Genomic DNA, 144,179 nt, shown 5'->3' with positions numbered 1-144,179 from the left:
GTTCAGTAAAATGCTGTTATTGTAGTTTTCAAAGTTTAAGAAAGTGTCGACAAGAGTTTAAGCAGAAGCTGAATTTGAAAATTGTAAAGTCGGATGTGTTGAAACGTGTAATTTATTTGACCCAGGCTTGACAGGCTGAAATGTGCTTTAATTTGTATTATTGTGTGTTGTATCTAAAATATTTCCATGCAAACTGATTGATCTGTGTCTACATTGTCCAAGTAAAATCTATGTTGATGTACCGTGTTACTCAAACATTATTAAACAAGCAAATTGTGATCTGATTAATTGTCATTGAGCGGTTTATTTAAAGGTAATGGGGAGAAATTCAGTTGTTAGCGCCAGCCGCTAGCGCCTTAAGAAAACGATAAGTGGGGTGCGAAGCGGCTAGCACCCGGGCGCGGCAAGACCTGCGCCTCTCGCAAAATTGAGTGGACATTTAGCGCCAGCGCAAAACCGCAACGCCCGCTCAGCTGCGCGCACAGATCCTGACGTCATTTCATGGTGCAACGCCCTTGGTGCGCCCTGAACCGGAACTTCAGTGGCGCCCCCCTTCTTTCCGCCTGGTGCTCCCAGCGACTGGTTGACTGGAACGGTTCCCAGTCGCTGTGGGGCTGGGGGGGTGCTATTTAAAGGGGGCTCTTCCTGGCTTCTTAGTGGTAGCCATTTTTGGACCACTCCTTCTGTGTGACAGAGAGAGAGATTTGCAGAGAGACAAAGGGAGAGAGCTTTCTGCATTGACTCAGCGCTCGCACAGGTACTTCTGGCTTCAGCCCAGAACTTTGCAGTTGGATTGATTTTTCAGTGTCATAGCCTTGAGTGGCCACATATTATGGGGGCTGCAATGGGTGGAAACGTTGGGTTTCTCCATTGCATTGAGAGGGCTCAGAGACGCCGAGAGAGAGTGCCAATCATGGCCAGATGGAGGAGGGCCAACAGGCGTCGGCACAGTAGGCCTTACCCTCCCAGGGTATACCGCCAGCAGTTCTCATACCTCAACATGTCTGAGGAGCAGTGTATTCGGAGGCTTCGATTCAGAAGGGAGGTGGTCACTGAGCTCTGCCACCTGCTTCAGACAGATCTGCAGCCTCAGCTGAGGAGCAGGACATCTCTGTCGATGGCAGTGAAGGTGACAGTGGCTCTCAACTTCTATGCCACCGGCTCCTTCCAATCCGCTACTGGGGACATTGCCAATGTCTCCCAGTTCGCGGTGCATTGCTGCATCCGCCAAGTCACGAATGCCCTCTTCAAAAGAAGACGTCAGTACATTTCCTTCCCCATCACCCTGGACAAGCAGCAAGAGCGCGCAATGGGATTTGCAAGAATAGCGGGCTTCCCCATGGTCCAGGGCACCATTGACTGCACGCATGTGGCTTTGCGGGCGCTTCTAGAGAATGCCGAGGATTACCGCAACCGGCAGGGGTTCCATTCGTTGAACGTGCAGTTGGTGTGTGACCACAGACAGCTGATACTAGCTGTCAATGCCCGCTTACCAGGCAGCAGCCACGACGCCTTCATCCTGCGCCAGACTTCTGTGGCAGACATTTTCGAAGCCCCGGCTCAACCAGGAGGTTGGCTTCTTGGGGACAAGGGCTATCCTTTGTGCACCTGGCTGATGACCCCGCTCCGTGCGCCCAGCACCCCTGCTGAAGAACGATACAATGAGAGCATCAGGCGACCAGGAACATCATTGAGCACACAATCGGTGTGCTAAAGCAATGGTTCGGCTGTCTGGACCATTCTGGGGGAGCCCTTCAGTACTCGCCTGAGCGAGTCTCCCATTTCGTTGCAGTGTGCTGCATGCCGCACAACCTGGCTATCCTCAGGACTCAGCCACTGCCAGCAGACATTGGAGGACCACCAGAGGAGGAGGAGGAGGAGGAGGAGCACCAAGACGGGAGGGAGGCACAAAGTGCAAGGGCCGTCCGTCAGCGGCTTATTGCAAGTCGGTTCTAGGCCCCCTCTGAGGGAATGGCTTGTGCCATTGAAAGAACATGAATGGAACCATTCCGCAAACCCTGAGCCGGTCAAGGCAACAAATTGTTCAAAGAGCAAACATGCACAATCTGAATAAAGACAATTATTTATTTAACAAACTCTGTGCCCTTCCCGCATGACAAACAAATACAGAGAAACCCCCCAAAAAACAATAAGACACATAACTGGCTCTCACAACCTGGAGACAATGAACAAAAGAGCTAACCAAAAATGATCCTCGGCCTTCACTAAAAAAAATCACACCATTTTGCCACACCTCCTACTTTTTGGTCTGCGAGGGTGATCTGCCTCGCTTGCGAGATTGGCCCCTTCCCACCCTGCAGCTCCTCCGCAATGGGACCCCAGTGGCTGCAGCAAGGCTGGGGGAAGGCTGCCGAGTGTCAGATAGTGAGTCGGCAGATGCCCTTGGGGGACGGCCTGGACCAGCTCTGGGCCTGGAGGGCTCGGCTGCTGACTGCTCCAACTCTGCATGGGCGGCAGCAGTCTGTCCTACGGGTGGTGGCAGCTGCAGTGGAGGAGTGACAGTGTTGGCAGCAGGAATGCTGCCATCCTGACAGAGCACAGGCACTCTCTGGTCGGACGACACACTGGCACTCGCATGGGGCAGCGCTGAAGCATGCGCAGCAATCTGCTGAAGCACAGACTGCTGGCCTGCTGCGGCGCGGCGAGGGCCCCGGCGAATCCTGCCCGATCCGGCGAGGGTGGCAGCAGTCAGTGCTCGTGTAGCCCTAATCTGTGTCTGCATCAGACCAGCCAGTGACTGCATGGCACGACTAAGCACTTGTGTGGAAGCCGCCTGTGCTGCACCGAAGTCCTGCAGACTCCTTGCCTGTGCTGACCCGAATTCCTGTACCCTCCTTGCCAGTGACTCTATGGAGTCAGGCATCCTTGCCACTGCAGCCATGAGCTCAGTGTGCCTGTGCTCCGCCTGGGCACCCATTTTAGCGAGGAGCCGCACCTCCTCTGCGCTCACTGTAGCAGGACTGGAGGCCAGACTCTCCCTCCGGGGAGAAGGCCGCCGAGCTTCCCTACCACCCCCCGCATTGCTGCAGCCCGCTGGCCCCGGAGCTTCACCCTCCTCAGACCCTTCCCCCCTGCTCCCCTCTAGGGAAGACGTGTCCCCATTATGGCCATGGGCTGCCTTGGCTGAGGGTGGCACTGATGGTCCGGCTTCCTCTTCCTCCTCCTCGCCTTCTGAATCACTCACAGTGGCACCTTGAGGGCCTGCCTCCTCACCTGGCAAATCAGCATCTGAAAGCATGAAGGTACAAGAGTTGCTTTAGCGTGAGGACAGCGCGGCAGCGAGGGAGGCATGAGTGCTGCAATGCACTGCATTGGTTCGATAGTGGCAAAGGATGCTGGTGTGAGGCACAAGTGGAAGGGGAGAGGTCAAAAAGGTGATGACCTTACCATTGCTGTCCACAACAGGGTCGGCATCTCCAGTGGCGACGGGGCCAATCATCCGGCCTGCCATAATCCGTTCCACTCGCTGCTCCAGATCGCTGAGGTCTTTAATTTCAGGACGGCCTCCCCCGGTCCATTGCTGCTGCCTCCTATTGTGCGCCAGCTTGCCCTGCAAGAGAAAGGACGGGCTCTCAGTACAGTGTGAAGCCCTGATCTTGGCTGCACTGCCTCCCATGGTGGAATAGCCCTGACAGTGCCAAGCCCTGATCTTGCCTGCACTGCCTCCCATGGTGGAATAGCCCTGACAGTGTCAAGCCCTGATCTTGGCTGCACTGCCTCCCATGGTGGAATAGCCCTGACAGTGTCAAGCCCTGATCTTGGCTGCACTGCCTCCCATGGTGGAATAGCCCTTACAGTGTGTAAAGTGGTGAATGTGCATGTGAGTTTCATGAAAGGCCCATAGGTGTTGGATGAGGGCTGTGCATTGGGGCTTTCAGGACCCTTTGGCCATAAAGTGATGTGCACATGCAGGGATGAAGAGGATACTGGAAAGGGTACTCACCCTGACAACCCGAGTGAGGTCGTTGAATTTCTTCCTGCATTGCACAGGGGTCCTAGGTACCATGCTGCTGGAGGTCACTCTGTGTGCCACCTCCCTCCAAGCTTTTCGATATTTGTTGGGCAATGGCCTCCTATCACTGTCCGGAAACAGGATAGATCACCTGCGCTCCACTGCGCCAACCGGAACCTTCAGGGCCCCCTCACTGAACCGCTGCGCTCGCTCCCTGGCCCTCTTGATAGTTGTAGGCGTAACAATGTCGCAGCAGGTCTGTCCAGGCCGAGAATCAGGGCTCCAATGTGCAGGGCGTGGCTGCAAGCCAAATTGACCCTCCCCCTTTAAGAGGTGACCGGCGCCAGCGTGTCTGCCTGCAATCGCTAACTAGCCGCACCTGCGCTGCGCCCGCCCTCGGTGGTAGTGCCTCGCCTCTCCGGCTTAGCACCTTAGGATAGTCGTGCTGCGCCTGCTTTAGCGCACCAAGAACCTCTTGGGACGAAGCAAGTCAATTTCGCTGAAGGTGGCGATAATTTGCGCCGGGCGCTAAATTTATCGCACGCTCGACTATAGCGCCCCAAACGTGGCGATACTGAATTACTATGTTAAAAAATCAAAAGGTTAAATTATGAGACTAGGTTGCATAGACTAGACATATTCCCTTGAGTATAGAAGATTAAAAGGTGATCTAGTTGAGGGGTTTAAGATCATTAAAGGATTTAATAAGGTAGATAGAAATAAACTATTTCCTGTGGTGGGGGGAGTCTAGAAGAGGTGGGCATAACGCTAACATAAGAGTGAGGCTGTTCAGTGGTGCTGTCAGGAAGCATTCCTTCACACAAAGGGTAATGGAATACGGAACTCTCCCCTCCTTCACACAAAGGGTAATGGAATACGGAACTCTCCCCTCCTTCACACAAAGGGTAATGGAATACGGAACTCTCCCCTCCTTCACACAAAGGGTAATGGAATACGGAACTCTCCCCTCCTTCACACAAAGGGTAATGGAATACGGAACTCTCCCCTCCTTCACACAAAGGGTAATGGAATACGGAACTCTCCCCTCCTTCACACAAAGGGTAATGGAATACGGAACTCTCCCCTCAAAAAACTGTTGTGGTCAATTTGAAAAATGCAAAACTGAGATAGACTTTTCTTAAGCAAGCATATTAAGGGATACGGCGCAAAGGTGAGTGCATTTGAGGTACAGACCAGCCATGGTCTAACTGAATGGCATAACGGGCTCATGGGGTTGAATGGCTGCCTCTTGTTGCTATGTTCCTTGTTCCTAAAAGAAAAATACAGCGGCATTTGGACATTATGAATGAATTGTTTATTTTGCTGTAGTGTGTATTCATTTGTTTCAAGTACCGTGTCATGTAAGCAAGAATTGAAATAGTGTTTCATTATCACCAAGTTACTTGTGCAGAGCATTCATAAAGCTGATCATTTTGATGATCTACATAAGTCATGGAGCAAAAGACCCTGTAATGATGTCTTTGAGAGACATTCAGAAAGTATATTAAACCAAGGGACACATTAGATAGTATTTTATGTGGTTTCGCTATTAAGGTGAAAGCGATAAACGTGTATTAAATCTTGAGGATATGCTACTCTATATTAGTTGAATAGTGAGAGGACATTGTTACAATTTCTGAAAATACTCATAACATGTCATGTGAATGACTCCTGATAACCTGCAGAAATACATGTAAATATGCTTGCAGATGGTTTCTTCTTTGTGTTTAACAAATTAACAAAATAAACTAACTAAAATCCAGTACCCCTTTTAATAAAACCTTAACCCCTCAAATTAAAATTTGATTGTTTAAACTAATTGTGCACTCCAGTCCCCGCGGCGCCCACCGGTCACGCAAAAGCTCGAGCGCGCCGGCGGACACCGCGTGCTCCATCTCTAGGGCCACCCGGGTGCGAACATGGCCACGGAAGAGGGGGAGGCAATCCGGTCGGACGACCCCCTCGACCGCCCGCTGCCTGGACCAATTAATGGCTTTCTTGGCCAGGCCCAGGAGCAGGCCCACGAGGAGGTCCTCCAACCTGCCCGCTCCCCTCCGCACGGGGTGACCGTAGATCAGGAGCGTGGGACTGAAGTGCAACCAAAATTTGAGGAGCAGCCCCCTCAAAAAATGGAAGAGGGGCTGCAACCTCTCACACCCCGTGTACACGTGAAAGACGGACTCCTCCAGACCGCAAAACAAACAAGCGGTCTGGGAGTCCGTAAACCTGCTTAAAAATCTATTGCACGGAACTGCTCTGTGCAACACCCTCCAGGCCAAATCCCCGATAGAACAGGGGAGGACTCCCGCATAGAGAGCCCCCCATTGGGGACCTCCGCCTCCGTCCGGAGGTAAAACGGCACGCCACGGCGTGTCCGGACGGCAGGCGAAGATGGCAAAGTGGAAGGTGTGCAAGAGCAGCCCGTACAGGAAACCCCTCCGCGCAGAATGAAAAAGCACGGAGGGTATTTCCTCGAGACGGCTCAAGTTGTGAGGCGCCGATCCCCGAGGGGAGTCTCGGGGCAAGGCGCCGATAAGGAATTCCATCCGAACGGGAGTAAGCTCGGACGGGATCTCCCCACGTGCCCGAGCCGCCTCGACGCACCTCGTGGCGCCGGGGGGCAACATCGCTTTCACCGCCCCGATGGCATTGACCGCGAGCCGGACGTCGTCCCACGACATGCGTCGCGCCAGCTCCTCTGGCGCCATCCAGCCCGCTCCTCCGCCATCGAGTAGGTCCCCGACTCTAGTCACCCTGCCAGGCACAGCCCTGCGCTCCGCCAGCCACCCGAACTCGCGGACGTGGAGGTGCGGATTCCTGAACAGCGGCTCCCGGAGGACAGCCGCCGCTCCTGACGGGGGAGAGCTCCGCCTGGAGGCGACGGAGTTCCAAACCCATAGTAGTTCCTGGTAAAAGACAGGCAGCTCCCGCAGGCTGGCACGCCTGCCGCTCACCTCCAAAAACAGGAGCTGCGTGTCGTAATTGAGGCCGTGCAGCTGGCGGAAAAAATACGTCGCCAGCGCACACCATCTTGGAGGATTCTCGACGTACAGGTATCTCTGCAGCGTCCGAAGACGGAAAGTTGCAGCCTGGGTGCGGAGGCACACCAACGCCTGACCGCCCTCCTTAAGCGGGAGACTCAGAACCGCGGCAGCGACCCAGTGTCTCCTGTTGTTCCAGAAGAAGTCGACGAGCTTCTTCTGTATCTTGGCGACAAACGCAGGGGGGGGGATCAGAGTAACCAACCGGTACCACAACATGGCGGCCACCAGTTGGTTTATGACCAACGCCCGACCCCTGTAGGACAACACTCGGAGCAATCCTGTCCAGCGTCCTAAGCGAGCGGTGACTTTGGCCTCCAGCTCGTGCCAGTTCGCCGGCCAGGCGTCCTCGGCCGGGCTGAGGTAGACTCCCAAGTAGAGGAGGTGCGTGGTACTCCAGGCGAAGGGCCCGAACTCCTCCGGCAGAGAGTCCACCTGCCACTGACCCACCAGGAGTCCAGAACATTTCCCCCAGTTGATCCTGGCGGAGGATGCGTCCGAGTAAATCTGCTGGCATTCCCGCATCCTCCGCAAGTCAACGGGATCCGTGACCACGAGGAGCACGTCATCGGCGTAAGCCGAGAGGACCACCTCCACGCCCGGCCCTTGCAGAGCCAATCCCGCCAACCTCTTCCGCAAGAGGCGCAGGAAAGGCTCCACGCAAATGGCATATAACTGGCCGGACATGGGGCATCCCTGACGCACCCCCCTCCCGAAGCGAAGGGGCGCCGTCAAGGACCCGTTAACTTTAATCAGACACTCTGCGGCAGCGTACAGAAGTCGGATCCGGGCGACGAAATGCCTTGCAGATGGTTTAGTTCATTAACATGAAACAACTATCTGCGAGTCGTATCGGTAAGATGCTGTGCTCAATTGGACATGTGTTACGCTCATGGTATCTTCGCTGATCGTCTTGGTCCTTTTAAGTTTAGGCTAAATATATTTGATATATTATTTTATATATTATAGTTAAAATATCAAAAGATTAAATTATGAGAATAGGTTGCATAGACTAGACTTGTATTCCCTTGAGTATAGAAGATTAAAAGGTGATCTAATTGAGTTGTTTAAGATGATTAAAGGATTTAATAAGGTAGATAGAAATAAACTATTTCCTGTGGTGGGGGGAGTCTAGAAGAGGTGGGCATAACGCTAACATTAGAGTGAGGCTGTTCAGTGGTGCTGTCAGGAAGCATTCCTTCACACACTTCAATTCAATTCAATTCAAATCGCTTTATTGGCATGACAAGTTACATCTTATGTTGCCAAAGCATCGGAAAACATTCATGTTTGTTCACAAAAATACAGATCTATCCATACAGTGTATAAACAGATATATCCCTGAGTGTATAAATATACTTTCATATAATTTATATATACTCTTTTCTTATATTTAGTGGTTGTCCCTCTGTTTATGGCAAGCTGTAACATAGTGTGCCGCTAGTGTTACGCAATTTTTCTCTTCCCCTAGTAGGTATGGGAGTTTTTGGTCGTCATTCAAATTTCTGAATTCCGGGCATATTTTTGTGAATTTTGGGTAGAAATTCTCCCTTATGCCCTGATATTTTCTACAAGCTGTGAGGAAGTGCATCTCTGTCTCCACCACTCCCTGACTGCAGTGAGAGCATATCCTGTCCTCTCTTGGTAGCCGGGTCTGTCTGTGTCTACCTTTTTCGATCGCCAGGTTATGTTCACTAAGTCTGTACATTGTCAAAGTTTTTCTCAGTTTGCTATCCTTTACCATGGTCAGGTAATCAGCCATGTTGTATTGTCTGTTTAGGGCCAAGTAGCAATTGAGTTTGCTTTGGGTTTTTGTTGTTTCTGCCCAATATGACAGATATTTTTCCTTTTGCTTAGCGACGATTGTGTTGGGTCGAATTCTTTGTGTTACGCTGTCACTGTCCTGGGGCTGGTTATTGTTAGTAGTGTTAGTAGTTACTTCACTGAGTCCCAGGACTAGTTGACTGAGGGTATTCTTCTTTATGGTCCTCTCTTGGCATTTCAGGGCTTCGTAATGATAGCATTGGGGGTTGCTCATTTCTAGGTGTTTCCAAAATTTGGTGGCTCTTTTTCGGATAGTGATTATTAATGGATATTGGCCTAGTTCTGCCCTGCATACGGAACTCTCCCCTCCTTCACACAAAGGGTAATGGAATACGGAACTCTCCCCTCCTTCACACAAAGGGTAATGGAATACGGAACTCTCCCCTCCTTCACACAAAGGGTAATGGAATACGGAACTCTCCCCTCCTTCACACAAAGGGTAATGGAATACGGAACTCTCCCCTCCTTCACACAAAGGGTAATGGAATACGGAACTCTCCCCTCCTTCACACAAAGGGTAATGGAATACGGAACTCGCCCTCAAAAAACTGTTGTGGTCAATTTGAAAAATGCAAAACTGAGATAGACTTTTGTTAAGCAAGCATATTAAGGGATACGGCGCAAAGGTGAGTGCAGTTGAGGTACAGACCAGCCATGGTCTAACTGAATGGCATAACGGGCTCATGGGGTTGAATGGCTGCCTCTTGTTGCTATGTTCCTTGTTCCTAAAAGAAAAATACAGCGGCATTTGGACATTATGAATGAATTGTTTATTTTGCTGTAGTGTGTATTCATTTGTTTCAAGTACCGTGTCATGTAAGCAAGAATTGAAATAGTGTTTCATTATCACCAAGGTACTTGTGCAGAGCATTCATAAAGCTGATCATTTTGATGATCTACATAAGTCATGGAGCAAAAGACCCTGTAATGATGTCTTTGAGAGACATTCAGAAAGTATATTAAACCAAGGGACACATTAGATAGTATTTTACGTGGTTTTGCTATTAAGGTGAAAGCGATAAACGTGTATTAAATCTTGAGGCCATGCTACTCTATATTAGTGGAATAGTGAGAGGACATTGTTACAATTTCTGAAAATACTCATAACATGTCATGTGAATGACTCCTGATAACCTGCAGAAATACATGTAAATATGCTTGCAGATGGTTTAGTTCATTAACATGAAACAACTATCTGCGAGTCGTATCGGTAAGATGCTGTGCTCAGTTGGACATGTGTTATGCTCACGGTATCTTCTCTGATCATCCTGTTCCTTTTAAGTTTAGGCTAAATATATTTGAATGTGTTGCTTTACTTTTTGGGTCTTTTGATGGTACCTAGCTCTTTGTGTTAGTATAGCCCATACATCTTTAACTATAGCCTTGCACGCATGCCACAATGGATCAGGTCAAAGCTGTGTAGTCCTGTTACATCCAGTCTTGAATGGTGAAGAACAGTTTAGCAACTAACGGGGGAGGAGTGAACATCCATGCACATTCCTATCCTCAGTGATGGCGAAGCCGAGCATGTGAGTGCAAAAGACAAGGCTGAATTGTTGGCAACCACATTCACCCAGAAGTGCCGAGTGGATGATATTTTTCGCCCTCCTCCTGTGGTCCCCAGCATCACAGATGCCAGTCTCCAGCCAATTCAATTTACTCCACATGATATCAAGAAATGTCTGAGTGCACTGGACACTGCAAAGGTCCCAGCAACATCCCGGCAGTTGGGCGGAAGACCTGTGCTCCAGAACTAGCCACGTCTCTCGCCAAGCTGTTCCAGTACAACCACAACACTGGCATCTACCCGACAGTGTGGAAATTTGCCTGTCAACAAAAAGCAGGACAAATCCCAAACTGGCCAATGACCGTCCTATCAGCCTACTCTCAATCATCAGCAAAGTGATGGAAAGAGTCGTCAACGGTGCTCTTAGGCAGCACTTACTCACCAATAACCTGCTCACCGACGCTCAGTTTGGTTTCTGCCGAAATCACTCAGCTCCAGACCTCATTTTGCCTTTTGTCCAAACGAACTGAATTCCAGAGGTGAGGTGAGAGTGACTGCTCTTGAGATAAAGGCAGCATTTGACTTAGTGTGGCACCAAGGAGCCCTGAAGTCAATTGGGATCAGGGGGAAATCTCGCCAGTGGCTGGAGTCGCAGCTAATACAAAGGAAGATGATTGTGGTTGGTGGAGGCCAATCATCACAGCCCCAGGACATCGCTGCAGTGGTTCCACAGGGCAGCGTCCTAGGCCCAACCATCTTCAGCTGTTTCATCAATGACCTTTCCTCCAAAATAAGGTCAGAAGTGGGGCTGTCCACTGATGATTGCAGAGTGCTAAGTTCCATTCACAATTCCTCAGATAATGAAGCAGTCTGTGCCTGCATGCAGCAAGACCTGGACAATATCCAGGCTTGGGCTAATGAGTTGCAAGTAACATTTGCGTAACATCTCCAGCCAGAGAGCGCCTAAGCTATTCACAATATATATAAATGACCTAGACGAGGGAATTAGATGTAATATCTCCAAGTTTGCAGACGACACAAAGCTGGGTGGGCGTGTGTGCTGTGAGGAGGATGTCGGGGAAACTCCAGTTTGATTTGGACAGGTTGGGTGATTGGGCAGAAGCATGGCAGATGCAGTATAATGTGGATAAATGTGAGGTTATCCACTTCGGTGGCAAAAACAGGAAAGCAGATTATTATCTGAACGGCAATAGATTGGGAGAAGGGGAAGTGCAACGAGACCTGGGTGTCCTTGTGCACCAGTCGTTGAAGGTAAGCATGCAGCAGGAGTTTAGAAGAATGAGAGGGGATCTCATTGAAACTTATAAAATTCTGACAGGACTGGACAGACTAGATGCAGGAAGGATGTTCCCGGTGGTCGGGGAGTCCAGAACCAGGGGTCACAGTCTAAGGATAGTGGGTAAGCCACTTAGGATTGAGATGAGAAGGAATTTCTTCACCCAGAGAGTGGTGAACCTGTGGAATTCTCTACCACAGAAGGCAGTTGAGGCCAATTCATTAAATATATTCAAGAAGGAGTTGGATATATTTCTTAAGGCTAAAGGGATCAAGGGATATGGGGAGAAGGCAGGGACAGGGTACAGAATTTGGATGATCAGCCATGATCTCATTGAATGGCGGAGCAGGCTCGAGGGGCCGAATGGCCTACTCCTGCTCCTATCTTCTATGTTTCTATGTTAACCACTTCCCCATGACATTTAATGGCATCATCATCGCCGAATCCTCCACCATCAACATCCTGGGGGTTGCCATTGACCAGAAACTCAACCGGATAAGTCACATAAATGCCGTAGCTACAAGAGCAGGTCAGAGGTTGTGTATTCTGTTGCACGTGACTCACCTCCTGTCTCACCAAAGCCTCTCCACCACCTACAAGGCATCTCAGGAGTGTGATGGATTACTCTTCTTGCTTCAATTGGTGCAACTGCAACAACACTCAAGAAGCTCAACACCATCCAGGGCAAAGCAGTCCCCTTAATCGGCAGCCCATCCACCACCTCAACCATCCACTCCCTCCACCACTGACGCACCGTGGTTGCAGCGTTTACTACCAATAGGATGCACTGCAGCAGCTTGCCATGGCTTCTTCGACAGCACCTCCCAAACCCGTGACCTTCACCACTTAGAAGGACAAGTGCAGCAGGTGCATGGGAACACAATCACCTCCAGATTCCCCTCCAAGTCACACACCATCCAAACCTGGACATATGTGGCCATTCCTTCATCGTTACTGAGTCAAAATCCTGGATCTCCCTATCTAACAGCATTGTGGAAGTGCCTTCACCACATGGACTGCAGTGGTTCAAGAAGGCTCACCACCACTTTCTTGAGAGCAACTAGGGATGGGCAATAAAAGCTGGCCTTGCCACCGACGCCCATGCCCCAAGAATGAATAAAAGAAAAAAATTAACATCCATGTCTGCAGTGTCTTGACAAATTGAACAATGTTGGATTACTGAAGTACAAGTCCGTCAGTCTTCCAGGCTAGTCTCAATTGGAAAGATTATGCATACAAAGTGTTTCATTCATCATGTTTCAGTGCCATATTTTATGAAACTTCTACAGTTTCTGCACTCCCTTTCCATGTACGTATGTAGTTGAGCCTGGCTGGAACACTGAAACTGGCATTGTCAAATTTTCTTCACTTAGCCCAGTTGCTTGAGGAATTTTAGTGTTTAAAAGGAGTACAGCTTCAATTGTATACAGTCAAGGTAATGTGTGATCATTATTCCAGTAAAACCCTGTTGTATAACTTCCTGAGATCATTTGATCAATTAAACTTGGTTTGAGTTATTATCAGTTGTAATTTGGACATAGTTTTTAGTGAACTATTCAAATTCCAAGTTACATGTTATAGTTACTTTCATGGAGGAATCTTGTATTCCAATAAAAGTTAATTGAAAGGGGTCATGTTTAAAGCAAAAATGGTGTGAATTTGATGTGGAATTATTAATGTTTTTATACTTCCTGTTACAGCATTTTCATAAATCTAATTAAACTTTCTCATGCAGGAAATAGATTGCCTCATTTATTTTGACACTTAATTTGCAATGCATGAAAATGTGTGTACACCTTGGGGTGACTATGATAGAAAATACCAGGAAAAACAAAACAAACTCGAAGGAACTTCAGAAATTGTGCACATTTTGGTTGCCAAAAACCACACTGAATAAATTCCAAAATACACGTTTCCAGCGTGCCATTGATTTTCAATACCCTGTTCAAAACATTTTTTTAAAACAAAAATGTAATTTATTGACTACACATCTAATTTATAATATTACATTTTCTAGATGGCACTCCCTGTGTTTACAGGAAAGTCACATCCAACATTCCCACTCTGTCGGTCCCACGCAGCCCAGGACCGGCTTTTCAAACGTGAAATTTCACGCATGCGCGAACCTTTGAATGGGCCACGCAACCCCTTAAAGGGACCGCGCACCCAAAAAAAATTTGGGGTAACATTGGTCACATCACACTACTTCTGTCATTCTGTCACACCTGGGTGTCATGCTATTTCTCTCATGCTTGGGAGTTAATTTAAAAATGTATGGTATGTATGTTTATCCGTGTATTTGCGTTTGAGTTGTCCAAGTGCTGGGGGTGCTGCTGCTGCTTCTCCCAGCTCTATTCCTCCAGATGGTGCTGCAGCTATGTTGTATTGTATTTTATGTTTATTTTTTCCTTTCCTGCACTGCTTCCTGTAGGTAAATCTTATTTTAAATGTATTTACCTTTTAACTTTTATATTTGCTGTCTTCCTAACTTCTATTACCTGTCTCCCGGTCCTCATTGTCACAGAGCTCCTCCGCCGTCCCCAGTCCTGCTGCCTTCTCTTCCCACTGCCACCGGGCCTGTTAAAGGGGAAGTTGTTGAACAACGCTTCAGTTAAAGTGGAGTGACACAGCTTTTAAGGTATAATGCTGAGCAAGCAGGATAAGTACATGGGAGAACAGCCAGCCTCCCATCTTCTACCCTCCATAAACTTGGGCTCATCCAAAACTCTGCTGCCCGTATGCTCTGGAATTCCCTCCCTAAACCTCTCTGCTTCTCCATCTTTCTCCTCCTTTAAGACCCTCCTGAAAAACCTACCACTTTGACCAAGCTTTTAGTCACTTGTCCTAATATCTCCTCCTTTGACTTCTGTAGATTTTTGTCTGATTATGCTACAAGAAGTGGCGTGGGATTTTTTTTATGTTAAAGGCTCTATATAAATGCAAGTTGTTGTTGAGAGGAGGGAAAAATAGAAAAAATCTTAAGTAATTACTGCAAACCACTGTTGGAGACAGGGTTGGATAATTGAAGAACAAACAGCTATTCGCATTTTAAGGAAGTTCTGTGATGTGTTGGGTAAATATTATAACAAATATGTCTGTGAGCCCTTTATCTTTCAGTATTTTAGGGCATGTAATAATTTGATCTTGTCCTGAGTCAAGTTTCAGTAAATTTGCTGTGTTGCATTTATCTACTGTGTGACTGTAATGCACGACCCAGACAACCTGTGAACAATGCCGAGGGAAACCTTCTAGTTTTTATTTATTTATTTTTAAAGTTTGTATTTTTCCCTTTTATCATAATTTAAAGTGATCTTGTATTGAGAATTGCTGCATTAAAGATGAGCACTAAGGTTTTAAATATACACAATGGCCCAGAAATTCGGGTCTCCACGGGTGAGTACGCACGGGGCACTCACCCGTAGGCCCGATGGAAGTGCCGGTTTCCTGCATGCACTGCGCATGCGCGGGAAACTGGCACTTCCGTTCCTCTGAACGAAGGGGTTCAGAGGTTGAACGCGTGCGCAGGAGGGGCTGCACGTGCGCATCGAACTTCGGTCTTTTTTACAGGTTTTCCCGGGAACGTAAGCCTGCAGAATTTAGAAATGTAAAAAGCAGGCATAAGGCCTGCTTTTTACAAGGTAAGTGCTGAATTAATTAAAATTAAAACATTTTTTCCACAGGTTTATTATTTTTAAATACTTTAAAGCAAGGTAAGTTTATTTTTAGCCCCGTTAGAAAATAAAATTATTTTTTTCAAAATTTAAATTATTGTTTAAAATAGTTATTTCATGTAATTGATAGTTTATTTTAAAAATGTGAATTAAAAAAAAAAATTATTTGAAGATTTAGTGCTATTTTGGGGCCCTAGTATTTATAAGTCTTGGCAGCACTTCCTGTCAGACTTATGAATGGAGCATTCCCTGCTCCGATTGGCTCCCCATGGCCCACGTGATCCCAGGGGACGCATCGAACTAACTGCGCCCCTGGGATACGCAAGCACTGCGCGCCGGCAGCTGGACCAGGCCCTGGATCGGAATTCCACGGGGGCCCACAGCTTAATGGCCGGCGCGCAAGGTAAGTGCAGGTCGGGGGTTGCACCCGCGGGAAGCCCCGACCCGAATTTCTGGGCCAATGTTTTGAATTTTAAACGTTAGCTTTAATTGGGAACTCATCAGTGTCAAAATTATTAAAGTACAATATCAGCTTGGGGATAGAATTCATAATCCAAAATTAATTCTCCTAAAAGCATTGAAGTTCCTGGAAATGTAGTTAGGTGCTTATCGAGATTCACCTACATTGTGTTAATTGTCAACAACCCTGTAGGTAATTCATATCGAATTCAGTTTATGTTAACACTGATTGAACTCTTCTGTAGAAATTGTATATTGTCTTAGTGTGCTTATCTGAGCTGGTTATTCCTTTTGCACAGTTATTTTCTGGCCAGCAGCAAATCAGGCATGATCAAATTAAAATGAAGAACAGGGGACTGCATGATGAGTAAGTTATAACACCTCGGTGAATTGGGTTTAAATCTAGCCCAGACAGATGGAACGAAATTCTCCCTTATGTGAGACCTGTTAAGACTCCTAAGCGAAATGAAGCCCGATAGCTTCCAGTTCTATACAGCACAAAACCCAGTGGGTGAGAGTTCTCCACAGAAAAGTGCCTTCAAACTCAGCACAATCAACACCATTTTAACCCAGTGATGATGAAGGAACAGCGATACACTTCTATGCCAGGATGGTGTGTGACTTGGAGGGGAACTTGGAGGTGGTGGTGTTCCCATGCGCCTGACACCCGTGTGCTTCCAGGTGGTAGAGTTTGCGGGTTTGGGAGGTGTTGTCAAAATAGCTTTGGCGAATTGCGGCAGTGAATCTTGTAGATGGTACACATTACAGCCACGTTGTGCCGGTGGTGGAGAGACTGGATGTTTAAGGTGGATGGAGTGCCAATCAAACGGACTGCATTGTCTTGGATGGTGTCGAGCTTCTTGAAAGTTGGAGCTGCACTAATCCAGGTAAGTGGAGAGTATTCCATCACACCCCTGACTTGTGCCTTGTAGGTGATGGAAACGTTTTGGGGAGTCAGGAGGTGAGTCATTCGCTGCAGAATACCCAGCCTCTGTCCTGCTCTTGTAGCCACAGTATTTATGTGGCTGGTCAAGCTAAGTTTCTGATCAATGGAGACCCCCAGGATGTGGATGTTGGTGGAGGATTCGGCGATGATAATCCCGATGAATGTCATGGGGAGGTGGCTAGACTCTCTCTTGATGGAGAGGATTATTGCCTGGCACTTGTGTGGTGCCAATGTTACTTGCCACTTATTAGCCCAAGCCTGGATGTTATCCAGATCTTGCTGCATGTGGGCACGCACTGTTTAATTATTTGAGAAATTGCGAATACAACAAAACACTACAATCATCAGTGGACATCACTACTTCTGACCTTATGATGAAGGGAAGGTTATTGATGAAGTTGATGAAGCAGTTGAAGATGGTTGGGCATAGGGCACTGCCCTGAGGAACTCCTACAGTGATGTCCTGGGGCTGAGATGATTGGCCTCCAAAAATCACAAACATCTTCCTTTGCTATGTATGACTCCAGCCAGTGGAGAGTTTTCCACCCTGATTCCCATTGACTTCAATTTTACTAGGGCTCCTTGATGTCACACTTGGTCAAATGCTGCCTTGATGGCAAGGGTAGTCACTCTCACCTTACCTCTGGAATTCAGCTCTTTTGTCCATGTTTGGACCAAGGCTATAATGAGGCCTGGAAGCCGAGTGGTCCTGGCAGAACCCAGACTGAGCATTGGGGAGCAGGTTATTGGTGTGAGTGCTGCTTAATAGCGCTGTCAATGACATCTTCCATCACTTTGCTCATGATTGAGAGTAGACTGATTGGGTGGCAATTGGCCGGATTGGATTTGTCCTGCTTTTCATGGACAGGGCATACCTGGGCAGGGCAATTTTCCACTTTGTCAAGTAGATGCCAGTGCTGTAGCTGTACTGGATCAGCTTGGCTAGAGGCGCGGCTAGTTCTGGAGCTCAAGTCTTCAGCACTACAGCTGGGATGTTGTCGGGGCCCATAGCCTTCACTATATGCAGCGCGCTTAGCCATTTCTTGATTGGCTGAAGTCTGGCTTCTGTGATGGTGGGGACCTCAGGAGGAGGCCGAGATGAATCATCCACTCGACACTTTTGGCTGAAGATGGTTGCGGACACTTCAGCCTTGTCTTTTGCACTCATATGCTGGGCTCCACCATCGTTGAGGATAGAGATGTTCGTGGAGCCTCCTTCTGCTGTTAGTTGTTTAATTGTCCTCCACCATTCACGACTGGATGTGGCAGGACTGCTGAGCTTTTTTGATCCTTTGGTTGTGGGATCGCTCGGCTCTATCTATAGCATGCTGCTTTCGTTGTTTAGCAGCATGTAGTCCTGTGTTATAGCTTCACCAGGTGAGCACCTCATTTTTAGGTCCACCTGGTGCTGCTCTTGGCATGCCCATTGAAGCAGGGTTGGTCCCCTTGCTTGATGGTAATGGTAGAGTGAGGGCTATGCCAGGCCATGAGCTTACAGATTGTGGTGGAATATCATTCCGCTGATGGCCCACAGTGCCTCATGGTTGCCCAGTTTTGAATGGCTAGATCTGTTCCGAATCTATCCCATTTAGCACAGTGGTAGTGCAAACAATACAATGGAAGGTCTCCCCAGTTTGAAGACGGGACTTAGTTTCCACAAGGACTGTGCAGTGGCCACTCTGACCAATACTATCATGGACAGATGCATCTGCGGCAGGTTAATTGGTGAGGATAAGGTCAAGTAGGTTTTTGCCTTCGTGTTGGTTCTCTCACCACCTGCCACAAGCCCATTCTAGCAGCTGTGTCCTTCAGGACTTGGGCAGCTCGGTCAGTAGTGGTGCTACCGGGTCACTCTTGGTGATGGACATTGAAGTCCCCCACCCAAAGTATATTCTGTGCCCTTGCTACCCTCAGTGCTTTTTCCAAGTGGTGTTCAGCATGGAGGAGTACTGATTCATCAGCTGAGGGAAGGCGGTAGATGGTAATCAGCAGGAGGACTCCCAGGGCCACTCCCTCCACACTGTATACCTCTGTGCCGCCACCTCTGGTTTTGTCTGTCTTGCCAGTGGGACAGGGCACATTCAGAGATGATGATGGAGCAGTCTGGGACGTTAGCTGATAGGTATGATTCTGTGAGTATGACTATGTCAGGGCATTGCTTGTCTAGTCTATGGGACAGCTCTCCTAATTTTGGTATAAATCGTCAGATATTAGTGAGGAGGACCTTGCAGGGTCGACTGTACCATGTCCGAATCCGATGCCGGATTGTCCATCTGGTTTTATTCTTACTGTAACTTTTTGTAGTGGTTTGATACAACTGTGTGGCTTGTTAGGCCATTTCAGAGGGCAATTAAGAGTCAACCACATTGCTGTGGGTCTGAAGTCACATATCGATCGGACCGGGTAAGGATGGCAGGTTCCCTTTAGTGAACCAGTTGGGTTTTTACGACAATCCGATAGCTTCATGGTCACCATTATTTTTAGTCCAAATTTTTCGAATTAGCTGAATTAAAATTCACTGCCATGGTGAGATTTGAACTTGCGTCTCTGGATTATTAGTGCAGGCCTCTGGATTACTCGTCCGGTAACAACTAGTAAGCTGCCATACCTCGTTCCGGGGAAATCGACCCGTTGTGCAAATCAAGCATAATGGAGCTGATTGGTTGATAGAATATATGCTGTGTATGTTATTTACAGAATATGAGATATGTACAAGATATTTATGGAAAGCTTTCCATTGGAGATTAAATCATTGAAAGATTGCTTCACTGTTTGATTAATTGCCTATCAAGGAAACATAGATTCAGGATTATCAGTGGGAAAACGAAGGGAAGTTGGAATGAATTGTTTTTACACTGTGATATTGGAACATGGAATGCTTTAGCACAAGTGACTGTTGAGGCAGAATCGATAACATCATTTAATAAGGAACTGGAGAAGTACTTGAAAGGAATTGTATAAAAGATGTATAAAATAGTATAAAACTTAGCCGTGGCGCAGTTTGTAGCACTCTCGTCTGTAAGTCAGAAGATTGTGGGTTCAAGTCTCACATCAGTGACTTCAGCACAAAATCCAGGCTGGCATTCCAGTGAAGTACTGAGGGAGTGCTGGACTGTCGGAGGTGCTGTCTTTCAGATGAGACTTTAACAGGCTCCCTCCTCAGGTGGATGTAAAAGATCCCATGGCACTATTTTGACTAAGAGCAGTTCTACCCGGTGTACTGGCCAATATTTATCCCTCAACCAACATCACTAAAACAGATTATCTAGTCATCATTAAATTGCTGTTCGTGGGAGTTTGCTGTGTGCAGAATGGCTGCCGCGTTGCCTACATTACAACAGTGACTATACTTCAAAAGTACATCATTGACTGTAAAGCGCTTTGTGATGTCCTGAGGTCATGAAAGGCGCTATATAAATATCTAGCTTATAGGGAGAAAAGGCAGGAAAATGGAATCAGATAGCTGTAGTTACAGAACTAGCTGAGGGACAGGCACAATGGTCCGAATAGCTACCGCCTATCCTGTAATTTCTGAATCTATAAGCAGTACAATAAATGATAAAGCAGATGTTATGTGCTCTTCGGAAGGAATAGGCTTGATGGCCCGAATGGTTTTTCCATGCTTTTTTGTGTTTTGTTTACTGGATGGTTTCCAGGTAAATATGCACATTCAAAATGACTTGCCTATAGTAAGGTAATGGTTCCTCTAGACACGACTATCCCAATGCTATCCTCGCCAGTCTCCCCAAAATGACTTGCCTATAGTAAGGTAATGGTTCCTCTAGACACGACTATCCCAATGCTATCCTCGCCAGGCTCCCCAAAATGACTTGCCTCTAGTAAGGTAATGGTTCCTCTAGACACGACTATCCCAATGCTATCCTCGCCAGTCTCCCCAAAATGACTTGCCTATAGTAAGGTAATGGTTCCTCTAGATACGACTATCCCAATGCTATCCTCGCCAGTCTCCCCAAAATGACTTGCCTACAGTAAGGTAATGGTTCCTCTAGACACGCCTATTCCAATGCTATCCTCGCCAGTCTCCCCAAAATGACTTGCCTATAGTAAGGTAATGGTTCCTCTAGACACGACTATTCCAATGCTATCCTCGCCAGTCTCCCCAAAATGACTTGCCTATAGTAAGGTAATGGTTCCTCTAGACACGACTATCCCAATGCTATCCTCGCCAGTCTCCCCAAAATGACTTGCCTACAGTAAGGTAATGGTTCCTCTAGATATGACTATTCCAATGCTATCCTCGCCAGTCTCCCCAAAACGCTGTTCAGGCTAGTTCATTTGAAAATCTCAAAACTGAGATTGATAGATTTTTGTTAGGCAAGCGTATTAAGGGTTACGGAATCAAGGCGAGTCAATGGAGTTACGATACAGATCAGCCAGGATCTAATTGATTGGCAGAACAGGCTCAAGTGAGTGAATGGCCTTCTCCTGTTCTGGTGTTTCCACCTTGCAGCCTCTGTAAATTTGAGCTCATCCAAGACTCTGCTGCCCAAGTCCTAACTCACACCGAGTCCTGTTCACCCATCACCCCTCTGTTCGCTGACCTACATTGGCTCCCGGTCCGGCAACACCTTGATTTTAAAATTCTCATCCTTGTTTTCAAATCCCTCTATGGCCTCACCCCTCCCTATCTCTGGAATCTCCTCCAGCTGTACAACCCTCAGCTCTCTGTGCTCCTCCAATTGTGGCCCCTTGCGCATCCCTGATTTTCATCACTCCACTATTGTAGGCTGTGCCTTCAGCTGCCTAGGCCGAAAGCTCTTGAATGCCTTCCCTAAACCTCTCCTCCTCTCTACCTCTCCTCCTCCCTACCTCTCTTTCCTCCTTTAAGATGCTCCTTTAAAACCTACATCTTTGACCAAGCTTTTGGTCATCTGTCCTAATATCTTGTTATGTGGCTCGGTGTCAAATTTTGTTTGATAATGCTCCTGTGAAGTGCCTTGGGACATTTTACTATGTTAAAGGCACTATAAAAACACAAGTTCTTTTTGTTATATAACCTCTATTCACTGGAATCCTAATGTACCTCAAATCAAGGGGTTTTGTTCCTAATTGCAAACAACATTGCTTTGTGTGTTTAATGCAACAAGATTTACAAACCTGTTCTTTTCTGTGCAATATCTTTATTAAAACAAGTAATTCAAATGCTTTGAAGCATCCTTTGTGGTAAAAGCCAACTGTATTGGAGCACATTACAGGACTCTTCATGTTACCATTTTCTTTCATTAATGCAGCATCTGTATTTTTTGATTTTTAAGCTTTATTTTCTGTACTGAATTTGGTATGATTTCATGCAGAATTTGCATATTAATCACAAATGATAAATTAATCAACTTGAATACAAACACTAATACGATAGCAAAATACTGTGGACGCTGGAAATCCGAAATAACAACAGAAAATGCTGGAAAGACTCAGCAGGCCAGGCAACATCCGTGGAGAGAGAAACAGAGTTAACGGCCCAGAAATTCGGGTCGGGGGCTTCCCGCTGGTGCAAGCCCCCGACCTGCACTTACCTAGCGCGCCGGTCATTGAGGCCTGGGCCTGCGTGCATTTCCGGTCTGTGGCCCGCTCCAGCTCCCAGCACGCTGTGCTTGCGTGATCCAGCGGCCTGTTTCTGTGCTGCAGACTCCATGTAATTCTATTGTGATAGATCTAACAATGTGTTTGTATTAAAGGTGTTGCTATGGGTACCCGCATGAGTCCCAGCTATGCCTGTCTTTTCGTGGGATAGAACTTCAAGATCTTAAAACAAACAGTGCTAAGTTATATTGCCAGATACAGGTCAAGCCTGAGGCTGTCATGCTGAAACTAGAACGTGCTCTGCTAGGCCACACATTAAAATTCTGCTTTTAGTTCTAGCCACTGAGGCACAAGGGAGCCATCTGAGCTCTGGAATGGGGGCAAAGAATGGCAATAAGGCTGATCCCTAATGTCACAGTGTTAGGAGGAATGGTTAGAAAATGTGGACTCTAGCCTTTAAAGAGGGTGTATGAGAGACAACCGTATAAAGGTATGGAAAGCACTAAGTGGAATTGAAAAGGTTAATATTGAGCACTTTCAAATTATACCACAAATCCACAACATTGGAGCCTAGCTACAAAATGGTAAAAGAGGATTGATACTAGGAAGCAATTCTCCACACGAGCACTGATTAATAAGATGCCAGGTTAGTCTAGTTGGTAGTACTCTTGTCTGAGTCAGAAGGTTCTGTGTTCAAGCCCCACTCCAGACTTGAGCAAATAATAAAGGCTGATACTTAAGGGCCATACTGAGGGAGCGCTGCATTATTGGAGGTGCTGACTTTCAGATGCAACATTAAATTGAGGCCTTGTCTGCCTGCTTGGATGAATTTAAAAAGTGTCTCAGTATGCAGATACACAGATCATTAAAGGTGGCAACACAAGTATACACAGCCGTAAGGATGACAACCTGAATTGTTTGTTTTGTACCTAGAGGCACAGATTACAAAAGCAAGTAAATTATGTTGACTATGTATAAGATTATAATTTAGCTGCAGTTGGAGTATTGTATGCAGTTTTGGGCAATTATAGGGAGGATATAAAACCAATGTAAAAGTTACAGTATAGATTCACTGGAATGTTATTGGGAATGAGCAGATATGGTTACTTGAGAAGTTAAGGCTTTTTTCACCCCACTAAAGCTGAGAAGGTTAAGAAGTGATCTGATAGAGGATTTCCAGATCATGAAGGGCTATGATGCGGTAGATCATAAACGTTGTTTCTACTGGTTAGAGAGTTTAAGATAATCCAACAAAGAATTTGGGTGGGGTGGGGAAGGGGGGAGAATGTTCTTTCCACAGAGGATGCTTAGATTGTGGAATATGGAATGCTCTGTCATAAATCATTGTTGAAGCAGAATCCATAAATTCTTTAAAAAGGGAATTAGATAGTTGCTTGAAAACGAGGAGTATTAAAGGGTACGGGGGGTACGATTAGATTAGGTGGCTCCCCTCTCCTCTACCAAACTCCTGCCCCCTCTGACTCCCTGCCACACCTGCCCCTCATGCAATTTTAATGTTCTTTGATAGATACTGGCAAGGGGACTTGCCATCTCCTCAGCCAATTCCACCAGCATCCTTGGATAGAAATTGTCAGAGTTCTTCATTTAGTTTAAGCATTCTTTAACTTGTTGACTATGCTTTCCATTGTGATGCTAAAGATTTCCAGTTTGTCCTGTCCCATATGCTGTGCCCTCAATTCAGGAATCTCCTCCACCTTTAGTAGTGGTAAAAGTGACCACAAAATAATGATTTAATAATTCTGTCACTTTTCTGTCCTCAGCCACCACTTCTATACTGCCATTGGTAAATGGTTCAACTTCACTATGCACCTTTCTCTTGATGTTGATGTACCTAAAGAATGTTTTGTTGTTGTCCTTTATATGTTCTGATGTATCCTGCCTATGCTTCCTCTTTGTGTCTCCTCTTGGCATTCCTCACATTGATTCTGTAGTCCTCCCTAACCTGTTCCTTCCCTCTACAGTTAGAATATTTTCTTGGAATAAAACAAAGTCCTGAGTAGGCAAAATAAGTATTAATAGTACTTCTCATGCTTCTTGATAACAGCTCCTGTCATATCCCTCATACCTGACATCACCTGTCATATCCTTCAGGTAGGAGCTTTCATATGAAATATGTAAACCATATGCTCCATGCATAGCCATCAGAATTCAAAAAGACCTACAGAATCTGAAGATAGACTTTACTTTTATTCTCTTTGTTGTGGCGAAATAAAATTAATTAAATCCGCACACTAGTCTGTAAACGGTAAAAAAGCCAAGCAGTTTATTTAAAACACAAAACTATTCAACAGTACAATACAAACAGTCCGCAGCGGTATCTAAAGGCTGATCAGGGAGTACAGCTAGAGCTCCTTAGCTCGTTCCTGGCTGTCTCCTCGATTGACTTCAGTTTCTGTTATTTAAGTGTACAAAAGCCGTGGATACCTCATGCACAGCTCATGACATTGTTCTAATTGGCTTAAAGCCCACATGCACAATTTGTTACATTGTTCTAATTGGCTTGAAGCCCGCATGCACAATTGCTGATTGTCACATGATCTTTATGATCTCATCAGTTGTTCCCTACGTGATTTTACTTCCCTAGTTCGCGGCTGGTGCTTCTGTCTCCGCTGTCATCCTGTGTGCAAGCTGCACTGTTAACCCGTTAAGTCCTGAAGGGCACCTATGTTACCCTTCACTAAAATTCCACTTCACTCTTATTTTCTTTGAAGAAGAAAGGCAGCTGCTTTAAAGCTAATACCAAACAAAAATACAAGGGAAATGATGCTTTGTAGCTTTAGGACAGTCCATGCCCACATTCACACATATTAGTTAGCCTTTTAACCACAAAGAATCTGCATTTGAATCCAATATCACAATGCTGAAATTAATATAAACAATTCCTAATTCTGAATTTAATGGCTGGGGCTACTTTACTGTGTCCCATCCTGTTAACAAAGTACTTTGCATTCACACTTACTGCATTAATCCAGTAAATTAAGCAAAGAAAGAACTTGCATTTATGTAATGCCTTATCGTTTCCTCAAGACGTCCCAATGCACTTTACAGCCAATGGATTACTTTTGAATCACGGTTATGTAAACAATCGTGGCAGCCAATTTGCCCACAAGATTCTAAAAACAGCCAATGAATAACCAGAGAATCTATTTTTTGTGGGGTTGGCTGAGGGAGTCTATTGGTGACTACACTGGAAGAATTTGCTGTGTTTCTTGAAATAGTAGCATGTGATGTTTTACTCCCACATGAGCAGGCCTTGATTTTAATTTTAATTTGAAAGCTGTCACCTCTAACAATGCAGCACTCGCGCAGTAAGTACTGCACTGAAATGTCAACCGAGGTTATGTGCACAAAACATAATGGGCTTGAACCCAACATTTTCTGATTCAAAGGGGACAGTACAACTAAATGAGCCAAGCTCAGCTTAACTTTTAGCAGGATTGCCAACACAAAATCTGTTTCTATAGAAACCGATAAAGGCCATAAAGTAGAGAAACATTCTGAGGAATTCTGCATTTTTTTTCTTCTTCATATATACAGTTAGGTCAGTGTTGTCCAATAGAAATCACTGATTACCCACAGGTGTGGCTACGGTGACACCATTTTAGCCACATGCACTAATTTTAAAAGAAAGACTTGCATTTATATAGCGCCTTTCACGACCTCAGGACATCCCAAAGTGCTTTACAGCCAATGAAGTACTTTTTGAAGTGTAGTCACTGTTGTAATGTAGGAAGTGTAGGAAACATTAGTGGAAAACACCTTACACATAATATAAGTAGATGTACTCCCGCATCTTTGCACTCTTTCTCTTTCACCAAAGTTTGGAGTTCTGATATGAATTTACCAGACACAGTACATCTTAGTGCAGCTTCTTGGAGCTGTTCTTCCAATTCATCAAACTGACCATGTTGACAGCTCTCCTCTTTATATAATGTTGCTGGTGTTTCCCGTGTTGCACAACATTTTAGCGGATATCCAGTAAATGGTAACTAAGGAAGTAAAGCACACCCAACAATCAAAAAACACTTGCACACTCTGCTTTTAGTCTTACCAATTTTATCAATACATGTCCAGAAAGGTTAAAGTACAAGTGCATACGTTGTGTGGATATGAGTATTGAGATGCCCAATAAGGGTGTCTATTTATTTTTTATTTACTAATCAAAAATGCAGTTAGCTGGATTCCCAATTAACCACATGTGGCTAGTGGATAACATATTGGACAACACTGAACTAGGAGAACTGTTATTTTCACAACAAAGGTCATCTCCAGATATTGCCCTTAAAATAGAATGTGCTATGTGCCTGATGATCTTTTCCACTTGGCTGCGTATAGGTCCTCAACTGGCTACATCTTTCTTCTGTTGCCAGCAGCTGCTTCAACTGTTGTATCAGAAAGAGTTGTTGTCACTAGGCTTATTTAGCACATGGTTACCAATACAGGGGAAGTGGTACTTAAGGCAATACAGTTTAACATTGTGAGATATGCTCATTGTGCAATGCACTTAATCACCTAAAATGGCTCCTGTTCACTACTACCGCTAGTGACAGACCTATAACCACAGTACTTTATCTTAATGTTGTGCAATTGAAAATATTTTCTCCAGACGCAACCTAAGGGCAATCGAAGGGCAAAATCTTAATTGTACTATTGGCAATAAGAGACCAGAGTACATGCACGTTTCATATACCCCTTAGCAGAGGGGTCAAAACCAGGGGGCACAGATTTAAAGTAATTGGTGGAAGGTTTAGAGGGAATTTGAGGGGAAATTTCTTCACCCAGAGGGTTGTGGGTGTCTGGAACTCACTGCCTGAAAGGGTGGTAGAGGCAGAAACCCTAACCACATTTAAAAGGTACTTGGATGTGCACTTGGGATGCTGTAACCTGCAGGGCTATGGACCAAGAGCTGGGAAGTGGGCTTAGGCTGGATAGCTCTTTGTTGGCCGGCACGGACATGATGGGCCGAAATGGCCTCTTTCCGTGCTGTAACTTTCTATGATTCTATGATACCAACTCTAGTGCTTCACTGAAATCCTACTGATACCAATGGAAAGTTTGATTTCCATCATGTACTAGTCACAGATTTTTCAGGCTTTTTCTTAATTCTGCTGTTTTTGTTTTGCAAGTTTCAATATGTTTAGGACCCCTTTACTGGGAAACTTGAGAAGGAATTTCTGGAGGCAGTGGCTTCAGTTATTATTACTAAGCTCTTCAAGCAAATGGCAGGTTCTGTTGGCAGCTATTGTCTCAACCTCTGCACCATGCATGATACAGACGAGCACTGACATCAGTGTTTAAAGTCATTAGATGGTCACTGAGTCTGATGCTGAAGAACCAAGTCAATTCACCTGGGGTTTAGTGTTTATTATCCTGAGCTACCAGTGCTTATTCTATCTTGAAACATGATGAGGAAGCAGGTGAGGAAGAAGGGGAATGTACCTCTGAGTAGTCAAGGCAGACGCAGGCAACTATTTTGCAGTACATTTATATTCTTGACTCTAGTAACATTTCCTTTAACTCTCTCCCCAGTTGTGGATCCAGATAGTGAGATTTTTTCCTTCTGTCCTCTTCTGAAGCCACTGACTTATGTTGGAGTATAGTTCCATGAACACCAACTGTGCTCTAGTATCTTGTCCAAGTAGCCATTCCTGATGTGACCCTAGATAGTAAATGTCAACAGATTATTCAACTATAGGGACATCATAATGAAGCTTTATCCTGTCTTCACTCCACATTCACAACCATGCACTTTTTAGCAAGAGACTCTGGATAATGACCAGGACTGGGGATCGAGGCTAATATTTTTCACTTCTCCAGCCTAAAGGCACTGAGGCCAATTGTATCGTCCCTTATGATGCCCTGGCTGAAATCCCCTAACTCACCACAAACCAGAAATTGAATCTGGACCTTCCTGTTGGTCTGACTTAGTGACTCAGCATTTTTACCAACTGAGCTAATGAGGAACTTAGTTGACCTATGACCTAATGGAGATTCTGCTGTGTCAAGTCTTTTCAAGCTTTCAACTCCCTCTTCCGATGTGGGCTGTTAAAATTATTATTTCTGCCGAGGCTGCTTCAGCGGCAGCAACTCCTGACAGTTTGTATCGGAATACTATGATATCAGAAGGAGGCCCTATTAATACAACCTATTGCTGAATATCCAGTGGTTTTCCATGTTTTTATATAATGTTAAAAAAATCTGGCATGCAAAATGTCTATGACTTTACCTTCTGAGACTGTGTTGAAATGTTTTGGATTCATGTGGTCGATATATTCAAAGGTGCATACACTTTATTCAAGGACTTCTGGTACAAATTATACATAAGCAGACTGCCTAAGAGGGTAGCTCTAGTTCAAGCTTCTCTGGTTAGTCATAGCCAAATTGGTTAAGCTTAAAACAAAATTATGCCTGGATGTTTTAGACACAGGTACCTGAAGTTAGAACAGCAGCTCATGAGTATTTCAGGTTCTCACTTGAATTATCTACAATGCTGTTAAGCATTTCTACTTACAGGGAAGAAGGTAATCCGCAAACAAGCCCAGTCCAATTTACAGCTCTAAACAACAGCTCTAAACAACATATGCAGAGTGTGAATGCTACTTGTGGCACAGGGCCCAAGTCCAATCCAGATTATTATCTGAACGACAATAGATTGGGAAAAGGGGAAGTGCAATGAGACCTGGGTATCCTTCTGCACCAGTCGCTGAAGGTGACACATGCAGGTGCAGCAGGCGGTTAAGAAGGCAAATGGTATAAGAACATAAGAAATAGGAGCAGGAGTAGGCCAATCGGCCCCTCGAGCCTGCTCCACCATTCAATAAGATCATGGCTGATCTGATCCTAACCTCAAATCTTCTATCACTCTCCATCCACCCGAACCCATGTGATCTCCCGGGAGAGGCGAAAAACCAGGTAAAAGACCCAATGGCCAATTTGGGAGAAAAAAATCTGGGAAATTCCTCTCCGACCCATCTAAGCGATCGAAATTCTTCCAGGAGATCACTCTGTCCCTATATTTTCTACAGTACTTAACTTCTGTAAAGGCGATCTCCACCCCAGGCAGGAACAGGAATAAAACCATCTCCTGAAATCTAACACAGAATTAGAACACAGTAGGAGCAGAACCAGGCTACACGGCCCCTGTGCCCACTCCACTACCCACAGGGCTATGACCATTCCGAACCTAGACTCATGTCCAATTTCCTGCCCGCTCCCCGTAACCCTTAATTCCCTTTACTTCTAGGAAACTATCTATTTCTGTTTTAAATTTATTTAATGATGTAGCTTCCACAGCTTTCTGGGGCAGCAAATTCCACAAACCTACCACCCTCTGAGTGAAGAAGTTTCTCCTCATCTCAGTTTTGAAAGAGCAGCCCTTTATTCTAAGATTATGCCCCCTAGTTCTAGTTTCACCCATCATTGGGAACATCCTCACCGCATCCACCCGATCCGACCCCTTCACAATCTTGTATGTTTCAATAAGATCGCCTCTCATTCTTCTGAACTCCAATGAGTAGAGTCCCAATCTACTCAACCTCTCCTCATATGACCACCCCCTCATCCCCGGGATTAACTGAGTGAACCTTCTTTGTACTGACTCGAGAGCAAGTATGTCTTTTCTTAAGTATGGACACCAAAACTGTATGCAGTATTCCAGGTGCGGTCTCACCAATACCTTGTACAACTGCAGCAATACCTCCCTGTTTTTATATTCCATCCCCCTAGCAATAAAAGCCAACATTCCATTGGCCTTCTTGATCACTTGCTGCACCTGCATACTAACCTTTTGAGTTTCATGCACCAGGACCCCCAGATCCCTTTGTACTACAGTACTTTCCAGTTTCTTGCCATTAAGATAATAACTTGCTCTATGATTTTTCCTGCCAAAGTGCATAACCTCACACTTTCCAGTATTGTATTCCATCTGCCAAATCTCTGCCCACTTATGTTGGCCTTCATAGCGAGAGGATTCGAGTACAGGAGCAAGGATGTCTTGCTGCAGTTGTACAGGGCCTTGGTGAGACCACACCTTGAGTATTGTGTGCAGTTTTGGTTGCCTTATCTGAGGAAGGATGTTCTTGCCATGGAGAGAGTGCAGCGAAGATTCACCAGACTGATACCTGGGATGGCAGGAATGACATATGAGGAGAGATTGGGTCGATTAAGCTTATATTCGCTAGAGTTTAGAAGAATGAGAGGGGATCTCATTGAAACTTATAAAATTCTAACAGAACTAGACAGACTAGATGCAGGAAGGATGTTCCCGATGGTGGGGGAGTCCAGAACCAGGGGTCACAGTCTAAGAGTAAGGGGTAAGCCATTTAGGACTGAGATGAGGAGGAATTTCTTCACCCAGAGAGTGGTGAACCTGTGGAATTCTCTACCACACAAGGCAGTTGAGGCCAATTCATTAAATATATTCAAGAAGGAGTTAGATATATTTCTTAAGGCTAAAGGGATCAAGGGATATGGGGAGAAAGCAGGGACAGGGTACTGAATTTGGATGATCAGCCATGATCTCATTAAATGGTGGAACAGGCTCGAGGGGCCGAATGGCCTACTCCTGCTCCTATCTTCCATGAATCTCAGTGCCCACTCAAGCAGTGCCTGAAAATTTTGGGGGGGTGGGGGCGGTAATTCCTGTGTATCCCTGGAGCCAAGGGGGTCAAACAGAGTGGATAGCAATAAGCCGGGTACAGTGTTTGAAGCATTTTATTTGTCTGTCAGTCAAACTCATCCACAAGTTTCTTCGAAGGGAACAACGTTTTACAATTTTTTCTTGCTCCCACTCCAAATGCTTGTTTTTTTAATCCAGTTATTTGTGTTTCTTAAATCCTGTTCCCCCTCTCACATTTATTTCTTTATTTTTAAACATTAATGTTCCACACTTTAACTATACCATCACAATTAATACATCCTGCATTAAACCATATAATCCTCCTCATCAAACATATCCTCCAACTTCCCATGAGAAATGTTATGACAGATCAACAATAACAACAGCAACTTGAATTTATATAGCACCTTCAAAATAGTAAAATGTCCCAAAACGTCCAAAAATCCACACAATATAAAGAAAACGTATATGTTTACATTTTATCATATTATACTGTCTACTCCACTTAATTCAGATTTGTTTTTTGCTAGTAATTTGAATTAAGCAATGTAAATGAAACTGCACATGACATTTTGTGCTTGAAAAAAATTCTAATAAACAGATAGTTTGAATTAAGTTTGAATTAATGGTAGGTGTATTTAATTTTATGTAATTTCACAGTGATAGGGCCATACCAATTTCTTCATTTTTCTTCAACAGCGATGCCTAGTACTTAAAAAAAAAGATAAATGTTACTATTTTTAAAAAGCAGCAAATGCTTTAACTGTTGGGAGATGTGCCTTGCTGCTCGCCTGGTTCATAACATTGTTGATTCAGAGCTATCCTAGAGGAGCTCTGTTGATTGTAATGAGGTCCACATCTTTGGCCCAACCTGGGAACTGACCCTAAACCATCACATCCAGGAAGAGCATGCTATCAGCTGAGTGTGCAGGCCAGTCTGAAGTTAAGGCACTAGCTGTTTTCAATGGAGCGACTCTAAGCACAAAGAATTGATTCCTGTTACTAACAGTACCAGAGCGGAATATTAGGTGCCTCACCTCTTCTGGTCTTTGTTTGAACCCTCGTTAACTGTACCCTTTCTTAACTTCACCATTTAGGCACCATCTGGTAGAGTGTTTGGCTTGCATACTTCACTCATGTCCTAAGGTAAAATAGCAAAATTACCGCAAGAACATGTCAAACAGTAAGTATGCCTGATCACATGTTTTATGGAGGAGGCCGGTAGTTTTACCCCTTTAACTTAAATAATGAGCTCCAGTAAAATCTCACCTGACATATTTCAGAGAGCTTAGTTATAGCCACCTCCTTCTACAAGCGATGAATTGGCACAAATTTTGGATAATGGGTCTTTTTAATTTATTTCTAATCAGAAACTTTTAAAACTTTGAGTTTTTATGAATTAGGGATTTTGCCTAATGTATGAGGATATCTACATGAAGGGAATAATTATAATGAGAGACTAGTTACATTTGGGTTATATTACCTGGAGGTGAATACAGCTAAAGGTGATTTGATCTCAGTGTTTAAAATAATGAAGAGAATCAATAGGTAGAGAGGAAATGATTGACCTTTAATAGGAGAATCCAGAACAAGGGAAAAGAATCTTAAATTTGAGCAAAGATTATTTAAGTGAACCGAGGCCAAACATCAAACAACGGGTTGTGAGAATGTGGAAAACACTGCCACAGAAGACCATAGATGCAAAATCGAGGTTTTTAAAAGTCGAATAGGTACTTGGGAAGTAATGGAATTAAGGGATATGGAGAAAGGGCAAGGAATTGTATTTAAAACGATATGCTGCCATACCTAACAAAATGATAAAGCAGACTTCTGTTCTTGTGTATCTATCATTGCTAATCATGATCATCTTATGCAATTTTTTTATTTCGAAAGCCACAGAGAGTGAAGCTGGGGACATGGACCTGAGTGGCCTGCCAGTAGACGCTGAAGATGATAACAAGGAGGACATTGGGAAACCATCAGATCCACTGATGAGCATGGACATTGTCAGAGACTGCCTGGCGAAAGATCCTATAGACAGAACAGATGATGACATTGGTGAGTCAGTATGAAATTGGGAATAGGCAACGAGATCTAAATTTGAAAACAAGGATAAATTTGGATGATCAGCCATGATCTCATTAAATGGCGGAGCAGGCTCGAGGGGCCGAATGGCCTACTCCTGCCCCTATCTTCTATGTTTCTACCCTAAAGCCCTCCCCCATTACAGCATCCATTTGGTTATTAAACAGTTCCAGAGTTTTCATCTCCAATACTCTATTTGAAAGATCATTACATGTATTGATCACTCTTGAAGTGAAGAATAACTTCCTGATATCAGACTGAACTGTACTTTTTCTAGTTTGAACCAGTATCCACTTGTCTTACTCACGCAATTTGCTTCAAAGTGGTTTTCTGAAATTAGTTTTTCCATACTGTTAACTATGTTACATCCTTCCATAAGTTCATCTCTTAGATGTTTCATTTCCAGATTGAAAGGCCCACATTGCTCCAATCTTTCCTCGTAGCTCAAGTCTCTGACACCAGGAATCGGCCTTGTGGCTGTTGGCTGCATTGCCTCCAATACTTGAATGTCTCTATGTTTCTTGGCAACCAAAATGGACACACTACTCAAGTTGTGGTCTGACCAGAGCATTGTACAGTTGGATCACATCTTCCTCTGACATATTCTTCTATTTCAGCTATGTAATTCAGCATTCTATTGGCTTTGTTGACTGCTGCTCTGCATTGAGTATTGAGGCTATGAAGGCTCCTAGGCCTCTTTCAACCTCATCCGTAACTATTTCAGTACCATTCAAGGAGTGTATGTGATTTATTCATGTGTGAGCTTTGACGGTGAATGGAAAGTGACTATTTTAACATGGGGATATCACAGCCAAGCCTGATCCTGTTTTCATCTGATGTCCACATGTGTGTACTTCCAATATGCCCTTTATGAAATGTGTATCCTCACACGAGCAAATATACAAAAACCAAATGTAAAATGAATTTCCTTAACACAGTTTGTAGTGCAGGTCTATACCAGAATACACACAATCTGGTTTTAAGTTTGGGTTGGGGGCAAAGTGATTAAACTGTGTGTGGTGTGATGTGATGCAATGTGTATATATCAATTTAATTAGTTTGCTGCCAAGTATTTTTCGAGTATATGTTTATTTTCTCCTGTCTGTGTGGTGCATTAATGTCCAGAAAGAGTTAGGCTGCGATTTTACAAACCTCAGCGAGACCGTGGCGGGTGACATCGGTGGCGGGTCCCGACCCTGCTGCTGGCTCCATCCTGGCCTCTGAAATTAATTTCCCCTGATTGGGCTTGTTAAGCCAGCCCAGCACGTTCCCCGGCCAATTAGAGGAAGCGGGTCTGGTGACTTCATTTGATGACGCGTCATCAGCCGGTTTCCTTAAAGGGACCATGGCCAACTTTATTTTGCCGTTGTGCTGTCAGTGTTCTACAGCATTGAGGTGCTGCAAACACTGACAATCACTGCACAGAGGTGCAGGGCTACACCAAGGCTCTCCCATGACTCCCTCCATATGCTTATGGAGAGAGTCACAGCACGCAGGGAGGTCCTCTTCCCTTCCCATGGGTGGTAGAAACCTCCCCAGGAGATCAACACATTGCAGAGGAGGGCACAAACAGGGACGTGGTCAGGAGGACCTGGGTGCAGTGCCGCTTCAATGATCTTATTAGATCACAAAAAGCCACACTCAACCTTATCCTGCTGTGCCTCCCATCACTCCTTACTCACACCAACTTACCTTGCACCTCCACCCATCCCTCTCTACCTACATTGTCACATCCCCATCTCACTAGCCACCTCTCACACTCACCCTCATCCTAGTGCAATGATACCAACTAACAACACACAAGGGTAGGCACTTGGGTGTTTTATGCAATGTTCATGTAAAGTTTCTGTTAATGTGGTGTCAAACATTGAAACCTTTATTTTCAACACTTTGTGTTCTTAGACAGATTTGTGTGCTCCTTTGGAAGTGGCTTAGTGAGTTGCAGTGAATGGTGAGACATAACGGTACCCCCTGCAATGGTGATGAGTGTAAAAGGAATGGCTTGGGCATTGTAGGGAGGCTTTATGGTGTTGGTGTGGGGTGGTGCCAACCTGGCGCATCATGTGGCAGCCAGGGTGTACAAGTGTCAAGTGAAGTAAATCTGGCCATGGTGAGGCCATCCCTGGCCTGCCGGGCAGCAATGTGGTCGGGTGCTGATGCCCTCTGTCCTGTGCAACATCAGATGATTACGGAGAAGGTTGGTGGTGGTGTTGTTGGTGCTGCTGGTGTGCCTGGTGCTGCTGATGTTGGGGCTGATCGTGGTGGGATTCTGAGGACCAAGGTGAGAGGGTATAAAGGGCAACCATGCTGATGGAATACATGGCAGGTGAAGCAGAGATGACAGAAGTGATCTGTCAATGGTGAGAGAGGTAATGAGGTCAGACTGGATGGAGACTTGTGTAAAAACTTGCAGCATAGTGAATCTGTTGTGGAAATGCAGTGAGGAAGAGTTTGTGGCTGAGGGAAGATATCTGTGTAAGGTGGGAGCTTTTACTATACATTTGAATCTCTCAACTCAACAACTGATTCAATGGCCACTGACCTCCTGCCTCAGCTTGACAGACACGGTCCACGACTCATGGACGAGTTGTCAAATGCAGAAGGTGAGCAGATATTCATTCTTAAGTGGCTCTAAACAAGCCACTAATTACCTGAATTGGGTCCCTGGCTGCGAACCCGCCGCTGCGTGTTGGGTCTGCCCAGCGCTGACAGACCCGACATTGGGGAAAGGCGTGTGGCGGCGGGTTCACAGCGGGGTCCTGACCCATTGGGGAAAAAAACACTTTCCCACCCGAGCCATCACTGATCACGCCCGCTGACCCCCCGCAAAATCCAGCCCTTAGTAATTGGTGAACATAGCCGAAGATGATCTAAGCCTAAATGCTAATTCTATGTCTTGATTTACTGTATGTACTTTTATTTTTCAATTATTTTTTTCATGTCTTTCACAAGTTTAACCAACAGCTAACACCTCTTGCCTTGATAGCTCCACTCTTAGGCCGGAATTTTGCCAGTCCTCAGAGTGCGGGATTGGAGGCGGGACTGCTGTCAACCTGCCTCCAATCAATCTTCCCAAGTGTCAGGTCCCCGATTTGCGCATGGACCCGGCACCTAGTGGCGGGAAGAGGATTATAGCCACTTACCTTCCTGTTAACAGGTACTTGATACTTGTTAACAGGCTCTTTTTCAATTTTGCTGCTTCTGCCTCGGGTTCCCCGATGTCCGGACACCACGCCAGGTAAGTGTGGCATGTTGTGAGTGTGCTGTAATGTTTCTGCATTGATGACAGCTGCAGAAGTGTTGTGAAGGATCCAATGGTGCACTGGTGAGTTTCAGAGGTAAGAAAATGTTGGGAAAATCATTTTTAATGCATTTACACTTTTCTGTAGGTAACAAGTTTTGAATTGGCTGTCTAGTCCCACCTCATTGGGAGAACCTCTCTCACCAGTGACAGATCGCTTCTGTAACCCCACTTGCAGCTGCCATCTGTTCTAGCCTATGGAGGGAGTCATTGGCAAGCCTGGGTGCAAGAGCTCACCTTTGTACAGTGATTGTCAGTGTTTGCAGCAGCTCAATGCTGTCAAACACTGAAAAATGAGCTGTCAAAGAAAAATTGTGCATGGTCCCTTTAAGAAAACTGGCAGATGATGCATCATCAAATGACATCATCTGACTGGCTTCCTCTTAATTGGCTGGCAAGCCCGCAGGGTGGGCTTAACAAGGCCAATCGACGTAAAATCATGTCCGTTAGCCGGATACAGTTGGGGGCGGGACTGGAACCCGGAAACCAGCTGACCCGCTCCCAAGCCACATCCATTTGCAAAATCGTGGCCTTAGTCTTTCTTCATATATTGACATTCCTGGCCTCACTGTCTCCCTGACCTCAAATGGAACTTCCACATCCCTTCCATTTTTAAAGCTGCCTCCGAGTAGAGGCTTTCCTCATTCATGGCTAGCATTGCTTTTCGTCTTGACCTTTCTTCACTTTTTATAAAGCCCATGTCTGTTCAAGACTTGAATACGCTGTATGGAGGCTCCTCTTGTGCCTATCTCGCATTCATTACTAGAACAAAAAAAAAAGCCTGTCCTCTGATGGGCATTCCTTCTCTTACATCTAGCTTCTGAACTCCCTTTCTTCATCAGAGCCTCTTCTGTCTTTATTTGATCAACACTATTATAATTTATGCTCCTTTATCGCTTGTTCCTTTTAAAATGGAAAGATGCTGTCGAACACACTTCTCCTGTGTTTCAATCCAGATTAATCGCACCATCTTCTACTTTAACTCATTATTTTCCTCGGAGTTCAAAACTGTGGAACACCTTTAGTCTTTCACTCCACCTACATTCTGTAGGCTTTTAAAACTCGAGCTTGGCATCACCCAGTTGCTACTTCCTGGTTTACTTCATCTTTTTAATTCTTTTTGGCCTTGGTGACCTGCACTATTGATCTTTACCCTTCACTTTTGTTTCTCAGTTTTGGGGGGGAAAGTCCTAGAAATTGTCAGGTCTTTGTACACTTTTTTAAAATGTTCTATTTTTATGCGTCACAACATCACTGCACAGTGAAGTAAGCGATTACCAATGAGAAGAGAAACACTACCCATGAGAATGGATGAGTTGTGTCGTGGGAAATTCCATAATTAGAGATTAGCAACTGTGACTGGGGTCGCAAATGATATGTGTCCTCCCTGGTGCCAGGGTAAGAGATGTAGTGCAACAGGTGGAAACATTTCTAGAAAGGCAGGGAAACCAACCAGAAATTGCCCATCAAAATGATTTAGGGAAGAGTAGGATGGAGATGTCGGACAGATGTAGGATGGAGTTTGAAGAGTTAGGTTCCAGATTAAAGTGTAAGTCGTTGAGAGTGGTAATCTCACGCTTCTTTGCCATCTCATATGCTGAATGAGTAATGGAGGAGCTATTAGATATTAGAAAGATGGTGTAGAGGGGAGGGTTTTAGATTCCTAGGACATTGAGGCAAGTTTGGGGCAGGAGGAGGCTTTTTGAGATAAGATGAGAGTCACCTAAACTGGATGAGTACCAATATTTTTGCAGAAAGGGTAAATGAAACAGTGGGGGAGGATTTAAACTAGTAAGGCAGGCCTAGGACAAACAAAAAAAAGGAAATTAATAACACTATCAGAAAGGTCAATTAAGAATTTTTTAATATTTATGATGCAAAGAGCATTAAGAATAAAGTAAACAAAAAATAAATGACAGCAGTAGGGTTTAGGGATAGGAGTTAATAAAATTGTGATGATAGAGAAGCCTAAAACAACTCCCATTTATGTAAGTGCCCCCCCTTAATCATCGCGACACGACCAAAATTCAGGCTGGGTCTGGCTCACCTGTAACTTGAAAGGGTTCGATTTCATTAGGCCAATGGAATTGTGGGTTCAGGCAAACCAAAGCCCACAAGTGTCTCCCCTGATAAGGGAACACCACTAAAATTCAAGAAGGGTCTGGTCCCACCAAGCTGATTTGTAAAACAAAAATAACAAATTAAATTCGAACAGTAAGGCAGACAGTTGGCTTTTAAGAGTCACCCGAGCACAAACTATAGCTCAAAAATGCACAGTAAAGAGTTCTTTTTTAAGTAGGTGAGTGAAGTCATAGGGCTAGATTAGCTTTTCCCCTATGGGATCTGTCCAAGTTCCTTCCCTTAAAATGGGCAATACCAAAAAAAATGAAAGAGTCCCCAATGGCAGAGACTAAAAAAAGAAAATGATTGGTGGGTGGTCATATTTATATTGATCATATTTTGAAAGCATCTGGTTAGTGTGAGGCATTTGGCTAATAAAGCTGATCAGATGCTGGGTTACTTCTGAAGTATATTATGATCAATGATGAGGGCAACTCTGGAGTATGATGTGCAGTTTTGAACCACTCTATGTCAAAGAAAGACCTGAAATGCTTTCGAAAGGATTCAGTGAAGAATGGTCAGAAGGATTGCAGGCCTCCAGGGACTAAGTCATAAGTAAAACTCAAGCACTAACTTATTGTCACTAGCAAAAAGACAGGAGGGATATGAAACAGGTATTCAAAATAACAAAAGGCACAGGTGAGGTGGAAGAAAAACTGCTATTTAACTTAGAGTTAGTGTTGGACTGGAGGACACAAGTACAAAATTCACAACCCTAGAAATTAGCAACAACAAAGAAATTCTCAGATTAGATAGCTTATTTCAGTGCAATTTGCAGATTTAAAAAGGAGCTGAATCGATATTTGTGAAGAAGCAGGATTGACAGTTGTAGAGACAATTAACAAAACTGTCAGGAGAAGTCAGGAAAGAAATTTAGTGCTTCCTTAAACTGGGGATCAACAGGTGATGTGGGAGAGAAGTCCATGATGGAATAATTGTAAATGGACTGTAGATGGAGTGGGCTTGATTGGCTGAAAGTCCTTTTCTTGCTCTAGATTTTCTTATTTCTGCTTTGCCACACTGATATTGAGGGCCTACTTATGTTCTTGTGAATTATAAAGTTCATAACATTGGTGATAGTAGGATATTGTAACATCCATCTGTTGTGTTCTTCCCTAGGGCAGGTCTCTTGAGCCACTTACTGGAGAAGAGTAGCTAAGGTGGTTTCTCGTTGTGATCTTCATAGTTTTTATCTTCAGAGTTCTTTCCATGTCAGCCGTGGCTACGTTGATAGCACTTTCACCTTTGAGTCAGAAGGTTGTGGGTTCAAGACCCACCCCAGAGATTTGAGCACCAAAATCTAGGCTGACACTCCAGTACAGTACTGAGGTAGTGCTGCACTGTCAGAGGTTCCATATTTCAGATAAGATGTTAAACTGACCCCTCAGGTGGACGTAAAAGATCCCATGGCACTATTTTGAAGAGGCACTGGGGAATTCTCCCCGGTGTACTGACCAATATTTATCACTCAATCAACATCAATTAGAAAAAGATGATTTGGTCATTATCACGTTGCTGTTTGTGAGTGCTTGCTGTGTGCAAATTGCTGCCGCGTTTCCTACATTACATCAGTGACTATACTTCATTGGCTGTAAAGCGCTTTGTGACTCCTGAGGTCGTGAAAGGCGTTATATGGCCTTAGAGAGAGTGCAGAAAAGATTTACGAGAATGATTCCAGGGATGAGGGACTTCAGTTACGTGGATAGACAAGAGAAGCTGGGGTTGTTCTCCTTAGAGCAGAGAAGGTTGAGAGGAGATTTGATAGAGGTGTTCAAAATCATGAGTGGTCTACACAGTAGATAGAGAGAAACTGTTCCCATTGGCGGAAGGATCAAGAACTAGAAGACACAGATTTAAGGTGATTGGCAAAAGAACCAAAGGCGACATGAGGAAAAACTTTTTTACGCAGCGAGTGGTTAGGATGTGGAATGCACTGCCTGAAAGGGTGGTGGAGGCAGACTCAATTGTGGCTTTCAAAAGGGAATTGGATAAGTACCTGAAGGAAAAAAATGTGCAGGGCTACAGGGAAAGGGCGGGTGAGTGGGACTAGCTGAAGTGCTCTTGCAGAGAGCTGGCACGGGCTGAATGGCCTCCTTCGGTGTTGTACCTATTCTATGATTCTATATAAATGCAAGTTTTTCTTTCTCCTAGGTGGGCTGCAACCAAGGCTAAAGAGCCCCACATACACTTTACAATGTTGGGTGGGGGGGGGTAGTTTGGAGGGCCACATGCACCCATTGGAAGCTGGGTGTCAATTCAGTATTCAGATCAGTGCTCTGGTCTTCGCTCCCCGTGGCTGGCTGGAGTGGGGCATGAATCCTTCACCTTCTGACTCAGAGGCAGGAATGCTACCATTAAGCCAAAGGCTCACTCCTACTCAGACATACATCCATAATTTATTAAAATTCCTGAGTTAATACTGTCACACCCAGAAGTCCATTGAAATCACAGGGCAACCCTGTAATAGTGACGCCTTTTGTTCTTTCTTACTCCACAGGTACTGCTGTACCCCCTCTCGGGATGTTTTTAAAAAAAATGTATTTGTTTATGGGATATGGGCATCACTGGCAAGGCCAGCTTTTATTGCCCATCCATATTTGCCCTTGAGAAGGTGGTGGTGAGCCGCCTTCTTCAACCGCTGCAGTCCGTGTGGTGAACGTTGTGATTGATCTTCAACCACCACAACCATCTTCCTTTGTGCTAGGCATGACTCCAGCCAGTGGACTGTTCCCCCGCCCCCCCCCCCCCCGCCCCCGATTCCCACTGACTTCAGTTTTACTAGGGCTCCTTGATGCCACACTCGGTCAAATGCTGCCCTGATGTCAAGTGCAGTCACTCTCACCTGACCTCTGGAATTCAGCTCCTTTGTCCATGTTTGGATAAAGGCTGTAATGAGGTCGGGAACCGAGTGGTCCTGGCGGAACCCAAACTGGGCGTCAGTGAGCAGGTTATTGGTGAGTAAGTGCCGCTTGATAGCACTGTCGACGACACCTTCCATCAATTTGCTGATGATTGAGAGTAGACTGATGGGGCGGTAATTGGCCGGGTTGGATTTGTCCTGCTTTTTGTGGACATGACATACCTGGGCAGTTTTCCACATTGTCGGATAGATGCCAGTGTTGTAGCTGGAACAGCTTGGCTAGAGGCACGGCTAGTTCTGGAGCATAAGTCTTCAGCACATTAGCCGGAAAGTTGTCGGGGCCCATAGTCTTTGCTGTATCCAGTGCGCTCAGCTGTTTCTTGATAACACGTGGAGTGAATCGAATTGGCTGAAGACTGGCTTCTGTGATGGTGGGGACCTCAGGAGGACGCCGATATGGATCATCCACTCGGCACTTCTGGCTGAAGATGGTTGCAAATGCTTCAGCCATGTCTTTTGCACTCACGTGCTGGGCTCCACCATAATTGAGGATGGGGATATTCATGGAGCCTCCTACTCCCGTTAGTTGTTTAATGGTCCACCATATTCACGACTGGATGTGGCAGGACAGCAGAGCTTTGACCTGATCCGTTGTTTGTGGGATCGCTTAGCCCTGTCTATATCATGCTGCTTCTGATTTTTAGCATGCAGTCCTGTGTTGCAGCTTCCCCAGGTTGGCACCTCATTTTTAGGTATGCCTGGTGCTGCTCCTGGCATGCTCTTCTGCACTCCTCATTGAACCAGGGTTGGTCCCCTGGCTTGATGGTAATGGTAGAGTGAGGGATATGCCGGGCCATGAGGTTACAAATTGTGGTGGAATACAATTCTGCTGCTGCTGATGGCCCACAGCGCCTCATGGATGCCCAGTTTTGAGCTGCTGCTGGATCTGTTCTGAATCTATCCCATTTAGCACGGTGGTAGTGCCACACAACACGATGGAGGGTGCCCTCCGTGTGAAGACGGGACTTCGTCTCCACAATGGCTGTGCGGTGGTCACTGTTAACAATACTGTCATGGACAGATGCATCTGCAACAGGTGAGGACGAGGTCAAGTAGTTTTTTCCCTCATGTTGTTTTTCTCACCACCTGTCGTAGGCCCAGACTGGCAGTTCTATCCTTCAGGACTCGGTCAGTAGTGGTGCTACTGAGCCACTCTTGGTGATTGTCATTGAAGTCCCCCACCCAGAGTACATTCTGTGCCCTTACTACTCTCTGTGCTTCTTCCAAGTGGCGTTCAACATGGAGGAGTACTGATTCATCAGCTGAGGGAGGGCGGTAAGTGGTAATCAGCTGGAGGTTTCCTTGCCCATGCTTGGCCTGAACCCATGAGACTTCATGGGGTCCGGAGTCAATGTTGAGGACTCCCAGGGCCACTCCTTCCCGACTGTATACCACCCCTGGTGGGTCTGTCCTGCCAGTGGGACAGGACATATCCAGGGATGGTGATGGAGGAGTTTGGGACATTGATTCTGTGATTATGACTATGTCAGGCTGTTGCTTGACTAGTCTGTGGGACAGACTCTCCCAATTTTGGCACAGGTCTGTAAGATTTGCAACATTTCTGCATTTCCCCGAAGGCTGTTATTAATAAACGGGACCCTGCGTGGACATTTTAATTCAAAAAGGGTACCCAAGATGGCGTCTGTGCCTTGTGGCAGAAAGCCTGTGAGATTTTAAAATGGACTCTGCAACGCAGACAGCTTGTGGATCGAAACCAAAGCTGCAGGCTTCTGTGAAGAGAGACTTTGTATTTTGGAACCAGACAGGAATCTGAATTATGCATTAGACCGAATTGGAGACAAATCTAAATTCAGTTTAGGCCTATAGTTAAGGCCATCAAGCAGTCTACATATATTATCGGAAACAGATTAACAGAGCCATCGAGGCCGGACAGGCCCTTCAAGGAACTTTCAGGACAATACAAGTCAATTATCGGGCCGGTAGATGCGAATACCGGCCATCTAAAAACAGTTAGTATGGATTGCTACCATTATTTAAAATAGCCTGCCAAGATTAAAACAAAGAACTAACCTGATTTGGCACGCAGATAAGGGTTTTCGATGAAGGTATAATTGAAGGACCCCGGGTAGCAATTGGTGTGGTCGGTGGTGTGTTCTTTGTTGGTTGGTGTGCTGGTGCTGCTGCACTTCGGTCCCTCGCCCTCGTGGCTGCCGCTCTTTCCTCGTCCCGTGCTTACCCCCTGGCCTTTGCCCGTGCCCTTTCCCACTCCATCTGGAACTAGCCCCGGCACCGGGTCGGGCGGACACGGACAATTCAGGCCAGGCGAGGCGGGACGCGACGAGGGGAGGAGGGAAGACCACCGGAGGGAAGGCCACCTGAGGAAGACCGGCTGAAGAAGACCAACTGAGGAGATGAACTGAGGGGAGGCTTCGAATTATCGGGCCTTTAGCCTCAGCCGACCTTCGAATATCTGCACACCAACTCAATCTGGCGGCTGGCGGCGAAGAATCATCCCTGCAAGGTAAAGTACCCAAACAGAGACTTTAACTTTGGGGTACTCGAACCTGGACAACACCCTTGCAGCACCTGGAGGCCACGTGATGACGGCAGGCTCCAGAGAGCACCAAGAGCGAACCCCGAACCCAACCGCTGTTTTGAGTCTAACAACCCTTTTGGTTGGTGAGCATGAGGTTCTGACCCGTCATAGCTTAATCTAGTTAGGTATAGGAGGTGGGATAAGGATAAGGGGATTGTTAAGATAGTTGTTTTCCCTCGATGTGCCGTGTGTTCCCCATTCCCTGTATAATTATAGTTATTCTTCTTCTGTATTTTTGCCTGTAGAAGTGTACACTAGTAATTTTTCCCATAAGATTGTATCAAGTTTTTCCTCTTCAATAAAATCTTGGTTTTTGTTTACATCCAACCACCTGTCTCCTGGAGTCTTCTCTGTACCGCCGCCTTGTACCTAAGTCCGGTGTCTAGAACCCAGGGGCGTGGGAGCGATTCGAACCGCTCACAAAACAGTCAGGGGCATAACTGACTGGGCGCACGTGCCAAACAACACTGCCACACCCTACAGGTCCCCAGATGTTGCTGAGGATTTTGCAGGGTCGATCGGGGTCGGTCGGGGCCGGGTCGCTGGGGCCGGGCCGGTCGGGCCAGGTCAGCCGTTGCCATGTCTGTAATCCGTGCTGGGTGGTCCGTCCAGTTTCAGTTTTATGATTGTGTTTCGGGCAGTTTGTTACAACTGAGTGATTTGCGGCCATTTCAGGGGCAGTTCAGAGTCATCCACATTGTTGTGGGTTTGGAATCACATATAGGCCAGAACAAGTAAGGACGGCAGATTTCCTTCCCTAAAGGACATTAGTGAACCAGATGGGTTTTTACAACAATCCGATTGTTACCATTACTGATACTTGTAATTATTGCAGATTTATTTAATTAACTGAATTTAAATTCCCCAGCTGCCATGGTGGGATTTGAACTCACATCTCTGAATCATTATCTAGAAGTGCTGTGGATTACTAGCCCAGTGACATTACCACTATGCTACCATTCCCTAGATGTTACAGCAAACACAACTGAAAACATACCATTGCCACTATCTAACCATGAGCACTGCCACAGGAGAAATAAAGAAATTTTATGATTTGTTAATATAAACATATAGGCCTAGAAATTCGGTTGGTAGCGCCAGCGATTAGCGCCTAAAGAGCCCGAGAATTGGGGCGTTACCCAATTTTCGGGCGGGCGCAGTGAATATAGCGTATCCTTTTAGCGCCGGCGCTAACTCTTTGCGCGCGCCCGCGGGCGCAGGCAGATCATGACGTCATTTCAGTCTGCAACGCCTTTTTGGCGCCCCGGACCAGATATTCGGTGGCACCCGCAACCTTTCCGCCTGGCGCTATTAGTGACAGTTGGATGGAACGTTCCCAGGCCCTTCTCGGACTCGGGGGGCGCTATTTAAAGGGGACAGCACTAGTATAAATGCTGCAGCCATTTGGGCTGGCCATTCTGATCGTTGCTGGAGAGAGTTGCTGACCTTCTGTTGGACAGTAATTTTCTCATTGAGCCTTCAGAGGCACTGGCACTGGCAGCTTGAGGGCCCGGCTCCCGAGCTGGTGATGCAGCATCTGAAAGCAGGGATGTGGAAGAGTGGCTTTAGCAAAAGGACAGCTTGGCAGCAAGGGATGCCAGATTGCGGCAAGGCTATGACATGGGTCCACAGTGAGAAAGCATGCTGGTGGGGGGAACAAGTGGAAGGAGATAGTTGTAAAAGGTGAGAACCTTACCATCGCTGTCAACAATGGGGTCGGCAGCTGCAGTGGTTACAGGACCACTCAGACGTCCTCCAAGAATCTGGTGGACTCTCTCCTCGAGATCCGTCAGAGTGACCACTTGTGGAGGTCCTCCACCGGTGCCAAGCTGGTCTTTGCCAATCCTCGCCAGCTAGGACTGCAGGAGAAAGGAGGGGAAGTTATGTTACCTGATGCCCTGAATGATCATCTCATGCCCCCCATGGTGGAGGAGCCCTTACATGATGCCCTGAGTGATCATCTCATGCCCCCCATGGTGGAAGAGCCCTTACATGATGCCCTGAGTGATCATCTCATGCCCCACATGGTGCAAGAACCCTTACATGATGCCTTGAGTCAAAAGTGCATGTGTGTGCCCAGAAAGGGCCATGGGTGCTTGCTGGCAGATGGCCAATGGGGCACAGGCCACCCTGTAGTCATAAAGTCAGGTGCAAATGAAGGGATGCAGAAGTTTGCAGAAACAACACCCACCCTCACGACCCGAGTGAGGTCGTTGAATTTCTTTCTGCATTGGACAGGGCTCCTGGTCACCATGCTGCTGGAGTTGACCCTCTGGCATACATCCCTCCAAGCTCGTCGGTAGTCCTTATGATTCGGCCTCCTGCCATTGTCTGGGTAGAGAACATCTCGCCGGCGCTCCACTGCGGCCACCAATTGCTCCAGAGCCTCATTGGTCAAGCGCTCTGCTCTCTGCCTCACCTTCTCCATCTGGTCCAAGATTTTAGCGCCAGAGAAGGGCCTGCGCCGATTCTGAGGCCTGCAAGGCGCAGAGTGTGGATACTGAAGCTGACTGACCCACCCCTTTAAGAGCTGGCCGGCGCCTGGAAGTCTCGTGGTCATCAGTAATTGAGAGCACCTGCGCTGCGCCCGTCCGCTCCGATATTGGGTTGCGCCGGAAGTTTTGCTCCTTAGGAGTCCCGTGTAACGCCTGAATTCGCGCCTCAATCACCTTTAGGGGCGATGCAACCCAATATCGCGCCAGGTGGCGATAAGTTGCGTCTGGCTATAAACTTTGCGCTTTGCCAATTCTAACGCTCCAAGCGGGGCTATACCCAATTTCTAGGCCTGAATCTGTAAATGCATAATATCTTAGCACTCTGCACCAGACATGCCTAATACTGTAACACTTTCTGTGCTCCTTGGCAATTGCTGTGCATAGCCCACCAAGATTATTGTCGAATCCTCAACCAGGTGGAAAAGAATATGCGGAAAGTCGAGAAGGAGGGAGAGATTGTTATACCTGTAGTAAAAGAACACCGAGAGTTGGATCGGACTGGAACCAGGAAAGGCGATAAAGTCATAAAGGTAAGCAGAATGTTTAAATACATCAGAAACTAACACTGGTCTAAAAAAAGTGCTCATGATGCCCATTGTATTTCTCATGTAAAAGTTTATTCTGCAGCTCTAATTAAATGTAGTTTTACTAATGATCTGTTCCATTGAACTATATTAGGGAACACCTGAGCAGTTAACAATGCACCTGCTGGAAGTGCACTCAGTGGTGGATCCCACATATATAGAAGATTTTCTTTTAACCTGCAGAACCTTCTTATCGAACCCAATGGAAGTTGGGAAGAAATTGCTGGAGTGGTTTAATGACCCAAGTCTCAGGGACAAGGTTAGCCAAAACTTTTAAGATTGTAATAATTCAGTACTTAACAAGCAATTTATTTTAACCAGTAAACTTTGTGGTGATCTTTCCCCTCACCAGCTGTTAATATGACAAGAATCCAATATGTACCTCTGAGTAACTAAATATAGATGCACATAAATTGGAAAGAAAAAGGTTCATTTGTAATTGTGTTCATTGATAGTATGTCTTCGGCAGGGAAAAAATCTACACCACTTCTTATTTGACTTGGAATAAATATTCATTTGTCATGACTTTTAGCCTGTATCTATATATATATATATGTGTATATATTTTATATATAGATAGATAGATAGATAGCTTTATCACTCCTGTGCAGTATTCGCATTGATCAGTCACTTGGCAGCCATTTTCAGGAATTATGCAACCCTGTTTTTAAATAATGTGCATGTCTCTTGTCATTACTGTAAAAGTTGTAGAGCTATTATTTACTCTGCATTAAAATTTTAAAAAAATAACAAAATAATTTCATCCGTCTACCTTCTGTCCTAAATTAAACTGCAACTTCCTTCATAAGACCCTAACTTCAAACTAAAGGATTTCACTAAACTTCTAAAGATAAATTAAGAGTAGGAATAAATGCTTCTGTAATTGAGGCAATCAAGCTTCATTTGCAATAAAAACAGAAAATTCCCGAAATACTCAGCCAGTCAGGCAGCATCTGTGGAGAGAGAAACAGAATTAATGTTTTAGGTCGATGACCTTTTGTCAGAACTGAAAAAAGTTTTCGAGATATAACAGGTTTTAAGCAAGTGTAGAGACAGGGAAAGGGGGGAGGGGAGGAAAGAACAAAAGGGAAGGTCTGTGATAGGGTGGAAGGCAGGAGAGATTCAAAGACAAAAGGGATGATGGTGCAAGGCAAAAGGAGATGGTAACGGGACAAGTAAAAGAACAAAAGATGGGTCTAGAAGAAGAGTAAATGGGAATAAGAAAATCATCAACAGCTGTTGTCGGAAAAAATGGGGGCAGAGGTTATGATCTGAAATTGTTGAACTCAATGTTGGCTGTAAAGTGCCTCATCGAAAGACGAGGTGCTCCTCCTTGAGCTTACGTTGAGCTTCATTGGAACAGTGTAGGAGGCCGAGGACAGAGAAGTCAGAGTGGGAATGGAGCGGAGAGTTAAAGTGACAGGCGACCGGAAGCTCGGGGTCACGCTTGCGGACTGAACACAGGTGTTCCACAAAGCGGTCATTCAATCTGCGTTTGGTCTCCCCAATGTAGAGGAGACTGCATCATGAGCAGTGAATACAGTCTACTAAATTGCAAGAAGTACAAGTAAATCACTGTTTCACCTGGAAGGAGTGTTTGGGGCCCTGGACAGTGGGAAGAGAGGAAGTAAAAGGGCAGGTGTAGCATCTCCAGCACTTGCATGGGAAGGTGCCGTGGGAAGAGGAGGGGCTTTTGGGGGTGATAGAGGAGTGGATCAGGGTGTGGCGGAGGGAGTTGTCCCTTTTGGAATGCTGAAAGGGGAGGGGAGGGGAAGATGTGTTTGGTGGTGGGATCACGCTGGAGGTGGCGGAAATGGCGGAGAATGATCCGTTGAATGTGGAGGCTGGTGGGGTGGAAGGTGAGGACAAGGGGAACCCTATCATGGTTCTGGGAGGGAGGGGAAGGGGTGAGGGCAGAAGTGCGGGAAATGGAACAGACACGGTCGAGGGCCATGTCAAGCGCGGTGGAGGGGAATCCTCGGTTGAGGGAAAAGGAAGACATATCGGATGCACTTGTGCGGAAGATGGCATTGTCAGAACAGAGGCAACGGAGATGAAGAAACTGGGAGAATGGAATCGAGTCCTTACAGGAAGCAGGGTGGGAATCAGTGGGCTTAGAGTGAATATTGGTTGATAGCCGATCCCCAGAAATGGAGACAGAGAAGTCGAGGAAGGGAAGGGAAGCTTCATTTGCACATTCTTAATTCTCTACATTGAAGTTAAGTCAGCATATGTTGCATACATCAAGCATACAATGCCTTTAATGGTGCAAAATACATTTCTCTGAATACTTTCCAGGTTACACGGGTAGTATTGCTGTGGGTAAACAGTCACTTCAATGGTTTTGAAGGCAATCCTGCAATGACCGCATTTCTAGAAGAACTTGAAAACAATTTGGAACAAGAGGTTAGTTATCTCATTTAAGGTAGTTAACACCTGATTATTTTTGAAGCCCCCTCTCTTAAGAAACATTAAACAACTATCATCAGAAGTTGAATTTCAGTTTGTAAATGATATTTTTTTATGTTGTGTAGAAAATGGGTCGTCAGCTCAGACTGTTGAAAATCGCTTGTACAGTTAAGGCCAAACAGCGGCTAATAACTCTAATGAAGCCATCACAAGAAGCCCCTTTGCCATTTATCCTGTTGGGAGGCACTGAGAAAGGTTTTGGGATTTTCCTAGACAGCGTAGAGCCTGGTAGCAAAGCTACTGAAGCTGGGCTGAAACGTGGTGATCAGGTTTGTCTTGCTTTTTCTTTAAATAATTTTTATGGAAAAAAATAATTTCTGCCAACAAATGTATTAAATGTCTGCACAGAATGTCAGCGGCAAAACGTCACACCTCATTGCTGTTGACTGTTGAATAGTCTCTCAGACCTTGTTGTCTGGAGCTCTGAGCTTTTCTGATGCAGAATTAAATATTCCATTGATAACCAGAATTACTGGAATATGCATCAGTCTATAAGATAACTGTGACAGCCCATTGATACCCAAGCATAATTTTACCACAAGTTTCTGTGCTCCTGCTAACTGTAAGTATGAGATTTGAAAGACGTCATCCCTTGTTATCATTTTCTCCAGGGATGGTGTGGTGAGCTTGTGAAGGAATAAGCCACAAAACCTATTCAGAAAAATACACCATTCGATGAAAGAATTCTGGCCTTATTAAAACATGACAAACTGGGTTTGGAAATCTAGAAACCTTAACTATGGAAAAGCTGTGATAGCATTCTGGCTATAGAGATAAGACAGTTGTTGACACTGAATCAATAACCTTATTGCAACAGAAGGTTAAAGGGTCCTGACAGTCTGAATCTTTGGAAACAAACAATGGTTCACCCTGTACAAGGTGTTCTAATTTACACTTCGTAAAGAAGCACAAACATCTGCCTTAGTAAAAATGACATCAAATAAAACGCACCTGCTGTTACACCGTTTTTTATGGTAAACTTACAACACCTAGAGAAGAGACATGATTCTGTATTGCTACCAGCTGAGGTGACTAAGAATTGCAGAAGTCAGCAGAAAAATGACTAAAGATAATTAGCTTACATCAGCAGAAAACCTTAAAGGAAATACCACTGGAAAAGGGTATAAATATTGAACTCTCAAATGGGATAGTAGACTCGCTGTAAAGGGGCAAAGTGATTCTCGACTTCAGAGGCAGGCTCTGTAAGTCTACAACTCTTTGTACCTTGGGGATCAAAGGTACTGTATTTGATTTTGGTGGATATCCTGAATAAAACGAAGAACTACAAAGCTGTAGCAAAATTAAGATCTGAGAGTAAGGATCTCTGATAAGATTGTAAAGCTTTCTCTTTTTGGAACTGTTAATGTTGCGATTGATTCACCAACTGTAAATTACATGTCGGTTCTTTAATAAATCTATATATTTTTAGAATTGTCTCATATAATACTTCTGTATCAAACTCGTGAACTCAATCTCTGTACACTCTTTGGTGAGGAGTTACAGAACTCTGGGGGAGTTTTCCGGACCCTCATCATATCTGGAACGTTACAGTCTAGCTAAACTTATTAAAAGTGTCCGGATGGTAACATTTTCAGGTTGTTCCTTTAGGGAGAGATAGTCCGGACCTTTAGACCCAATTAAGCGTCTTTAGGATTTGGCAAGCACAAACTTTAGTTGAAAGTGAATATCCGAGGAATATGCCTGATCCGGGGTATGACTAGTAATTATCCCTTCAAGCTGACCATTCACTTATCAATACAGGAAACTTTTTTTATCCGGCACGGACAGGACCGACGTGGTGCCGGTTCATCAAAAATTCCGGATAACCGAAAGCTATAGTAAAAGATACGGAGCTGAGAGCTCCGTATAAAGCAACAAACCCTGTTGCTTCAACAGGTTCAAAACAATGGCCACAAGTTGCAAGCGTCTCTGTAGCTTAGCAACAGCTGCAGCCACACCTTTGCACAGCAACACATGGAGGAAGGCAAGTAATAAAAGTTACCTGAACCTACTCCTGAATTTTGCCGGTTAACCGACATTTCCGGTTATTTAGGTGCCGGTTAATCGAAAGTTTCCTGTATATGTTTCCCTATCAGAAAGGTGTCAGCATCGACTATAGGCTCCTGCGCGCCATGTCAAGTCTTCATTTACTAAAGGTCATTTACAAAAGAATAAATGCCAGGGCAAATGCCCAGGAGGATACAAATGGTTGAAGGTCTGGCAAATTTTGGGACTTTTTGGTTGCTGGCATTGAGAAAGATTGGGAGACCACTGATTTGAAAAAGAAAATCTTTGTTTTATTTATGAAAAGGCCTACTATCTCTTGAGGGTCGATTTTCATCTCGTCAACTTCCTTTGTGCACCAGTTCACAGTGCTATGGCACAGAAAAAGGCTCCGAGATCTGCAATGCTGGGTCTCTGCCCCTTTTGCATGTGGCGTGCATGGCCAGGCAGTGGGTGGTATAATAATGCCTCCCATGTCTTTTTAAAGCCTTCACACTGGGTGCATGGCACTTCCAAATTTTGCTTATATAAATAGACATCCACAGTTCCTAGGGAACTGAATTGCATAGGAAAATAAGTAGAGCCAGTAAAAGAATTCATTCAGCAGTTTTTAGACCGTTTCTGGCCTGTTTTATTTTCCTTTTTGGCACTTAGCTTGTCATAAGTCTTTGTGCCATTTATTCTATTTTGTTTCCCCCAGTACCATTACTGGTACTAATGGAGGAAAACCACTGAAGTGATGCAAAGAAGGAAAGTCTGCACAAACGATGATCTGTGCTCACCCACCTATGCAGCTACATCCTCCAAGATGCAGCAAAAGATTGGCGCAGCCATTAGTGCCAGTCTGGTGCGACTTCAAACTTACCTCTAACACCTTTCAGGCATGCTGCAATATGAACTTTAAAGGATGCTGCTGTGGAGTGGCACAGTAGGCAATCCTTCCTTCCTACCATCTTATGCAGTGCTATTTCCAATTAGCAGCCATTAAACAGAGAGTTGGGTGTTGGCTGCTCTTTCACTTGCCTGCAGATTCCTGCCTGTGTATGGGGTTTCTTTTCCTTTCAATTTTCCCTGTCATTTCTTAATCTTCTGTTGGTTAAGTCTTGGCAAAAGTCTCTTAATGGGTTGAAATCATTTCAAGATCGGATGGCCTCGATTTTACAATTCTCCTCCTTGTTTCCAAATCCCTCCATGGCCTTGCCACTCCCTATCTCTGTAATCTCTTTCAGCCCCACAACCCTCCGAGAGATCTGTGTTCCTCTAATTCTGGCCTCTTGAGCATCCCCGATTTTAACCACTCAACTATTGGTAGCTGTGCCTTCAGCTGCCTAGGCCCTAAACTCTGGAATTCCCTCCCTAAATCTCTCTGGCTCTCTACCACTCTTTCCTCCTTTAAGATGCTCCTTAAAACCTACTTTTTTGACCAAGCTTTTGGTCATCTGCCCTAATATGCTCTTATATGGCTCGGTGTCCAATTTTGTTTTATAACGCTCCTGTGAAGTGCCTTGGGACGTTTTATTATGTGAAAGGCACTATATAAATACAAGTTGGTATTGAGATATTTTTGAGCCTTTCTAAAGCCTTTCAGAATTTTGTCTCCTTATTGTGACATTTACATAGAAAAAATCTATGCACTTACCTGAGGGCTCCCGAGGTTTGTATAGTTCCGATGCTGGGCCTCTCGAACTCCAAGTGTGTAGGGCCTACGTATCCCAGGGGTGCATGTGGTTCGCAAGTGTCCCTGGGATCACGTGGGCCATGGGGAGACAATCAAAGAAGGGAATCTCCCTTCATACACTTGACAGATAGACCTGTCAAATATATCAATGGAGATCACCCCAAAAACACTTCAAAACATTAAATACATTTTTTTAAAGCACATTTTTAAAATTAATTGAAATTACAATAAATTTAATATTTTAAACAAATAATTAAAGTTTTTTACAGGGCTAAAAATAAATTTCACTTTTTTAAAAGTATTTTTAAATGATAAATCACTGAAATTTAAAAAAAAAAATGTTCATCTCTTATCCTGGTAAAACGAGGCCTTACGCCTGCTTTTACCAGGCGTAAGAATTCTAAAGGTTATCTGCGGGCAGAGGGGCTCCAGAAAACGATTTGCCCGCAGAGGCCCTTCTCCAGGGCAGGCGTCCGATCTGTCGAGAGCAGTCTGCATGCCTGAAACAGGCATTTCCGATGTCCCTACGGGTGGGTATACAGCGTGTACCCACCTGTAGGGATCGGAATGTCTGGGCCAATGTTTTTAGAATTATGCTTTTGGGATTTTCTCACTGACCTATAACAGTTCTGAAGGAGAAAATGGAACGCAGGAATGGCAATGTTAGCTTGTATGACAGTCTTTTGAAATTTAATTACACATTTGACGCCAATCAAGAGTAAAGGCTATCTTGTTTTTCAGATACTGGAAGTCAATGGACAAAACTTTAAGAATATTCAGCTACCTAAAGCCTTGGAAATTCTTAGGAACAACACTCATTTGTCTATCACTGTGAAAACAAACTTGTTTGGTGGGTTTTTATATACAGCTATAATTTCATAGCTGCAATTTACATGAACAGTTTTTTTTAATATACATTATTTTCACAGTAGCTGCATTTCTTAAGACCAGCAAAGATATATGGTTGACTGAAATAATGATGCAGTGGTGTGAAGTGATATTCTGGGTGCTATTGCAGATATTGTAAATTAAAGAAGTATTTATTTCCTGCCTCGTTTCCTGGTCTCTCTGAGGCTCAGTGGATAACCAGTCCCCTTCAGTTGTTGCTCTAGAAGACCCAGTTAAGATTTTTTTGTCCAATCTTCCTTCCCTGTGGTTTAGCCTGTGTTTGGCTGTTGAATCATTTTAATATTTAGCAACTGTTTATAAATCAGTTGTACCCTGATACCAAAGCTTTGTTTAGTAATGATTGTAGTGCATCCAAAAAGCCTCCGCACAGTCGCACTTCGGTTGCTGTGTTTGCAGTGCATTGATAAGGAACGGCCTCAGGGATTGTTCAGCAATGTCTGGACTGGATGCTGCATTAATGTAGCACATAATCATTCCACTTCTAGGACCAGGATTAAAATCCACGCTGGACTGACGGACTGAGTCGTTACTGCTGAATGTAAGGGGCCTACACAAAATGAATTTAGGCCATCTTGATCCAGTTCCAAGAAGTCTATACCACAGAAAAACCCATCACTCACACCCTGTTGGTTCATCTTTTTGTATTCATTCTCAGGATGTGGGCGTCGCTGGAAAGGCCAGCATTTATTGCCCATCGAATTGTCCTTGAGCCACCTTGAACCGCTGCAGTCCATGTGGTGAAGGTGTTCCCACAGGGCTGTTGAGGAGGGAGTTCCAGGATTTTGATCCAGCGACGATGAAGGAACGATGATATATTTCCAAGTCAGGATGTGACTTGGAAGGGGTGGTGTTCCCATGCGTCTGCTGCCCCTGTCCTTCTAGATGCGAGATGGCACGGGTTTGGGAGCTGCTGTCGAAGAAGCCTTGGCGAGTTGCTGCTGTGCATCTTGTAGATGGTCCACACTGTAGCCTGGTAGTGCTGGTGGTGGGGGGAGTGAATGTTTAACGTGGTGGATGGGGTGCCAATCAAGCAGGCTGCTTTGTCCTGGATGGTGTCGAGCTTCTTGAGTGTTGTTGCCGCTGCACTCACCCAGGCAAGTGGAGAGTATTCCATCAGATTCCTGACTTATGCCTTGTAGGTGGTGGAAAGGCTTTGGGTCGTCACGGGGTGAGTCACTTGCCGCAGAATACCCAGCCTCTGACTCTTATGTTCATTAATAAATAGACATTCTTATTATGAACACAGCGAGCTTTTGCTAGACACTTTTATTGAGCCCATGTGGACTAGGTACAGTATCTGTAGAGGCTTCCATCTTGACTGTTGCCTTGTGGGTAGCCTAGTGCCTCATGAGTAATGTAGTCTTAATATATATACAGCTGGGTAGTGTAGTCTTATACATACAGCTATATACAGTTCTACACAGCTCTACGGCTCCACCTAGTGTCCACTATAGAATGACATGTTATTGATCATTACACTGACCTGCTCCTGTAGCCTCAGTATGTGGATGGTCCAGTTAAGTTTCTTTTCAAGGGGGATCCCCAAGTTGTTGATGGTGGGGGTAATGCCATTGAATGTCACAGGGTAGTGGTTAGACCATCTCTTATTGAAGATGGTCATTGCCTGGCACTTGTGTGGCATGAATGTTACTTGCCACTTATCAGCCCAAGCCTGGATATTGTCCAGGTATTGCTGGATGTGGCCACGGATTGCTTCATTATCTGAGGAATTTCACTCATTATAGAAGGATAATGCATAAGAAGTTGTTGAATGCAGTGAGTGAGACCACCTAACTCGTACTCCGTTTTCCATTCAATTATTATATTGTGCTTTGCACCAGAGCACGTGTAATAAATTGAGTTTCAAGTCTTTTCAGCTTCAATGTCAATGATGTGCATTGCACCTGTCAGCTATTGATTGTACTGGCCATATAAATTCTATGGTTCTTGTATGAGTTCCGAATATAGCATTGTACAGATTTTCCCCCCTGAAATCTGTGTTGTAGCAGAAACCTCTTTGGTTATAAAATCAAAAAAATCATCAGTGATCAGAAAACTTCTTTGGTTAATTCAATGTTATGCCTTTTACACAGTATTTAAAGAACTTCTGTCCAGACTTGCAGAAGAGAAGAGAAATGGTTCTCCACACTTCCCTAAAATTGGTGACAAGAAAGGCAGCCATTATTCCATTCCACATCTTGCTGAACAGGTGATTGGGTTTGATAAAACAAATAAGAAGGCAAAGGCAAACACAGTGGCAGGACGGAACAAATTGAAGAAAAAACTGGACAAGACTCAAATCCGCATTCTTCCGCAAAAACCTTACAAGTAAGTGGATGTTTTTTGCTGTGAATTTCAGTGAAAATGACTGATTCATAAATGTTTTCATAAGCACTGTGTAATTTTCAATAAGTTGAGGCTACATAATGGCAACCGTAAAATACTCTGACTGTTCCACAAGTTAGCAAGACCTGATAATTGATAATTCATGAATGACTAAGGTCTTTCTCTGGTGAAATAAATAGGTTATTAGTAAGGTTGAGATGGTCCAGTGGAATTATTTCCAAATATTGATCTTTCAGCAATATATCAAGGAGTTAATAGAATCATGGAATTTGCAGCACAGAAAGTGACAATTAGACCAATCATGCTAGCTTTTCACTGCAGCTGTCTGTCGATTTCACTGCCCTTTCCCCATATTCTTTTATATTTTCAAAACTTATTCAATTTGCTTTTAAATGACCTTATTGACTCTGCCATAATAGTCACTTGGGGTAAATTATTCCACGTTGTAATAACCCGCTATGTGGCAAAAATGTCTTCTAACTTCCTCCTCTATTGAAATAATCCTATCCTTTCCTTGGCTCTAATATACTTCCTGTAGTGGGGTGTCCAAAACTGCACGCAATGTTCCAACTGTGGGCCTAACCAATCTCTTGTACAAATTTTACATTAGATAATCAGCAAATTCTGTATAAAGCTCAATATCCCTTTTGTCTTTTTATCGCCATTTTTCCCCATCGTTGGAGCTCTGTATATCTGCACTCCTCGATCTCTCTGTTCCTTCACTCTGTAAGAGGCTCACTGTTGGGGTATACTTGCTTTCACTTTTATTTCATAGAAATCATAGAAAGTTGCAGCATGGAAGGAGGCCATTTCGGCCCATCGTGTCCGTACTGGCCAACAAAGAGCTATCTAGCCTAACCACACTTCCCAGCTCTTGGTCCATAGCCCTGCAGGTTACAGCATCCCAAGTGCACATCCAAGTATTTTTAAATGTGGTTAGGGTTTCTGCCTCTACCAACCTTTCAGGCAGTGAGTTCCAGACCCCCAAAGCCCTCTGGGTGAAGAAATTTCCCCTTCACCCCCCTCTAAACTTTCCACCAATTACTTTAAATCTGTGCCCCCTGGTTTTTGACCCCTCTGTTAAGGGAAATAGGTCCTTTCTATCCACTTTATCTAGGCCCCTCATAATTTTATACACCTCAATAAGGTCTCCCCTCAGCCTCCTCTGTTCCAAGGGAAACAAACCCAGCCTATCCAGTCTTTCCTCATAGCTAGATTCCCTACTCCCGGCAACATCCTTGTAAATCTCCTTTGTACCTTCTCTAGTGCAATCACATCTTTCCTGAAATGTGGTGACCAGAACTGCACGCCGTACTCTAGCTGAGGCCTAACTAGTGTTTTATACAGTTGAAGCATATCCCCCCTGCTCTTGTATTCTATGTCACAGCTAATAAAGGCAAGCATTCCGTATGCCTTCTTAACCACCTTATCTACCTGGTCTGCTACCTTCAGCGATCTGTGGACATGCACTCCAAGGTCCCTTTGTTCCTCTACACTACTCAGTGTCCTACCATTTAAATGTGTATTCCCTTTCCTTGTTAGCCCTCCCCAAATGCATTACCTCACACTTCTCCGGATTGAATTCCATTTGCCACTGTTCTGCCCACCTGACCAATTTATTGATATCTTCCTGCAGTCTACAGCTTCCTTCTTCAGTATCAACCACACAGCCGATTTTAGTATCATCTGCAAACTTATTAATCATACCCCCTATATTCAAGTCTAGATCATTGACATATACCACAAAAAGCAAGGGATCTAGTACTGAGCCCTGTGGAACCCCACTGGAAACAGCCTTATAGTCACTAAAACACCCATCAGCCATTACCCTCTGCTTCCTGACTCTGAGCCAGTTTTGAATCCAACTTGACACTTTGCCCTGGATCCCATGGGCTTTTAACTTCGTGACCAGTCTGCCATGTGGAACCTTATCAAAAGCCTTGCTAAAGTCCATATACACTACATCAAATGCACTACCCTCATCTACCCTCCTTGTTACCGCCTCAAAAAATTCAATCAAATTTGTCAGACACGACCTTCCCTTAACAAATCCGTGCTGACTATCCTTGATTAATCTGTGTCTTTCTAAATGAAGATTTATCCTTTTAGCAACCTTTTATGTGGCACCTTATCAAGTGCCTTTTGGAAATCCAAATGTACTACAACCACTGGTTCCCCTTTATCTACCTTGTTAGTTACATTCTCAAAAAAATTTGTTAAACACAATTTCCCTTTCATAAATCCGTGTTGACTCTGCCTAATCATATTATGATTTTCTAAATGCCTTGTTACTACTTCCTTAATAATGGATTCCAGCATTTTCCTGATGACTGATGTCAGGCTAACTGGCCTGTAGTTCCCTGTTTTCTCTCTCCCTCCTTTCTTGAATAGCAGGGTTATATTTGCTACCTTCCAATCTGCTGGGACTGTTCTAGAATCAAGGGAATTTTGGAAGATCACAACCAATGCATCCACTATTTCTGCAGCTACCTCTTTAGAACCCTAGGATGTAGGCCATCTGGTCCAGGGGATTTGTCGGCTTTTAGTCCCATTAGTTTCTCAAGTACTTTTCCCCAACAGATATTAGTTTAAGTTCCTCATTCCCATTAGCCCCTTGGTTCCCCACTATTTTTGGTATGCTTTTTGTGTCTTCTACTCTGAAGACAGATACAAAATATTTGTTTAAATTCTCTGCCATTTCTTTATTCTCCATTATAATTTCATCGGTCTCAGTGTCTGAGGGACTAACATTTACTTTTGATACTCTCTTCCTTTTTACATACTTGTAGAAGCTGTTACAATCTGCTTTTATATTTCTTGCTAGTTTACTCTCATAATCTATTTTCTCCCTTTTTATCAATTTTTTGGTCATCCTTTGTTGGTTTCTAAAGCTCTCCCAATCCTCAGGCTTACTACTATTCTTCGCAATATTATAAGCCTCTTCTTATAATCTAATACTATCCTTAACTTCTTCAGTTAGCCACGGATGAAGTACTTTTCCCGTGGAGTTTTTACTTCTCAATGGAATGTATTTTCATTGAGAATGTTGATGTTTAAATGTTTTCCACTGCTTATCTACCTTCATACCTTTTGATCTAATTTTCCAATCTATCTTAGCCAACTCGCCCCTCATACCTATGTAATTGGCTTTATTTAAGTTTAAGACTCTCGTTTCGGACTGAAGTATTTCACTCTCAAACTCAATGTGAAATTCTATGATATTATGATTACTCTTCCCCAGAGGATCCTTTACTTTGAGATTACCAAATAACCCTGTCTCATATGTAGTGTTTCTGTCAGCCAGCTTTTAAGTCCTCCACTCAATGCATAATTTTTGATGGTTATACATCACTTGTAACTGCTGTTTTAATTTCATATTTAAAATATCCTTAACCCTTACAGGATAAGTTATTTTTAGCGCAAAGTGTACTCCAAAATTTTTGATAGTGCATCAAAAAAAGTGTGAAAAATCAAATTTTTCCAGAGGTGGCACGCCCCTAGATTCCCTGCAGAAAATAAATCTTACACCTTCAGCACTTGCAAATGCTTTCCGCAATGTCCAATTTCACCACTGTTGCAAAATACATTTCCATGGAATTATATTTTTTCTGTGCACTAGAAGTGATGAAACTTTTCATCTGCAGCTTAAGTTACAAAAAGCAAGTGTCCCATTGCAATTTCAGTACAATTACTTGTTTTCAGACTTGATTCCCTATAATCAGGGGCTGTTCTTGAATTGTCAGCTTTTCCGAGACAACATCATTTTTTTTGAAACTGATGGCCAGCTTTTGCTGGTTTTCTAGGTTGGCAGAAGTGCAAAGATATCTAATGAGAGGAAAGAAAAATAAATTAATTTGTATGATTCACAACCTCATCACCCATTCCCAGCTAGACTCATACAGCAATTGGTAGGGCCCATGAAGATGAATTTGGTGATTGTTAGAATATCTTAAAATAGTCGAAGTATCCCAGCAAGCTTTGGTTAGCATTTTTAGCTCTCTAGCTAATGTATGACCAAAGACCGTTTGGAAAGTAGACAGAATAATAAACACCCAGGTCAAGAAATGGCCAAGACACCATATACCACAGTAAAGGATAAAGATTGGCCTACATACTTAAAAGTACAATAAACAAAACTTGTGGAACAGAATTGGAGGCCGAAAAGATTAGAAGCGGGGTAAACACCTAAATATGCGGCCTCTGCAAACGTGCACCTACATATTATGTTGTACGTAGGCACAGCCCAAGGTATCCGATAGTATAAGAATAGAACCTGTCTCCCTCCGACCTGCTCCTCCCACCCTCCACGAGCAGAGCATTATCGGGGTGGTCAGGAGCCTGGAGGGCTGGAGCTGGTCGCTTGAGGCCTTAGGAACCAAAATCTGTTGTTCTCTTGGGGTTCGGAGCACTCTCAGGGTCAGTCGGAAGCCACAGCAATGCAGGCAGCCTAGAGAGCCAAACGTGATTACTCCAGGCCTGGGAACCAGTTTATATTATTTGCATGTCACCTTGTCCATTTAATATAATATTGTAGAACAGTTATATAAAACCTAATACTCTTATTAGTCAATGCAAATAAAGCTTGTTGATTATAAAACTACTCGGGCTAAAAGCTGAGCAGAGTTATTGTCGCTGGACTAACAACCCTTTATTACGACAGTTACTACGGGAAAATCCGCTAACAGTGATCCATTTATATTTTCATGGTGGGTGGCACAATATACCATGAAGGGGAGAAAATGAACATTTTCAAATGGGTAAGGCTGCAGCATTTGGCACCATACTAAAGTACTTTGGTGCCATGCTAATACAAAACAAAACTAAGATATATACAAATAATGATGCAGTTTAAAATTTCATAATAGAAATAATTAAATTGCATTTCCTACACCTATAAGCAGAGGTGTTAAATATAACAAATGTTCATAGTATCATCACTAAACTGCTCACAAATTTTCATATAATTCACACTTAAAATGTAACATTTACACTCAACATATTAATTGAATCAGGTGTCATTATTTTGTGAAGGTGACACCCTTGTAAAACTGTATTGGCCTCTGTGTCATTTGAGAACAGTGAGATCACTACTAGAATAGTCCAAGCATTTTCAATGGGAATTTTTGAAAATTTATGCTAACAGGTTGAAAGCAAAGGCAAGTCCCTACATACAGAGACAAGAGGACAAAACATTGTCCTTTAAGCTTATGAAGCTAATCTTGTGAATAATTTGGCTGCTTATATAATAATCACACTAATTAAGAGATTTCAGCACTGAGAAAAGCTGAGCTCACCTAGCAATTATTAGGTTATTATGCTATGGAGATGTTCACATAAAATTCCCTCAAAATACAATCGATCATAGATCCTTTTTCTTAAGTACCATTTACTCATCCTTAATTCCAGGGTGAACAAAAAGCAGATTATTTATGGACGCACTATGCACAAGTTGCTACTGAACACAATTCTTTATGAATGAAGGAGAACACAACTCATAATGAATTGTACAGGTCTTTGTCACAAGAACAAATATGCAGTATTACATTTATACAATGTGTATGTGACCTTCATTTCAATTTTAAATTTATCTTTTAAAGTCTTGGTCCAGTATTTATTTATTTTTTCTCTTTCATAGTACACATCACCACAAAGCAGTGTTCTCAGATACACTATATAAGCATATGATGGTCACTATATGGCGAGGGTGCTTTGCTTCTGAAAGCGACACCACAAAAAAGCTTATTAGATTGGCACAGCTGCGCTTACAGCTAATGTTAGTTGCCATTGAGCTTCACTCCTTTCTTAAATATATGGTGGCCTGAGGTGAAGTAGCTCCATGTGAGGTTGTTATCTCATGTCACAGAGTCATAACGGCACATCGAGTCCGTGCCGGCTCTCTGTAGAGCAATCCAGTCAGTCCCATTCCCCCGCTCTATCCCCATAGCCCTGCAAGTTTATTTCCCTCAAGTGCCTATCCAGTCTCCCCTTGAAAACATTGAGGGCTAAAAATTCAGTTGGGCGCCGTTTGGGGCGCCAAGCTCGCCTGGGCGCCGGAATTACCGCTGCGAGCGGAGCCACTTGCGCCATCCCGATATTCAGTTTCTGCGCCCCAAACGGAAGCGGGCCGCTACTTGAGGCTCCCCGCGCCCCACTTGGGGCGCTCACCCTGAATATCGGCGCGCTAAGGGCTGCAGCGCCACACGCTGCAGCACGGCACGCTGCGGTACTGCAGGCCTTCCTCCCACTGTTAAGGGGGAGGTGCCTGCAACAGCGCGATCCCTGATCGCGAGTGCCGGCAAATGAGCCTGGCACCAAGGAGAAGTGCCGGGCTCTCGGGAAACAGCCGGCAATGCCGCGGGGGCGGGGGGGTTTAGGAGGCCGGGGACGGAGGTGCTGGCAGGCGGCCGCCGAAAAAGCGGCCGCCCCGCACCTCCACCTTAACTAGCGCCACTACCGCCACAGGTAGGCCCTGTGAACCGGTCGCGATTTGCGACCGGCGTTAAAGAGGCGGGCGCGACCAAATATGGTCATCGGGGCGGGAGCGGGGTGCTGCGCACACCGATGACATCATCGGTGGCGGCGCAGCGCTACAGGCTAACGCCGCCATTAGCGCCCCGCTAAATATCGCGGGAGGTGTGGCCAGTGGCGCTAAAGCCACTGAGTGCCCTCTTTGGGCGCAAACTGGTGGCACAGCCCACTGAATTTCTAGGCCTGAGTGTCTCCGCTTCCACTACTTCCGTCGGCAGTGAGTTCCAGATCCTCACCACTCGCTACGTAAAAAAGTTTTCCCTCACGTCCCTCCTGTATCTCTTGCCCAAAACCTTAAATCTGTGTCCCCTAGTCCTTGTAACATCAACTAGTGGGAACAGCCTTTCCCCGTCTAGCCTATCCAAACCCATCATAATCTTGTACACCTCTATCAAATCATCCCTCAATCTCTAATGAAAACAAATCCAGCTTCTCCAACCTGTCCTTGTAGCTAAGATCCCCCATGCCCGGAACCATTCTGGTAAATCTCCTCTTCACCCTCTCAAGGGCCTTCACATCCTTCCTAAAGGGTGATGACCAGAACTGGATGCAACACTCCAGTTGTGGCCTAACCAGTGCTTTATAAAGGTTCAGCATAACTTCTCTACTTTTGTACTCATTACCTCAATTTATGAAGCCCATATGCTTTGCAAACCACTCTCTCAATATGTCCTGCCACCTTCAGGGTCCTATGCACATTAACTTGCAGGTCCCTCTGTCCCTGCACACTCTTTAAAACTGTGCCATTAAGTGTATATAGCCTCTCCCTGTTCCTTCTGCCAAAATGCATCACCTCACACTTCTCTGTATTAAATTCCATCTGCCACTTGTCTGCCCATTCTGCTAGCCTTTCTATGTCCTGTTGCAGTCGATTGGTATCATCCTCACTGTTTGCCACACCCCCAATTTTGGTGTCATCGGCAAATGTAGAAATTCTACTCTGTATTCCAATATCCATGTCATTTATATATATCAAAAAAAGCAGTGGCCGCAGCACTGACCCTTTGGGAACACCACTGTCTACCATCCTCCTGTCTGGAAAACAGCCATTTACCACAACTTGCTGTTTTCTGTCCTTAAGCCAATTCCTTATTCAAGCTGCCACTGACCCACCTATTCAATGAGCCTCAATTTTGTTAACCAGCCTTCTATGTGATACCTTGTCAAATGCCTTCCTAAAATCCATGTGGACAACATCCATTGCATTCCCTTCATCAATCCTACCTGTTACTTCATCAAAAAATTTAATTTGATTAGTCAAACATGATCTGCCTTTTACATATCCATGTTGGCTCTCCTTAATTAGCTGAAACCTATCCAAGTGCCCATTATCTTTTCCTTGATTATTGTTTCTAAAACTTTACTCACCACTGATATTAAATTGACTGGCCTGTAGTTACTAGGATTGTCCTTACACCCTTTCTTGAACAATGGTGTCACATTTGCCACTTTCCAATCCTCAGGCACTTCACCCGCATCTAGGGAAGATTTTAACAGGGCTAAAAATAAATTTACCTTTCTTTAAAGTATTTTAAAATGATAAATCTCTGGAAACATTTTTTTTACTTTTACTTTCTTCACCTCTTACCTTGTTAAAAGCAGGCCTTGCGCCTGCTTTTCCAGGCGCAGCTGTTTCAGACTTACCTGGACTGAAGCACTGCTGAAAAAAACGGAAGTTGCAGCCGTACGCGCTGCCTATCCGGTGCAGGCGTTTGACCTGTGAAGACCTTTCTCCTTCGAACGGAAGTTCCAGTTTCTAGCGCATGAGCAGTGCATGCGTAAAACTGGCACTTCCGTTGGCCCTACGGGTGAGTACACATTGCGTACACACCCGTAGGGAACGGAATTTCAGGACCAATCATTGTGTTTCCTTTGAAGTTCTACATTGATTTGCTTTGGAAAATGTTTCTAACTCTCGTATTTCTTCCAAGTTCAAAATGAATGAAGAATATTTTTAAATGAATGCAGTAGAACTTCAGGGTTTGCCTGTATATTTTGCTTTCTTTATTTTCTCTATTTTCTCCTCCATCTCCCTTCCTTCTTTGAAAGTGTCATCGGTCCTCACATTGGCTATTCTTCTTGTGTCAGCCTAAAGAGTGTGACAGGTGGTTTATTAGCCGGAACATCATTGTTCTTATCCGGTGTCCACACATCTGCCCATTTCAGCAAGGGTCACTGAAGAGGTCTTGACAGTGGAAAGTCTGGCTGATTGTTTTTCATCTTGCTAGTCTAGGAACACAGAAGCCAGTTGTCACATTTTTCTGGGAAAACTGCATAAATCTAGGAATTAAAACAATACAACTTAACTGTAGACACAAAGGGAGAGATAGACACTGGGACTTAAACAAAGTTGCCATATGTGCTTTAGATTAGAGATTGTGGATGTATCAATGCAGGAAAAACGAATGAATGTGCTGCTACTAATGACTTTGCAAGTATGAATTAAAAGTTGCTGACAGTTTAAAAGAAGTAGAATCAGATATACCTGCCATAAAAAATTTAAACAAACCTCTGGTTCATTTCTAGAGGAATAGAATTCAAAAGTAGGAAAGTTATGTTAAACTTATGTAGAACCTTGGTCAGATCACAATTAGAGTACTGTGCTCAGTTCTGGTCTTCATTTACCAAAAGGGTATAGAGGCACTGAGGAAGGTTCAATAATGATTTCCAAGGATGATACAAGAACTGAGAGGTTATAACTATCAGCAAAGACTGAACCGTCTTGGGACTCTTTTCTCCAGAGAAGGCTGAGAGGTGACCTGATGGGTTTGATTGGGTAGATGTAGAGAAGACGTTTCCACTTGTGGGGGAGTCCAAAACTAGGGGCCAGAAATATAAGATACAGGTACAACACCGGTAATCCGGCACCCAACGGTCCGGCACCTTCAGTGGTCCGGCACGAGGAAGGTCCTGCTGTCACATTACCTCCCTGGGATGGGTCCGGCTCGGGTCCCGGGACCGCCGTCGGGTCAGGATCAGCGCCTGGACTGCGCAGCATCACCGACGGCTCGGCGGAGTGATGGAGCCCAAGCCCGAGCAGCCCGTGGGCGGCGGGGTCGGCGGCGGCACAGGAAGGGCAGCAGTAGGAAGAGGAGGAGCAGGTGGTGGCGGTGTTTGTGGTGACTTTCGACACCTTAAGTGCTTCGGAATTTTCAGTGGTCCGCCACCGGCCTGGTCCCGAGGGTGCCGGATTACCGGTGTTGTACCTGTAATCATCTAAACTTTTGTAAGAAGTCACACAACACCAGGTTATAGTCCAACAGCTTTATTTGAAATCACAAGCTTTCGGAGCGCTGCTCCTTCGTCAGGTGAAGTGGAGAAATGCATAAAGACACAGCTTATATAGTCAGAGAATCATGTCAGATGTTTACAGGTAATCTTTCTGTAAACATCTGACATTATTCCCTGACTATATAAGCTGTGTCTTTATGCATTTCTCTACTTCACCTGACGAAGGAGCAGCGCTCCGAAAGCTTGTGATTTCAAATAAAGCTGTTGGACGATAACCTGGTGTTGTGTGACTTCTTACATTTGTCCACCCCAGTCCAACACCGGCATCTCCACACCACATCTAAACTTTGTTATTCAGAGGTGATTAGAATGTGGAACTTGCTACCACATGGAGTAGTTGAGCGAATAACATTGATGAATTTAAGGGGAAGCTAGATAAGTACATGAGGAAGAAAGGAATAGAAGGATATGTTGATAGGGTGAGATGAAGTAAGGTGAGAGGAAGCTCGTGTGGAGCATAAACACCGGCTTGGACCTGTTGTGCCAAATGGCCTGTTTCTGTGCTGTAAATACTATGTGATATGTTTTTTTTACATTAGATTTGTGGTTTAAGATTTGCAACATTGATCCATTATTTACTTGTGTTTCTATTGCTTCTTACAGTGATATTGGTATTGGTCAGTCCCAGGATGACCGCATAGTAGGGCTGAAGCAGTCTAGAAATATAGCACCTGCACTGCCTGTAAGCAGCACCTCATCGTCCAGTAATTCTAACCTGCTGCAGTCTCATAATTGCATTCTTGATTTTAACACCACACCAGGTGAGTGTTAGTTTAACTCCAAAATGAGATTACTGCTTGTTGTATCAGTTGGACAGATGTTCCATATGCATTCTCTTATGTTATGAGGGGGAAGAAACCTCGTTCTCACTAAATTTATTCTATGTGGTACATAGAAAGTTATTTCAAATCAATGTTTGTGAATTTGAACATAAGAAGTAGGAGCAGGAGTAGGCCATACGGCCCCTCGGGCCTGCTCCGCCATTCAATAGGATCATGGCTGATCCGAATCTAGACTCTCGTCCACTTCCCTGCCCTCTCCCCGTAACCCCTAATTCCCTTATCTGCTAGGAAACTGTCTATCTCCATTTTAAATTTATTTAATGTTGCAGCTTCCGCAGCTCTCTGGGGTAGCAAATTCCATAGATTTACTACCCTCTGAGTGAAGAAGTTTCTCCTCATCTCAGTTTTGAAAGGGCAGCCCCTTATTCTTAGATTATGCCCCCTAGTTCTAGTCTCACCCATCAGTGGAAACATCCTCACCGCATCCACCCGATCAAGCCCCCTCACAATCTTATATGTTTCGATAAGATCGCCTCTCATTCTTCTGAACTCCAATGAGTAGAGTCCCAACCTACTCAACCTTTCCTCATACGTCAACCCCCTCATCTCTGGAATCAACCGAGTGAACCTTCTCTGAACCGCCTCGAGAGCAAGTATATCTTTTCTTAAATATGGAAACCAAAACTGCACGCAGTATTCCAGGTGTGGCCTCACCAGTACCCTGTATAACTGCAGCAAGACTTCCCTGTTTTTATACTCCATCCCCCTCGCAATAAAAGCCAAGATTCCATTGGCCTTCCTGATCACCTGCTGCACCTGCATACTAACTTTTTGTGTTTCATGCACCAGGACCCCCAGATCCCTTTGTACTGTAGCACTTTGCAGTTTCTCTCCATTTAGATAATAACTTGCTCTTTGATTTTTTCTGCCAAAGTGCATAACCTCACACTTTCCAACATTATATTGCATCTGCCAAATCTCTGCCCACTCACTTAGCCTGTCTATGTCCTTTTGCAGGTTTTTTATGTCCTCCTCACTCGCTACTTTCCCTCCCATCTTTGTATCGTCGGCAAACTTGGATATGTTGCACTCGGTCCCTTCCTCCAAATCGTTAATATAGATTGTAAAGAGTTGGGGTCCCAGCACTGACCCCTGCGGAACACCACTAGTTACTGATTGCCAGCCCGAGAATGAACCATTTATCCCAACTCTTTGTTTTCTGTTAGATAGCCAATCTTCCACCCATGCCAGTATATTACCCCCAATCCTGTGATTTCTTATCTTGATCAGTAATCTTTTGTGTGGAACCTTGTCAAATGCCTTTTGGAAGTCCAAATACACTACATCCACTGGTTCCCCTTTATCCACCCTGTATGTTACATCCTCAAAGAATTCGAGCACATTTGTCAAGCATGACTTCCCCTACAGCAAATTCGGCATTGGAGTAATATTGCAATTTTTTAATACTCTCTTACAATAAAAAATGGGCTATTATAACTGAATGATAATATGATTAACTCTTATCCGTAGGGGAAAAAAATCCCTGAGAATTGTTAGAATTTAAACACTAATGGTAAAAGTGAGGCACCACATGAACCCAAACGGCTACTTGAATTATTAATGTAATTATTCTACTTCTTTTGACCTTGCCGACCAGTAAATTATAATTCAATTGGCAAAAAAAGAGATTAATAGCCTTGAGACAAAAAATGTATAAATATTTACTGGTAAGTACATCAGAGATATAGATTTAGAGTAACATGTAAACTTTGGTTTTACTGAATCGTGATGTTGCCGCAGGTTAGAATGTTGTGTTCTCACTTCATTTTTGAGTCCAGTGTAGACTGATGGGGTTAGAATGATCTCTCTTACCTGTATAGGGTTTAAGTGTTTGAACCTGCGCAGGCTATGCTTAGTGGCTGCAAATCGGCAGCACAAAACATTCAAACTGGGCAAGCTCACTAAAATGGAGAAGTATAAGTAGTGTCTGAAATAGAAAAACTCATGCTGGTGCAGTAAGGGGTGTTCTCTTGAATAGGGTTACAACATATTTGGGGCTGATTTCTTTTTTGCTATTTGTTGTAAAATCATAATTGCATTTTTTACACTCTTGTTTACAATTTCACAAATAGTGATGTAAGGGGTGGTGTGTATGGTCAGCTTTGCCTCTGACTCGCTGAGCGGTTTGAATCGCTCCCACTCCCTTGGTTCTAGACTTTGGACTTATTTGGGGGTTGTAATGAAATTGCAACAGACAACTGAGTTGGTGAAAAGAACTTGGATTTTAATTTGAGACAGGAAAATATACAATACAATAATCTTATCACTTTAAAAGGGGGAACACTTCGGAATATACGAGGGAGAATGACAATAGACAAAATACTTCACCCCTCCCAATCCCACTACACTAACTAGGTTGGATTCCAGAGGACCAGGGAAATGCTCACCAAACGACTTTCTTGACAGTTGTAGAGGTTCGCAATTTCGGGGTTCTCTTTAGGTGTGGCGGTTGGGGCCTGCCGTACCCCAGACGTGGTGGAAGACTTCACCTGCGTTGGTTTTTCGGTCTTCGCGTGTCCGCTGATGCGGTCGGGTGTGTATTGGATCTATCGGGTAAGTACCCAATTTCCTTTGGTTAGGTATAGGGTTTAGAGTCTTTTTCAACAAATCTTACCCAGGGGGGTAAGTCAGGATAGCTTGTAGAGTGGAAACAAACTTGCGAATCTTCGGTTTCTTCCAGGTTGGTTTCTTGTTGGTCGCGGTGGCCCAATATTACCTAGTTGTTGGTAATATTGTTAATTGTTGGTTTCTTGGGGCCCTTGGTTGCCGCGATTCCTTTCTCCTTTCCTCAAGCCTCCGATTCTCCGACTGCTGTGATGATGAGGATGAATGTTCGATGATGCTGGATGAACTGTTTTCTGTTTAAAAGCAGGCTTCAATTATACCATTTGAGGCTTTGCTTATCTGCCGCCAAATCTTCTCTGGCCCATTGTTAATTTTGGCAGGCTCGTTAACTTTAATAGTTTTAAATTCTTTACTGAGTTTCGACTTGGTCCCATCTACATTTAATTGATTTTACACTAGTTTCGGGATTGCTTCGAAATCGGTTTAAGTGTGTGAAATGGTTTTGGATGTTTCTCTGAGTGGTTTAAACTGTTGTTCGATTGTCTTCTCCTGCTGGGGCCAGGGTCCCCTTTGTTGATTAGTGGCATGAACTGTATTATTCATATTCTTGATGGTTCTGTAATTTTGGCGGGGACTGTCCTTCCGCAGGCCTATTGTCTTTATGTATGAATGACTGAGACGGTCCAGAACATTCCCAGACAATCTGGCCTATGCCAAATACTCAAACTGTTTGTTTTACAGTGCCTCATCCCAACTCCTTTGTCGCAGCCTTCCACAGGCCTGGACATGCCTTTTTAAAATAGCCAAAACCCTGGGGTTTTGACTTTAAGCCCCTTTTGGCCCATTATTCTTTTAAACAGTCCAAAAATCTCTTCTCTTCTTGATTTGGGGGAGTCTGTAGAATTTTGTGAACCTTACAGTGAAGAGAGGAAATCTTCCCCAGTGTTGGAGCAGAACAGAAGAATTTTTACTCTACATCTACCACATGCTATATCTGTAAAGATTGCTGAATGCCTAATTATTTATTCCCTAGTAATCCAATTTCTCACCTTAATGAGCTTCAAAAATCTGTTCAGCTAGCTTTTGAATAACTCACCATCATTTTATGCTTCTAACCTGTTAAATTGAAGAATAAATAAATGATTAATTTCACGTACTAACGAACTGAATTGCTTGCAGTCCAGGGTGAGAAGTGTTTGATGTGACCTTAATAAACAGCCTTTTACTGGGTGGGATGTTAGCACACAGACTAGACATTCAAGATCTCCATATACAATATCTGTGCTCTAAATGCACCCGCGTCACAACAAAATATAGTCATGTTCTGGAAAGAACCACTTTTCCGTAAAAGTAGATGCATTTGTTGCTTCATGTGCATTTAGTCCAGGAATCCATTCTACATGTTATCCTACTAGATAAGAACACTCTGCTTATTACAGAAACACAGTGACATCACCATGTATTTCTTCTACTTTTGTAGTGTAACTAGTGACCTGCTATTTTATAATACAGAAATCCTTCATGGAATTTTTTTGTGGAAACAAAACCCTAATTCTAGAGTTTGATCAAGGATGTTAAAAATAACATAGAGTGGTGTAAGTTAGAAGTAATTGAAAATAAAATCACTGTTGATAATGAATGTTTTTAAATCTTGAAACATAAATATAGTCAAGTGTCGCTTATCTGCATATCGAATTACCATGTGTTGAATTATACGCATAGCATCCCTTCCTGACAATCCCATTCCTTGCCAGACCTGTAAATGTCTCACTCCTGGCAAATATGCCTCGTCCTCTCGACGTGATCAATGTACTGTATAGAAAGCAAATGATTTACACTGTTTTGTGTTTTCACTTTTTCTCAATTGAATTTCATGAACACATGAATAACCCTGATAATCACTATTTCTGCCATGCCAACTACTGCTTCTGCTGTTTTTAATCTACCATTTCTTATGTAGCTAACAAGCCCAAACCTCCAAACTGATCCTGTTGCTGCTCCATCCAGCTGATTACTTTGGCTGCCCTGCTGACTCCATTAGTATATATGGGGGGAGCAGCAATATGACTGAGCAATATTGACGGAGTATGTTTGGGGAGTTTGTCATATATGAAGTAGTAGGTGCCTGTTCTGTTGAAACTGCTAATGGACTGTCATCCATCTTTTAAAAAAAGTTATTCATGGGATGTGGATGTCGCTGGCAAGGCCAGCATTTATTGCCCATCCCTAATTGCCCTTGAGAAGGTGGTGGTGAGCTGCCTTCTTGAACCGCTGCCGTCCGTGCAGTGAAGGTACTCCCACAGTGTTGTTAGGGAGGGAGTTCCGGCGACGATGAAAGAACAACGATATAATTTTAAGTCAGGATGGTGTGTGACTTGGAGGGGAACTTGCAGGTGTGGTGTTCCCATGCGCCTGCTGCCCTTGTCCTTCTAGGTGGAAGAGGCCGCGGGTTTGGGAAGTGCTGTCGAAGAAGCCTTGGGGCAGTTGCTGCAGCATCTTGTAGATGGTACACGCTGCAGCCAAGCCTCTTGAGTGTTGTTGCGCTCATTCAGGCAAGTGGAGAGTATTTTATCACACTACTGACTTGTGCCTTGTAGATGGTGGAAAGGCTTTGGGGAATCAGGAGGTGAGACACTCGCTGCAGAATACCTAGCATCTGACTTGCTCTTGTTGTCATGGTATTTATGTGGCTGGTCCAGTTAAGTTTCTGGTCAATGGTGACCCCCAGGATGTTGATGGTGGGGGATTCGGCGATGATAATCCCGTTGAATGTCATGGGGATGTGGCGAGACTCTCTCTTGTTGAAGATGGTCATTGCCTGGCACTTATGTGGCGCGAATGTTACTTGCCACTTATCAGCCCAAGCCTGAATGTTATCTTGGTCTTGCTGCATGTGAGCATGGACTGCTTCATTATCTGAGGAGCTGCGAATGAAAACAGTATGCAATCATCAGCGAACAACCCACTTCTGAGCTCATGCTGGAGGGAAGGTCATTGATAAAGCAGCTGAAGATGGTTGGGCCTAGGACAATGCCCTGAGGAACTCCTGCAGCGATGTCCTTGGGCTGAGATGATTGGCCTCCAACAACCACAATCATCTTCCTTTGTGCTAGATATGACTCTAGCCAGCGGAGCGATTACCCCCTTATTCCCATTGCCTTCAATTTTACTAGGGCTCCTTGATGCCACACTCGGTCAAATGCTGCCTTAATGTCAAGGGCAGTCACTCTCACCGCACCTCTAGAATTCAGCTCTTTTGTCCATGTTTAGACCAAGGCTGTAGTGAGGTCTGGAGCCGAGTGGTCCTGGTGGAACTCAAACTGAGCATCGGTGAGTAAGGTCCGCTTGATAGCACTGTTGAAGACACCTTACATCACTTTGCTGATGATTGAGGGTAGACTGATGGGGCGGTAATTGACCGGGATGGAATTGTCATGTTTATTGTGGACAGGACATACTTGGGCAATTTTTCACTTTGTCAGGTAGATGCCAGTGTTGTAGCTGTACAGGAACAGGATGCAAGTCATGACATATCTGCACATTTACTGTGAGTTGCTGCGCAGTTCTTTTTACCCATCCTAGCCAAAGACAACTGCTACTGGGAAGCATAATACGACTTCTTTAGTAACTCAGGTACTCATGGCTATCTTCCTCTTACTTATTTTCTAATAACCTTTGATTAATATCTATTAAATTCACCTTATTGATATTGTCCATAGCTTACAGAGATGAACAATTTTGGGAGATTACCTGATAACCACATTATTCTCACGTCACAAGGGATGTGAAATAAGCAGAGGAATTGCAGGACTCGATTGGAAAATACTAACACAGACAGATCAGGAAAGGGATCTGGGGTCATAGTAGATTGATCTTTCAAAACATCAAGCCAATATCTGGCTGGTATCAAGAAAGCAAATGGTACGTTAAGTTGCAATGTTCCCTATAAGCTGTGCGGCTGCGCGGCTCTCTGTCGTTCCCGCACTGCCCAGGACTGGCTTTTGCAATGTTAAAGTTCAGACATGCGCGAATCTGTGAATCCTGTGCATCCAAAAAAATGTTACGGGGAACATTGTTAGGTTGTGTAAATATTTGAATAGAATGTCGATCAAAGGCGATTATGCTGTCACTATGTAGAGTGCGAATCAATTCGCACTTGTGGGAGTATTGTGTGCAGTTCCTGAAGCGTTACTACAGGGAGGATGTAACTGACCTTGAAACGGCGCAGAGTAGAGCTGATTAGGAAATCAGAGATAAAACATCTGTATAAATTTGCAGAACTAGGACTTTTCTTGTTGGCGAGGAGACAACTGAGGATGAATATAGTGAAGGTATTCAAATTAATAAGACTCAGGGATATAGAGGATCAGTTAGGACTGTTTGATTTGGTGCAGGATTGCAGAACAAGAGTGCATTCGTATAAGCTGAAAAAGGGAAGACTCAAGTGAGACGTAAGAAAGCATTACTTAACTGTGAAGATGGTCAGTTTTTGGAATAGCTTACCATGGGAGGTTGTAGGGACAAGTAGGTTTGATCTCTAAGCTCAAATTGGACAAGCATCTTGAAGAGAAATCCATCATTGATTACAACTGCAAGGACAGCAGGAAAACTGATTAAATGGAGCTATGGAGGAGTGGATCACCTGCCCTTTACAGACACTGTCCAATTTCCATTCTGTTGATTTCAATGGAATGAAAATCAAGCGGGTGCTCCAACGGGTGGGTGATCCATCCTGCCAGATTACCACTGGGGCAGTGAAAGCAAAAAATGTCCGCGTGGCTTTTGCTGGTCTTGAGGTTTTCTGTTTCTGAGAGCCCAGATCCCATATTACTGACAAGTGATTTTCTGTTGTATCCCATTCAATTATTTTCAGGTCAGTTCATTTATTTTACAGTAACTAAAAAACAAAATACTGCAAATGCTGGAAATCTGAAATAAAAACAGAAAATGCTAGAAATATTTAGCAGGACAGGCAGCATCTATGTAGAGAAACAAAGTTAACGTTTCAGGTCGATAACCTGAAACAATTCTAGCGACAGGTCATCGACCTGAAATGTTAACTTTGTTTCTCTCTCCACAGGTGTTGCCTGACCTGGTAAGTATTTCCATCATTTTCTGCATTTATTTCACATATTTAGGAAATCATACCATTTGCTGCAGAATGCCTATAAAAGTACAGGTTGGAATGGTCTATTTCAGATCTTTAAGAATAATTACTGTGGTGCAGCAGGCAACTTCGAGCAAAAAGAAGCTTGTACAGTAAATGTATTCTGCAGTTGTGCTGCAAAATTGTTTCACTTGTAGCGAATTAAGTCATAAATATTCAATTGTTTATAAGCATTTCAATGCATTCTCTGCTTTTATGAAAAAATAGCTCTCAACTGTGATGATTCAAATGACTAACTCAATACAGCTAAGCCTACCTCTCTACTGCTGTGGTGATTGAAGATTTGATTGAATTGATAAAAGGAATACTTAATCAACACCATATTTAAATACCTTTTAATGCTGGTTACTAGTGCTAGTTTGTGTTGAAACAGCAATGTTTTTGTGTGCACCGAGTCTAGGTTTACACTTCATTGCAGTATTGAGGGAGCTCCGCTGCACTGTCGGAGGTGCCATCTTTCAGATGAGATGTTAAACCTCTCTCAGGTGGACGTAAAAGGTCCTACGGCACTATTCCAAAAGAGATGGGGCGTTCTCCCAGTGTCCCGGTCATATTTACCCCTCATTGAACAACTGACAAACAGACAATCTGATCATTCATTTAATTGTTGTTTGTGGGAGCTTACTGTGCGCTTATTGGGTGCCACGTTTCCTGCATTACAATAGTGACTACACTTCAAAAGTACTTAATTGGCCCTGCCTTCTGTTGCCTAGGCCCTAAGCTCTGGAATTCCCTGCCTAAACCTCTCTGCCTCGCTACCTCTCTTTCTTCCTTTAGTACGCTCCATAAAACCTACCTCTTTGACCAAGCTTTTGGTCACCTGCCCTAATTTATCCTTATGTGGCTCAGTGTCAAATTTTTTGTTTAAAATACTCATGTGCAACGCCTCCTGACGTTTTACTACGTTAAAGGTGCTATATAAATACAAGTTATTGTTGTTGTAGTAGTTGTTGTTGTTGTAAAGTGCTTTGGGACATCCTGAGGTTGTGAAAGGCGCTATGTAAATTCCCCTCTTGTTGGGTCTTTATATGACACTGTGATGACTGCATTTGCTGGATTAAAGTTGAGGCTAGAACATTGACCTTGACCACTTGTGTGAGGTCATTAAACTTCTTGCAGCACTGCATCCAGGTCCTCGGGGCTAGACTCCTGGCATTGACCTCCACGGCTATCTGCTCCCACTGCCTTTTCACTGTGTGTCTGTGGCGCCTCCTTGCCCCTTGCGGATACAGGACATCTCTCCTCCTTTCCATCTCCTCCACCAAGGCCCCCAGAGCAGCATCGCCAAATCTGGGTGCCCGTTCTTTCCCATGTTCAGCCGTTAATTCAGTCTTTCCCAGGTCAGAATGTCTTCCACAATGACTTCCAGTACCTGCTCCAGCCACAATGCACCTCCTCTTTAAGTGGTGCAGGCTAGCTTTAAGCAGTGCAGGTTAGCTTTAAGTAGTGCGAGCAATTATCGATTTTGGGTCCCACGCTGATGCATGCAGCCAATCAGCAGCGCGTTTAACGCTGGCTGCACGCAGAAATCGTGTAAATGAGCAGGCAGCATGAAAATGGCATCCTGTCTGCATTACATCCAACAGACATGGGTTAATCGCGCAGCGTGATCCCCGCACACGTTTTTCGGGGCTATCCAATTTAGCCCCCAGTGTTCCTTTTCAGACTGTTTTCCTTTGAGTTTGTATAGCATAGCCCATTTAATGATGAATAGAGGCAACCAATTGTGTGGGATTATTCTTGGCATTTAGATTTATGTCCAGCCAGATTGCTTTATAGATTGATGGTTGATAACCCCATATTTCAAACCAATTTGATTTTTAACATAATGCGTGTAATTTGTTCTGAAATTTTACTCAAATTCTATTGTGTGCTCACCGTATTGGCAACAGAGATTTCACACCTTAACGTGTGAAACTACTGCTCTCTTATTAGATACTGCCATACATGTATTCAGGCCCTTTGTGGCAGTAACATCACAGTTACTAGCCAGTTGTAGGAAACTGAAGTGATAGGAACAGCTTTTGTTTCTATACATCAGCCAACAATGAATTTTGAAAATAGTTCTCTGTGTTTTTTGTACCTCGGGTCATGGAGTGATGTTTTCACATTGGCTCCTTAAGTCACTGAGACATAGAAACGTAGAACATAGAAAAATAGGAGCAGGAGTAGGCCATTCGGCCCTTCAAGCCTGCTCCGCCATTCAATCTGATCATGGCTGATCATCTCAATACCATATTCCCGCTCTCTCCCCATACCCCTTGATGCCTTTTGTGTCTAGAAATCTATCCATCCCCTTCTTAAATATATTCAGTGACTTGGCCTCCACAGCCTTCTGTGGTAGAGAATTCCACAGGTTCACCACCCTCTGAGACAGCACCATTAATATTATTTGTCTGGGGAACTTTAAAGATGGACATCAGAATATCTTGAGGAGAGAAGCAATTAGCATTGAAGTATCCATTTCACATTTTAATGATCCACCTTTAGCACTAAATAAGAAAATGATTATCCCATGAGTGAACTTAATATACAGTAGGAAACAATGGAATACTGTACTCAGTTTATTTTATTCATGAGAAAGAGCTCACTCAAATTCACAGATCTTGCTCAGTCATAGAATGAAGTCGATGACCCACTGGTTTGAATTGTGTATAGGAACAATTAATGCAGTGAGCAGAATTAGTTTTAATTGATTTTCTGAATTAATTTACGAAGAATTGTACTGGGTTATATTTTAAAATATAAAGCATAAATCTAAATATTTCTTTTCTTTTCTATTCCGCCAGCTGCAAGTTCTTATAGTGAGTATTGTGGCATATGTGTGTATTAATGTTATTCTGGTCTAAGTAATGCAGTGTTTGCTTTTAGCTCGCAGTGGTTTCTGAAATTGCGCATTTAGTCCTTGTATCTGTTTTCTCTGCTTTAGTTACAAAAAAGCTTTTTGGGGAGTAAAGTTGGGAAGATGCGTCCATAACTCCACATAAGTCAACAGAATTCATGTCATTACATGGGCAGTCGCATTTACACTCCTGGAGTTGTAATATCTAATTGCAGGTCAATACCAATTTATTTGGTACGATTATCAACACCATTAATTGCCAAGTAGGGTTGCTGAATCTTAAGTCAAGCGAAGCAAAATCAGCCACTTGGTACCCCAGTACAATTTCTCCAGTTGCTTTGTGCACCCTACAACAAAAAAGGTTCAGATTTATAGAAAGACTTTCTTGTTATAGTTGTCTCAAGCTGCACACTATTGTTATTCCACCTAATCTATATAAAAAGTACATTTTAGAACAATAAAACAGTTCAAGTGTGTTGTTAGCAATGTAACAGAAGCACATAATGGGGTCGATTTTCCTGGAGCCGTCGGGTGGGGTTTCAGGCGTGTGGGGGGGGAAAATCGCAAAAATAGGGGGTCACGACCCCCCCCGCCTGATTCCCTGACCCGACCAGAAATATTTAGATTTATGCTTTATATTTTAAAATATAACCCAGTACAATTCTTCGTAAATTATTTCATAAAATCAATTAAAACTAATTCTGCTCACTGCATTAATTGTTCCTATACACAATTCAAACCAGTGGGTCATCTACTTCATTCTATGACTGAGGCGGGACTGGTCGTCGGGAGCCTAATCACCAATAATTGACATCTTTAATGCCATTTTAAGGGGCCCTTGCTATTTTCAGCCTTATCCCACGCTAAACACGCCTGGTGGGAACCCCGCTGATGAAACCTGGCGTGAACAATGTCGGCTTGCTTACTTTCAGCTGCAGGTCAATCAGGAAAGAAGAGATTTAATCAGACAGCATTTGTAGGTTGCAGGACCTTGTTGTTTCAGGCTTGGGGCAACTTGTTCAAGGCTTAGGCACAGCAGTGGAAGGTTGGAGCCTCACACACTTCTCCAGTGTGAGCTCCTGGGAAGCCCCTCTCGCCACCCTCACTCAGCGCTTCCTCAACTGAGGCACCTACCAGAAGCATGGGAGGCCTTTTTTTCCTTCCCCTCTTGGCATTAGAGGACCTCCAGCCCCAATCGCGAAATGACACAACCCACAACTGCAGAAGTTGCCATCTGAAATTTTATTTACAATAACCAACTGATGGCATTTTTAAAATAAACATAACATTTCACCCAAGTGACTACCCTTGTGATTAGTGGTGCTTTATTTTTTTCTTACGCGTGCTCCTACGTAGTGGATTCCCTGTGGCTTCAGCAGATGTGGAGGCCCCTTGCTCACTTTCCTGCTGCTCCTGTCTCGACACCTTTGGCGGGCGTCCTCTGGGGTGGTGAGCCTGTGAGGGTTCACCAGCAGCCTGCTACTCCTGTGGCTCTGCAGGAGTTGAGACGTCTATCTCCGTTGGGTGTGGACTCCGGCGGGGCTCTGACCGAGGGCTCTGCAGTGGCATGGAAGTGTGAGCGCTTGGAGAGGAGCCCCCACTTCCTTGAGGTCTGCCACCAACCTCCCTCTCATGGGTCAGGTCCCCCTCAGTGCCTGCAAGTGGCTTGAGAGCAGCTTGCTGCACACCAGGGGGGCCATGGGGACCCGTTTCTACAATGGCAGTCCTACTCAGAGGGCCTGCCATGAAGGTCTGCTTTCTCTGCTCAATAGCTGACCATCGCTCCTCCAGAGATGGCAGTCTATTCTGAGCACTCACCATGTTTTCAACACTCTGGCGACTTAGCTCCTCCATAGCCGTAGCCATCCTCTCCTCTACTGTAGCCATCCTTTCCGCAGAGGTTGCCATCCTTTCCGTGGCGATGCGTTCATGCGCCAATGACTCCACAAATGCTCTGCTCATGTTCGCTATGGACTCTTCCATTCGCTCCACACTCGCAGCGACCCTGGAGACAAAACCTGCCAGACACTCCTGCATCTGTGCATGGAGATCCATCACCTCTTCTGTTGCTGATGGACCCAGAGGCAGAGGGTTGACATGCAGCAGAGCTGAGCTGGCAGAGTCCTGCGCCCTCCGACGAGGACTCTCCACTACTGTCACTGTCTCCACCATCTGCTGATGCTCACTTGTGAGCTGTGATACACCAGGTGACAACACTACTCTATCTCACGAAGGTCCCACCGAGGTGTGAGTGTCTGCGCTGGTGCTGGGTGCACTGAATTCTGCTGACGCTGCGCCCTCAGAGGTCGGAGCTTCCTCTGAGGCGTCTGGCTGCTCAGCCTCTTCCTCCTCCGCAGTGGGGACGGGGGCTTCGGATGGTCCTGTGGGGGAGTAAAGGAAAGAGTTAGAGATGTGATGCCAAGGTTACATGCACATTGGATTTTGCAGATGTTCATAAGTCCAAATGATGTAGCTTCAGAATCATAACAGCGACTCATGCTATGTCAATGAGAGAGATGGAAAACTATTCTGTCACCAGCTTGCGGGCCTGCCCCTGTCTCTCCTTCCCCAGCTTCCACAGCCACATCAGCCCCGACAATTTCCAGGACTCCGTCCTCCCAGGGGGTCAGGTGGGCTATTGAGGGTGGGCCTCCTCCAGTCCTGGCTCGCTCTCTGTTGTTGTGAGCTCTCTTTTCCTGCAATGAGGGAGACAAGTGGAGTTTGAGTGAGAATGAAGGAGTGAGTGTAGAGATTGCATAGCATAGATACTTAGAGGGAGACAAAGATGGTGTGAGGCTGCAAGACCAAGGGCCCTCCCTGTGTGTTGTCAGTTGGGCTCAAAGCATCAGAGTGAGAGGGAGTGTGAGGGCTGCATGGTGGAATAGTTATGTGAACGTTAGCATAGAGAGAGGGGGAATGGGTAAGGGTGCATGGATGTGACTGTGAAGTGGGATGTGGAGGAAGAGAGTGCTAAAGCTGAGTGCTGGTGGGGAAAGGCAATGGGGATCAGTTTGAGGGTGATGGAAACTTCATACTTACTTTTCCTGTACGGTGAAGGTCATGGAATCGCTTCCGACACTGTATCCAGGTTCTTCTGGTGACTCCTAGCGAGTTGACATCTGCTGCCACCTGGTTCCATCCTTATCTATTTAATCGTAGCCAGAGAATCACCTGCAATGGCTTCTCTTCCCGCTCCCGCACCGTTACCTCTGGTGTCGCCCAATGATCTATCCTTGACCCCCTCCTATTTCTCATTTACATGCTGCCCCTTGATGACATCATCCGAAAACACTACGTCAGTTTCCACTTGTACGCTGGCGACACCCAGCTCTACCTCAACAACACCTCTCTCCACCCCTCCACTGTCTCTAAGTTGTCAGACCGCTTCTCCGACATTCAGTACAGTATGAGCAAAAATTTCATCCAATTAAATATTGGGAAGACCGAAGCCATTGTATTCAGTCCCTGCCACAAACTTTGTTCCCTAGCCACTGACTCCATCCCTCTCCCCGACAACTGTCTGAGGCAGAACCAGTTCACAACCTTGTTGTCATATATGACCCCGACATGAGCTTCCGACCACATATCTGCAGCATCACTAAGACCACCTTTTTCCACCTTCAGTACGTCACCTAACTGTGCCCCACCTCAGCTCACCTGCTACTGAAACCCTCATCCATGTCTTTGTTACCTCTAGACTTGACTATTCCAACGCACTCCTTGCCGGCCTCCCACGTTCTACCCTCCGTAAACTTGAGGTCATCCAAAACTCTGCTGCCCATGTCCTGACTCGCACCAAGCCCCGTTCACCCATCACCCCTGTGCTCGCTGACGTACATTGGCTCCTGGTTAAGCAACAACTCGATTTTAAAATTCTTATCCTTGTTTTCAAATCGCTCCATGGCCTCGCCCCTCCCTATCTCTGTAACCTCCTCCAGCCCCGCAAGCCCCCGAGATATCTGCGCTCCTCAAATTCTGGCACCTTGAGCATCCCTGATTTTAATCGCTCAACTATTGGTGGCCGTGCCTTCAGCTGTCAAAGCCCTAAGTTCTGTAATTCCCTCCTTAAACCTCACCGCCTCTCTACCTCTCTTTCCTCCTTGAAGACGCTCCTTAAAACCTACCTCTTTAACCTTATCTGCCCTAACATCTCCTTATCTGGCTCGAAGTCAAGTTTTGGATTTTTAACACTCCTGAGAAGCGCCTTGGGACGTTTTACTATGTTCAAGGTGCTATATAAATACATGTTGTTGAATGTGACTTCATCTCTGCTGCTTGTTATTTTACAAACTTTTTCTGCTTTGTTATCCTTCATCTTCACGAGTGTATATCAAATTTAAATTTAGTGAGAAAATTGCTATTACCTCCTTAAAATTAGATGATTTCTCCAGAGTAATTAAAAATGAGTTTTACTAAATGCAGACCAGAATGTACATGATGCTAAAACTGCAGGAAGGTAGCATAGACAATATGGCTTTTTTTTTAAAGTCTAGTACCAAATTTTAGATGACCAACAAAGGTTACTTTAACAGCCCAGATTTTGAGGTCAACAGCGAAGGAACGGTGCTTGCCGTTCATTACACTTACAGCTGCCCACAGACTTTTCATGGGCTTTTGAGTGGCAACTTACGGTTACTCGAGATCCTTTTCAATATGGTGCCTTCTAGCGGGGATCTGTAGTGCGTGTGAGTAAAGCAAGCAACAGTGTGTCTCTTCATCCAATCAGATTGAAGAATCCTCACCGAGACACGCAGACTAAACCAGGAAGTATAAATGAGAAGATTCAATATAAAATCATGTACAGAAAGTACATTAACGATTTGGAGGAGGGGACCGAGTGTAACACATCAAAGTTTGCAGATGATACTAAGATGGGAGGGAAAGTAGTGAGTGAGGAGGACATAAAAAACCTGCAAGGGGACATAGACAGGCTAAGTAAGTGGGCAGAGATTTGGCAGATGGAATACAATACTGGAAAGTGTGAGGTTATGCACTTTGGCAGGAAAAATCGTAGAGCAAGTTATTATCTTAATGGCAAGAAACTGGAAAGTACTGAAGTACAAAGGGATCTGGGGGTCCTGGTGCACGAAACTCAAAAGGTTAGTATGCAGGTGCAGCAGGTGATTAAGAAGGCCAATGGAATGTTGGCTTTCATTGCTAGGGGGATAGAATATAAAAATAGGGAGGTATTGCTTCAGTTGTACAAGGTATTGGTGAGACCGCACCTGGAATACTGCATACAGTTTTGGTGTCCATACTTAAGAAAGGACATACTTGCTCTCGAGTCAGTACAAAGAAGGTTCACTCGATTAATCCCGGGGATGAGGGGATGGACATATGAGGAGAGGTTGAGTAGATTGGGACTCTACTCATTGGAGTTCAGAAGAATGAGAGGCGATCTTATTGAAACATATAAGATTATGAAGGGGTTGGATCGGGTGGATGCAGAGAGGATGTTCCAGATGATGGGTGGAACTAGAACTAGGGGGCATAGTCTTAGAATAAGGGGCTGCTCTTTCAAAACTGAGATGAGGAGGAACTACTTCACTCAGAGGGTGGTAGGTCCATGGAATATGCTGCCCCAAAAAGCTGTCGAAGCTACATCATTACATAAATTTAAAACAGAAATAGACAGTTTCCTAGAAGAAAAGGGAATTAAGGGTTACGGGGAGCGGGCAGGAATTTGGACATGAGTCTAGGTTCGGATAGGTCATGGCCCTGTGGGTAGCGGAGCGGGCCCAGGGGCCGTGTAGCCTGATCCTGCTCCTGTTTCGTGTGTCTAATTCTGTTAGATTCAGGAGATAGTCCTGTCATAGTGGATTGGCGGTTAGGATCAGATCAGCCATGATCTTATTGAATGGCGGAGCATGCTCGAGGGGCCAATTGGCCTACTCCTGCTCCTATTTCTTATGTTCTTATAAGTGAAACAAAGTGAGGGAAAGAGAGATGGGATTGAGAGAGAAAGATAAAAGAGACAGAAGGAAAAAGTTTTTTTTTTTAATTCTAAAATCTGATGGAATGAGACTCTACACTTGTAAAAGTATGTTTTCAGTGCCAGAGAGGTTGTTCAGCAGTAACTAAGATTTATCATGCTGTTAAAATTTTACTTGCACCTGAATGCACAGGCCCTGACTCTGGCATGTTTAGTGGGTAACTGGTGGGCACATACGGAAACTTCATGCCCTTCATGTATTTTAATGCCGAATCTATCTGTGAGGTACTGGTGTAGTGAAGCTTGTGGAGGAGTAGAGCAAATCGGACAGCAGCTTCTGGATTTCTGCGTTTAATTGCGCATGTGTGGATGCCAGAACTTGCTGTCCGATTTACTCCATCATAGCGGTGAACGCTGATAGTCTTAATGGAAAATCCGGGCCATGATGTATTGGAAATTGGATCTTTAAGAAAATAATTTTATGTAAAGAATGGGTTTACAAAAATAAATTGTTCTGTTGCTAACAAAAAATCGTCTATAACAACATAGTTTTATTTGCAGCAATATAGTCAGATATAGAAGTAGCACCTAAATGATGGATTCGTTATTGAAGGTTATCAGCATCTGACTAGAGTTCAAATGGAATATTCAGCCCCATGACCTCACTGTGCCATTAACTGACAAACTGATGTAGTCTTTGTCCTGTTTATAACTGCGTACTAATGAACAAAAAGAAAATAATATTGTTGTATAATATAGTGTGGGGCAGGCTTGATAAACCAGCTGGTCTTTTCCTGCCCGTTGATTGCACATGTTTGTATAATAATCTTAATAAAGCGGTCTTTCTTTATGCTTCTCACATATTCAGTTTATTTTGTTTTTCGAACAGAGCTACCAGATCAAGTTTTAAGAGTTTTCAAGGCAGACCAACAAAGTCGCTACATAATGATCAGCAGAGATACCACCGCAAAGGAAGTGGTAATTCAGGCACTTCGAGAATTTGCAATGACTGCTGCTCCTGAATCATACTCGCTATGTGAAGTCTCCGTTACTCCTGAAGGTGTTATCAAGCAAAAACGACTTCCGGATCAGCTATCAAAGCTCGCCGACCGAATCCAACTTAGTGGCAGGTAAGGATGACTAAAATGCCAGAATCAATGTTCCTGCAAGGAAACCAATTAAAATAAACTTTTATTTACGTTGGATTTGGATGGGGAAACACCAAGTTTGAAGATATATTTAGAGCATTATCTATAGGTGTAATGCATACAAGCATAGCAGCATGTCAACCTCTGAATCAAATCGGTCACTACTTTGGGTGAATTATTTTTTGTCTCATTTTGTAAAGTGTTCTTTTCCCCCTCCGATTGCTCCCAACCCAATGTTCCCAGTCCTCTTTTCAGGGGCTGGCCACTGGGAGGTGCATAGAGGCACCTGAGTTCATTTACTGCTTGATGTTTTTTTCAGGGCCTGCCCCTCATGGAATTCAAACTCAGTTTGGCAAATCATCAAGAAGAAGGTTGCAGACATCAGGCAAGCTGTTGCTGCCGATGTTGCATAAGAAAATGTATGGCTGCAAATCCAGTTTGAGGATAGCATAGTGGGTGATGTGAGAGATTTCTAAAAAGTTGTGAGAATGTTAGAGCATCATAGGAAGTTCTGTTTCTGCTGGACTATTGATCTGAATGCAGTGCAAAAAAAGTTGGGACGGGGAGGATGACAGTTAATTGCTCGCTGGTATAAAATAAATTGAAAAGAGAAACGATTTACACACCTGGAATAAGTCTGATCAAAGTGTTGTTGCTGTATTGTTTTCCTTTCAGTTAATGTAACGTTGATTATTTTTGCCTCCCTAAGGTACTACCTGAAGAACAACATGGAGACAGGGATACTCTGCTCAGATAAAGATGCTCAGGAATTGCTCCGGAAGAGTCATATCATGCTGCTACAACTAAGCACTATTGAAGTTGCCACCCAGCTCTCCATGAGAAACTTTGAACTATTTTGTAACATTGAACCCACCGAGTACATGGATGACTTGTTCAAACTTAAGTCAGAAACTGAATGTGTCAATCTGAAGAAATTTGAGAACATTATCAATCAGGAAACATTTTGGGTTGCAACAGAGATTCTTCGAGAACCAAACCAACTGAAAAGGATGAAGATAATTAAACACTTTATCAAGATGGCACTGCGCTGCAAGAACTTTAACTCCATGTTTGCAATTATCAGGTAAAAAATATATATACCAGTAAGAGAAACTTTTACTTCTAAAAAATGTTTTTTTTAAATCACGTTTAATTCTTGTATTCACAGAACAGAATCACAGATACCCCACAGTGCAGATAGAGGCCATTTCGGCCCATCGAGCCTGCACCGACACATATCCCACCCGATCCCCGTAACCCCTACACCAACACATATCCCACCCTATCTCCGTAACCCCACGTATTTAGTCCCCCTAACACTAAGGGTCAATTTATCATAGCCAATCAACCTAACCCGCACATCTTTGTAGGAAGGACTAAACTCTGATAATGGTACAAGTTTCTAATCACCTTTTGCTGTAAATAGAATGCAAGTAGTATAAATGTTCGATTTTAGTACACAATCCAACTCTATCATTAAGTTCAGCGAAAATGTACCCCTACCCCAACTACCTTTGGGATTAGAGCTGTTAACTAAGGCCTAGAAATTCGAGTAGGCCGAAAACGTGCCGGTAACCGCGCAGGCCAAAGCTAATGGCCGCCCGCTGAAAGAACGCAGACAGGTATTTTGGTGCTGCCTGCTAATTGACATGAGCAGAGTGGAGAAGCTGTTGTGCAACGTGCTCTTTCCGGCGCTAACCTCAGCAGGAGGCTGAAGATCGCGTCTGAAGGATCGGTGCGGGGTTTTGACTGCTCCTGGGTTTTGCTATCGAGTCTGCTGATGGTGCTGGAGAGGGATGGTGATGCACCAGCTTGCAGCTAGCAGTGACAATGCACTAGCCTGCATACCACATAGGTGATTCACTCCCTGGTGAGTGGGTCTTATAGCACAGGCTCAGATCTGGAGTGACCGTGACTGGAAACACCACATAAAGACTGTGATACAGATGTCCTTAAATCGTTGCATGAGGCATCAATGGAAATAAATTTTAAAATGGGGAACATGAACTCTTGGTCAGGAGTTTACTGGTGTAAATAGTGCAGAAGAGAGTTCAATTAAATTTTTAACAACAGCAGACTTTTGAGAAACTCTTGGTGAGAATATGCTGTCAAGCTTTTTAAAAGCAGACTTCCAAACTTTGCATCTCATTTTATCAGTTCCTACACTAGAAAAACCCAATGTTTAAAATTTAAGGAAATGCAGCTTTGATTTTTCTTGATATTATTACAATTGTAGTACAGTAGAGTTTATTTTAAAAGTATTTATCTCCGATACTGTTTGACTGACATGGGGGGAGATTTGATGCATCTCATTGGAAGCAATTTTCACTCCAATAGCGCTGCATAGTTAACAGTTATCCAGCAGCAGCTGTTTACTGTGTGGATTGTAGCACACAGCCGCTTTCTCCCGCCTCTACTCGCTGTCAACGTCTTCGCGCACTGGCGTGCTTTGGAGAGGGCTGTAAGAAGAGTGGCAAGCTCCAAAATGAATAGCGTGCGTCAATTCAGTGTTGCACGGCAATTGACGTCACAGTTCCGCTAATTAAAATACTTGCCTGAGCACAGGCAACGGCAGTGCTGCTGACCTGCCGAAAATGGCATCCGCCGTGGGATCCGCCAGAAGTGGGGTGGCCGCCAATTTTTTCAACAAAACAGGCCTTAACGGCCAGCGCTAACACCTGCAATTTCTAGGCTTAAGTATTCAGCCATGTGGCATTGCAATATCTGTCAACAGAGAAGCTTAAGATGGTTGAAATATGGTGAGGTGTCTGGCAATAGGTACTTTGGAGACAAGTTCAACAGCAACAGCACAACAACTTGCATTTATATAGCAGCTTTAATATAGAAAAACATCCCAGGGTATAAAACTGAGCGAAGGCTTCATTGGCTTGAACTGAAAACTGTAACAGTCTCAAAGTAGCACTTAATGAGGTGGGTGTTGAGCTGGAGCACAAGGCCTCTGTAAAGTCTGTGGGTTGTGCAGTTAATAAATACACAGACTTCAGAAGTAACAAACAAACAGGTCTTTACTATTCGAAGGTCCGGGCGAATCTGCCCCAGCAATCCTGCTACAACACTTATATACTGGTGTGGTCACTATCGGTATTACAGTATACAGAAGCCAAACAAATAGTGCCACACCTAAAGTAGTTCCCTTAAAGGTGAACGGTTACATTCAATAGTTCCCTTAAAGATAGACGGGTACATACACTACAGCCTCTTTGTACCGTATTCAGAGCACTAACATTTTTCTCTAAAGCCCTTTTTAGTGTTTTACTGGCATGTATGAATGTTTATTTTCAATTTCACCAGGTACTTTGTGTGATAATTTGTAAACCTTGCAAGGCTTTATTGAATTTAATGGGCAGCAGATTATGAAAGGACAGTGGAATGGTGCAGTTGGCCCAGTAAAGAACCAACTAATACAACTATAAGGATGGAAACAAGAGCAGAAGGGGATTAGGGAGAATGTAAAAATGATGGCGAGAGAGGTAGCAAATGGAAACTGAGCCATGCTTGATATATGACTCAGGCTGAAATTAAACATCTACTACATGCTACCACAACACAAAAGCAAAGCACTGCGGGTGCTGGAAATCTGAAGTAAAAACAGAAAATGTTGGAAATACTCAGCAGGTCAGGCAGCAGCATCAACATCTACCTCTACACATATGTAGGAGAAGCCTGCAGAGAGAGCTGTAAATTTAAAATACCTTCTTTTGTAGTTCACTTTGCCACGCTGGGATCCTTGAACCACAACACAGTGCTGGGAGCACTTGCATAAAAATGAATTTTCATCAAAATTGTATTATGTAGAAGTTGTAACCGAAATCTATCGTTATTCTGTGTGTTGTATTAAAAAAAACGAATCATATGTTAGTGGAAATATCACAGAAGATGGAAAGACGTTGCGGTACTGTAGACTTTAATAGCAGTCCTATATTGGTTTGAAATTACTCTGTTGACAAAAATTTAAATGCATCACTATCCTTTCCAAATGACTCTAATGTGAAGCTTGACCTGATGAGCATCATATTTTCCTTCAAATGATGACTTACTAGAGTAATCTGAAGGAGTTGTAATTCTTCACTTACAAAGCTGTAGTAAACCTTGATTCGGCAAATGTGTTTCTTTCTATTGGAAATGGAACAATGGCAATGATGAGCTTCTAAATGGAGGGACACAAATGTATCCTTTGCTTTTACTATTGTAAGAAAAGGGAATTAGTGTTAAATAGAGCATTTTCAAATGTGAAATGTTACGCCTTTTTATAAGTTTCAAAATTGTATTGAAAAGTAACAAAAGCTGAAAAACATTAAAAAAAACAAGATTTATTGTTAACACTAAAAGTTGTTCAAGTGCATATTGTGCAAAGATTGCAACCCTACTTAAGGATGTTTAGTGTACAAAATTTTAATGAGTTATATAAATAGTAAATCTCTGACATAAGTTAAAATATTTGCTTGGAATATATCTTTTATTATGATTGAAATATTTAGATTATGTAACTAGTTTCAGTTACAAGGAAAAAGTTTGTAAATTGTAGTCCCAGTGCTAGAATATTGTAGGGGCAAAGGATAAGTGGGTTAGACCAGCAAAGGAAGTCTCCTGTGTAGGGTTCTCAAAATTCCCACATTCCCCCAAAATTATGGATCAAGGGACCCTGTTTGGACAAGTTATTAAAAACAGGGTCCCCAAAATGGCTTCTGTAACCTCGTGACCAAAACCGACAGGATTTTTGAAAGCAAGGCCCTGCAGACAGGCAGGCCCCGAAACGAAACTTAAAATGCAGGAATCTGTGAAAAGGACACTCTGGAGCCAGACAGCTAAAGTATACACAGAATATGCATTCATTCGCCTTGAAATAGATCAAGCTAGAATGGGCCTAGAATCGAGGCCATTAGGCTTCTGCATATTTAATCAGTAACAGCTCACAGTAGCCATCAAGTCAGGATGGGGACAATTAAGCTTCATCCATGACAAACAACCAGGACATCGGGGCCATTAGACCTGGAGACAACTGCTCCAGTAGTCGTTAAAATAAATGGCTGTAATCATTTAAACAAGCCCGCCAAAAGTTAGACAAAAGGACTGACCTGATTTGGCGCGCAGATAAGGAGTTGAAGAACGGGTATAATTGTAGGCCCATCAGTGGTGATCGCTCTCTTGCTCTGCCCTCTTATCGTTTGGCTTTTGGCCTGCTGCCGCTCGTTCTCGTACCCTGGCCTCATGGCGGGCTCTCTTCTCGCTCCCCGCGCTGCTCAACAACCAAGGACGCCCATTACACCGGGGCCAAACGTGGGAGAACAAAATCCGATTCGAAATCGCACAGAACACACAGGCCACAAACGGGCAGACGAGACGAGACGAAGAAGAAGGTGAACCGGTAAAGGCAGAGAAGGGCAGCGGAAAGACGCATTGGGGGACAAACGCCCAGTTATAAGCTGGCGTTTGGTGAATAAGTTTGTATTGTGTGTATGGACAGTAAAAACCCCAGTGTAAGAGCCCAGTTTTATGAATAAGCTGGTATTTTAAGCATGGGTAGTGAAATCATCTAGACAGTAAAAACCGCTAACCGACCCCCAACCGCAACGTTACCGCCGACAGCCACCCGGGGAAGAAGAAGAAGAAGACCCATCACGACTCGACGACGATGGTAGCTGAGGAAAAAGGAGGGTGCTACGCATCAACAACTTCAGCGCCGCGCCCTGAGACCACGTGGTGACGGGATACCCCAAAGGACAGCAAGAGCGGACCTCAAAATCAACCCATTTAAAGCAACAGGGTTTGGATTGGTGAGCATGAATTCCTGGCCCCTCATAGCTTAATCTAGTTAGGTATAGGGGGTGGGATAAGGATAAGGGGATTGTTAATGTAGTTGTTTTCCCTCGATGTGCCGTGTGTTCCCCATTCCCATATAAGTGTAATTGTTTATGCCTGTATTTCATACCAGTAATTTTCATAAGATTGTTTTATTCTGCTTTTAATAAAATGTTGGTTTTCTTGCACCAAACCACTTGTCTACTCGATTTTCTGTATCGCCGCCTGTACCTAAGTCCGGTGTCTAGAACCCAGGGGTGTGGGAGCGATTCGAACCGCTCCAAGGCAGTCCGAGGTGAAGCTGACTGGGCGCACGCCACCCCCTACACTGGCAATCCCCAGTGCTTGCTGAAAATGACAGTGAGCCAAGGACTCCTCATTAACCAGCATTACTGACTTTCGCAATGAATTCGAGGTGGAAATGGAAAGTGGGGTGTAGCGATTGTTACATTTTTTCTGTTCATTGTTAGCAATATTAAAGCTAGAGCTGAATAATACAAACAGAGAATATATTTCTGCTTTAAACTCAGAAAAATGTAAAGTTTATTTGAATCGATCGTGGAAAATATGAAATTCTAATGGTCTAAGTTGTGCTGTGGATCTTATTGTCTTATAAAGATGCTGTGTTTACAAATGAGAAATGTTTCTGCAGGACGTGTTCACCGGTTATGTTGCTAAATGTGTGCTGCACCCTTGCTGAATGGTTTTGGCTACTGATATTGTGAATTGAAACCTACCCACAATCTTCATTTCAACCCATAATGGCAAACATTCAATGGTTCATATAAAAAAGGGGATACACATCATTTCTGTCTAGTGTTTTAGAGATTGAAACATTGCGGTTTAAAAAATTTTTTTAAAGGTGGCTAAATTTTAAGTTAAGTTGGCGGTTTACTTCTTAAAAGACCTGTTTAGATTTTGTTGTAAGTAATACATATTGTAATTTTGTTTTGTCTTCTCTCAAAACCTAGTGGTCTACAACTTGCACCGGTGGCACGACTGCGGAATACTTGGGAAAAACTTCCACGCAAATATGAGAAGTTATTTCAGGATCTTCAGGATTTCTTGGACCCTTCCAGAAATATGGCTGAATACTGCAATGTTCTCAATAACCAGAACCTGCAGTCTCCCATTATTCCTCTCTTCCCTATGATCAAGAAATATCTGACATTCCTGCATGAAGGTAGCTCTATTTAAAAAAAAAAATTGTGACTGTGGTTTCATTTTTGCAGTTTTCTCTACTTTAAATATCAGTACTTTTTTCACACCATGCTCATGATTTGTCAATTATCTTGTTACGGTAGCACATCTTGCATTACCATTTAATTACTTTGTGGGGAATTTTAACCTGAAAAAACTTGGGGCGAGGGGGAAGTTAAAGTGTTAAAAGTCTAAATCCTGACCCCAACCCGCCTCCGACCCGCCCACTTCTGAGTTTAACTGAGGGGTCACGGGCAGTCAACCCACTGCCAGGAGGCGGTTTGGCACTTTAACTATGATAATGAGGTCTGGAAGCCTCATGATTTAAGCTGGTGTGTAGGTTTGACTGTGGTTGGCCGGGAATCCCAGGCCTCAGGACTCCCGGTAGCTGCAGTGAGGCGAGGACCGCCATGACTGTTGCACTGACCCCTATTTATGCCACGCTATTGCGTGTTCAGCAGTAATTTCAATTTCATCTCGGGCCTTAGGTGACTAATATAAATAACTCGAGCTTTATGAATTTATCTGAACCACTCAATTAAATTACTGTGTTGTGATCATTTCTAGTTATATCCTATTCTCCACTAGATGAAGCTATGTCACCATAGGTCAATTTATTTGTTTCCCAATAAAGGTACACTTGTGTATATTGTATCTTGTATACATCGGAATGCTAAAGAAGGGAAATATTGAAAACAAAGTTTTACTCTTGTCATTGAGCTTGTGCAAGCCCATCACTCTTCAAGTATGAGGAAATTATGTAGTCACGATATGACTTGGAATTTATCAATAACAGTCTGTGATATGGGGACTGAAAATAAGAAGAATTTGAGGATCTTTCTTCTATTGGGTGAAGGGGTTCCAGGCCACTACCCTGGCCTGAACCCTACTGATGGGGCCCACATCCACCGATGTGGAAGCCAGTACTCCTCACCTCACTGGGCGTACAACTCTCCACAGATGCACCGGATCCCAACTGAGCCAAAGGTGTAGGTACTGCCGGTGTAGGAATCCCTGCCCCTGGCTTTGTCCCATTGCAGTCAATTGCCTGGTAAGTGTGAAGGAAGGTTTTGCCCCTAACAAGGCCTGGACACTCTGCACTCCACAGAAGAAAATGCCACAAATTCTTATTTTTTTAAGTAAGTGATCAGCCTCCTAACACAGCATATGGCTGCAGTCGGGTGCTTGGGTAACCCCTCCCCCCAGGATGGACAGACACTGGTGCTTCCAGCCATCATCGTGGTCTTTGTTTTCTGGTAGATTCTGCTGGTCTCCTAGCAGAGTTGCAGCAGCAGACTCACAAACCCCCCAAAAGATTTCTGTATTGTTCTTTATCCTTTATAACAGTTAACTTTCAAAGAATACCGAAATATAGACTGAAAGATCAATGACTGTTAAGGTGACTTTTATTTGTCAAGCTGAGAAATGCTGATGGTACTGGAAACTGCACGCCATTGGGCCTAGGTTTTTAAAAAACTAGGTCAACATCCCTGGGCCGCCTAGTTGAGAGGTGATGATAGAACTGAGCTCTGGAGGTTACAAACCCATTAGTTTCTTATGTTTATTTATGATGCCCTGCTTTTGAAATGCATGAATAGTAGAAATGGAAGTGAGCCCAACAAAGCTTTCTGTCCTCAGTGACATTCACTTCTACCATTCTGAGCTGGGTGCAAAACACATGAAAATCATGACTTGAAAGTAGAATTGGTTAATCTTTGCATTCAGCAAGGCAAGGGATGTTAGTGTTGGGAAATGGCTTCTTTCCTGCTTTGTGTATCGTCTCAGCATCAATTAATCCCACATTAGATGCACCACATTCAACTGCACAGTAAAGCTTCCTCTATTTTTTGGTTAACTCAAATCTTTGAAGAGAACTTTCGACTGCACTTCATACATTTTTTCCAGCATTCTCACCAAACATCCTTATGTCCCTTCAGACTGAGCTTTGTTGAGTTGAGGTTGCTAAAGCTCATTTTACATAAGAATGTTATAAAGTTGAAGAAAGCTTTCATCCCGTCAGTCTCGGCTGAGCTCAGACCAAGGTTCCTTAGCTGAAATGACTCTATGCTGGTCCATGCTGCTACCAAATCCACTATCAAAACAATTTTTTAACTTTACATTTTTATAGTGTTTGCAGGCATTTGGATGATGTAAAATCCTGGGAAAGAAATTGAGTTTAAGAAAGTAAAACACAGGAGAATCATAGGTCTCACTACACAGTCTAATCTTTCAGAATGCCATGTATTTATAATTACGGTGTTATTTCCCTTTAACCTTCCATTTTCACTAATTAATTTGCAACGTCTACGTTAGCATAGCTGCTAACCATTAATAGCTCTATCCTGATTTACGGTCGGTGCCGTCCTCCTACCAACATCCCTATTATTGAAAGCAATACTCATCATGCAGCCTCATACTCTGACTCATTCCTTCACTGTTATAAAACTTTGGAATTCCTTATTTCACTCAGTCTTTCCTTCCTCCTACAATTTTCAGACATTTAAAACTCAAGCTTGCTGTCATCCATTCCCTACTTCCTGATTTACCTTTTCAACCTTGATGGGGTCTCAGTCCTTCGCATGGGGTTCTCTGGATGTTAAATAGACATTTTAATGTGTAAAATTGAAATCTGTTTAGCTGTCCTCGTCAGGAATCATTTTATTTTTTCTTCCCTTAGGGAATGACTCCAAAGTGGAAGGTTTGGTGAATTTTGAAAAGCTACGGATGATTGCTAAAGAAATCCGTAATGTTGGCTGTATGGCTTCAGTTAATATCAATCCTGCTTTTATGTTCAGAACAAGGTTAGTGCTATCTGTTCACAGAATAATGGAATCCATAGTGATGTAAATTGAGCCAATGAAAATTATTCATTGTACAGAATTAAATACCTCCTCAGAAAGGCTGGATGTGGATAAAATTGCTTTTTGTTCTTAAAAGAATAAGCACAATTCAGATTGTTTCAATCCAGAAAACACAGCAGCATTGGTGCTCTGAGGACACAAACACCTTGCTTTCCATTGAAGTAACCTGCCTGATACCTAAGTGCTAAGAATTGCATAATCAGCAAAAAAAGTGTAATTATGTTACAGTTATTTAATCATAGTTATTTTGGCGCTGTATGTTTTTGGTGTTTCATCCAGGTGGACAGTGTTTCACAAATTTTTTTGAAATGTCTCTTTCTTCTGCAGTGCAATGCAGGCCTTACATTAGCAGTCTGTAGACGACAATTCAGAAGTGTCTTATATTTTATACTATTGAACAGGAGCTAAATGAATGCATCAAATAGCTCCTATTTGTTACTATAACTGACAAAATTGTGTACAGTCCCGTATTTTGCATATGCACTGTTTTGATTTTCCAAAATCAAAAGTATTAAATCAGTTCAAGTTTGTAAACCCATGATGGTGAGAAATTGAAAGTACTGACCAAAGAACAGCTGTAGTAACTTGAATAACAAAAGCCCTCCCATAGCGTCCTTGCACTCATTTTACTAGTTCCTCTTGGAACTCTCTTTAAAAAAAGATCGTGGTAAAGTACATACATGTGTATCAGCAAGGACTTGCATGCAGCAAGCTAGCATGTGCACCGTTTTCAAAAAAATTAGATTCCGATCCTGGGCCTCCTCCAACTGCCGGCGCGCAGTGCTTGCGTAACCCAGGGGTGCAGTTAGTTCGATGCATCCCCTGGGATCACGTGGGCCATGGAGAACCAATGGTAGCAGGGAATGCCCATTCATAAATTTGACAGGAAGAGCTGTCAAAAGTATAAATACTATAAGCCCCCAAAACATAACTAAAACTTCAAATAATTTTTTTTTTAATCACAGTTTAAAAATCACTATAAATTACATAAAATAACTATTTTAAACAATATTTTAAATTTTTGAAAAATTAATTACAGTTTCTAACGGGGCTAAAAATAAACTTACCTTTCTTTAAAGTATTTAAAAATAATAAACCTGTGGAAAAAATGTTTTAATTTTCATTAATTCACCACTTACCTTGTTAAAAGCAGGCCTTGCGCCTGCTTTTTAAAAGTGTAACTGCTGGAGACTTAGGCCTAGAAATTCAGTTGCTTACGCCACCAGTTTGCGCCCAAAGAGGCCACTCAGAGGCTTTAGCGCCACTGGCCACAAACACCGCGATATTTAGCGGGGCACTAATGGCGGTGTTAGCCTGTAGCGCTGCGCCGCCACCGATGACGTCATCGGTGTGCGCAGCGCCCCGCTACAGCCCCGAACGCCATATTAGGTCGCGCCCGCCTCTTCCGCGCCGGCCACAAATAGCGACCGGTACACAGGGGCCAACCTGTGGCGGTAGTGGAGTGAGTTAAGGTGGAGGTGCGGCCGGCCGCTTTTTCGGCGGCCGCCTGCCCGCACCTCCGTCCCCGGCCTCCTACACACCCCCCACCCGCGGCATTGCCGGCTGTTTCCCGAGAGCCCGGCACTTCTCCTTGGTGCCGGGCTCATTTGCCGGCACTCGCGAGCGGGGATCGCGCTGTTGCAGCCACCTCCCCCTTAACAGTAGGAGGAAGGCCTGCAGTACCGCTGCGTGCCGTGCCGCAGCGGGTGGTGCTGCGGCATTTTGCGCGCCGATATTCAGTTTCAGCGCCCCAAGCGGGGCGCGGGAAGCCTCGTTTAGCGGCCGGCTTCCATTTGGGGCGCAGAAACTGAATATCCCGATGGCGCAAGTGGCTCCGCGCGCAGTGGTAATTCCGGTGCCCAGGTGAGCTTGGCGCCCCAAACTGAATTTTTAGCCCTTAGACTCCCGGAAAAACCTGAAAAAAACCCCGAAAGTTCCATGCGCACGCGCTGCCTCTCCGGCGCACGTGTTCGACCTCTGAACCCCTTCAGTTAAGGGAACGGAAGTTCTGGTTTCCCACGCATGCGCTGTGCATGGACGAAACTGGCACTTCCGTTGGGCCTACGCGTGAGTACCCAGCGCGTACTCACCCGTGGGGACCCGAATTTCTGGGCCAATATATATGATAAATTGTCAGATTTTTAGCCCTGAAAAACAGTAACTGTTTAAAAAGTCTTTTTAAAGATAGACATTTAAAAAAATTGACAGTCATAATTATGTGGACAATTAAGTATTATAATTACAATATACTTCCCCTTTCCTGCAGCATTAGGGATTGAGTTTGACTTCTGGTTTCATCAGTGGTTCAGCTTAATGTTGGGTTTGTATCTCCCTTGACAGTAGTTGATAGAGATACATTTTAATAAACTTTAGGTACTTATAAATGGAAAATTGGATTTTATTTTTTTAACTTAATTTACTTTTACAGGGAAAATAACCACATATTTATACATAATTTGTTAAATACTTCCACTGTAGTGGAAAAGTTTAATTCTAAATATTTATCTGTATTTATTGGCATCCTGGTAGCTCAGATGGTGGGAGTGATTTTTGAAGTCTCAGCATTCAGTGATTTTTGGGCTAAGCTGCTGATGGATTGCAGTCCCAGTATCTGTTTATCTATCTTATGTAGAGGGAAAAGTTCCATTCTTTGTGAGTGGAAGAGATTGGCTGCTTAAATTGTACCTTCCTTCTGATCATAAAGTGGTGTAGAGAAATATTGAGTTAATTTTGTTTTTAATATTGTCAGGATTTATTATAACTGCTATTTAACATCAGTCCTGCATAAGCTTCAACTCCTGCTCCAACTGTTCTGCCGGAGTAGTAGCTTCTTTTAAACCAGTGGGCAGAGATGCTTATAGTGCTGTAAAGTTTGATTGCCAAGTTGAAGCAGGATAGGGCTATCTGCAGAGTAGTTGCTGGTTTTTATTTCCCTTTCACTCTTCATTCCGTTTCCTTCATTTTTGTCTGTCTGACTTACTGGAATGAGGCAGTGTTATTTTGAGCTTGAACAAGACTGACCTCAATCTGACTTTTGCATGTCCCAGTCATTGACCTTCCATGCTGAAACCAGCGGCATCTCTCTTTCCCCTGCAGCAGGTTGTTGAGCTACGGCAATACAAATGCTGCAATGCTAGACGAGAAACGGGTACGTCGCAGCTTGTTTCTCAATGCAAAGGAACTCTACGAAGATGCAAAGATGGCTCGGAAAGTAAAACAGTACCTTGCAAACCTTAACCTTGACATGGATGAAGAAAGCCTGCAGGCCTTGTCACTGCAGTGTGAGCCAAGTACTAAAAGATGTAAGTCACGGAACTTTTTTATATTCTTTGAGAAAACATTAATTAATTTGCATTGTATCAACAAATGAAGCAACCAGTAGTTCAGATTTCATTAGGCTGTGGGTTAAAGGAAACATTCAATTTCCTTCCAGCTGTGAAAAACAATAAATAACAATTTTGAAATGGTTTATTAAAATACTAGTAGTCTTGACTTTAAATATGATGTTTTGTTACAAAAGAAATAATTTATAATATGGTTCTTCTGTATAATTAAAATGAGATAATCCATTATGAAGTTAGGATTTTAAATTCTTTTTGTGATAGAACATCTGGAGCAATCTATAACATTCTTTCACATGCAGTGTTTTAACTAAAAATAATGCCTGAATGTTTACTTAAAACTTCAACCTTTAAGTATCAATTGAGTGCTCCCGATTCACGACTAATATGCCAATCCCATTCAGCAGGTTGAAGCTGCTGTCATTGCTGTTCAATTTGCAGGTCCAGTGAAATGACAATCACCTTGGGTGAACTGGTTTAAGTATTTAGCACTGAAATATGCACTAATATTACAGTTTAAACACTAGAAAGACTGCAATAAACCAACACTTAATTAAAAACATACTATGTTAAATATTTAATTCTTATTTATGGTATTAATGAGAAGTATTCCCATGGGGACCAATTTTGAAGTAAAACCAAAAAATGTTTTTTGGACGATTTTAAGAGATATGATAAAGCAGTATCTTCCTATAAAAAGCATGATGAGGACTCGGATTTTGCAGTCAGCGGCGAAGGAACAGCACTTGCCGTTCACCTTGCTGACACCTGCCCACAGAGTTTTGACCAGCTTTAGATTGCAGATTTGCTCTAATGCGACGTTTTTTCCAGAGCACCGCCCACTACAGGGGATCTGTGGCATCTGTGAGCAGGTCAAGTAACAGCAAGGCTATTCAACCAATCAGATTGAAGAATCCTCACTGAGACACGCAGGGCTGGATTTTCAATGGGGCCTGGAGGCGTGATTGGAGGCATTGGGGGGGGTTAAAATCGCGAAAACTGGCGGGTGGGACCCCGCCGCCTGGTTCCCAACTCCGAGCAACTTTAAATCAGTGGAAGCCCTTGCGGTTGACAAAAATATCTGGATTGCGATGGGGTGCCTTAAGGGCCACATGTGTGCAGTCAACGACGCCCTGCACCCTTGGAAAGCCTGCCAGATGAGCTATTCCAACCGCACGTGCCGTGACACTTGCTTGATCATTGGTGAAATGGATGTGATTGTGTGCGATGGCAAAGTGGGCATCGGTTACCTGCGTGATGCAAGTGTGTGCGGCCGCCTGGGAGATGCCGCTGATGTCTGCTGCTGATCCCTGGAATGAGCCTGAGGCAAAAAAGTTGAGTGCGGTGGTGACTTTGACGGCCACTGCTAAGGGTTGTCCACTTGGTCCTCTGGCCTGCAGGTCTTTTTGCAGCATTGCACAGATGTCACCCACTACCTCTCGTGAAAGTCGGAGCCGCCTTTGGCACTGCTGCTCAGACATGTTGAGATAGCTGACCCTGTGTCTGTAGACCCTGTTTGGGTAGTATCTCCTGCGCCGACAGGCTTCCATGCGCTGGCCCCTTCTGGCCTGTGCATCTTCAGGTGGGTGAGCAGAAGCTTGGCGCTCCTGTTGTTGGTGCTGCTGTTGTTCCTGGTTCTGCTGGTGCTGCGGCTGGTCTTCGTCCTCATCTAATGTCCAGAAGGGAAGGAAATAAATGGCTCCCATGCTTCTGGTATATGCCTCAGTTGATGAAGCGCTCAGTGAAGGTGGCGAGAGGGGTTTCCCAGGAGGTCACACTGGAGATGGGTGTCAGGCTCCAAACTTCCACAGCTGTGGTTATGCCTTCTAAAAGCTCCCCCAGACCTGAGACTACAAAGTCCTGCCACCTGCAAATGATGGCTGGTCAAATCTCCACTTAAATGGTTGAGCTGCAGCTGATAGTCAGCAATCCAATTGTACTCCCACCAGGTTTCGCTGTCGTGTTTCAGAACAGGCGTGTTTCACGTGGGAAAAAGGTTAAAATCGCAAAGGCCTTTCAAAATGGCATTATAGAGGCAATTTAGTGCTTGGTAAGGGCCTTAATGGCCTATCCCGCATCTTGGAGGCGGGACGGAGACTTGACCATTAGACACGAATTAATGAAAATTGCTTGGAGGCGGGTTTGGCCCGCATGCCAGTTTTTGCAATTTAACCCCCCCCCATACGCCTCCAATCCCGCCTCCACGGCCCAATGAAAATCCTGCCCATAGTGTATAGCATCGGATGTAAGATTACATCGGTGTTCTGGTGTTTTTCTCTTTACCTTTGGATGAAACTTTGCAGGACATTCCTCTGGGGAGTTGCATGGGTTGGGTTGAGTCCACAGTAGTGCAGATTTGACATGGTTTTAGAAAGGAATGGGCGAAATGGGACGTATTACCTTTCCTTGTTCCATGTTTTATCTTCTTGTGAGCATTGATCATTAATGAGGCTGCGATAATCTCATTTACATGTGCAGGTTCAACAACTCCAAGTCAGATCCCTTGACTATTTCAACAAAATGTCCATAATACCTACAGATAGATTTGAAATATGCAAAAATGTGTTAATGAGAAATCCTTTAAAGTTTTTCTTTTCGAAAGGTCCTGAGAGTGATACTTTTCCAAATTGGTGAGGACCAATATAATGACAAGGGTAGAAACTATCTAATGTAATTATCTTCATGGGCTCTGAATATGGTTACACTAACCCTTTTGTTAATTATTTTATTTTTTTGTAAGTATTACAATTAACAAGTAATATAGAGACAGGTTATATTGTAATTGTAGATGCTATACTGCCAAAAGTACATGTTTAAAATCTCAATTTCTGGATTATTTGATAGTTAAATGGTTAAGATAATGCTTACAGAGCAGATTCATTGACTGTCTTGTACTGTAGCTGCATTAATTATGTGGAATTTTGTTTCAGCCATGGAATTTATATAAAAAATTAATAGAAACACATTTGAGTATATTATACATTGCTGATGGTGTTTCAATTGGCAAGCTGTAAACCTAAGGGATCGGGTAACAGATGTCTTAAATCATGGAGAAGTGCGGTCAATATTTCAAATGGGATTATGCAGTAAAATGAAAACGTGTTTCATCTGTATCCATAAAATGTGACTTGCAAAGAGGAGAAAAAAATGAGTTACTTGGATTAGCAATACACATCCACATTAATTCTCGAGCCAACTGGATTTGCAGTTTGGAGAACCATAAAAGAGATTTTATATTGTAAATAAAGCATGATTCATTTTTTCAGTAAATTGTTATATAAAGGCTGAATAGTACACACAAAAAGGCAGAATGCTTACTTCCATGGAACAAATAGGCACAGCGAATGTTTGCAATGGAATCTTTATTTCATGAAAAGGTTATAACCAGACTTGAAAATAACAGAAATGCTGTATTGGGACTAAGTTGGAAAAAATGGCCCTTGGTAAAGTTTTTCTTGTGTCAATAATTTGCAGGCCTCTAGTTCACATTTCCATTGATGTGACTGAAAAATAATGCCCCATAGCATTTGGACACAAATAGCACTTTAAAGCTCTATTTCCTTTAAACCATTAGCATCTACCAGAATATGTGTATCTTGAAAACAGTACAAATCAGTATGGTTAATAAATTCTATTGCTGCACTCATTAATTCAGTAAAATTTGCTCATGAGACCTGGAGGTGGTTGACACATATTATGGTGGCTTCACAAAAGTGCCAGACAGTGAAATATATGACCCAGTATTTGATTTTTAACAGTTAACTACTGATTTCCAATGGTGTTGTTTATGGGTAGTCCAAGGTCTGGCACACAGTTGTAATGTGTAGATTCTTATATGGAACTGTGTTCAACGTCCTTTTAAGGCCACTGCTCAGACACATCCTCTGAGGAAGTGTTTAGAATAGTCACATCCTCAGATCAATTAAAGGCTAATTATTGGTTGCAGTTGCTTAAAATTGACCGTGTTTGTAAATCCCTGATTCTTGCACTGACGGTAGGCCGTGTTAGGAAAAAAAGAGCAGGATTTGGCTAGCTTTCTTTTGCCTTTTTTAAAATACTTTTGACACTTTTGAAGTGCGACCTTTTAACGATGATACATTCTCACTGGATGTAAGACGTCCATGGCAAAGCACACGGGATATTGGACATGAAAACGGGTCGGCTAAAAACCCCACAAAGATCAGCATTGAAAACAGAAAAAGGTGCATAAAATAGAAAAGAAAAATATACCAGCAAAAATATACAATAAGTGCAAGAAATAAATGTAAAATAATTTATTTAAAATAATTTATTCCTTGCACACTATTTTTAGGTATATTTTTGCTGTTTCAAAAAAAATTATTCAATGTTTATGTACTTTGCTGTTTTCTGTGCTGGTCTTTGTGGAGTTTGTTTTGCCCATCCCTTTTCCTGGCTACTTGGCTCTCTGCATGCCATAGAAACAAATTGCATATGATCCATTGCAGACTTGCACAATTGTAAAGACTGCAGTGAAAAAACATTTTGAAACTGCTGTGAAAAGAAAGAAACAATGAAAGGTTGCATGTAAAGTAAGACTAACTCCAGATGTGCCAAGAATAAAATCAGATTTGATTTCTCATCGGTGGTCGCTGGCCGACAGCTGTGTGACCCCCCTTGGCCCACAGCTGCATGACCCACCTTGGCCCACAGCTGCATGACCCACCTTGGCCCACAGCTGCGTGACCCCTTGGCCCACAGCTACATGACACCCCTGGCCCACAGCTGCGTGATCCCCCTTGGCCCACAGCTGCGTGATCCCCCTTGGCCCACAGCTACATGACACCCTTGGCCCACAGCTGCGTGATCCCCCTTGGCCCACAGCTGCGTGATCCCCCTTGGCCCACAGCTGCGTGACCCACTTTGCCCACAGCTGCATGACCCACCTTGGCCCACAGCTGCATGACCCCTTGGCCCACAGCTGCGTGACCCCCCTTGACCCACAGCTGCGTCACCCCTTGGCCCACAGCTGCGTGACCCCCCTGGCCCACAGCTGCGTGACCCCCCCTGGCCCACAGCTGCGTGACCCCCCCTTGGCCCACAGCTGTGTGACCCCCCTTGGCCCACAGCTGCGTGACCCCCCTGGCCCACAGCTGAGTGACCCCCCTTGGCCCACAGCTGAGTGACCCCCCTTGGCCCACAGCTGCGTGACCCCCCCTTGGCCCACAGCTGCGTGACCGCCCCTGGCCCACAGCTGCGTGACCCCCCCTTGGCCCACAGCTGCGTGAACCCCCACTTGGCCCACAGCTGCGTGACCCCCCCTTGGCCCACAGCTGCGTGACCCCCCTGGCCCACAGCTGTGTGACCCCCCTTGGCCCACAGCTGCGTGACCCCCCTGGCCCACAGCTGCGTGACCCCACTGGCCCACAGCTGCGTCATCCTTCTGGGCCACAGCTGCGTGACCCCCCTGGCCCACAGCTGCGTGACCCCCCTTGGCCCACAGCTGCGTGACCCCCCTTGGCCCACAGCTGTGTGACCCCCCTTGGCCCACAGCTGCGTGACCCCCCTTGGCCCACAGCTGCGTGACCCCCCTGGCCCACAGCTGCGTGACCCCACTGGCCCACAGCTGCGTGACCCCCCTGGCCCACAGCTGCGTGACCCCCCTTGGCCCACAGCTGCGTGACCCCCCTTGGCCCACAGCTGCGTCATCCCTCTGGCCCACAGCTGCGTGACCCCCCTTGGTCCACAGCTGTGTGACACTCCTGGCCCACACGCATGTTCCCTACAGAGAAAAAAGATGGAGACACAAAGAGAAAAATAAGTAAGGCTAAAACAGCAAATCGAAAAACTTTAAAATCGACCATAATATATGAATATGAAATTTAAGCCAATCAGGTGCAATTGTGACACCCAAGATATGAGGACAGGGGCATGTGCGATATGCACTATTTCTTATATATTTTGATGCAAAAGTATGGCGAATAGGTAGTTCACTGGGTTAGAAAACTGTCTTCACTCTGCTCAGGACGTATCTCTGAAGCGAGTACATGGCTGGAATTAAAAGCTCACTCTGGTACAGCTCACTGGGGCTCCAGTTCATTGCACCAGTCTCAATAATGTTTTAAAAAGTAAAACTGAAAACTATATATTTTTTATTCCCCCTCAGCTGGAAGAAAAGATTTTTCAACCTTTTTTGTGTTTATTCCTTTCCACAACTTGTAAAACTAAAGGGCAACTATTGTTTTACAAACTGTCCTTTGCAGCTGTGAGTCTTGTGACCTGCAGCATGATGACACTGTTGCACGAGATGTTACACTTCTGAAACAAAAACAGCAGGGACCAAAAATAAAAATCAAATCAACTAATACCAAAGCATTTGAAACAAAGCTGAATTGCAGCATGTTTCATTCCCCCATTCCAAGAAATACATATCTTTATAAGTGACAGCAAGTTAAGTGATTTAAAAATTGTCAGTTGGAATCTTGCTTTTTCAATGAAATCTGTACATATGTAATTTCTTTCTTCATTGGTATCTAGTAGCCAAGAGCAGAGGAGAAAAGAAAGCAGGGAAACTTTCAGATACATCTCCAGTTGCTCCCAGATCAGGGGCACAGCATCAGAAGCAGCAGCAGAAAGTAAATCAGGCCCTCCAGGTCCCAGCTGTATCACTGTATCCATCACACAAGAACGTGCAATTTAAAGACCTCCCTCCATTTGGTAATAACATTTTAAAGAATAATTTGCTGCTCTGCTTTTGAACTAAGCGTTTGCTATTTCCCTTCCACAAAGTGTGCTTGAAAAATAACCTGTCTGCAGAGCCATTTCAGTAAAATATCAAGTGCTTTTGTTCCAAAGACTTGTGAATTTGAATATCTTTTCTTTACAATTGTATATTTGTTCAGCATTATTTTGCTTTGTATGTGTTGAAATGAACAGGGTTACTTTAACTGCATTGCTACTCCAATTTCTGTCCTTCAGGTACCCATTCTCCTCAAGCTTTGAAGAAAATTCTGTCCTTGTCTGACGAAGCAAATTTGGATCGAAATAAAAAGCAGGCAGAAGATACTATATCAAACACATCATCCCAGCTGTCGTCTCCTCCTACATCTCCTCAGACCTCGCCAAGGAAAGGTAGCACCTTGGAAAGAAAATGCACCAGATCCAAAGATGTGCCCTTCCCAACCCTATGACAAAGCAGTGTATTTGCTAATGTGCTGTGGTACAAATACTGATAGGATTTGAGATTTCCAATCTGCTACAAGCAAATTTTTTCGTCTGCTTAGCCCATATGCCCAAATCTGTCGCATCACTCCCCTCTAGTGGTTATTCATATGTTATGTGCATTACCATGTCAATGGCTAGTTTTAAGCAGCCCGATGCCTATCTTGCTCAAAACAGAAAGGAGCTCTGTTAAGTCCATGAATGATTGAGACACGGACTATCAGGAGAGAAACAAACAAGTCTTTACTGGTGAAAGGCATAAACGAAACTAACCAACAGAGGCTCTCTAGCGCCTTTTATACAGGGGTGGTCACTGCCGGTATTGCAGTCTGAGACCAGTTATTCTCTTAAAGGTACATACACAACAATTCCTCCCCTTTTAGATAAACAGTACATAACATTCATTTAACACTAATGATAACGAATTACAATCACAATTACTGTTGCTAGATACATTGGTTAAGTTTAAGCAATTATAAGTTCAGTCTTTGAGGAGGCTTCCTGATTCTGTCTGGGTAACGCCTCTTTGGAGTATCAGGTTCTTCTGGCAATGTTGAGTCGGAATCAATGTCGTCGTTTGGTTCATCTGCTTCCAATATTACCGGTTCTGCGGTAGCTGCAATTGGAACGTCGATTTCATTACCAGGTGTATCAGATCGTGGTGTGGAGTTGACGTTGGTCAGCATGGCGTCTTACAATGCTCTCCCCAACGTCCACGGTATACATGAGAGGTCCTTGTCGTGTACAAATCGTTCCTGGCTGCCATTTCTCAGTGCGGTAGTCCCGGGCCAAAACTGGTTGACCTATCTTAAAACTCCTGGTCGGCCTTTCATTCATATTCTGAAACTGCCTGTTCTCCACATCTCTTCGGACGTTTGGCTTAACCAAATCCAAGCGGCATCGTAGTCTTCGATTGAAGAACATCATGGCTGGAGTTTGGTTGGTAACCGCATGTGTCGCATTCCGGTAGGCAAACAAGAAGTTGTCCACCTTGTGTTGTAGGGGAATATCTTCATTACACATTGCCTTGATAGCCTTCTTGAATGTTTGGACAAACCTCTCGGCCAATCCATTAGTTGCTGGATGATATGGGGCAGATGTGTAATGCTTAACACCATTGTTCTTTAAGAACCTCCGGAACTCTTCAGACACAAACTGTGGTCCATTGTCAGAGCAAATCTGTTCAGGCAGCCCATTCCTGGCGAATATGGTTCGTAAAACTGCGATAGCTTTTTCCGTGGTGGTTGAGGACATTTTTATTACCTCTGGCCACTTTGAATGTGCATCCACCGCAATTAAAAACATCGAGTCCATGAAGGGACCAGCAAAATCAATGTGCACCCTTTGCCATGGAGATGAGGGCCACTCCCATGGATGCAGAGGAGCTTGTGGTGGGGCGTTTTGGACCTTCTGGCATCCTGCACAGCTCTTGGTCATCTCTTCGATTTCTCTATCGATTCCCGGCCACCACACAAACGCTCTGGCTAAGCTCTTCATTTTTACCCCACCCAGATGACCCTCATGAAGCTCATTGAGCACTCTATCCGTCAACTTAGGTGGAATTACTACTCTGGATCCACACATCAAGGTTCCTCTGCACACTGACAGCTGTTCTCTTCTTGACGAAAATGTTGGCAGCAGTGGTTCGCCATGTGCTGGCCATCCCTTCACCGTTAAATCATAGACCCGTGATAGTGTCGGGTCATTCCGTGTTTCCTTTTCTATGTTTTCATTCGTCACAGGGAGACATTCGACTATGGTCAAGTGAAATAACTCCATTGGATCCACTGCAAGGTCTTCTTCTTCCACCGTCGGCAACGGTAGACGTGACAATCCATCAGCATTTCCATGCTGTTTAGTTCCCCTGTACTCGATGTCATATTGGTGTGCCCCTAGGAAAAGGGACCATCTCTGCAGCCGTTGTGCTGTCATTATCGGTACGCCCTTCTGAGGGTTGAAAATGGAGACAAGAGGTTGATGATCGGTTAGTAGAGTAAATTTTTGACCATGCAGATAGTGATTGAGCTTCTTCACCCCCCACACTAGGCTGAGGGCCTCTCTGTCAATCTGGGCGTAGTTGCGCTCGGCAGAAGTTAACGAGCGTGACACAAAAGCTATCGGCCTCTCCAAACCATCAAGGAATTTATGTGACAGTACCGCCCCAATGCCGTAGGGAGATGCATCACATGCCAGCCTGATTGGCAGTGCTGGGTTGTAGTGAGCCAATACTTCCTTTGAAGTGATTAAGTCCTTACTCTTCTGAAAAGCACGTTTACAATCATCGCTCCATTTCCATGCTACCCCCGTTCGTAGCAGGGCGTTCAGTGGATGCAGAATTGTCGACAAATTCGGCAAAAACTTATGATAGTAATTCACCAACCCGAGGAATGACCTCAGTTGCGACACATTTTCAGGCGCTGGGGCCTTAACAACCGCTTCAATTTTGTCAGGGGACTTATGTAACCCCTCTTCATCAATCACGTGGCCACAATACGATATCTGTTTCTTAAAGAATTCGCACTTGGGGCGGTTGGCTCGCAGCCCATGTTCCCGTAGTCTAGTGAGCACCTGTTCTAGGTTGTTAAGGTGTTCACTGTCATCTTCACCTGTTACAAGGATGTCGTCCAAGTAACACTGAGTCCCCGGAATCCCTTGCAGGACTTGTTCCATCGCTCTTTGCCATATCGCCGGAGCCGATGCTACTCCGAATACCAATCGATGATATTGGTAAAGACCTTTGTGAGTGTTTATCGTGAGATACTTCCTAGAGGACTCTTCAACCTCCATCTGCAAATATGCTTGTGCTAGGTCAATTTTTGTAAAACGCTTCCCTCCAGACAGTGAGGCGAAGATGTCTTCTATCCTTGGAAGAGGATATTGTACTGTGTGAAGGACAGGGTTCACCGTCACCTTGAAATCCCCACAGATGCGAATCTTCCTTGGCTCTCCGGACTTATTGCTTAACGTTTTTTTCATGACAGGAACGATGGGTGTCGCCCACTCGCTCCAGTCGACCTTAGACAACACGCCCGCCTTCTCCAGATTCTCTAGCTCTGCCTCGACGGCTGGATGAATTACATATGGTACCGGTCTCGCTTTGAAAAACTTGGGAACTGCATTCTCTTCTATTTTTAACGAGGCGGTTACGCCTTTAAGCGTGCCCAGTTCTTGTTGAAATACCTCTTTGGCGTTAGCTAAGATTGTTGACAATCGTCCAGGAGTGACGTCTTCATCTTTTTTACCGTCCACCGTCATTGCATGAATGGAATGCCAATCTAAGTTTATCTTCCTGATCCATTCCCGTCCCAATAACGGTGGTCCACCATTTGGCAGTATGTAGAGATACAATTTCCGTATTTTCTTGCCATTGTATTCGACAGGCACCCTTATTTTTCCTCTGGGGTATACTTTTTGCCCCGTATACGTCGTCAAGACGATGGATGTCTCTCTTAAGGGTATGTGTGAAAATAGCCGCTCATAGTCTCGTCGATTCATGACGGTTAGCGCTGATCCTGTATCCAATTCCATTTTAACTTGGGACCCTGCTATTGTGAGGGTGACCCAAATGGTTCGGTGATCCTCTTTTGCGATTACATTGTGAAGTTTGAGACAGCTTAATCTCCTGTTCTCAGATTCACTATCGCTCATCTGGTCTTCGGAACTACTGTCCGTCATCTTTTGTACTTTCTTGTACGGTTCCTTAGTAGCCTTTTTGTTGTCGCTGGTCTTCTTCCCAGACCTACAAACTCGTGCAATGTGTCCAATCTTCCCGCATTGTCTGCATATTTTGTCTTTGGACCAGCAGTCCTTCTGGTCATGGTTAGTTCTGCCGCAGCGATAACATTTTGCAAATCCCCGTGTCATTTCGTGGGTGCTGTATTCCTGTGGTTTTTGTTGAATTTCTGCAGCTCCCCTGGCTGCTGCTTCATACGATACTGCCACGCTGAAAGCCTTATCTAACGTCAGCTCTTTTTCTGCGAGTAACTTCTTCTGTGTTCCTTCACTCAGGAGTCCACAGACAAATTTGTCCCGTAGGGTATCTGCCAGTCCTGCTCCGAACTGGCAGTGCTTTGATAGCTTGTGTAGTTCCGTAAGATACTCAGCATTGCTCTCACCTTTGTGCTGAGTTCTCCTGTGGAATTTAAATCTTTCTGCTATCAACAGCGGTGCAGGGTTTAAGTGTTCCTGTAGGACAGCAACAATTTCGTTAAAACTCTTCGCCTTCGGTTTGGCTGGAGTAATCAGATCCCGCAATAGACCGTACGTTCTAGCGCCCATTACGTTTAGCAATATTGATGCCTTTTCCCCTCCGCTATTTAATTTGCCTCGAAATATACCTCGACTCTTTCCACATACGTGGTCCAGTCCTCTAATGTATTATCAAAAGCAGTGATACAGCCAGTCTTCGGCATCTTGCAAATCTAAAATGGCGCCTCCCGCGCTTTGCCTTCTTCTCTGATTTAACAAAATGGCGCCTCCCGTGCTTTTCCTTCTTCCCCGCTGTTGTTAGCACTGCTTTCCACGGTTTCTTGCGCGTATTCTTTTTCTTTTATTATTTTCCCGTCGTGGAGCGGGCCCTCTGGAACACTTCCCTCCCTCTTCTGAGGTCCGAACACTGCCCAGCTTCGAAACACCGGCCGCGCCCTGTATGCTCCACCCTCTCTCTCTCCTTGCTTCCCGACTCGCTGCCCGGCCCCGCTGCAGCCCAGGAAGGATCAGAGCACTACCTGCCACCAGCCCGATTAGCTGGGAAACCACGGACCGAGGAACCCAGCCTGGCTCTGGAAAGTAGCTCCTGCAAAGCCTTGAACCCGATGATTGACGGTCGACGCCCGTTCCTCGAGTTTCAATGGACTCTTTTTTTTCTTCCGACCTTCAACGTCGTCGGAGCTGCTGCTGAGTTGCAGGTAAGTTCTTTCTAACTCGTCACCAGTGTTAAGTCCGTGAATGATTGAGACACGGACTAGCAGGAGAGAAACAAACAAGTCTTTACTGGTGAAAGGCATAAACGAAACTAACCAACAGAGGCTCTCTAGCGCCTTTTATACAGGGGTGGTCACTGCCGGTATTGCAGTCTGAGACCAGTTATTCTCTTAAAGGTACATACACAACAAGCTCCTCATAGTAGAGTATGATGATAAACATGGCTGTACTGACAAATAGCAAAACTGTTTTACAATAACGTTTTACATTAAACACACTATTATTCTTAATTATTGCAGTATTAAAAATACCATAACATGCATTTACACACATCCAATAATATTATCTCTAATACAGCTGACTCCAGGTGCTTTGTAAATTTAATTCGTTGGAATGGTGTAAATAATTCAGCTGTTTTTTTTGCCTCGTAGAAATAGTTTAAATTGCCACAGATACATTTACTTCATGTTGAAAATTTGCACCTCTTCATTTCAAACTGCAACTGACCAGCATGGCACTCAACTCCCATTGTAAATTGGGAAAAAGTCCTGTTTCTCCTGTTGCTATTTGCTGGCTCAGGTCTTGTACTGCATAATTACATGACCTTGGGATACCATTAATGTTGAAATATTTTGCCACCATCGCTGCATTGACTAATAGCTGCTTAGCTAACTAATGTAGCACGATAGAATCTAGTGTTTCACCAGTGAGTTAGACGATCTTTTAGTTCAGTCTGTATGTTTCTGTATGGAAGGATTCAATATGTACTTGAATGAAACCATCATCGCACCAGTAACATGGAACACATTATCAATAGGAATTAGACTGAATCTCCACAAGAACACAATGGAAAGCTGTCCAGTGCTGCTTTCAGGATGTTGAAAAACATTAGATAAACGACTTTTTCCATTTTTAAGAATTCTGACCTCTCCCAAGCTGTACCTCATTCAATAAGCAGTGCTTATATTTTTCACTGTTATATAATTAAAGATTACTCTTAAACTACAGACTGACTCCAGATATTCACCAGAGTACATGACTGTGAAAATGAGCACTCTCCTTTCAGTAACATTTACTTCATACCTTTTTATGAATATTATATCCTTTTTCATATTTTTCATTTGTTGCTTTTAATACAAGTGTTAAAATTGGTAGTATACAGATAACATCCAGTATGAGGGCATGTCATTTAACAGTGTAGTCCTTAGCCCATGCCAGGATATGGCTGTATCTGATGCCAGTGTTGTAGCTGTACTGGAACAGCTTGGCTAGAAGTGCGGCTAGTTCTGGAGCACAAGTCTTCAGCACGACAGCCGGGATGTTGTCGGGGCCCATAGCCTTTGCTGTATCCAGTGCGCTCAGTCATTTCTTGATATCACGTGGAGTGAATCAAATTGGCTGAAGACTGGCTTCTGTGATGGTGAGGCCCTCAGGAGGAGGCCGATATGGATCATCCACTCGGCACTTCTGGCTGAAGATGGTTGCAAATGCTTCAGCCATGTCTTTTGCACTCACGTGCTGGGCTCCACCATCATTGAGGATGGGGATATTCATGGAGCCTCCTACTCCCGTTAGTTGTTTAATGGTCCACCATATTCACGACTGGATGTGGCAGGACAGCAGAGCTTTGACCTGATCTGTTGTTTGTGGGATCGCTTAGCCCTGTCTATGGCATTCTGCTTCTGCTTTTTAGCATGCAGTCCTGTGTTGCAGCCTCCCCAGGTTGGCACCTCATTTTTAGGTATGCCTGGTGCTGCTCCTGCACTCCTCATTGAACCAGGGTTGGTCCCCCGGCTTGATGGTAATGGTAGAGTGAGGAATATGCCGGGCCATGAGTTTACAGTTTGTGGTGGAATACAATTCTGCTGCTGCCCCACAGCGCCTGGCTCACAGCTGCGTGACCCCCCGGCCCACAGCTGCGTGACCCCCCTGGCCCACAGCTGCGTGACCCCCCTTGTCCCACAGCTGCGTGACCCCCCCGGCCCACAGCTGCGTGACCCCCCTTGGCCCACAGCTGCGTGACCCCCCTTGTCCCACAGCTGCGTGACCCCCCCGGCCCACAGCTGCGTGACCCCCCCCGGCCCACAGCTGTGTGACCCCCCTGGCCCACAGCTGCGTGATCCCCCCTGGCCCACAGCTGCGTGACCCCCCTTGGCCCACAGCTGTGTGACCCCCTTGGCCCACAGCTATGTGAACCCCCTGGCCCACAGCTGCGTGACCCCCTTGGCCCACAGCTATGTGACCCCCCCGGCCCACAGCTGCGTGAACCCCCTGGCCCACAGCTGCGTGACCCCCCCTTGGCCCACAGCTATGTGACCCCCCCGGCCCACAGCTGTGTGACCCCCCCCGGCCCACAGCTGTGTGACCCCCCTTGACCCACAGCTGCGTGACCTCCCTGGCCTACAGCTGCGTCATCCCTCTGGCCCACAGCTGCGTGACCCCCCTTGACCCACAGCTGTGTGACCCCCTGGCCCACAGCTGTGTGACCCCCCTTGACCCACAGCTGTGTGACCCCCTGGCCCACAGCTGCGTGACCCCCCTTGACCCACAGCTGTGTGACCCCCTGGCCCACAGCTGTGTGACCCCCCTTGGCCCACAGCTGCGTGACCTCCCTGGCCCACAGCTGCGTGACCCCCCTTGGTCCACAGCTGCGTGACCCCCCTTGGCCCACAGCTGCGTGACCCCCCCGGCCCACAGCTGCGTGACCCCCCCTTGGCCCACAGCTGTGTGACCCCCCCTTGGCCCACAGCTGTGTGACCCCCCTTGGCCCACAGCTGCGTGACCCCCCTGGCACACAGCTGCGTGACCCCCCTTGGCCCACAGCTGCGTGACCCCCCTTGGCCCACAGCTGCGTGACCCCCCTTGGCCCACAGCTGCGTGACCCCCCCTTGGCCCACAGCTGTGTGACCCCCCTTGGCCCACAGCTGTGTGACCCCCCCTTGGCCCACAGCTGCGTGACCCCCCTTGGCCCACAGCTGCGTGACCCCCCTTGGCCCACAGCTGCGTGACCCCCCTTGGCCCACAGCTGCGTGACCCCCCTTGGCCCACAGCTGTGTGACCCCCCTGGCACACAGCTGTGTGACCCCCCTTGGCCCACAGCTGCGTGATCCCCCTTGGCCCACAGCTGTGTGACCCCCCTTGGCCCACAGCTGCGTGACCCCCCTGGCACACAGCTGTGCGACCCCCCCTTGGCCCACAGCTGCGTGACCCCCCTTGGCCCACAGCTGTGTGACACTCCTGGCCCACATGCATGTTCCCTACAGAGAAAAAAGATGGAGACACAAAGAGAAAAATAAGTAAGGCTAAAACAGTAAATCGAAAAACTTTAAAATCGACCATAATATATGAATATGAAATTTAAGCCAATCAGGTGCAATTGTGACACCCAAGATATGAGGACAGGGGCATGTGCGATATGCACTATTTCTTATATATTTTGATGCAAAAGTATGGCGAATAGGTAGTTCACTGGGTTAGAAAACTGTCTTCACTCTGCTCAGGACGTATCTCTGAAGCGAGTACATGGCTGGAATTAAAAGCTCACTCTGGTACAGCTCACTGGTGCTCCAGTTCATTGTACCAGTTCAACAATGTTTTATAAAGTAAAACTGAAAACTATATATTTTTTATTCCCCCTCAGGTGGAAGAAAAGATTTTTCAACCTTTTTTGTGTTAATTCCTTTCCACAACTTGTAAAACTAAAGGACAACTATAGTTTTACAAACTGTCCTTTGCAGCTGTGAGTCTTGTGACCTGCACCATGATGACATTGTTGCACGAGATGTTACACTTCTGAAACAAAAACCGCAGGGACCAAAAATAAAAATCAAATCAACTAATACCAAAGCATTTGAAACAAAGCTGAATTGCAGCATGTTTCATTCCCCCATTCCAAGAAATACATATCTTTATAAGTGACAGCAAGTTAAGTGATTTAAAAATTGTCAGTTGGAATCTTGTTTTTTCAATGAAATCTGTACATATGTAATTTCTTTCTTCATTGGTATCTAGTAGCCAAGAGCAGAGGAGAAAAGAAAGCAGGGAAACTTTCAGATACATCTCCAGTTGCTCCCAGATCAGGGGCACAGCATCAGAAGCAGCAGCAGAAAGTAAATCAGGCCCTCCAGGTCCCAGCTGTATCACTGTATCCATCACACAAGAACGTGCAATTTAAAGACCTCCCTCCATTTGGTAATAACATTTTAAAGAATAATTTGCTGCTCTGCTTTTGAACTAAGCGTTTGCTATTTCCCTTCCACAAAGTGTGCTTGAAAAATAACCTGTCTGCAGAGCCATTTCAGTAAAATATCAAGTGCTTTTGTTCCAAAGACTTGTGAATTTGAATATCTTTTCTTTACAATTGTATATTTGTTCAGCATTATTTTGCTTTGTATGTGTTGAAATGAACAGGGTTACTTTAACTGCATTGCTACTCCAATTTCTGTCCTTCAGGTACCCATTCTCCTCAAGCTTTGAAGAAAATTCTGTCCTTGTCTGAAGAAGCAAATTTGGATCGAAATAAAAAGCAAGCAGAAGATACTATATCAAACACATCATCCCAGCTGTCGTCTCCTCCTACATCTCCTCAGACCTCGCCAAGGAAAGGTAGCATCTTAGAAAGAAAATGCACCAGACCCAAAGATGTGCCCTTCCCAAACCTATGAAAAAGCAGTGTATTTGCTAATGTGCTGTGGTACAAATACTGATAGGATTTGAGATTTCCAATCTGCTACAAGCAAATATTTTCGTCTGCTTAGCCCATATGCCCAAATCTGTCGCATCACTCCCCTCTAGTGGTTATTCATATGAAATTTGGGTCCCCACGGGTGAGTACGGGCTGGGTACTCACGCGTAGGGTCAACAGAAGTGCCGGTTTCGTGCATGTACTGCGCATTCGCAGGAAACCAGTGTAATGATATCAGCAAATAGTGATGGTATTTGCCTGTTTGATTATGATGCCTTACCAGCATATTTGCCTGTGTGATTACTTATGCCTTACCAGCAGAGGGCATGTGAGAGAGAAGCAGTTTAGTTTTAGTTTCGTTTTAGATAGATCTCTAAGATGGTGTCTCCTGCAATGCTGTTAAGATAGTTAAACAAACTTTAGATTAAAATAGAATCTCTTTCATCAATGTGTCGTCATTGAACCCACAAAGAAATCAATACAACCAGAACTTCCGTTCCCTTGAAAGAAGGGATTCACAGGTCGAATGCATGCGCCGGAGAGGCAGCACGTATGGCTGGAACTTAGAGTCATAGGCCTAGAAATTAGCTATAGCCCCGCCAGCTCGCTGGCGGCCAGAATTTACCGCTGGGCGCGGAGCCACTCGCGCCCAGCCGATATTCAGTTTCAGCGCCCAAAGTCGAGGACGGCCGCTGTTCAATGGTGTGGCCGCCCCTGCTTGGGGCGCTGAAACTGAATATCGGCGCGCTAGTGGCCGCAGCGCCACCCGCAGCGGAGCGGCAGGCTGCGGTACTGCAGGCCTTCCTCCCTCTCTTAAGGGGGAGGTGCCTGCAGCAGCCGGAGCCCCGATCGCGAGTGCTGGCAAAAGAGCCCGGCACAATGGAGAAGTGCCGGGCTCACGGATACCAGCCGGCAATGCCGCGGGGGGGGGGGGGGTGGTGGAGGAGGCCGGGGAAGGAGGTGCGGGCAGGCAGCCGCCGAAAAAGCGGCCGGCCGCACCTTCACCTTAAAGCGCCCCACTAAGGCTGCTGTACGGACCCGGTCTCCGAATGTTATTAGCGGCTGCCACGGAAGAGGCGGCCGCTACTGAAGATAGGGATCGGGCCAGTGTCGGGGCGGAACTGGGGCGCTGCGCACACCGATGACGTCATCGGTGGCGGCGCAGCGCTAACGGCTACCGCCGCAATTAGCGCGTCAATGAAGTTCGCCCGAAGTTTGCAGACTGGCGCAGAAGCCCTCTTTGGGCGGTAACTGGGCGCAAAGCCCACTGAATTTCTAGGCCAAAGAGTCATAGAGTTATACAGCACAGAAAGAGGCCCTTCGGCCCATCGTGTCTGCGCCGTCCATCAATCCCTGTCCAGTCTAATCCCATTTTCCAGCATTTGGTCCGTAGCCTTGTATGCAATGGCATTTCAAGTGCTCATCCAAATGCTTCTTGAATGTTATGAGGGTTCCTGCCTCTACCACCCTTTCAGGCAGTGAGTTCCAGATTCCAACCACCCTCTGGGTGAAAAAGTTCCTCCTCAAATCCCCTCTAAACCTCCTGCCCCTTACCTTGAATCTATGCCCCCTTGTTATTGACCCCCCTACTAAGGGGAAAAGTTCCTCTTTATCTACCCTATCTATGCCCCTCATCATTTTGTACACCTCAATCAGGTCCCCCCTCAGCCTTCTTTGCTCCAAGGAAAACAACCCCAGCCTGTTTAGTCTTTCTTCATAGCTGAGGCGCTCCATCCCAGGTAACATCCTGGTGAATCTTCTCTGCACCCTCTCCAAAGCAATCACATCCTTCCTATAGTGAGGCGACCAGAACTGCACACAGTACTCCAGCTGTGGCCTCACCAGCGTTTTGTACAGCTCCATCATAACCTCCCTGCTCTTATATTCTATGCCTCGGCTAATGAAGGCAAGTATCCCATATGCCTTTTTAACCACCTTATCTACCTGTTCCGCTGCCTTCAGGGATCTATGTACATGTACACCAAGGTCCCTCTGACCCTCTGTACTTCCTAGGGTCCTACCACTCATTGTGTATTCCCTTGCCTTATTTGTCCGTCCAAAATGCATCACCTCGCACTTTTCAGGGTTAAATTCCATTTGCCACTTTTCCGCCCATCTGACCAACCCGTTTATATCGTCCTGTAGCCTGAGGCTTTCCTCCTCGCAATTTACCACCCCACCAATTTTCGTGTCATCTGCGAACTTACTGATCATACCTTTTACATTCTCATCCAAATCATTTATGTAGATCACAAACAGCAAGGGACCCAGCACCGATCCCTGAGGTACCCCACTGGACACAGGCTTCCAGTCACAAAAGCAACCTTCGACCATCACCCTCTGCCTCCTGCCACTCAGCCAGTTTAGGATCCAATGCGCCAAGGCACCCTGGATCCCATGGGCTCTTACCTTCTTGACCAGTCTCCTATGCGGGACTTTGTCAAAAGCTTTACTGAAATCCATGTAAACCACATCCACAGCATTTCCCTCATCCACACACCTAGTCACCCCCTCGAAAAATTCAATCAGATTGGTCAGACATGATTTACCCTTGACAAAGCCATGCTGACTATCCCCGATTAATCCTTGCCTCTCCAAGTGGAGACTAATTTTGGCTCTCAGAATTTTTTCCAATAATTTCCCTACCACAGATGTTAGGCTCACTGGCCTGTAATTCCCTGGTTTATCCCTGCTACCCTTCTTGAATAATGGTACTACGTTAGCTGTTCTCCAGTCCTCTGGTACATCCCCTGTGGCCAGAGAGGTTCTGAAAATTTGTGTCAGAGCCCCTGCAATCTCCTCCTTTGCCTCACACAACAGCCTGGGATACATCTCATCCGGGCCTGGGGATTTATCCACTTTTTGGCCTGCTAAAACCGCTAGTACCTCCTCCCTCTCGATGCTAACATGTTCAAGAATGTCACAGTCCCCTTGCCCGATTTCTATGTCTATATCGTCTTTCTCCATAGGGAACACAGATGCAAAAAATTCATTTAAAACCCCGCCTACATCATCTGGCTCTACACACAGATTGCCACTTTGGTCCCTAATGGGCCCTACCCTTTCCCTGGTTATCCTCTTGCCCTTAATATACTTATAAAACATCTTAGGATTTTCCTTTATTTTGCTCGCCAGTGTTATTTCATGGCCCCTCCTCGCCCTCCTAATTTCTTTTTTAAGTATGCCCCTGCACTTTTTATACTCCTCTAGGGCTTCCTCCGTCTTTAGTCTTTTGTAACTGCCAAAAGCCCCTCTTTTTTTTCCTAATGCATTTTTGTATATCCCTTGTCATCCAAGGTTCCCTTTGCTTGTTGGTCCCACCCTTGACCTTTACAGGAACATGTTGGCGTTGTACTCTCTCTATTTCCCTTCTGAAAGTCTCCCACTGCTTTGATGTGGATTTTCCTATAAGTAGCTGCTCCCAGTCCACTTTGGCCAGATCCTGCCTTATCATATTAAAATCGGCCTTCCCCCAATTTAGAACCCTTATTTCCGGGCCGTCTTTGTCTTTTTCCATGACCACCTTAAATCTCACCGAATTATGGTCACTGTCGCCAAAATGCTCTCCTACTGACACTTCCACCACTTGCCCGGCTACATTCCCTAGAATTAGGTCCAGTACCGCCCCCTCTCTTGTAGGACTTTCTACATGTTGGCTCAAAAAGCTCTCCTGGATGCACTTTAAGAATTCTGCACCCTCTAAGCCTTTCACACTCTGACTATCCCAATTAATATTGGGGAAGTTGAAATCCCCCACTATTATTACCCTATTATTTTCGCACTTCTCTGAGATTTGCCTACATATCTGTTCCTCTATCTCCCCCTGACTGTTTGGGGGCCTATAGTACACTCCCAGCAAAGTGCTTGCCCCCTTTTTGTTTTTAAGTTCTACCCATATGGCCTCATTAGAGGAACCCGCTAATATATCATCCCTCCTTACAGCAGTAATTGATTCCTTAATTAATATTGCAACGTCCCCTCCCCTTTTACACCCCCCTCTGTCTCGCCTGAAGATTCTATACCCCGGAATATTGAGCTGCCAGTCCTGACCCTCCCTCAACCATGTCTCCGTGATAGCAACAATATCGTACTCCCATGTGTTCAACAACAACTTCAGTTCATCCACCTTATTTGCAAGACTCCTTGCATTAAAATAAATGCCTTCCAGCCTTGCCATATTCCCTTTTGCCTTCACATATTTGCTCTGCCTTCCCAGCTGACTTGTTTTTCCCTCTGTATTTGGCTGTAAATCACCCCCTACTATAGTTCCACTCTGTATCCCATCCCCCTGCCAAGTTAGTTTAAACCCCCCCCAGCAGTGCTAGCAAACCTCCCCGCAAGGATATTGGTCCCCCTCTGGTTCAGGTGTAAACCGTCCGACTTGTACAAGTCCCACCTTTCCCAGAAGCAGACCCAGTGATCCAGGAAACTAAAGCCCTCCCTCCTGCACCATCCCTTTAGCCACGCATTCATCTGTTCTATCTTCCTATTCCTATACTCACTAGCACGGGGCACCGGGAGTAATCCAGAGATTACAACCTTTGAGGTCCTGCTCTTTAATCTTCCACCTAGCTCCCTAAATTCTTGCTGCAGGACCTCATCCCTCTTTTTACCTATGTCGTTGGTACCAATGTGGACCACGACCTCTGGCTGTTCACCCTCCCCCTCCAGAATGCCCTGCAGCCGCTCAGTGACATCCTTGACCCTGGCATCAGGGAGGCAACAAGCCATCCTGGATTCACGTCTACGGCCACAGAAACGCCTATCTGTTTCCCTTACTATAGAATCCCCTACCACTATTGCTCTCCCACTCTTTTTCCTCCCTTCCTGGGCAGCAGGAGCACCCCCAGTGCCAGGAAGTTGGCTGCTACTGCCTTCCCCTGGTGAGTCATCCCCCTCAACAGTATCCAAATCGGTATACCTGTTTCTTCTTTTTTACAGGTTTCTCCAGGAGGGTAAGTCTCCAGCAGCTACGCTTTTAAAAAGCAGTCGCAAGGCCTGCTTTTAACAAGGTAAGTGGTGTATTAAGTAAAATTAAAACATTTTTTCCACAGGTTTTTTATTTTTAAATACTTTAAAGAAAGGTAAGTTTGTTTTTAGCCCCGTTAAAAAGTGTAATTAATTTTTTCAAAAATTTAAATTATTGTTTAAAATAGTTATTTTATGTAATTTATAGTTATTTTTAAAATGTGATTAAAAAAAAAATGTATTTGAAGTTTTAGTTATGTTTTGGGGCCGATCTCTAATTCATAGATTTGACAAGTCTTTCTGTCAAATCTATGAATAGAGATTCCCTGCTACGATTGGCTCTCCATGGCCCACATGATCCCAGGGGACACTTCGAACTAACTGCGCGCCGGCAGTTGAAGGAGGCCCAGGATCGGAATCCGATGCGGGCCCACAGCACAACGGCCGACGCGCTAGGTAAGTGCAGGTCGGGAGCTTGCACCCGCGGAAAGCCTCCGACCCAAATTTCTGGCCCATTATGTGCATTACCATGTCAATGGAAGAAGTGTGGTGTTTGCTAGTTTTAAGCAGCCCAATGTCTATCTTGCTTGAAACAGAAAGGAGCTCCTCAGAGTATGATGATAAACATGGCTGTACTGACAAATAGCAAAACTAGGTCCTTTGCAGTCAGAATCAGGGGAATTTATAATGGGGAACAAAGACATGGCAGACCAATTAAGTACATACTTTGGTTCTGTCTTCACAAAGGAGGGCACAAATAAACTCCCAGAGATGTCGGGAAACATAGGGTCTAATGAGAGGGAGGAACTGAATGAAATCAGTATTTGTAGGGAAATGGTGTTAGGGAAATTGACGGGATTGAAGGCCAATAAATCCCCAGGGCCTGATAATCTACATCCTAGGGTACTTAAGGAAGTGGCCCTAGAAATAGTAGATGCATTGCTGGTCATCTTCCAAAATTCTATAGACTCTGGAACAGTTCCCATGGATTGGAAGGTAGCTAATGTAACTCCACTATTTAAAAACGGTGGGAGAGAAAAAAGGGGAATTACAGACTGGTAAGCCTGACATCGGTAGTGGGGAAAATGCTAGAGTCCATTATAAAAGATGTAATAGCAGAGCACTTGGAAAACAGTGACAGGATCGGACAAAGTCAACATGGATTTACAAAAGGTAAATCATGCTTGACTAATCTACTGGAATTTTTTGAGGATGTAACTGCTAGAATAGATAAGGGAGAACCAGTGGATGTGGTGTATTTGGACTTTCAGAAGGCTTTCGATAAGGTCCCGCATAAGAGACTAGCATGCAAAGTTAAAGCACATGGGATTGGGGGTAAGGTACTGACTTGGATAGAAAACTGGTTGGCAGACAGGAAGCAAAGAGTTGGAATAAACGGGTCTTTTTCCGAGTGGAAGGCAGTGACTAGTGGGGTACCGCAGGGATCGGTGCTAGGACCCCAGTTATTCACAATATATATTAATGATCGAGACAAGGGAACTAGATGTAATATCTCCAAGTTTGCAGACGACACAAAGCTGGATGGGCGTGTGTGCTGTGAGGAGGTTGCAGAGAAACTCCAGTATGATTTGGACAGGTTGGGCGATTGGGCAGATGCATGGCAGATGTAGTATAATGTGGATAAATGCGAGGTTATCCACTTTGGTGGCAAAAACAGGAAGGCAGATTATTATCTGAACAGCAATAGATTGGGAAAAGGGGAAGTGCAATGAGACCTGGGTGTCCTTATGCACCAGTCGCTGAAGGTAAGCATGCAGGTGCAGCAGGCGGTTAAGAAGGCAAATGGTATGCTGGCCTTCATAGCGAGGGGATTCGAGTACAGGAGCAAGGATGTCTTGCTGCAGTTGTTCAGGGCCTTGGTGAGACCACACCTTGGGCTAGAAATTCGGTATCGCCCCATTTGGGGCGCTAGTCCTGGCAAAGCGCAAAGTTTAGCGCCAGGCGCAATTTAGTGCCACCTAGAGCGATATTGGGTTGCAGCACCCCTGAAGGTGATTGCGGCGCTAAATCAGGCGCTGCACGAGACTCCTAAGGCGCTAACCCGGCGGCGCAACCCAATTTCGCGGCGGCGGGGCGCAGCGCAGGTGCTGTCAATAATCACTTTCCCTGAGACACACTGGCGCCGGCCAGCTCTTAAAGGGGCTGGTCAATTGGCATCAGCAGACACACTCACTGCCTTGTCGGCCTTCAAATCGGTGGGAGCCTACCTGTGGCGCACCAGCCTAGCATGACATGGAAAGGGTGAGGCAGAGGGCGGAACGCCTCACTGATGGGGCATTGGATGCTTTGGTTGGCGCAGTGGAATCAAGGCCAAGGAAGATGGTCGGAATGTGATGTATGTTTTAGACAGTCTCCCGGGTGTGAGAGGCAGTTATGTGTCAGTGTATTAGTTTTGCTTTCTGTTGCCACAGCTTTCTCATGTTTGAAGGAACCACATTTTGTGTAATGAAGCACTTTCTTCATTTACAATGGCCATGTCTGCAATTTACATGCATCTTGCCCTTCACAGGCTTGGGGGTATCAGACCGGTTCCATTCCTGTTCTTGGAATGGCAGCAAGCATTCCGTGAGAGGGGCCTAGAAGCTACTTCTGATCAGCTTCTGACACGCAGCCTGAGAAGAGCCGCTCGCGTAGAAGTTCAGGCCAGCAGGCATCTTCTCAGCCACCGACAGAGATGTCCTGCACCTTATCTGAGGCTGCAGATCTGGCTGAAGCAGCTGGCACAGCTCAGTCACCACCTCCTTTCTAAATCACAGCCTTCTGACACACTGCTCCTCCGACATGTTCATGTAGGAAAACTGCTGTTGGAAAACCCTGCCAGCGTAAGGTCTGCTGTGGCGACGTCTGTTGGCCCTCCTCCGTCTGGCCATGCCCGTCCCCCTCTCCCAGCGTCTCAGTGCGCTTTCCAGATGATTCAGCAGCAGGACGTTCCCCTCCAATGCAGCCCCCATAATAAGTGCCCACAGGAAGGTTCCCCGTTGGTAAGGCTCACCAACAGCAAGGTGATGGTCAGAAGGCTGAAGTTCGTCTGCCTGTGCTGGCTCAGTGGTCAAATGGCTCGCAGTGTGCAGCTCAGCAACTCTTTGTAGCTCTTGAGGAAGTTGTGCTCCAAAAATGGCTGCCGGTTTTGAACCACACCAGTCCCCTTTAAATAACGCTCCTCCAGCCCAAGAGCGACTTGGTAAGGTTCCAGGTAAGCTGTCACTATTAGCGCCAGGCGCTACGGAGGGGGGCGCCACTGAATTTCCGGTCCGGGGCGCCCAAAATGCATTGCACACTCAAATGACGTCATAATCTGCCTGCGCCCATGAGCGGGCGCTAAGATTTAGCGCCGGCGCTAAATGCATGCTCAATATGGGGCTAGGCGCCCTGCGCCCGCCCGGAAATTGGTTAGCGCCCCACTTTTCGGCCTCTTTAGGCGCTAATCGGTGGCGCTACCAACCGAATTTCTAGCCCCTTGAGTATTGTGTGCAGTTTTGGTCGCCTTATCTGAGGAAGGATGTTCTTGCCATGGAGGGAGTGCAGCGAAGATTCACCAGACTGATACCTGGGATGGCAGGGATGACATATGAAGAGAGATTGGGTCGATTAGGCTTATATTCACTTGAGTTTAGAAGAATGAGAGGGGATCTCATTGAAACTTATAAAATTCTAACAGGACTAGACAGACTAGATGCAGGAAGGCTGTTCCCGATGGCCGGGGAGTCCAGAACCAGGGGTCACAGTCTAAGGATAAGGGGTAGGCCATTTAGGACAGAGATGAGGAGGAATTTCTTCACCCAGGGAGCAGTGAACCTGTGGAATTCTCTACCACAGAAGACAGTTGAGGCCAATTCATTAAATATATTCAAGAAGGAGTTAGAAATATTTCTTAAGGCTAAAGGGATCAAGGGATATGGGGAGAAAGCAGGACAGGGTACTGAATTTGGATGATCAGCCATGGTCACATTGAATGCCGGAGCAGGCTCGAGGGGCTGAATGGCCTACTCCTGCCCCTATCTTCTATGTTTCTATATTTTACCATAACTTTTTACATTAAACACACTATTATTCTTAATTATTGCAGTATTAAACATACCATAACATCCATTTACACACATCCAATAATATTATCTCTAATACAGCTGACTCCCGGTGCTTTGTAAATTTAATTTATTGGAATGGTGTAAATAATTCAACTGTTTTTTTTGCCTCGTAGAAATAGTTTAAATTGCCACAGATACATTTACTACATGTTGAAAATTTGAACCTCTTCATTTCAAACTGCAACTGACCAGCATGGCACTCAACTCCCATTGTAAATTGGGAAAAAGTCCTGTTTCTCCTGTTGCTATTTGTTGGCTCAGGTCTTGTACTGCATAATTACATGACCTTGGGATACCATTAATGTTGAAATATTTTGCCACCATCGCTGCATTGACTAAGAGCTGCTTAGCTAACTAATGTAGCACGATAGAATCTAGTGTTTCACCAGTGAGTTAGACGATCTTTTAGTTCAGTCTGTATGTTTCTGTATGGAAGGATTCAATATGTACTTGAATGAAACCATCATCTCACCAGTAACATGGAACACATTATCAATAGGAATTAGACCGAATCTCCACAAGAACACAATGGAAAGCTGTCCAGTGCTGCTTTCAGGATGTTGAAAAACATTAGATAAATGACTTTTTCCATTTTTAAGAATTCTGACCTCTCCCAAGCTGTACCTCATTCAATAAGCAGTGCTTATATTTTTCACTGTTATATAATTAAAGATTACTCTTAAACTACAGACTGACTCCAGATATTCACCAGAGTACATGACTGTGAAAATGAGCACTCTCCTTTCAGTAATATTTTTATGAATATTATATCCTTTTTCATATTTTTCATTTGTTACTTTTAATACAAGTGTTAAAAATTGGTAGTATACAGATAACGTCCAGTATGAGGGCATGTCATTTAACAGTGTAGGCCTTAACCTATGCCAGGATATGGCAGTATCTGATGCACTGTGAATTTGTTGGTTAGAGTACATGGCATAGTTATTGTGTAAAAGTGTGGAATGGTTGCCTTTGTATGTACCGGTATTTCATGTCGTAGACAATCTTGTAGCTATTATTTTTAATGGGTGGGAGAAAAATTGGGCTTTCTGCTAACTAATTATTTCTGGTTAAAAGTCCCGAAGAACTTCCTCTGAATAAGTCAGACTAACTTCACCACTGAAAAAGTTGTCTGGATAAATGAGAGCCTGCTTCTGTTCAAGGGAGATACAGCAAGCGTCAGATTTGGTTTCTAAATTGGTTTTCTCATCCTGTTTGTCAGGTGCCAGTAAGCTGAGATCTCATTGGCTCCAGGCAGTCGGACCTATCAGGCTCTTCATCCTCTCTTGGAAGTGAAAACAGGAACAAGAATAACAATGCCCCATGGACCTATGGGATAAGTGGGGTTGCTGTGCAAAGCCAGATTGGCGAGGGGATTCAGCAACCTTTTACAGTATTCAACTGAAACATGATAGAACAGGAATCTAATTAGCCAAGATAAGTATGACTAGATGACAGTATAATACATAAGAAAATAAGAAATAGGAGCAGGAATAGGACACTTGGCATTTCAACTGTCTTACCCTTTAACTGGCTAAAGTGGACTGGAAAAATAAATTAGTCATAGAGTGATAGAGTTTTACAGCACAGAAAGAGGCCCTTCGGCCCATCGTGTCTGCGCTGGGCATCAAGCCCTGTCTATTCTAATCCCATTTTCCAGCACTTGGTCCGTAGCCTTGTATGCTCTGGCATTTCAAGTGCTCATCTAAATGCTTCTTGAGTGTTGTGAGGGTTCCTGCCTCTACCACCCTCTCAGGCAGTGAGTTCCAGATTCCAACCATCCAGGGTGAAAACATTTTTCTTCAAATCCCCTCTAAACCTCCTGCCCCTTACCTTGAAACTATGTCCCCTGGTTATTGACCCCTCTACTAAGGGGAAAAGTTATTTTCTATCTACCCTATCTATGCCCCTCATAATTTTGTACACCTCAATCAGGTCCCCCCTCAGTCTTCTCTGCTCTAAGGAAAACAATCCAGTCTCTCTTCATAGCTGAAACGCTCCAGCCCAGGTAACACCCTGGTGAATCTCCTCCGAACCCTCTCTAATGCAATCACATCCTTCCTGTAGTGTGGTGACCAGAACTGCACACAGTATTCCAGCTGTGGCCTAACAGCTCCAGCATAACCTCCCTGCTCTTGCCTTCATTAGCCGAGGCATAGAATATAAGTATCCCATATGCCTTCTTAACCACCTTATCTACCTGTCCTGCTGCCTTCAGGGATTTATGTACATGCACACCAAGGTCCCTCTGATCCTCTGTCCTTCCTAAGGTCCTACCATTCATTGCGTATTCCCTTGCCTTGTTAGTCCTCCCAAAATGCATCACCGGACAGTTTTCAGGGTTAAATTCCATTTTAACATTGAAACAGATGTTTCAGGACCATCAGTTTTTTACACCCTCTGCCTCAGTTCGGGTATCAGTTTTCCTTGTGGCCTTATTGCCTTTGTATACCCTTCTCATATAGTGTCCGTCACTGCCCCATTAATGGTTTCTTCTTTTAATTCAGGATATATGATAATACCCGTTTATATGTGTCTCTTCTTGTGGGGTAAAGCAGAAGTCAATATCCGTGATGGCACAGGAGGTGAGGGGGGGAAATTCGGTTGACTTGTGCCTCCTGCAAAGCAACTAGCGCCTGCGTGCGGCGCCACCAACGCCCCCCGCGAAATTCAGCAGGAGGTTTGCGGCGGTGATGACCGTTAGCGCGGCGCTGCGCTGCCGGCAATGACGTCATCGCCTTGCGCAACGCCCCACTTGCGCCCTGGCCGCGCTCTTCGATAGCGCCCCCTGACTTACCACCGGACATTATGTCCGACAGGGTCAGGGGGGCCTACCTGCTGCTGGGGCAGCACAAGTTAAAAGGGAGGTGCCAGGCAGCCATTTTTGTTGCTTGCCGTCTGACAGCACCTGCCCCCGCTGCTGTCCCCAGCCTTCTATGTAGCCCCCCCGCAGGGTGCCGGCTGCATTCCGTGAGTCCGGCACTTCTCTTGAGCGCCGGGCTCTTTTGCCGGCATTCCAATCCCTGGTTGCCCAGCTGGGCCCCGGGTCGCGCTGCACTAGGCCCCCCCCTTTAATAAAGGGAGGAAGTCCTGCAGTACTGCTGCACGTAGCGCTGTGATATTCACCCGCAGCTCCCCAAGAGGGAGGCGGGGCGCTTCCAGTAGCACCCCACTCCCCTCTTGGGGCACTACCAGTGAATTTCGGGCGCAGGGGCGCTAATTTTTTCGGGGCGCGACCCAATTTTTCCCCCTCGGTGTCTGTAGATGTGTTTGGACCTGAATGGCATTGTTTTTGTTCGGTGGAGATCCTTTATTCGGGTGGCTTCCTCCAGTATACTGATTTTATAACAGTCCAGGTTTAATGAATAAGTTAATTAGTGCGATGGATATGAAGCAATACTTTAATACTAATGAAATTCAGATTATTTCTCTTCCCCAGCTCTTCCATGTACATAACTGGTATTAAAATTTGGCTACTGTCTAATTTGAATCTTTCTATTTCCCAGGTTTTGCTTTGGCACCAAGTCCTCCTGCGGATAATTTTTCAGCCTCTGGTCACAGTGAAAGTTCCTCCCACTCCAGCATTGTCAGCAATTCCTCCTTCGACTCAGTATCTGTCAGCCTCCATGGTGACCGGCGACAGTGACATTGTGTCAGTGTTAGAGATTCACATTTAGGCTTGGGTATAGAAAGAAGACTGGAAAGGCGATCAGCAGTTGACCCAGATCAATCCTTTATCAGGTTGGAGCAAGTTTTTGTTGTTTTTCAAACACTTCGCTATGGTTTGAAGTGCTGCAATGATAAAAAGTTTGCTATTCTAGTGTTTGCTGCATTCGAGTCTAAGGTGACGGCTAATTCGGCCTCATTTAGTTTCCAACTAGCTCATTAAGTAGGTGGTTTGCTGGAGGTGAAAACATGCACTCTGTCCTGTACTTGTAGCCTTTAGCCAAGCATATGAGGAACATTGCCACTGCAAACAGTGGCAGCTTCTGCAGAACAACTCACTGGCTATTATCTTAATTATGAGGGGTAGGAGCCAACTTTGGCATTCACTGTTATAAACGGTAGCGTAGTGGTCGTGTCAGTAGTAATCCGGAGGCCTGGACTAATGACGTGAGTTCAAATCCCACCACGGCAGCTCGGGAATTTAACTTCAGTTAATTAAAACAATCTGGAATAAAAAGCTAGTCTCAGTAATGGTGACCATGAAACGATCAGATTGTCGTAAAAACCCATCTGGTTCACTAATGTCCTTGAAGGAAATCTGCCGTCCTTACCTGCTCTGGCCAATATGCGACTCCAGACCCACAGCAATGTGGATGACTCTTAACTGCCCTCTGAAATGGCCGAGCAAGCCACTCAGTTGTAACAAACCGCTACGGCACACAATAATAATTCTTTCTCTTCCCCCCCAATAATTTGACTGAAGATCAGGAAATCAGTGATTTGGGAATTGTGATGTGACCACATGCCTGCACTCCATGGTGCTGATGCTCCGATAGTAATTTAAATTTAAGGGGTCCAATCGGGAGCAATGTGATCATTATACTTTTTTCCTTTAATGAATATTGTAACGGTTGAGCTAACTTTCAATCTGTGGAATATCATTTAAATGTGAGACTGTAATTTTCATTATTTTTTCCCAACATTTAAATCAGTGCTTTCTCTTATTTAGTTCCTAGACATCAACAAGCACAGAGGGCAGAGGAAGTCTGTCTGCAGGAGCGGCAGTACTGTCTTCACCGAGTATGGAGGAGTTAACCCAGGGCCAGGGAGATCGAACTTCTCTTGATGCAGCAGACAGTGGTCGAGGAAGTTGGACTTCTTGTTCAAGCGGATCTCATGATAATATCCAAACAATTCAGCACCAGAAAAGCTGGGAGATGCTCAGTAGTTTGGGGAATCTTCATTATGAGAGCTCTGCTGAAGGAACAGGACTAACAAACATGTGGGCTACAGGTGTCGAGAATTCCAAAGATTCACGACCCTCTGAGAGAAGAAATTCCTCATCTCCGTTTTAACTGCTTTCTCAACCTGCCCTGCCACCTTCAACGATTTGTGCACGTATACCCCCAGGTCTCTCTGTTCATACACCCCCTTTGGGATTGTACCCTTTAGTTTAGATTGCCTCTCCTCGGTCTTCCTACCAAAATATCACTTCGCACTTTTCTGCGTTAAATTTCATCTGCCACGTGTCCGCCCATTTCACCAGCCTAGCTATGTCTTCTTGAAGTCTATCACTAGCCTCCTCACTGTTCGCTATACTTCCAAGTTTTGTCAATAACCAGTGGTCATAGATTTAAAATCATTGGCAAAAGATTTTGACAGGACATGAGAAATGTTTTCACTCCGGGTGTTGTCGGGATCAGTAACGCTCCACCTGAAAAGATGGTGGAAGCTGATTCCATAACTAATTTGAAAAGGGAGTTGGACAGGTACTTGAGAATGGGGAACTTACAGGGTTCTGGATATAAAGCAGGGGTGTGGGACTAAACACGGCTGACCTTTCAAAGAGCCAGTATAGGCACGATGTGCCAAATGGCGGCCTCCTGTGAGGCACGTTTCTGTGATACTATGAAACCAGAGAACTGAGCGGAATGGATAATGTAGATCAAGCAGGTTATTCATTTAACTTGTGAGCATATAACTAGGCCACGCTATCCTCCTTCCCCTCCCCGTATCCAGGAAAATATCCTGATCCTATCAGCTGTCAACACTTAAGTGCTAACAAAATTCTAAACTCTTTAAGATCCTGACTGTATTTACCCTGTACTGTGCCATACTTGCAACTACTATGTAATGCAGCCTGTAATAAGCCAAAGTCAAGAAAGTGTATGAACTTTACTGAATTTAGTTTTTCAAAACTTTAAAAATAGCTTTAAATAAGACTTTAAACAGAAAGGGTTTTCCCTGCACAGTTGTAGATTTGTATCAGTATATCAGTTAACATTAAAAAAAACTGGCTAATTATCTGGTTAGGAATGGAATTAAGGGCTCCAAGTACAGATTGAGATGATCAAATGTTCTGTGGATCATTTTGACCATGTGAAAAAAGACTAGTAATCTAATATGGGATGTAAGATTAGGTAAGTAGTTAGAAATATTATGGGGGTGGTGGGGTGGGATTAAACGGGTAGGATAAGGTATGTGACACAATGAATTGTACATGGACTGTAGAAGAATTGGACTTGGTGGGTTGAATAGCCATTTTTGTCCCATAGTCTCTTGTTTTTGTTTTGTGTGTCACCAGTTCTCCATTGTGTCTTCTAAGATTTTTCCAAATAAAAGGATGTGATCTTAAAATCTGAGTCTGTATCACCAAATCATTTAAAGATTTTAAAATGTTAAGATTAAATAAAATAGTGAGCCAGTGCCAAGGAATTGAAAAGATATGCAAATGGGCTGCCAGAAACCAGATTGTGACAACCGATGTCCAGTAATTTTGTTCTGAAATAATGGCAAACTTACTTAGAAAATTAATAACTTAGTGGCCCAGAATTAGCTGTCAGCAGCAAATGACCAGTGCCAGCTGTTCATTACACTTACAACTGCCCACAGGCTTTCTATGGCATTCAATGGTGGTCGGGGGCAGGTGGCGAGGTCCGATGGTGGTCTTGAGGGGTGGGGGGGCTGCTGGGGAAGGTCCAATGGTGGTCGGGGGCGGGTGGCGAGGTCCGAGGGTGGGGGGTGGGGGGTGGGGGAGCTGCTGGGGTATGTCCAATGGTGGTCGGGGGCGGGTGGCGAGGTCCGATGGTGGGGGTGGGGGGTGGGGGCGCTGCTGGGGAATGTCCAATGGTGGTCGGGGGCAGGTGGCGAGGTCCGATGGTGGGGGTGGGGGCGCTGCTGGGGAAGGTCCAATGGTGGTCGGGGTCGGGTGGCGAGGTCTGATGGTGGTCGTGGGGGGCGGGGGGTGGGGGGGCTGCTGGGGAAGTTCCAATGGTGGTCGGGGGCGGGTAGCGAGGTCCGATGGTGGTGGCGGGGGTTGGGGGAGCTGCTGGGGAATGTCCAATGGTGGTCGGGGGCAGGTGGCGAGGTCCGATGGTGGGGGTGGGGGGGCTGCTGGGGAATGTCCAATGGTGGTCGGGGGCGGGTGGCGAGGTCCGATGGTGGCGATGGGGGGGCTGCTGGGAAATGTCCAATGGTGGTCGGGGGCGGGTGGCGAGGTCCGATGGTGGGGATGGGGGGGGCCGCTGGGGAATGTCCAATGGTGGTCGGGGTTGCGTGGCGAGGTCCAATGGTGGTGGTGGGGGGTGGGGGGGCTGCAGGGGAATGTCCAATGGTGGTCGGGGGTGGGTGGCGAGGTCCAATGGTGGTCGGGGGCGGGTGGCGAGGTCCGATGGTGGGGGTGGGGGTGGGGGAGCTGCTGAGGAATGTCCAATGGTGGTCGGGGGCGGGTGGCGTGGTCCGATGGTGGGGGTGGGGGGGCTGCTGGGGAATGTCCAATGGTGGTCGGGGGCGGGTGGCGAGTTCCGATGGCGGGGGTAGGGGGTGGGGGAGCTGCTGGGGAATGTCCAATGGTGGTCGGGGGCGGGTGGCAAGGTCCGATGGTGGGGGCTGCTGGGGAATGTCCAATGGTGGTCGGGGGCGGGTGGCGAGGTCTGATGGTGGTCGTGGGAGGTGGGGGGGCTGCTGGGGAAGGTCCAATGGTGGTCGTGGGCGGGTGGTGAGGTCCGATGGTGGGGGCAGGGGGTGGGGGAGGTGCTGGGGAATGTCCAATGGTGGTCGGGGGCAGGTGGCGAGGTCCGATGGTGGGGGTGGGGGTGGGGGGGCTGCTGGGGAATGTCCAATGGTGGTCGGGGGCTTGTGGCGAGCTCCGATGGTGGGGGTGGGGCGTGGGGGGGCTGCTGGGGAAGGTCCAATGGTGTTCGGGGGCGGGTGACGAGGTCCGATGGTGGGGCGTGGGGGTGCTGCTGGGGAAGGTCCAATGGTGGTCGGGGGCTGGTGGCGAGATCCGATGGTGGTCGTCGGGGGTGGTGGAGCTGCTGGGGAATGTCCAGTGGCGGTCGGGGGCGGGTGGCGAGGTCCGATGGTGGTTGTGGGGGGTGGGGGGGCTGCTGGGGAATGTCCAGTGGTGATCAGGGGCGGGTGGCGAGGTCCGATGGTGGGGGTAGGGGTGGGGGGGCCGCTGGGGAATGTCCAATGGTGGTCGGGGCGGGTGGTGAGGTCCGATGGTGGGGGTGGGGGGCTGCTGGGGAATGCCCAATGGTGGTTGGGGGCAGGTGGCGAGCTCTGATGGTGGGGGTGGGGGGTGGGGGTGCTGCTGGGGAATGTCCAATGTTGGTCGGGGGTGGGTGGCGGGGTCCGTAGGTGGGGGTGGGGATGGGGGGGCTGCTGGGGAATGTCCAATGGTGGTCGGGGGTGGTTGGCGAGGTCCGATGGTGGTCGGGGGTGGGTGGCGGGGTCCTTAGGTGGGGGTGGGGGTGGGGGGGCTGCTGGGGAATGTCCAATGGTGGTCGGGGGCGGGTGGCGAGGTCCGATAGTGGTCTTGGGGGATGGGGGGGGTGCTGCTGGGGAAGGTCCAATGGTGGTCGGGGGCGGGTGGCGAGGTCCGATGGTGGGGGTGGGTAGTGGGGGAGCTGCTGGGGAATTTCCAATGGTGGTCGGGGGCGGGTGGCGAGGTCGGATGGTGGGGCAGCTGGGGAAGGTCCAATGGCGGTCGGGGGCGGGTGGCGAGGTCTGATGGTGGGGGTGGGTGTGGGGGGGCTGCTGGGGAATGTCCAATGGTGGTCAGGGGCGGGTGGCGAGGTCCGATGGTGGGGGTGGGGGGGCGGCTGGGGAATGTCCAATGGAGGTCGGGGGCAGGTGGCAAGGTCCGATGGTGGGGGTGGGGGAGCTGCTGGGGAATGTCCAATGGTGGTTGGGAGCAGGTGGCGAAGTCCGATGGGGGGGGTGGGGCAGCTGCTGGAGAATGTCCAATGGTGGTCGGGGGCGGTTGGCGCGGACCGATGGTGGGGGTGGGGGGTGGGGGGGCTGCTGGGGAAGGTCCAATGGTGGTCGGAGGTGGGTGGTGAGGTCCGATTGTGGTCTTGGGGGGTGGGGGGGCTGCTGGGGAATGTCCAATGGTGGTCGGGGTCGGGGGCGGGTGGCGAGGTCCGATGGTGCTCGTGGAGGGTGGGGGAGCTGCTGGGGAATGTCCAATGGTGGTCGGGGGCTGGTGGCGAGGTCCGATGGTGGGGGTGGGGTGTGGGGGAGCTGCTGGGGTATGTCCAATGGTGGTCGGGGGCGGGTGGCTAGGTCCGATGGTGGGGGTGGGGGGTGGGGGCGCTGCTGGGGAAGGTCCAATGGTGGTCGGGGTCGGGTGGTGAGGTCTGATGGTGGTCATGGGGGGCGGAGGGTGGGGGGGCTGCTGGGGAAGTTCCAATGGTGGTCGGGGGCGGGTAGCGAGGTCCGATGGTGGTGGCGGGGGTTGGGGGAGCTGCTGGGGAATGTCCAATGGTGGTCGGGGGGGCAGGTGGCGAGGTCCGATGGTGGGGGTGGGGGGGCTGCTGGGGAAGGTCCAATGGTGGTCGGAGGTGGGTGGCGAGGTCTGATTGTGGTCTTGGGGTTGGGGGGGGGCTGCTGGGGAATGTCCAATGGTGGTCGGGGGCGGGTGGTGAGGTCCGATGGTGGTCGTGGAGGGTGGGGGAGCTGCTGGGGAATGTCCAATGGTGGTCAGGGGCTGGTGGCGAGGTCCGATGGGGGGGGGTGGGGGAGCTGCTGGGGAATGTCCAATGGTGGTCGGGGGCGGGTGGCGAGGTCCGATGGTGGGGCTGGGTGGTGGGGGGGCTACTGGGGAAGGTCCAATGGTGGCCGGGGGCGGGTGGCGAGGTCCGATGGTGGGGGTGGGGGGTGGGGGGGCTGCTGGGGAATGTCCAATGGTGGTCGGGCGGGTGGCGAGGTCCGATGGTGGGGGTGGGGGGTGGGGGATCTGCTGGGGTATGTCCAATGGTGGTCGGGGGCGGGTGGCGAGGTCTGATGGTGGGGGTGGGGGGTGGGGGCACTGCTGGGGAAGGTCCAATGGTGGTCGAGGGCGGGTGGCGAGGTCTGATGGTGGGGGTGGGGGGTCTGTTGGGGAAGATCCAATGGTGGTCGGGGGCAGATGGCGAGGTCTGATGGTGGGGGTAGAGGGTGGGGGGGGCTGCTGGGGGATGTCCAATGGCGGTCGGGGGCGGGTGGCGAGGTCTGATGGTGGGGGTGGGTGTGGGGGGGCTGCTGGGGAATGTCCAATGGTGGTCGGGGGCGGGTGGCGAGGTCCGATGGTGGGGGTGGGGGGGCGGCTGGGGAATGTCCAATGGTGGTCGGGGGCAGGTGGCAAGGTCCGATGGTGGGGATGGGGGAGCTGCTGGGGAATGTCCAAAGGTGGTTGGGAGCAGGTGGCGAAGTCAGATGGGGGGGGTGGGGCAGCTGCTGGAGAATGTCCAATGGTGGTCGGGGGCGGTTGGCGCGGACCGATGGTGGGGGTGGGGGGTGGGGGGGCTGCTGGGGAAGGTCCAATGGTGGTCGGAGGTGGGTGGTGAGGTCCGATTGTGGTCTTGGGGGGTGGGGGGGCTGCTGGGGAATGTCCAATGGTGGTCGGGGTCGGGGGCGGGTGGCGAGGTCCGATGGTGCTCGTGGAGGGTGGGGGAGCTGCTGGGGAATGTCCAATGGTGGTCGGGGGCTGGTGGCGAGGTCCGATGGTGTGGGTGGGGGGTGGGGGAGCTGCTGGGGTATGTCCAATGGTGGTCGGGGGCAGGTGGCGAGGTCCGATGGTGGGGGTGGGAGGTGGGGGGGCTGCTGGGGAAGTTCCAATGGTGGTCGGGGGCGGGTAGCGAGGTCCGATGGTGGTGGCGGGGGTTGGGGGAGCTGCTGGGGAATGTCCAATGGTGGTCGGGGGGGCAGGTGGCGAGGTCCGATGGTGGGGGTGGGGGGGCTGCTGGGGAATGTCCAATGGTGGTCGGGGGCGGGTGGCGAAGTCCGATGGTGGTCTTGGGGGGTGGGGGGGCTGCTGGGGAAGGTCCAATGGTGGTCGGAGGTGGGTGGTGAGGTCTGATTGTGGTCTTGGGGTTGGGGGGGGCTGCTGGGGAATGTCCAATGGTGGTCGGGGGCGGGTGGCGAGGTCCGATGGTGGTCGTGGAGGGTGGGGGAGCTGCTGGGGAATGTCCAATGGTGGTCAGGGGCTGGTGGCGAGGTCCGATGGGGGGGGGTGGGGGAGCTGCTGGGGAATGTCCAATGGTGGTCGGGGGCGGGTGGCGAGGTCCGATGGTGGGGCTGGGTGGTGGGGGGGCTACTGGGGAAGGTCCAATGGTGGCCGGGGGCGGGTGGCGAGGTCCGATGGTGGGGGTGGGGGGTGGGGGGGCTGCTGGGGAATGTCCAATGGTGGTCGGGGCGGGTGGCGAGGTCCGATGGTGGGGGTGGGGGGTGGGGGATCTGCTGGGGTATGTCCAATGGTGGTCGGGGGCGGGTGGCGAGGTCCGATGGTGGGGGTGGGGGGTGGGGGCACTGCTGGGGAAGGTCCAATGGTGGTCGAGGGCGGGTGGCGAGGTCTGATGGTGGGGGTGGGGGGTCTGTTGGGGAAGATCCAATGGTGGTCGGGGGCAGATGGCGAGGTCCGATGGTGGGGGTAGAGGGTGGGGGGGCTGCTGGGGAATGTCCAATGGTGGTCGGGGGCGGGTGGCGAGGTCCGATGGGGGGGCTGCTGGGGAATGTCCAATGGTGGTCGGGGGCGGGTGGCGAGGTCCGATGGTGGGGATGGGGGGGGCCGCTGGGGAATGTCCAATGGTGGTCGGGGTTGCGTGGCGAGGTCCGATGGTGGTGGTGGGGGGTGGGGGGGCTGCAGGGGAATGTCCAATGGTGGTCGGGGGTGGGTGGCGAGGTCCGATGGTGGTCGGGGGTGGGTGGCGAGGTCCGATGGTGGGGGTGGGGGGGCTGCTGGGGAAGGTCCAATGGTGGTCGGGGGCGGGTGGCGAGGTCCGATGTTGGGGGTGGGGGAGCTGCTGGGGAATGTACAATGGTGATCCGGGCGGGTGGCGAGGTCTGATGGTTGTCTTCGGGGGTGGGGGAGCTGCTGAGGAATGTCCAATGGTGGTCGGGGGCGGGTGGCGTGGTCCGATGGTGGGGGTGGGGGGTGGGGGGGCTGCTGGGGAATGTCCAATGGTGGTCGGGGGCGGGTGGCGAGTTCCGATGGTGGGGGTAGGGGGTGGGGGATCTGCTGGGGAATGTCCAATGGTGGTCGGGGGCGGGTGGCGAGGTCCGATGGTGGCGGTGGGGGAGCTGCTGGGGAATGTCCAATGGTGGTCGGGGGCGGGTGGCAAGGTCCGATGGTGGGGGCTGCTGGGGAATGTCCAATGGTGGTCGGGGATGGGTGGCGAGGTCTGATGGTGGTCGTGGGAGGTGGGGGGGCTGCTGGGGAAGGTCCAGTGGTGGTCGTGGGTGGGTGGTGAGGTCCGATGGTGGGGGTGGGGCGTGGGGGTGCTGCTGGGGAAGGTCCAATGGTGTTCGGGGGCGGGTGACGAGGTCCGATGGTGGGGGTGGGGCGTGGGGGTGCTGCTGGGGAAGTTCCAATGGTGGTCGGGGGCTGGTGGCGAGTTCCGATCGTGGTCGTGGGGGGTGGGGGAGCTGCTGGGGAATGTCCAATGGTGGTCGGTGGTGGGTGGCGAGGTCCGATGGTGGGGCTGGGTGGTGGTGGGGCTACTGGGGAAGGTCCAATGGTGGTCAGGGGCGGGTGGCGAAGTCCTATGGTGGGGGGGCTGCTGGGGTATGTCCAATGGTGGTCGGGGTCGGTGGCGAGGTCCGATGGTGGGGGTGGGGGGTGGCGGAGCTGCTGGGGAATGTCCAGTGGCGGTCGGGGGTGGGTGGCGAGGTCCGATGGTGGGGGTGGGGGGTGGCGGAGCTGCTGGGGAATGTCCAATGGTGGTCGGGGGCAGGTGGCAAGGTCCGATGGTGGGGGTGGGGGAGCTGCTGGGGAATGTCCAATGGTGGTTGGGAGCAGGTGGCTAGGTCCGATGGGGGGGGTGGGGCAGCTGCTGGAGAATGTCCAATGGTGGTCGGGGGCGGTTGGCGCGGACCGATGGTGGGGGTGGGGGGGCTGCTGGGGAAGGTCCAATGGTGGTCGGAGGTGGGTGGTGAGGTCCGATTGCGGTCTTGGGGGGTGGGGGTGCTGCTGGGGAATGTCCAATGGTGGTCGGGGTCGGGGGCGGGTGGCGAGGTCCGATGGTGCTCGTGGAGGGTGGGGGAGCTGCTGGGGAATGTCCAATGGTGGTCGGGGGCTGGTGGCGAGGTCCGATGGTGGGGGTGGGGGGTGGGGGAGCTGCTGGGGTATGTCCAATGGTGGTCGGGGGCGGGTGGCGAGGTCCGATGGTGGGGGTGGGGGGTGGGGGCGCTGCTGGGGAAGGTCCAATGGTGGTCGGGGTCGGGTGGCGAGGTCTGATGGTGGTCGTGGGGGGCGGGGGGTGGGGGGGCTGCTGGGGAAGTTCCAATGGTGGTCGGGGGCGGGTAGCGAGGTCCGATGGTGGTGGCGGGGGTTGGGGGAGCTGCTGGGGAATGTCCAATGGTGGTCGGGGGCAGGTGGCGAGGTCCGATGGTGGGGGTGGGGGGGCTGCTGGGGAATGTCCAATGGTGGTCGGGGGCGGGTGGCGAGGTCCGATGGTGGTCTTGGGGGGTGGGGGGGCTGCTGGGGAAGGTCCAATGGTGGTCGGAGGTGGGTGGCGAGGTCTGATTGTGGTCTTGGGGTTGGGGGGGGCTGCTGGGGAATGTCCAATGGTGGTCGGGGGCGGGTGGCGAGGTCCGATGGTGATCGTGGACGGTGGGGGAGCTGCTGGGGAATGTCCACTGGTGGTCGGGGGCGGGTGGCGAGGTCCGATGGTGGGGCTGGGTGGTGGGGGGGCTACTGGGGAAGGTCCAATGGTGGCCGGGGGCGGGTGGCGAGGTCCGATGGTGGGGGTGGGGGGGTGGGCGGGCTGCTGAGGAATGTCCAATGGTGGTCGGGGCGGGTGGCGAGGTCCGATGGTGGGGGTGGGGGGTGGGGGATCTGCTGGGGTATGTCCAATGGTGGTCGAGGGCGGGTGGCGAGGTCTGATGGTGGGGGTGGGGGGTCTGTTGGGGAAGATCCAATGGTGGTCGGGGGCAGATGGCGAGGTCCGATGGTGGGGGTAGAGGGTGGGGGGGGCTGCTGGGGAATGTCCAATGGTGGTCGGGGGCGGGTGGCGAGGTCCGATAGTGGTCTTGGGGGATGGGGGGTGCTGCTGGGGAAGGTCCAATGGTGGTCGGGGGCGGGTGGCGAGGTCCGATGGTGGGGGTGGGTAGTGGGGGAGCTGCTGGGGAATTTCCAATGGTGGTCGGGGGCGGGTGGCGAGGTCGGATGGTGGGGGTGGGGGGTGGGGGGGCAGCTGGGGAAGGTCCAATGGTGGTCGGGGGCGGGTGGCGAGGTCCGATGGTGGGGGTGGGGGGTCTGCTGGGGAATGTCCAATGGTGGTCGGGGGCGAGAGGCGAGGTCCGATGGTGGGGGTGGGGGGGCGGCTGGGGAATGTCCAATGGTGGTCGGGGGCAGGTGGCAAGGTCCGATGGTGGGGGTGGGGGAGCTGCTGGGGAATGTCCAATGGTGGTCGGGGGCAGTTGGCGAAGTCCGATGGTGGGGGCGGGGGGTGGGGGAGCTGCTGGGGAAGGTCCAATGGGGGGCGGGTGGCGAGGTCCGATGGTGGGTTGGGGGGGCTGCTGGGGAATGTCCAATGGTGGTCGGGAGTGGGTGGTGGGGTCTGTAGGTGGGGGTGGGGGTGCTGCTGGGGAATGTCCAATGGTGGTCGGGGGCGGGTGGCGAGGTCCGATGGTGGTCTTGGGGGATGGGGGGGTGGCTGGGGAAGGTCCAATTGTTGTTGGGGGTGGGTGGCGAGGACCGATGGTGGTCTTGGGGGATGGGGGGGCTGCTGGGGATGGTCCAGTGGTGATCGGGGGCGGGTGGCGAGGTCCGATGGTGGTCTTGGGGGGTGGCGGAGCTGCTGGGGAAGGTCCAATGGTGGTCGGGGGCGGGTGGCGAGGTCCGATGGTGGGGGTGGGGGATGGCGGAGCTGCTGGGGAATGTCCAATGGTGGTCGGGGGCGGGTGGCGAGGTCCGATGGTGGGGGTGGGGGCTGAGGGGGCTGCTGGGGAATGTCCAATGGTGGTCGGGGGCTGATGGCGAGGTCCGATGGTGGGGGTGGGGGGTGAGGGGGCTGCTGGGGAATGTCCAATGGTGGTCGGAGGCCGGTGGCGAGGTCCGATGGTGGGGGTGGGGAGTGGGGTGGCTGCTGGGGAATGTCCAATGGTGGTCGGGGGCAGGTTGCGAGGTCCGATGGTGGGGATGGGGGGTGGGGCAGCTGCTGGGGAATGTCCAATGGTGGTCGGGGTCGGGCGGCGAGGTCCGATGGTGGTCTTGGGGGATGGGGGGGCTGCTGGGGAAGGTCCAATGGTGGTTGGGGGTGGGTGCCGAGGTCCGATGGTGGTCTTGGGGGGTGGGGGTGCTGCTGGGGATGGTCCAATGGTGGTCGGGGGCGGGTGGCGAGGTCCGATGGTGTGGTTGGGGGGTGGCGGAGCTGCTGGGGAATGTCCAATGGTGGTCGGGGGCGGGTGGCGAGTTCCGATGATGGGGGTGCGGGGTGGGGGGCTGCTGGAGAAGGTCCAATGGTGGTTGGGTGGTGGTGCGGGGCGTTGAATGGTGGCCAGTTGCAGGGGTTTACCGGGTAGCTTGTTGGACCTGTAGGAAGCACTCCTGCTCCTCCTGGCCCACAAACAGTGCTGTAAAGGCACTTACCTCATGGATTCAGCCCTTCTCGCCTCCTTTCATCTGCCATGTTTCCCGAAGCCTGGGAAACCTGGCTGACACGAGTTTAAAAATAGGATGACTGTTATAAAGAGGCTGCGGGCCTTCATTTTAATATTTAAATAACTAACCCTCCTCCTGGGAGTGTATTGGTCGCGCGCCCCTCGTCCCGCCTCCACTAAAACTGGAAGTGGGCGAGTTGTGTTCCTTTTCACAATTTTTGAATTTTAACCTGTGACCTGACCCCAAACCCAACCCCCCCCCCTGTTTTTGGGAGTTAAGGTTCAGCCTGCAGAGTCTGAGCTAGGAAGTGTAAGTTAGAATAGTTAATTCAGTGCCAAATCATTTACAGAAATTAAATAAAGAGAGGGAAAGTAAATTGGGATTAAGAGAGAGAGATAAAAGAGACAGAAAGAAAAAGTTTTAAAAAATTATTTGAGGTTTTTAATTTTTTTAAATCTCCAAAAGTAATTAAAATCTGAAGGGATGAAACTCCACACTTGTAAAAGTTAGTTTTCATTGGCAGAGGTTATTTGGCAGTAATTAAGACTTGTCATGCAGTTACTGGCAAGTTTAGTGGGTATCTATCAGGTAGGTACCGCAACTTCACTCCTTTCCATGTGTTTCAGTACTGAGTCTCTCGATGAGATACCAGTATAGCGCAGCTTCTGGAGGAGCAGGGCAACTCGGACGGCAACTTCCTGATTTTAGCGTTTAACTGCATGTGTGCAGTCACTGGAAGTTGCTGTCCAATTTACTCAAGAACGTGAGCGTTGTGATAGCCTTACTATTTACCGCAAAATCCAGGCCATTAAAAACACTAATTAGGGATGTGAAGGTATAAGCCATATTCAGAAAAAGTACCTCATTCTATGAAAGAATTCTGGCCTTTGTAACATGACAAACTGGGATTGAAAATCTAAAAACCTAACAATGGAAAAGCTGTGAACAGCATTCAGGCTATTGAGATAAGATAAGTTGTTGACACAATCAATAGCCTCGTTGAAACAGAAGGTTAAAGGTTCCTGAAGTCTGCAGCTTTGGAACGAACACAATGGTACACCCTGTAAAGGTGTCTTAAACCAACACTTCAGAAAGAAACACAGAAAATTAAGAAACATATGCCTTCATAAAAATGACATCAAATGAAACACTGGAGACACGAGTCTGTGTTACAACCAACTGAGGTAACTAAGAAGACAATGGTGCACCTGGATGAGGTGTTTTTAATTTACACATCGTAAAAAGACACAAACAGAAGACTTTGGTAAGAATGACATCAAATAGATACACCTGCTCCACACCGTTTTTTATGCTAAGCTTCAAACACCTAAAGTTAGAGACACGATTCTTAATGTTACCAGCTGAACTGACCGTAAGAATAGCAGGGGTCAGCAGAAAAATGACTAGAGATAATGAGCTTACGTCAGCAGAAAACTTCAAAGGAAATACCACTGCAAAAGGGTATAAAAATTGAACTTTCAAATGGGATGATAGATTCGCTGTAAAGGGGCAAAGCGATTGTCGGCTTCAGAGCTAGCTCTGTAAGTCTTCAACTCTTTGGAACTCGGGGATCAAGGTATTGTATTTGATTTTGGTCGATATCCTGGAATAAACTAAGAGCTGTAACAATGTAGCGAAGTTAAGATTTGAGAATAAGGATCTATGATAATAGAATTGTAAGCGTTTTGTATTTGGAACTGTTAATGTTGCGATTGAAACACCTACTGTACTTACATGTTGGTTCTTTAATAAATCTATATATTTTTAGAATTGTCTCACATAATACTTCTGTATCAAACTCAATCTCTGTACACTCCTTGGTGAGGAGTTGCAGAATTCTGAGGGAGTTTTCTGGACCCTCATAATATTCGGAACGTTACAGCCTAGCTAAACTTAGTAAAAGTGCTATCTGGAGGACGGTAACATCTTCAGGTTGTTTGTTTCCTTTAGGGAGAGATAGTCTGGACCTTTAGCCCCAATTAAGCGTCTTTAGGATTCAGCTACCTCAAACTTTAGTTGAAAATGAATGTCTGGTGAATACGCCTGATCCGGGGTAGCCCTAAAGGGGCTAGGACTAGTAATTATCCCTTCAGGGAAAGTGCAGTTTTAAAGAGAAAAATAAGTCAGTCATAAACATTTTATACCTGTCCCTAGGCCGACTCTTTCTTGACATTTCTAATAATAATTCAGCATTAGAATTGGCAGTATTACTTGGAGACGGAAGTGTTTACCTAATGACCATAAAAAATCACCAAAAGGGAGAAATTCGGTTGGTAGCGCCACCGTTTAGCGCCTAAAGAGGCCGAGAAATGGGGCACTAGCCAATTTCCGGACAGGCGCAGCGAACCCAGCGCCTCTCCCCATATTGAGCTGACATTTAGCGCCGGTGCCAAATCTTAGTGCCCGTTCACGGGCGCAGGCAGATTATGATGTAATTTGAGTGTGCAATGCCTTTTGGGCGCCCCGGACCGGAAATTCAGCGGCGGCCCCCTCCGTAGCGCTTGGCGCTAATAAGGACAGCTTACCTGGAACGTTCCCCAGTCGCTCTCGGGCTGGAGGGGATGTTATTTAAAGGGGACTGGTGTGGTTTAAAAGCGGCAGCCATTTTTGGAGCACAACTTCCTTGAGAGTTACAAAGAGTTGCTGAGCTGCACACTGAGAGCCATTTGACCACTGAGCCAGCGCAGGCAGAGGAACTTCAGCCTTCTGACCATCACCTTGCTGTTGGTGAGCATTTACAACGGGAAAACTTCCTGTGGGCACTTATTATGGGGGCTGCATTGGAGGGGAACATCCTGCTGCTGTATCATCTGCAAAGGGCACTGAGACGCAGGGAGAGAGGGGCAGGCATGGCCAGACAGAGGAGGGCCAACAGACACCGCCACACCAGACCATACGCTGACAGGGTTTTCCGACAGCAGTTTTCCTACATGAACATGTCAGAGGAGCAGTGTATCAGAAGGCTGCGCTTTAAAAAGGAGGTGGTGACTGAGCTGTGCCACCTGCTTCAGACAGATCTGCAGCCTCAGATAAAGTGCAGGATATCTCTGTCGGTGGCTGTGAAGATGACTGTTGCCCTGAACTTCTACGTGAGCGGCTCTTTTCAGGCTGCAACTGGGGACATAGCCAGCATCTCGCAGTTTGCGGTGCATTGCTGCATCCGTCAAGTGACCCCGGACAAGCAGCGGGAGCACGCAGAGGGCTTCGCAGCAATAGCGGACTTCCCCATGGTGCAGGGTGCCATTGACTGCACGCACGTGGCTTTGCGGGTGCCTGTTTTCAATCCGGAGGAGTTCCGTAACCACAAGGGGTTCCATTCCTTGAATGTGCAGCTGGTCTGTGACCACCGACAGCTGATCCTCGCAGTGAATGTGCAGTTCCCAGGCAGAAGCCACGACGCCTTCATCCTGCGCCAGACTTCTATTGCAGACCTTTTCGAGGCCCTGGTTCACCCAGAAGGCTGGCTTCTCGGAGACAAAGGCTATCCTCTGTGCCCATCGCTGATGACCCCGCTCCGGTCACCCAGCACCCCTGCTGAAGAACGCTACAATGCGAGCCATCAGGCGACGAGGAACATTGGGAAGCACACAATCGGCGTGCTGAAGCAGCGGTCCCGCTGTCTGGACCATTCCGGAGGAGCACTGCAGTACTCGCCTGAACGAGTCTCGCACTTCGTGGTTGTTTGTTGCATGCTGCATAACCTGGCTATCCTACCTACCCAGCCAATGCCACCAGACATTGGAGCACCAGCGGAGGAGGAGGAGGAGGAGGAGGACCAAGATGGGAGGGAGGTACTAACTGGAAGGGCCGTGCGCAGAGGCTGATCAGAAGTCGCTTCTAGGCCCCTCTCACGGAATGCTTGTTGCCATTTCTGTTGTGTATGTACCTTTAAGAGAATAACTGGTCTCAGACTGCAGTACCGGCAGTGACCAACCCTGTATAAAAGGCGCTAGAGAGCCTCTGTTGGTTAGATTCGTTAATGCCTTCCACCAGCAAAGATCGTTTTGTTTTCTCTCCTGCTAGTCCGTGTCTCAATCATTCACGGACTTAACACTGGCGACGAGTAAGAAATGTACTTACCTGCAACTCGGCAGCAGCTCCGACGACATTGTTGAAGGTCGGAAGAAAAAAAAAAATAGAGTCCATTGAAACTCGAGGAACGGGCGTCGACCGTCAATCATCGGGTTCAAGGCTTTGCAGGAGAGACTGTCCAGAGCCAGGCTGGGTTCCTCGGTCCGTGGTTTCCCAGCTAATCGGGCTGGTGGCAGGTAGTGCTCTGATCCTTCCTGGGCTGCGGCGGGCTGAAGCTCGATCGGGTGGCCTTTCAACGGGGCCGGGCAGCGAGGAGAGAGAGAGAGGGTGGAGCATACAGGGCACGGCCGGTGTTTCGAAGCTGGGCAGCGTTCGGACCTCAGAAGAGGGAGGGAAGTGTCCCAGAGGGTCCGCTCCACGACGGGAAAATAATAAAAGAAAAAGAATACGTGCAAGAAATCGTGGAAAGCAGCGCTAACAACAGCGGGGAAGAAGGAAAAGCGTGGGAGGCGCCATTTTGTTAAATCGGGGAAGAAGGCAAAGCGCGGGAGTCGCCATTTTAGATTTGCAAGATGCCGAAGGCTGGCTGTATCACTGCTTTTGATAATACATTAGAGGACTGGACCACGTATG

The 144,179-nt window shown here is 46.4% G+C and overlaps 1 pseudogene across 1 annotated transcript; it reads left to right on the top strand.

Moving 5' to 3' along the window:
• The first annotated feature begins 32,813 nt into the window (after window positions 1-32,813).
• LOC147109798 (rap guanine nucleotide exchange factor 2-like) lies at window positions 32,814-130,071 on the top strand (annotated as a pseudogene). Its single transcript, XR_015080154.1, has 18 exons — window positions 32,814-32,955; window positions 46,761-46,906; window positions 49,495-49,698; window positions 53,853-53,961; window positions 56,114-56,348; window positions 66,789-66,946; window positions 84,423-84,663; window positions 85,391-85,765; window positions 91,473-91,684; window positions 94,379-94,502; window positions 97,662-97,864; window positions 104,399-104,496; window positions 108,554-108,562; window positions 111,564-111,575; window positions 114,106-114,196; window positions 114,458-114,610; window positions 127,270-127,504; window positions 128,439-130,071. The product of XR_015080154.1 is annotated as a rap guanine nucleotide exchange factor 2-like (transcript).
• Window positions 130,072-144,179: the final 14,108 nt, after the last annotated feature.

Source organism: Somniosus microcephalus, chromosome 12, assembly GCF_052327205.1.
Source record: "Somniosus microcephalus isolate GS21.2 chromosome 12, FLI_Smic_1.0, whole genome shotgun sequence".
Taxonomy (NCBI): domain Eukaryota; kingdom Metazoa; phylum Chordata; class Chondrichthyes; order Squaliformes; family Somniosidae; genus Somniosus; species Somniosus microcephalus.
The sequence above is the reverse complement of the archived record's forward strand: the minus strand, read 5'-3'. Positions and strand labels throughout refer to the sequence as shown.